This window comes from Felis catus, chromosome C1 (genome assembly GCF_018350175.1).
Source record: "Felis catus isolate Fca126 chromosome C1, F.catus_Fca126_mat1.0, whole genome shotgun sequence".
In the NCBI taxonomy this organism is placed as follows: domain Eukaryota; kingdom Metazoa; phylum Chordata; class Mammalia; order Carnivora; family Felidae; genus Felis; species Felis catus.
The window spans coordinates 9588811-9732699 of NC_058375.1; the positions used below are offsets into that span (position 1 = coordinate 9588811).

At 43.8% G+C, this 143889-nt stretch overlaps 2 protein-coding genes and 3 long non-coding RNA genes across 20 annotated transcripts in view; 4 read left to right on the top strand and 1 right to left on the bottom strand.

Annotated features, from left to right (window-relative positions):
• Positions 1–8088: 8088 nt before the first annotated feature.
• On the top strand, positions 8089–37756 carry PDPN (podoplanin). Of its 3 annotated transcripts, none has more exons than XM_006934300.5 (6): positions 8089–8425; positions 27543–27679; positions 29340–29469; positions 34064–34102; positions 34658–34769; positions 36033–37756. In XM_006934300.5, exons 1-6 carry the CDS (start codon positions 8359–8361, stop codon positions 36037–36039), a joined length of 492 nt encoding a protein of 163 aa, XP_006934362.1. In that variant the 5' UTR covers positions 8089–8358; the 3' UTR covers positions 36040–37756. The 3 variants fall into 3 exon arrangements, with proteins under 3 accessions (XP_006934362.1, XP_006934363.1, XP_044891054.1); XM_006934301.4 differs by having other exon boundaries at positions 8090–8425; positions 34658–34763; XM_045035119.1 differs by lacking the exon at positions 8089–8425 and adding an exon at positions 13190–13638.
• On the top strand, positions 19228–21176 carry LOC123379475. Its single transcript, XR_006583924.1, has 2 exons — positions 19228–20459; positions 20723–21176. It is a non-coding gene; the product is annotated as an uncharacterized LOC123379475 (long non-coding RNA).
• Positions 21723–64410, bottom strand: LOC109502093. 3 transcript variants are annotated; one of them, XR_002160472.2, is made up of 5 exons: positions 64351–64410; positions 44366–44527; positions 35233–35290; positions 29832–29932; positions 21723–22555 (listed from the first exon to the last, which is right to left on the bottom strand). It is a non-coding gene; the product is annotated as an uncharacterized LOC109502093 (long non-coding RNA). The 3 variants fall into 3 exon arrangements; XR_002160473.2 differs by lacking the exon at positions 35233–35290 and having other exon boundaries at positions 21723–22552; XR_002160471.2 differs by lacking the exon at positions 35233–35290.
• Positions 62603–67429, top strand: LOC123379476. The gene is made up of 2 exons (XR_006583925.1): positions 62603–63741; positions 67235–67429. It is a non-coding gene; the product is annotated as an uncharacterized LOC123379476 (long non-coding RNA).
• Positions 67430–94847: 27418 nt separating this feature from the next.
• PRDM2 (PR/SET domain 2) overlaps positions 94848–143889 on the top strand; it is a 124725-nt gene continuing 75683 nt past the window's right edge. For 2 of the 12 annotated variants that reach the window (XM_045034755.1, XM_045034756.1), the window contains exons 1-5: positions 95029–96104; positions 109920–109993; positions 127407–127524; positions 129375–129478; positions 141523–141675. In XM_045034755.1, coding sequence (XP_044890690.1) covers positions 109985–109993; positions 127407–127524; positions 129375–129478; positions 141523–141675 — 384 coding nt within the window. In that variant the 5' untranslated portion in view covers positions 95029–96104; positions 109920–109984. Of the gene's footprint in view, positions 94941–94982; positions 96105–109919; positions 109994–127269; positions 127285–127406; positions 127525–129374; positions 129479–139813; positions 139952–141522; positions 141676–143889 lie in introns of those variants that run through there. The other 10 variants (XM_045034754.1, XM_023260032.2, XM_023260037.2 and 7 more) reach the window with 10 other exon arrangements.

The following is a 143889-nucleotide window of genomic DNA, read 5'->3' on the forward strand; positions in this document are numbered from 1 at the left end:
TCTGAATTTTTTGAATTAGATTCCTGAACAGTGATGATTAAAACCGATTTGGGACCTCAACAAAAGATTCCAAAATACCAACAAAAGCCAGACTGTTCCATAGGGATTATACCCAGTGGAGGGATATAGGGCTGGGGCTCATCCTCTGGTCCTCTTGGCCTCATCTTTGGGGAAAGCCACCAGCAGCTCTGGGCAGGGGACTCCAGGAGGGCGGGACAGCATGAGGTCCGTGGTGAGGGTTTGCTGCCGTTGCCCTCAGCGTGCGAGCAGGAGCTGGTGGAATGCAGGGTGAGGTCGTTCAAGCCTTCAGCACACGGCCACGTGAGTGATTTTCCTGATACACAGGGGCTTCATCACCAAGCTTCAGTTTCCACCCAGGGAAACTGAGGGAGAGAAAGCCAAGGACCGATGTCTTCAGGGCCACCAGCCTTGAAGAGAACAGTAAGATAAACACCAGCCTCCCAGCCCTGTCCCTGCTCGACTTCCCAGCCTCCCACACTGAGACACATTCATTCAGATTGTTTTCCAAGCCGTGCTGAGTCTCCATAATGAAGGACTCTCTGAACACAGCAGTGAAAGGGGCTTTCTGTGTGCATAGGTCTAAATTGTAAAAAACGCCACCCTCCCTCCTCCCCGATGGTCGTCTGTCCATTAAAAACTCAGTGTTGATTAAAAATAATAATAATAAAACAAAACAGAACACAAAACAAACAAAAAACTGACTATGCTCCCAACGCATGAAAGTAATCAGTGGCCTTCTCCTCCCAACCATCCAAGATACCTGAATTCAAAGCAACTCGTGGATTCAGCCAATTTTTTCCTCTTTTGGGGCTGGGGGAGGGGGTTGGGCGGGGGGAGGTTGTATATAAATAAGCAGTTCGTTGTTGTGGGAAAAAAATTACCAGTGGCCTGAGTGAGCGCTTGTTGCATTTCTTTGGTGCCCCGTGAAACCAGCACCAAATTTAGTCTGTGAAACGGGGAACGGCCGGGTCCGAGCTCTCCACTCTCCTGGCGTCTGTGGACCTCACTCTGTGCCCAGCGGAGAGGCCCAAGGCTTCCCCAGGACGACGAGGCACACAGAAGCCTGTTGATTCACAGAGTTGAATGTTCTCCTTATTGCTTCACTCAAAAGCCTGATGCTTTTAATAGACCAGTGAAAAGAAGGAACAACACACCTTGTTCCTTGTCCCAAGACAGACACAGGGCCCCGCCTGGGCAGAGAAGAGTCAATCCTCCTGTACCAAAATGGGGGGGAGGGCGCTGAAAGCGGACCTTTGGCCCGAGGAGGCTGATGGCGGGTCGTGTCGGTGGGGGAGCTCCAGCCAAACGCGGGAGATGTCACAGTCCTGGCACCACAACCAGAATGCCCACGGCAGTGCCCGCCACACGGGGCAGGCCACGGGCATCAGTGAGCGTTTCTGGAACGAGTGAGTCGATGAATTACAATAGTGAATGAGTGGCAGCATGAATGGCTAGCAGTGCTTGACCAAACAGAATGATGAAATGGGTAAAACGTGTCTTTAGCGCCCCAGGGCTTTCTCCTTCCTGGAAAATCCCAAGAAGCCAGTCCCTTGGGCGCCCTATCAACACCTGCTCTTGTTTTTTGTTTTTTAATGTTATTTTTGCAAAAGAGAGGGAGGGGCAGAGAGAGGCAAAGAGGATCCCAAGCGGGCTCCAGCTGTCAGCACAGAGCCCGAGGTGGGGCTCAAACTCACAAACCACGAGATCATGACCTGAGCCGAAGTCAGATGCTTAACCGACGGAGCCACCCAGGCGCCCCTTTGCTCTTGGTTTTGTCCTTGGAATTAGACTGGCCTGTGGTGTATCACCTGCCATTGACTGAGTCTCTGGGGTGAGCCCGGACGGGGTGTGTGTGTGCGTGTGTGTGTGTGTGTGTGTGTGTGTGTGTGCGCCCTGGATGGGGAGGATCTCCCTCCCAGCAGGTCAGATAAAATCTCAAGCTTTTCTGTCACAAGCAAAGGCTATGAAGATGACTGTATCAGTAAGCTCCTGGCTTCGGGGAGCTCATGACATCCTCAAGGGGGCAGGGGGGGGCACCGTAGCTTAGAAGAAAGACATTGGGCTCAATCTTTCAACTATATCAGGATGGGATGAGGTGGCTGGAATGCTGGGAGGAGATCCACCCAGGCAGAGGGACAGGGCAGGAGTTTTCAAACTGGGGACACACACAGACTTCCCCAGGGGCATCCCAGCAAGGGAGCATCTTCTCAAATCCTCAGCATCCATAAATTTTCCTGCAAAGCCACAGGGAGGGATAAATCAGCATCTTCACAAATAACCCCTCTCCATTTACAAAAGGCAGCTCCTTCTACAAGCTCAAGTCTTACTATGGGGCATTTTCTGGGGCGGAAAAAAAATATCTTTAGCCCCGGGGGTGCCTGCGTATATAGACTGGTTTTTCCTGGTTTGCCTGCATCCTGTGAAGGGTGGAGCTGGGACTACATTGGGGGGTTCTGAATTCAGCATCAGAAGGCCCTCCCAGGGATCAAAGTTAACACTCAATTGCATTGGGAACCGCCATTCTGCCTCCTCCTTGAGGCACTGAGAAAACGCGGGTCACTTCTGCAGCCCTCCAGCCAAAAATGCATACCTGAATATAATCAGGAGAAAAGATCCGAGGAACCCAGATGGAAGGGACATGCTGCAAGATAACTAGCCTGCCGTCTTCAAAAAGCATCAAGCTCAAGAAAGACAAAGAAAAGCAGTGTTCTGGAATCTTGGGAAGACAAGACAGTCAAGTTCAATGACACGATGACAGATGACACGTGTGGCTTTGGATTTGATTCTGGGGAAAAAAACAAACAAACCTGTAAAGGGTACTATTGGGACAGTTGTCAAAATTTCAATATGGGCTGTGGATTGGATAATAGTATGGTATTCATATTAAGTTTCTTACTTTGCTAATCCTACTGCCGCTAGGAGAGAATGTCTTTGTCCTTGGGGAATTCACACCCAGGTGTTCGGGGCTGGAGGCCATAATCTCCATTCCTCTCAAGTGATTCAGAACAAAACCAATATTCAAACGTTTTCAATACAGAGATAACAATGAAACAAATAGGACAAAACACAAAGGGTTGAAACCTTGTCAAAAAAAAGTTGCAAACAAATGCACAAAGAAATCTGGACATAGGATAATTTCTCTATGTTCCTGTTTTCCACAGTTTCTGTAATGAATTTATATTTTTATAATTCATAATTGTGATTATTATAGCATTATAATTATATGTTATACTCTACATAGAGTGTACTCTATTATACTCTATTATATATATAATTATGTTCTACTGGCTGGTTCAGTCAGTAGAGCACGTGACTCTTGACCTCAGGGTCGTGAGTTCAAGCCCCCATTGGGTATAGAGTTTACGTAATACATACATACAATGAAAAATAAAAATAAATACAAAAGAATATTAGTGACGCTGATTCTTTTAAGGGTAACTGGAAAGTTTTCTGGATCTGCTATCAAAAAATGTCAAAATGTATGGATTAAAATTCATGGATAAGATTTTTATATAATTTTCCATGCCAATACGTATTCAGTTCATATCATCAAAACATACCATGAGTGTTTTTTCCAATCACAGTCAGTCTTCACCTTATTTCTTTTTATCAAGTGTTTAATATAGACTACCTCCCACTAAACGTATACTTATTTAATTCTGTGGTTAAACATGATTGGGTATATGGGGCATCTGGGTGGTTCAGTCAGTTAAGTGCCTGACTCTTGAATTCAGCTCAGGTCATGATCTCACCGTGGGTGGGATGGAGCCCTGGATCGAGCCCAGGCTCCCAGTGCAGAGCCTGCTTGGGATTCTCTCTCTCTGTCTCTCTCTGTCTCTCTCTCTGCCCCTCCTCTGCTCACACTCTCTCTTTCTCTCAAAAATAAATAGGAAACATTAAAAAAAATGATTGTATCTAGTTTCTCAAAATTCTTTTGAAGGTCTGCCAGCAAAATGGTATGCCCGCCACTGAAATAGGGCATGAGTTTGATTCTGACAATAGGAAGGGGCGGTCAGCATTGGGGAGGCTCCTGGGAGCGCAGGGTGGTGCTCTGGCAACTAGGAATCCAAGCCAGCTTCCCACCATGTGTGGAATGGCAGGATCCAGCCTCCAGGTAGGATCCTGGTGCAGAACACTAGTTCCTGGGTAGAGATGGGGGGATAATCTGACTTCCCAGAGGGGTCCTCGGGCCCAGGGAGCTGGACAGGGATCCAGGAGAGGAACAAGGCCCAAGGTGAGGGTTGGCCCTAACAGAGAACAAGCTGGTGCCAGGCCCCCATGTACTGATCCAGCTGGGTGTCCTAAGGTGGAAAGGAACCAGTTCCATCGGGCCCATGTCAAGAACCTCTGACGTAGGGGCTGGCTGGTGGGCACAGGTGGGCACAGGTGGGCACTGGAGGACTCAAGAGGCTGAGAACCAGGCAGGGCCTGGCAGAAACAGCCATCGTGGCGATCAAAGCAGGCACACTCGTGGCTGTGCATAGACCCTTCCAAAATAGGAATAACACGCCCATTTTAAAGAAGCAGAAACTGAGACTTGTGTGGCCAGAGGCCACCAGGGAGCTGAAGTTTGATTCGAAAACACTGAGGCTCTTTCCAGCAAACCAAGCTGCTGTGCGTTCCTTCAGTCCCACACCACTCCCGACCCGCCTTCCCCACCCCCAACCTCATCCCCTTGCTGCTAAATACATTTTGCTCGTACGCCTAAGTGCGTGATTTATTCCTGCGTCACAGAGGTGCCTTTGACATCGGCTACCATTTCAGGTGGTCTCCTGGCCCCGGAGCAGTGCGTGTTGAGAAGCAAGAGAAGACGCTTGAGAGGTCTTCCCAGGCAGCACAGGGGAAGCTCCGGGGCTCTGGACAGGCCTCAGAGCATGCAGGGAGCAGGAGAGATCCTGACAGCTTCTCTCCGGCAACCTCATGGTTCAGGGTCCCATGGCGGGTGCTCTGACCTTGCATCTTCTCCTTGTGCATTGTGCTACCCCACCCTTGGGCGGGGGGCTTTGTGCTCCTTAAAAGCAAAGACCTCTCCTTCTAAAGCCTCAAGCAAGACAGCACTATCAAGAGGCTCAAGTCCTGCAATAGAGGGACAGCAGTTCCCCCACTCATTTCAGGTGGCCCTGGACTGTTTGCGTTTTCTCTAAACCTGTGGTTCTCAAACCAGGGGCCCCAGGGCCAGCAGTGTCATCTGGGAATTTGTTAGAGATGCAAATTATTGGGCCCCACTCTTGACCTACAATCAAAAATTGGGGAGTGGGGCCCAGATCAGTAACTGAACCTTTAATTTTTTTTTTTAATGTTTTAATGTTTATTCATTCTTTGACAGAGATAGAGGCGGAGAGTGAGCAGGGAGAGGCGGAGAGAGGGAGACACAGAATCCGAAGCAGGCTCCAGGCTCTGAGCTGTCAGCACAGAGCCTGATGTGGGGCTCAAACCCACGAACCATGAAATCATGACCTAAGCTGAAGTCGGATGCTCAACAGACTGGGCCACCCAGGTACCCCTTAATTATTTTTAAGAAAGCTCTACACCCAGTGTAGAGCTCGAACTCAGGACCCCAACATCAAGAGTCACACACTCTACCAACCCACCCACTGAACCAGCCAGGAGCCCTTCAGTGTCTTTTTTCTTTTAATTTTTTTAATGCTTATTTATTTGTGAGAGAGAGAGACCGACAGAGCACGAGTTGGGGAGGAGTAGAGAGAGAGAGAGAGAGAGGGAGACACAGAATCCGAAGCAGGCTCCAGGCTCTGAGCTGTCAGCACAGAGCCCAACACAGGGCTCGAACTTAAAGAACTGTGAGATCCTGACCTGAGCCGAAGTTGGCCACTTAACCGCCTGAGCCACCCAGGCGCCCCGCCCCTCAGTGTCTTAATTCTAACCAGCCAGTCCTCACACAAATTTGATGCACATTTGTTCTGGAAACCCCTTTGGAAACATGTTCCTTATATACAAAATGGGTATTATCAGTGTTCTCAACCCAAGGGGTATTTTGAAGATTAAGTGACACAGGGCTCTGGTTCCTGGTGAACAGAGAAAATGTCACTATTATCTTACCAGTCACTGTTTTTGGAGCACAAGCTATTTCAGAGACTGGAGGCATCTTCCGGCGTGTACTCTACTTGCTTCCTTCTTCCCCTCATCTGGGCTGGTCTCAGGCTGCCAGGTCCATTATGCTTCACTGCAGCTTCTTGGCCCAACCTTGAGTCACTCAGATGACCTCTGCCTCCTACCCCTGTGCCCGAGACAGCGTCTCCTGTCTCTCCTGTGCTGTCTGCATTTTGAGGAAGGTCCCTCACCAGCTTCTGTAGCCCACTCTTCCCAGTTACTCAAACCAACAGCACCTAGACCACATCCATAGACTCCCCTGGTCCTCCCCCTCTTCCCGTCCCCAGGATGGCCTCCAACAGGATGCAACTCTCTATCACGTCTCCCTCCTCCATCATCCACCAGAAGGTCCGGTGACCAAACTTGTAGAATCTAGACACATCCCTGGGGAGAGGGTTGGCAGTGGGGGTGGGGAGAGGGGCATCTCCTTGAGTAGTAACCTAGCCCCAGCCCCCCTCCAAACTAGCTGAATTTAACCCATCCCCACCACACAGGCTTCATTTCACCCCTGTTCCAAGTGAAGATGGGCTCTTCCTCCCTTTCTTTCTCTCTCTTTAGAGTGGATTTGCATCTTTTCTCCATCTAACAGGCTCAACAGATGATACATGTATCATTCAGTCTGTGAACAAACATTCCTGGTAATGTGGTAATAATCTATTAACAAGATGGGAGAGGCAGTCAGGTTATCTTCTCTATCCCTTTTATCTTTACCTTTTCAACCCCTTGACCCAGGGTCCCTTCCCTCTCTTTAGGTCAGGTTTCAGCTCCTATCTTGTAGCCCCAGGATAAGACATTGCCTAGACCTTTAGAAATCTGGAATCTCCCCCACCCCAGACCCTCAGAAGCCCACCTGCATCTAACAGCACTGAGGCGTCTCACCTTGGTGTTTGAGAAGCGAGGCCTCTGGACAAAGTTCTACACTGGTTTAACAAGTGAATTCCCAAAGGGTCTGATTTAAAGAGTTGGGGGGTGGAGCCCAGGAATCTGAGCTTTTAAAGCAACTTCCCCCTTGTGATTCTTATGACAAAATAAATTTGGAATCAGGGTCTGGGGGTGAGGATCTGAAAATAACCAACTCTCATACCAGTCAGGAGCTTTGGGGCATTCGTCTATGGTTCAGAAGGGAAAAAAGTAACACACACACACACACACACACACACACACCAAGTTTGCCTATTGCTAACATCCAGTACCTGAGAAACGGCTTAAACCAGTAAAGCAGGGATCATGAGTCCAAATTCCAGGATTAAAAAGGATGACTGTTGGCTGGAAGTGGACACAGATTTGGTGACCAGGTGGGGCCTTTGACATTCCTGGGCTACGACACCTCACTCACGGCACACGGCCGTCCATCTGTCCGTCCATGCAGCACCACAGCGCTACATCCAAAGGGAGGAGAAGTAGACCTCAAACTCAGCCTTTTTTCTAAAACTGCCAGAGCCAGGGAGTCCCCGAAAGTCCCCACCATCTCTCTCAGGCAGCCAGGACCCCAGAGCCCACCTGCTCAGGTCCCCCAGACAAGGCACGATCCACCAGCCCGATCCGCCTCCGGGCCCACCCAGATGAGGACCGCCACTTTTGAAGAAAGCCGTCAAATTCAATATTTGCAAGAACAATCCCATGCTTGGTTCTAAAATTATTGGCCACACAAGGAAGAGTTTACTCCTCCTAACAAGAAAAACGTAGGCTTGTGCCTTACTCCGAAAACAAAACAAAGCAAAAAAAACCAAAAAACAAAAAAAACCCCACAATAATAAAATAAAATGTTTTAAAAACTAAATTGCTCACTGCCTGCGGCCCCTTTCCCTCCTGTTGGGGCTCAGGGCCCTCCACAAGCCCTGGCAGCCCCCCACAGCTGCAGCCCTGTAACTTTAAACCTGGCCTGAGGTCATCGCTTTCGTGCTAGCCAAACAGAGGCAGAGGGCGGTCCTAGTGAGCCCTGGACTGGGACCACCTTAGGGCCAGCTGCTCCCCGCCCTCCTCGGGAGAGATAAATGCTGACTCCGCTCTCACTCTCTGCAAAGTTTCCAACTGCAAAGTTTGCTCCTCCGCTGCTGTGGGGGAAGGAAGCTCGGGGACCCCTCCCGCGCTGAGGCTTTTGCTCCCCGCCTTCCAGCCCCTACTCTCTGGTTCCACTGGGCGAGGGCCTCTGGCTGCAGGGCTTTTTAATCTTCCCCTGGCACAGACACCAGCTGCACGGGCCCCAAAGAGGACCAGTCAACCAAGAAGATGTGGAAGGTGCCGGTTCTACTCTTGGTTTTGGGAAGCGCCTGGCTCTGGATCCCGGCAGGAGGAGGTAAGACCCAGCAGAACGGCTCCGGCAGGGTGGGGACGAGTGCGAGCTGGGACTTGCTGGAATGCCTGGGCCTGGTATTTGAAGTTGCCCAGGAGAGCAGAGGGGAGCTGGGAGTGTGCGTGTGCCCGCGAGGCTGGAGGATCCCGGGAAGGAGAGACGGTGGCTTAGCTGGTGCCAAGTCCCCACAGCAATGGCTGAGCAGGGTGCGAGGAGGAGACCCCGCATCCACGAGCAGCAGGGGTGGGGAGCAGAGAGGGATGTCCCTGCAGGGCAGGCCACCTCCTGCCCACCCCCTGCTCAGCTCATGAGACCTAGGGTAGAAGGCTAGAAGCAAGGAGCCTTCCCCTGGCTGGGCTGCGCTTTCCTATAGGGCTGTGCATGGGAAGAATGCACATGGCCTCAGAAGAAGTTGGCCCTGGGTATCAGGAGGCACACTAAGCAGTACTGGGGTGGGGAGGACTCCCCTGTGCGGCGATGGTCTCCCTCTGGTGGCCGCCTGGTCTTACACCCCGGGGACCCCCATCATTGGCATTATCTGGAAGAGGCGTCAGTTCTCCTCCGTGCAGAGGATGCTGCTTGTAGCAGGACTGAGCGGAGGGCTCCTGAGTAGCGTGGGGCAGTGGAGGACTGTTGTGAGCCTTGAGGCATAAGCTGGTTTGGGGCCCTGTGTTGAACTTGGCCAACACCAATGACCGAGTGAGTGTTTGGTGTCTCCTTGGACTTTAACTGCATTAGATCTGCTGGTGGGGGCTGCACCTGCCCGCCAGCTATGCCTCCCCCCCACCTTCCCTCTTCGGACTCTTCCATCCACTTTATTTTTATCTGTTTCCCCGCATAGAATATAAGCTCTGGAGAACAGAGCTCTGTCCTAGTCTCGATCCCTAGGGCCAAAACCATATCTGGCACGAAGTAGCTGCTCACTAAATCCTGGCTGGAGGAGCTGTAAGCTCACTCGTGATCTTTGGAGTTGGAGGTTGCTGAAAGGTAAACTCTTGTATTTTCCAAATGGAGGCTACAGGAAGGTCTCCTACCAGAAAAAAAATCCTTCTGGGAGGGAGTGGCTGGTGGGAGGGTGGACCTCACCTAGGCAGCTATAATTCCGCGCGAAGACAATAATACCCAGCCCCGGGGAAATTATACAGGGTGTACTACTCTGTGCCAGGCCGTCTGCTTCAGAGAGACTTGAGCAACTGTTTTTACAGGGCCGTGGGCTATTCATGGCAGGTCCTATCTTTGGAACTTCTCTTTCCACTGGAACATACACAGCTCTGCCCTTCACTTAGTTTCCCTTTTGGCGACACAGTGTGCAGAGGATGCCATTTCGTGCTCCCCCAGGCCAAGGTGTGGGACACCCCCAAACTGAGCCTCATCCCAATTTAGCTAAGGGAAGGCAACAGCCGGGCAGCATCCTCTGTTTCCTCCTAGGAAAGGGTTGGCTGTAATTATCCTTACGCCAGTTTTTGAATGTCAGAGGTGCTTTAAAGGAGGGGTTTGCCCGAGGCGTGAACCTGACTTAGGCCTCTGTAAACCTTGTCTGAAAAAAAAAAAAAAAAAAAGAAAGAAGGAAAGAAAAGAAAAAAAAAAAAAAGAAAGAAAACAAAGCAAAAAAACTACCAGCACAGTCGGTACTAGAAAATCTGTTAACGGCAGACACCCCCCACCTTCCACCCCCCCTCCCCACCCCCACACACCCCCCCCTCCTGCCCCAAGCTGTGTGTGGACACTGAATTGCTGGGCTGCCTTCGAGCAGCTGAGGCCCAGGAGGGGTTTTGTCTGAGGATAATGACTGAGGCGATGTGAATATGGATGAATAACTTCATTGAGCTGAGCTATTGTGGGTCCTGTTGCGGAGTTGGGCCGGGGGTAATTATGGGGATGAATTTTATTATCCTTCTCACAGGATCCTACTCCCTACGGGGTTTCCCTCCTCTGCTGTATGATCTGGTTCAGTTTTGTACTCTGGTCCTATGCGTCGTCGTCTTTGGAGCTGAGTGGCTCCAGAGGAAAACCGTTGTCCGCACATCTGGCCTTCTCCTGGATCGTCAGGCCCCGCCCTCACTCTGAACTTTCATACAAAACACGTACTCCGGGGCCCATCCGGTATGGTTTCTTTTGTAAAATTCTGCAGGCTGCTGCTCGCTACAGACCCACATGTGATTTTTCCGGGACCAATCCACCCAGGATTAATCATGCGGTGAACAAATTTCCCTGTGATTTCCCCGAAACTCTTGGCAGTGAGTTTCAGAGGCCCTGAGACCTTCATGAGTTGCTGAGAGTTTCTGTTCACTTAAAGACATCTATCAAGCATTTAATAAACACCAGGTCTGTTAGAGTCTTCGCGAGGGAAGTCTATCCCTTACACTGGTGTGTGAGATCCAAAATAGCATTTAATGGAAAGAAAAAAAAATTTTTTTTTAATTTTTTTTTCAACGTTTATTTATTTTTGAGACAGAGACAGAGCATGAACAGGGGAGGGGCAGAGAGAGAGGGAGACACAGAATCAGAAACAGGCTCCGAGTCATCAGCCCAGAGCCCGACGCGGGGCTCGAACTCACGGACCGCGAGATCGTGACCTGGCTGAAGCCGGACGCTTAACCGACTGCGCCACCCAGGCGCCCCGAAAAAAAAATTTTTTTTAAGAAGGATCCAGGTGAGAGAAGGCTAAGTCAGAACTTGGTGGATAAGGCAGGACCCTGGCTGAGCGGAGGTATACGACTCCTTCTCTCTTTCTCTGGCCTCTAAAATGAGTGGTCCATGAGTAACTCTCTACCAAAGAATTGTAAAGCCCCCAAACCTTGGCGTGACAGTGAGTGGTCTGGCCAAGTGGGGAGGACACCACCTCTCTCCCATTTCCACCCCCGCCACGTGCTAGGAATGTCACAGTTCCCTCATTTAACCATGGCAACTCCTTAAATTATACATCACTATCTTCAGAATATGCCAGAACTGGGTTTCAGAGATGGGTCTAACTCCAAACCCCAGGCTCTCTTCACTACATTACAAAACCACATAAGAACCAAAAGTTGAACTTGAAATTGAAGGTTTATGTCATTTTAAGCTCCTTAAACATGAATATATATATAATATTATAATATAATATAAATAAATATAAATATATATTTTATATATAAATATATAAATATAAATAATTATATAATTTTAATAATGATATACATTTAAATTTAAATAGTTTATATATTATATAATTTATATAATTTAAATATATAAATATACAAATATACACATATATAAATATAAATAATTTATATAATCATAATTTGTATAATTATATAAAAATAGATAAATATATAAATATAAATAATATAATATTATAATATATATAAAGGTATAAAAAGTCCTTTACACTAAATACTTGCTATAATATTCCCATAAGGATGAAGACACCACAGTACGTTGAAACAGGATTCATTAATTCCTTCCCCGAATGGTAATCGAGCATCTCCTGAGTGCTTGGTACAGGGCCAGGTACTGGATTTGAGCTGTGAGCACTTTTGGGAGAGGCACACCTAACATTACAAAGCATTCCCTGAAGTCTTCACCAGCAGAGCAACAGACCTGTGCTTTAAATTCCACTGGCTTATCTGAATATTTGTCATATTTCGGGCTCCAAGAACAGGCATGCCAGGTTACAACTTGTGGAAATGTTTCAGGGGAAGATGTGGAGAGACAAAAGACCCAAATGCCCAGCACTACCCTGGTGAAACTCATTTGAATAATCTGAATAAGAGCCTGCAAGGCTCTCGAAGGAAGCCATGCCATTCCTGCCACCCTGAAACCCCTCCGGGAAACCCCCAGCGTGAGCGATTTGTTGGAAGAGAATCAAATGACTGGGGGCACGGGGTGGGGAGCCCTCCTACAGCCAAGTCAACAGTTACCAAGATAAGTCTTGATAGATTCCCATGGGGGGGGGGGGGGGAAGATAAGAAATGAAGCAACCTCGATTGAAATTTTGAATCCGTTCCCTACTGATTTCTTAAAACTTTGGGGGGAAAGAAAGAGATCAGGCATTTGATCCGAGGGCTACAGGATAGAGCCAGGTTAGGGAACAGCTGGAATTCTGCCAACTTCATGCAAGTGGGGAAAATGAGGTGACAGCTTCTTTCCTCCTTGCCCCACTCCAGGGCCCATCAACCACTGGTGCCTGGTGGGGGGACCAGTCCAAGGCAAGAATTCCCTCGGGCATCACACATAGGGGTGGGCAGGCTCTCCCTCCTTTTTGTCTGGCTGGGTGCCTTTGCCTGGGGAACTGCTCAGAGGAGGTGGGTTTGCCCTCCGAGGGGAATCACGCTGAGTCCAGAAGGAAGTCTGCAGATCTGAGCACCTCATTCACTTAGTTGTCTGGGGAGCTTGCAGACTGAAATTGTTTGGGGCAACACTCAATTTCATGCAGGGGGTGGGGGGAAATCAACAAAAGGATAATCATCTTTCTGGAGGATGATGGGCTCTCCACCAGGGTCCAGGGGGATAGAGCTGCCAATGCCCCAGGCAGTGGAGAGAGTATCACTGAACATAGGGGGTAATGAATGACATTGACATTGTTAACGTGTACAGCATGCAAAGTACCGTCAATTACACAGACAACAGATAGGAAGCAGAGAAGGGGTGCTAGAAGATGTGATGAGAATGCAGTATTTTCCTGCAATTCATTACAATGTCTCTATCCAGGAGAATAAGACGCAACTTAGCATTGAAGGCTGTTATCAATAAATAGTGTCCTGCCTGAGGAAGAAGGTGTCAGTTTGCTGAGAATCTAGAAAGGGAGAGAAAAGTGATGAGGATTTGATGACGGTAAACCCGCCCTACCCAAGGAATTCATTTATTTACCAAGTACATATTGAGTGACTGCTTTGTGAGTCAGGCAAGGCACATGTAATCCCTGTTTACAGCTAGTATGCAAGAGATCCTATCTGGTGGCCATGGGTGTTCTGATCTCAGTCACAGTGACTGTTCTATGGTGAATCAGGGACCTCTGTTCCATCACAGTCTGGAAATGTACTCCACCCAAGAGCCCCCACCCTTTGCCTTTGTTTTATACACACCGAACAGCATCCCAGGTAGTTCACTCCTGAGAAGGGCATGATGTGTATGGTGTTGGAAAGCTGTCTCCTGTTGGAAATGAACTATTTGGTTTCCTGGCCTCTTGTGAATTTGGCTGATGGGAAACAGTATCATCTGAGTTGGATCACCCCATAGTAAGATTAAATTTCTGGATCTATAAAGCCAAGGGAACTGGATTCTGGTTGGGTGGTGGTAACAGCAGTAACTATGTAATAGCAGCTAACCTCTACTGGGTGCTTAGCAATTTCCAGCACTCTCCAAGCCCTGCTTCATTTAATCTGTGCAGCAGACCTACAAGGTAAGAACTATTTGCATTTCATAGGCCAGTGAAGAGGCTCAGAGAGGTTCAGTTACTTACACACACAGGCAGGTAGTAAATAGCAAAGGTGAGACTTGAATCCAGGCAGCCCAAGCCCAGAACCCATGCTCCTAACCACTCAACGCGACAGCCACCCATACTTGGGCTCAAGGCTTCCAAGGACACCCAGAAAATCAGCCAATTGGTTTCTTCAAGTACCCTTACAGTAACAACATCACCTGGTATTTGTTAGATGCATATTTCAGATTGAAGAGCTAGCTGGCGTTGGGGTACCAAACTGAAGGTCATGGTCCTGCCCCTTTACATATTTATAGGACACACATGTTATTAAGAACTTAAGAGCTAAGGGTGGCTCAGTTGGTTAAGCCTCCGGCTCCAGCTCAGGTCATGATCTTGTGGTTCACGAGTTCGAGCCCTGTGCTGACAGCTCAGAGCCTGGAGCCCGCTTCGGATTCTGTGTCTCCCTCTCTCTGCCCCTCATCCGCTTGTACTCTGTCTCTCAAAAATAAATAAAAACATATTTAAAAAATAAAAAAAAAACACTTTTAAGAGTGAAAGAAGGAACACGAAGCGGGATCGCAGCTCACAGAGAGAAGCAAGACAAGTGGGTGTGGTGTAAGCGTAAAAAGAACATACAAGACAACATGAAACAGCATGTCCTGAGCAGCACAAACCATTACGTGCTCAGAGTTTGGAGATGAGATTCTTGTGGTTGTCAACAGTTGGAAAAAAAAAACCATATGGGGCAGATGGGAATTGATGTTGACTGTGAAAAATGGTAGGATTGGCCGGACAAGGTGGCAGAGAAGGGCAGTCCAGGCAGGAGAGACTGCTTGAGCAAATGCACGGGAGTTGGAACAACCTGGAGTTGGTGTGGGAAGATGCATGGAGGCTCACTGGTGTTGGAGGAAGGGAAGTCAGGGGGAAGGACGAACCCCTGATGAGTGAGAGAGTTGGACCTTTTTTTGTAGGCAATAGGCAGTAACTGCAAATGGGAGTGAGGTGGGCCATGAATTAGCAGTTGTCAGAAAAAAAAATGATGACAGGAACCATATGGGATTGAATCTAGTTTATGGGACCAGTGGGGTGGGGTGGGATGGGGGGGTCAGGAGATAAGAGACTAAGTGTGATGACAACAGAATGGGGGGGGGTAAGGTCAGATTTGGGGGAATCAGAGCCAGCTACTGACTTGTAGCTCAGTATTTCCTGATTTCTTACTCTTCCCTCATTTCCTGCGTTCTTACTATTCGCCTCTTAACCACACAACACTATTTACATTTTTTTATACATAGGTAACTCACAGATCATAAAATTAACCCTTTCCAGTTGAAGAGTCAGGGGCACCTGGCTGGCTCAGTCGGTGGAGCGTGTGACTCTTAGGGTTGTGAGGTTGAGCCCCACGTTGGGTATAGAGATTATTTAAAAATAAAATCATAATGGGGCACATAGGTGGTTCAGTTGGTTAAGCGTCCAGCTTCGGCTCAGGTCATGATCTCCTGGCTTATGAGTTCGAGCCCCGCATCGGGCTCTGTGCTGACAGCTGGGAGCCTGGAGCCTGCTTCGGATTCTGTCTCCCTCGCTCTCTGCCCCTCCCCTGCTCATGCTCTGTCTTTCTCTCTCTCTCTCTCTCAAGAATTAAAAAAAAAAACAAAACATTAAAAATAAAATCATAAATAAATAAAATAATCAAACCCTTAGGAATTTCTCCCGTCCCCCCACCCCCACCCCCTGCAACCACTGATCTGTTTTTTAGGCCTATAGATTTGCCTACTCTAGGTATTTCATATAAATGCAATTGTACACTATGTGGCTTTTTGTGCCTGGCTTCTTTTCATTTAGCATGATTTCAAAAGTTCATTCCTGTTGTGGTGTGTGTGTCTCAGAATTTTATTAATTTTTTGTGGCTGAATAATGCTCCATTGTACAGATATACCGTCTGTTACATATCCACTCATCAGTTGCTGGACACTTGGGTCGCTTCCGCTCTGGGGCTAGAATGAATAATATTGCTGTGGACATTCGTGCACAAATCTTTATGTGGATGTGCTTTCATGTCTCTCAGGGATATACCTAGGAGTAGAATTGCCCGGTCATATGGTAACTCTATGTTGAACTTTTTAAGGAACTGCAAACTGTTTTCTAAGTGGCCGCATCATTTTACATTCCTACCAGCGATGCAGAAGGGTTCCAATTTTTCCAATCCTTAGCAGCACTTGTTATTTTCGGTTTTTTGTTTGTTTCATTTCATTTATTGATGGAAGCCATCCTAATGGGTATGAAGTGGTATCTCATTGTGATTTTGATTGACTAACGATGTTTAGCATCTTTTCATGCACTTGCTGGCCATTAACCTATCTTCCTTTGGAGCAATGTCTATTGAAATCCTTTTCCCATTTTAAAATTGAGTTGTCTTTTTATTGTTGAATTCTTTTTAAAACATGTTTATTTATTTTGAGAGAAAGAGAGCATACGCACACACGTGAACAGGGGAGGGGCAGAGAGAGAGGGAGAGAAAGAATCCCAAGCAGGCACCATGTTCAACGTGGAGCCCAACTCAGGGCTTGATCCCACAATGACCTGGTATCATGGTATCATGACCTGAGCTGAAATCAAGAGTCAAACAGTCAACTGACTGAGCTGGTATCATGGTATCATGACCTGAGCTGAAATCGAGAGTCAAACAGTCAACTGACTGAGCCACCCAGGCATCCCTGTTGAATTCTTTATACATTCTGGATACTAGACATTTATCAGACATATGAATCGCAAATATCCTTCCCATTCAATTTCTTGATGGTGTCCATTGAAGCACAAGTTTTAAAATTTGTGATGCAGTCCCATTTATCTCACTTTTCTTTTATTGCTTATGTTGTTGGTGTCATATCTAAAAACCCATTGCTTCATCCAAGGTCACAGAGGTTTACTCTTATTTTTACCTCCAATAGTTGCATAGTTTAAGATCTTAAATTTAGGGTTTTGGCTCATTTGGAGTTACTTTTTATATGTGATACGAAGTAGAGATCCTACTCTGTTCTTTTGCATGTGGCTGTCCAGATGTCCCAGAACCATTTGTTGAAAAGGCAATTCTTTCCCCCATTGAGTTACTCAGGCACCTTTGTCAAAAATCAATTGACCATAAATGGATGGATTTCTTTCTGGACCCTCAATTCTACTCCATTGTTGTGTACATCTGTCCTTACGCCCATGCCACACAGTTTTGGCAAACTGCCTTGCAGTTTGGTAGTAAGTTTTGAAGTTGAGAAGTGTGAGTCTGCCTCCTTTGATTTTTTTTTTCAAGATTGCTTTGACTATTCTTATCACTGTATTTTAGTTACTTGTATACACCTCTTGCCCGTTAGAGAAGAGAGCAGGAGCCATGCCTTACTCAGCACTTAAAAGAACGTATGGTTGGTGCATCGTAAACATTTGTCAGGAGGAAGAGGGAGGAAACACAGTGATCCAAACTTTGGGCAGAAATGACAAGGAGGCAGGTGATAGAAATACAAAAAAAGCAGGTTGGAGGGATGATAAGTTTGGAACCAATGTTATAAGAAGGAGTTCAAGTTTGTGTACTCTGTTTTAGACGCAGTGACTTTGAGGTAATAGTAGGACATCCAGTTTGATGTATCTGATGGGTACCTGGGGAGATCATCAAAATGGCATCAGAAATAAACCCTCGACATACAGTTTGCTGCCTGAACTCCTCCCCATTCATCAGAACAAGGGGAGAAAGGTGGCAAGGAGGGTCAGAAGAGATTGTCCCCCCCTACCAGCTGAGAACAATTATTTTTAATAATCTACCGAAGCACACTTCAGACTCCCCAGCCAGGCTCAGGATCAAGGCCGAGGGCAGCTAATGGAAACACAGCCACATTCTGCACATTCCTGCAAGGCCTCATCCTCCTGGCTGCACAGCTGGGCTGTCTGCAAGCTGCATGGGTAGATGGTGAGGTCAGATCTAAAGGGGCTTCTCTTTTTACTCTTGCAAAATCAGGGCTTGCTCAGCTGACAGCCTTGAATGAATCAGAAGCTCAGTTTCTGAGCAGATGGCGAGTGTTTCCCCAATGGTCCACCACGCGGTTGAGATGCACTGCTCCGGGGCATGACTTCTAAAGCAGGCTTTTTAGTCATTTGGCTTTTCAAGTACTCAACAGTCCTCACTATGAGGTGGCCTTTCTAACGGGACGCCAGACCCAGCTAGTTCCAGAAAAGTTATTACGGAGGTGTTGATTCCAGTTTACCAAGCTGAACTCATTTCCTCTTTTACAGAGAACATTCTGCTCTTGGTCAACAGAGAAAACCTCTCCCCGGGCTGAGTAATCTTGGTTGAGGTTGTAACCAACAGCATCCAGTTTTAACGCTGGAGGAGTCCTGGGCCCTGTTTGTGGTGGGCTGGGGGGGGGGGGGCGGTGGTGAGTGGGTAAGTTGATATGTGAACACTGAAAAGGGGGGGATGGATATTCATGTATTCATTCAGCTCACAGAGGCCACACTGGTGGGTGGGAGGCTGCAAACCTCCAGCAGAAGGGGGTGTTGCCCTCAGGAAGCTTATAGATGCTAGCAGAGAAAAAGTAGCCAGTGTCAGTGTTATCCTGTGCTAGTTCAGAGGAATTACTTTCTCTTGTCACCTTGGGAAGGCTCTAAGGGAAGGAGTCTCGCACCGGGACCAGGTAGAAGAGTAGGTGGGGTTTAGATGACAGTGCAGTCAGAAGATGAAACTTCGGGTGCCCTTGGCATCCAGAAGCCCAGGGAGCTGCTTCAGTGCCACCCCAGTCCTTGCCACGTGAAGTAGAGGGAATATGAGGGGAGCTGCAGGAAACTAACCAGGATACATGGGGGCTGTGTGACACGGTGGCTCGAGTGGGGCTTGGAGTCTGACAGATCCGATGTCTAATCCCTGTGTCGCCACTTGCTGGCTACATGGGCAGTTTACTCTCAGGGTCACCGTCCTCAGCTTCAAAATGAGAATGACATTCGTTTGCAAGGCTTTTGTAAAGATCAGAAGAGAGTGCTGGGCACCACGGTTTGTACATTTTCCCCTAAATTCAAAAATAGCAGCCATTATTACAATACCTACCTCCTTGGAAGTGCAGACTGGTGCGGCCACTGTGGAAAACAGTGTGGAGGGTTCCTCAAAAAGTTAAAAACAGAACTGCCTTATGATCCCATAATTCCGCTCCTGGGTATTTATCCAAAGACAATGAAAACACTAATTCGAAAAGATACATGCACTACTATGTGTATTGCAACATTATTTACAATAGCCAAGATATGGAAGCAGCCCAAGGGTCCATCCATAGATGAATGGACAAAGAAGATGTGGTGTATATATGCAATGGAGTATTACTCAGCCCTAAAAAATGAAATCTTGCCATTTGCAACAACACGGATGGATCTAGAGAGTATAATGCTAAGTGAAATAAGTCAGAGAAAGAAAAATACCATGTGATTTCCCTCTTATGTAGGACTTAAGAAACAAAACAAAGAAAGAAACAAACCAAAAGACCCTTAACTATAAACTCAAAAAATTCTTAACTCTTAACTATACAGAACATATGGATGGTTGAGGGGAGGTAGGTGGGAAGATGGGTGAACTAAGTGAGAGAGATTAAGGGTACCCTTATCGTGAGGAGCACGGAGTAAGTATAGAATTATGAATCACTATATTGTACCCCTGAAGCTAATATAACACTATATGTTAATTACACCGGACTGAAAAATAAATAGAACAAAATACCTGCTTCTCAGATAGCCGTGGAGACTAACTGTGAAGACTTGTGAAGGGTACACAGTGGGTCTCAGCTGATCTTCCCCCATCAGGTGAGAGAAAGAAGGCAGGTGGCTGGGAGCCTGGTGTCACGTCTAATGGCCTGCATGTTCTGTTCTATTCACCTGCCAGTGACTGGGTGTGAGCCCTTGCTATGGAATTGAAAGATGAGTCCTCAGCCACATGGCCCCCTCTCCCTTCTTTTACTGCCCATGCTCAGCTACAGAGCTCTTCAGAATTCTGCCTCTTTTGGGGGCATTGTGGGGCCCCGTCTCCAAAGTCAAGGAACTCTGCTCCAAATCTTGATGTGTGGCATTTCTTCTGATTTCTTCAGAGGAACTAGTGATACCTGTGTGATCTCAGCCTTGACACGTCTCTCTTGAATTTCACGGGGGAGGCACGGGTCCCCAGTGCTAACAGTGGATGGTCACTCCTCGCCATTGGTCTGGGCCTGCAGGGACTGCCAGGGTGAGACACCGAGCGGCAGGCTGCTGCTCACCACAGATCGAACAGCAAAGCCACAGAGCTCATCCTCGGAGGGGCATTGTCCTATTTGCAGCCACGTTCGGGGGAAGGGGGAAGGTATTCAACAACTCTTGAGGGAAGCACAGTGGACAGTAGCAGGGTTTTGTCATGGAAGGGATAATTCAAAAGAAACGTCCTACTTGGGTGTCAGTGTTCTCTTTCCAACCGTTGGTCAACCAACATCTACGAAAGGCTTACCACGGTGCCAAGCACTGGGACTATGGGGCAGTGTGGACTTTAAGTAGCACTGTGCCACCTGGAGGAAAATCACCGTGGGATACCGAGTGGCAGGGCCAAGCCTTGAAGGAGCCGCCTAGATTTTCCATGGCCACACTTTTGATCCAGTAAGCACTTTACCAGGGTCCAAGGAGAGGGTGGCTTAGAGGGGGAACCCATTGCCACATCAGTGATTATACTGACCACAACCCAGTGTCTGCCAGGAGCTGAGCACAGGCGCACAGCTCCGCGTCAGCAAGTGGTTTTCAATATTCCAAGGAAAGGCTCCTTCACAAGGGTCAGAGGATGGGCTGGCCCGTAGGACGGGAGGAGTAACTCAAAAGATGTGGTGAATAAAAGCTAAGTCCTAACACCTTTCTTCTGGTTGCAGAAACTGAGGGAATAACATCAAACAGCTAAATTGGGGCCGTTTGAATGGAGATGAAGAAGCATATGAAGATCTGGGTATCTGGGGATCACTGTGGGTGGTCTGCAGGGTGCTAGAAATGTTGGAGGTTGGCACCTTGCCACAGCTCTGGGTGTGTTTCTTTTCAGGCTTCGGAGCACAGCATTGAGACATGATAGAAAAGTGATATGCGGAGGCCTATGTCTGGGCAAAGGAACAGAAGCAGGCTTTTTTTATTTTTTTTATTTTTTTTTGCCTTTGTTTTCTAAGTAGATGTTTTGACCTCTCTAAAAGCATTACTTAATCCTAAATGTAAGTAGGGAGTGGGGAATGCTAGAATTAATCGCTTAGTAATTACCCTACTGGGGAAACCCAGAATTTCCTAGGATGTAAGAAAAAAAAAAAAAAAGGGCATTCTATTTCTCAGTGGCCACGAAAACCACTCCCTGGCCACGTATTTCTCCATCTTCAAAGGCTTGTGCATTTAGACGCTGGAACAGCTCAACATGGTAGAACACACCAGGGACCACGAAAGACTGCCTTGATCTGTTGGCGAACGCCACAGGTTTTCTTTGAAAAACCCCGGGGCTAGCTCAGCGTGTGACTTCTTTATTGCTAAAATCAACTTTCCTGTTTCAAGATAAAATGCTGTGGAGGCCGCTTCTCCAGCTGTCTGCTTCTGAGGCTTCAGGTCAGCAGAAAGAGGGCAGCGGGAGCTTCTCCCTCCTGCGGACATGGCAACCAGACAGAGGCTCTTAAACTTGGGGAGGGGACTTCCGTGGCTCTCCTCACGAAACAAGGGGAAGTCCAGTAAAAGACTCAGCATCATACAGTCAGTACATCCATTCAGACTCCGAATGCTGTTTCTCAACGCAGCTGTCACAGATGCTAAAACGAATTCTTGGCTCCGATGTTTTGTGTTCATTTCTGATCGTTGGTGGGTGATGACTTCAGACACGTCCCGGCCATTACCTGTCTGTTTTTCTCCCCTTGCCCTGGTGCAAGCAGTGAGCCGCTCCTGCCGGGACAGCCGGGTAGCCCGAGTGGTCTCCCTGCCTCCGTCAGATCCCAGCACCACCCTCCACAGACCCCCGCCCCCACCCCCAGCGTTCACATGGCATTCCGACTCCAGTAACGTCATCTTCTGGCTTCCCCTCACACTCCGATTGAAAGGAAAATCCCACCCGACTGGCCCTCCACACCTCCTCAGTCTTGCTTCTTTCATCCAGCCCCACTGACCCCACTCTCTGTCTCTTCAGTGAGTGGTGCCGCGGGCTCACTCTCGGCTTCCGGGTTAATTAGACCGGCTCTTCCTGTCCACAGTTCACATGTTCATTCAACAAATACCTACTGGGTGTCTCCTGTGTACCAGATATTTTAGGCAAGGGGGGTACATTGAAGTAAACGGCCGTTATTGAGTTTATATTCTAGTGGGACAGCCAGGTAGTGGATATACAGCATGAGAGGTTGAGTACTGTGGTATATGTGTGAGGGTGTGTGGAGGGAGGGAATTTCACTTCGGTCATGGGAAAAGGACTCCCCGAGAAAGTGCCCTTTGAGGACAGATCTAAGGGGGTGGAAGAAAGCTATCTTGAGGTTTTCCTTGTTTGCTTGTTGGAAGTATCCCCCCACCACCGCCAATGGTACCCAAATCCATGAGAGAACTCACCTTGTTCACTCCTCTGTCTTCAGTGCCCAGAATGGGACCCAACACGTAGTAGATACACATGGACTATTTGGGGATATACAGGTGAGCCTTGGGAAGATTCCAGTCTTGATCATTGCTGCCGCCTTCATTTGCAGAGCAAGGGAGAGCTGCTGAAAGAGTCACACTCTTATAAAGCAGGTCACACCTTCCTTCTATACCACTTCTGAAAGCTTAGTCCTCGAAGGGACTCATTTGAGGAAGCTGAGATTCTGGTTCCTACACAAGTCAAACTGGAAGATTCTGACCAGATGGGATTTCATAAGAGGATGTGTGATGCCAGAGGAAACAGTTGCTTCTGACAACCAGGATTATAATTTATGAGAGGATGGGGGCTGAAGAGGAAGGACGTCAGGACCCAGGGTGGGGGGGCTGCGGGCTTTCTGGGCCACCGCCGGCCACAGTGGCACAAAGATGTCTTTTGTTGTGTTGGTTACTACACGGATGAGCTGTCACAACACATGGCTTTGTGTCTGCTCACCAACCAGGTGAACCAGGCAAATCATTTAATTTCCAGTGTTAGACAGTTATTCTGACACTTGTTGAAACAGGTGGAGGACTTTATTCAAGACTTATCCCAAGGGGGGTGAGAAATAGAGGTCAGCTCGAAATGCAGCAAAGGTAGCTGGGGGTTTATAAGCAAGGAGCGGAGTGTGGGGGGGGGGGGGCAGTGAATGGCCAATTATGGAGAAGACACATCAAGGGTAGGGGGTTCTTGCTAAACTGGCCTGACAGGATTCTTGCTCAAGGCAGGCCTACCACTTAGACATCAAAGGTGGGGGATGGGGAACTTGGTCAGTCGGGAGCTGATTTCAGACTCTTGTTGAAACAAGACTCTTGCGGGGCGCCTGGGTGGCTCAGTCGGTTAAGCGGCTCAGGTCATGATCTTGCGGTCCGTGAGTTCGAGCTCCGTGTCGGGTTCTGTGCTGACAGCTCGGAGCCTGGAGCCTGCTTCGGATTCTGTGTCTCCCTCTCTCTCTCTGACCCTCCCCCGTTCATGCTCTGTCTCTCTCTGTCTCAAAAATAAATAAATGTTAAAAAAAAAAAAAAAAAGAAAGAAAGAAACAAGACTCTTGCAAGGATGGGTAGGGACACCTAAGTAGAATTTGGTCAAGGGGAGATCTTTGTCGGCCTCACTTTCTTCATCTGATAAAGGGGACAATGATGCCAGTGCAACTCACCCACAAGGCCATTTTGGAATAAAGTCAGCCGAAAGATAATAAACAAACCCTACGTGGCTGCACAAATGTGGTGGGGGGCGGGGGGAGGGTGATGTTATAAAGCTGGGCCTCCCACGTTAAGTAGAACATGCAACTTGGAAAGACCTCGATGAACTTCTGTTGAAGTAGTCTACCCTTCCTCCTCACTCTCTACACCCCTACGCCCGTGGCGTTGAATTCATCCGGCAACGGTTAGCTGATATGAGGAGGAAGGCGGAGCCGGTGGTAAGGGGAGCACGGATTTCGGAATCGGTTCTGGAAAGAATCTGAAGACAGAGGGTGGCATGGAAGAAGGGGCAGATGGCAGTGCCCAAGCCACTGCAGCTGGTCCTTATACTGAAAGCTTCCTCCCATGACCGTGACATGGTACTTGAAAGAAGACCTTTGTGTCAGTGAGGGCTAGTTTTGAAGCAGGGGGAGAAGGAGAGTTTATTGGGACAACCGGCCCATCTTTCAGGGGAAATCAAATTGTATCCCCATTTTACATCATACTTCAAAAGAAGCACAAGGCAAATAGCAATATGAAGCCTAAGAACAAAACCATAAGGGCTCTGGGCTGACAGTGTGGAGCCGGCTTGGGGTTCTCTCTCCTTCTCTCTCTGCCCCTCCTCCACTTGCACACACGTGCACGCACTCTCTCTCTCAAAATAAATAAATAAACATTTTTGTTAAAAAGATAGTACCTTAAAAAAAAAAAAGAGTATATTCCTTCCAACAGGGGGCTCGAACTCATGACCCTGAGATCCAGATCTACCAACCGAGCCAAACAGGTGCCCCCAAAGGATGTATTCCTAAGGTATAAACAACACTTACAAAACTGTAAAAAAGATGAGCGCCATAAGAGAAAAATGGCCACAAGAGAAGATATTTTTAACGGCCAACAGATAAATGGAAGAACTCCCCACTTATCAGGAATGTCCATAAAACCAGAAGATTGAAAACACTTATTTAAAACATTTTGACCAAGAACTTGGGACTATTACTATTACAGTAGCAGCATGATTTACCTTGCACCTAAATTCTAAGATATTCTATTTTATTTTATTTTATTTTAAAAATTTTTTTTTAATGTTTATTTACTTTTGAGACAGAGAGAGACAGAGCACGAATGGGGGAGGGTCAGAGAGAGGGAGACACAGAATCTGAAACAGGCTCCAGGCTCTGAGCTGTCAGTACAGAGCCCGATGCGGGGCTCGAACTCATGGACCGTGAGATCATGACCTGAGCCAAAGTCGGCCACTTAACCGACTGAGCCACCCAGGCGCCCCTGAGATATTTTAAATGAAAGGCCCTCCCCTAACTGTATATAAACTAGAAGAATTCCTTTGGAGAGGTCGGGCTTCCATGCAAAGATAAAAGTGATCATAATTAGCACTTTCAAGCCAATAAACATCTCTTCAGTTCTTACTTGTTCTCAAGCTTAAGAACCTCAAGGTAAAATGGATTTATCACATCTTCTCATAGGTAATATAAAGTTTGGCCGAGCTCTTGAAAGAATAACACCTACGCACAAATTCCAAAGCAAATGGACGGGTTGCCACCGTCTTTGGAAACTTCCATTGATTCTGACCCCCAGGCTGGGTGAACCTGGGTGAGGCTGGAATCGTGAGATCATGAGGGTACACGGCAGCAGAACTGACCCTGTGATTGTACGTTCCTCGCTGTGCTTATATAAACAGCTGTGGGTATTGCCTGCGCACACACGTGTCTTAGGAGGAAAAAGAATCCGAGATGAAGGGCATCAAGACACGATTTGAATTTCACCGTTGAAGGGAAAGGGGCATCAATCGCTGGCTGGAAACGCGGCAGCTGGGCTGGTAGGAACTCTTCACCCAGGAAAGCCTTCCGCCAAAATAATACGAGGGACAATTGAATATCCCTTGTTAAAGATCAACTTTCCCATGGAGCAAAAAGAATGCCAGGGCAGTGAGACAAAAGCCATGCATCTTAATCATGAGTGTCATTCATAAAACGCCCTTTGTCTATTCAGGGCGATTTTAGTGCTTGGCTCTGTGGGCCAAGAATAGAAAAGAACAAGAAGGAATTTTTTATCAAGTTTACGCTTTCAATGAGCTGAACTTTCCATGAAAGAATTCAAACCAACTTCATTCAGTACTTGATTTTTTTTTTTTTTAAAGCAAGGGTGTTTTGTTTTGTAAAGTTGGAAGGTACCATATAGTAAATGGTTTTGCTAAGCAGCCTCCAGAAAACATTTGTAAAATTCATGATTTGTTAACTGTTCAAACCTGGAGGGGAAGAAAAGGGGTATAGGGGTGTGTGTGTGTGTGTGTGTGTGTGTGTGTGTGTGTGTGTGTGTGTGTTTAATAAGGACAACTTGCCTGGCAAAGGGATATCTCCCTCTTACATTCAACATTGGTCTACCACCAGAGTCATAAATCCTGGTGGGAGCCCATCGCTGGCCCCACCCCCACCCCAGCAAGCAGCCAGGAGGGGAGGCTACTTGCACGAAGGTATTCAGCTATTGCTAACTAGTGAAAGCCATTTCCGCCCCCCCCCCCCAGATGAAAAAATAAATGTATATGCTTAGGGGGCTCAACCAAAGCCATAGATAGGCAGCCCTGGATTAGGACTCCAGATGCAAAGAGAAGGCTCACAGAACAAGCGAATTTACTCTTGAGACTTTCTCCCTCTATGCATCAGCAAAGAAGCTATGATCAAATATTTATTAGCTGTGCCTTTGGCTGGGCTCTCTAAGCATAGGGAGAAATAAGGTATCTTAAGGCAAGGTCTGGATTGCTAACTTGAGCACTGCCTGGATACAAACATCAACTCTTTAATTACACAAAGAAGCCTCCAAGCACCCCAGCCCCTCTTGCTCCTAGGACGTGTGTTTGCTTAGTTTGCAACTGTATTTAGTCATGGAATTTCCAGAGCCACTCTGAGTATGGGGAGGGAGCCCGTGGCCAATGAGTCAGATTTTTAACTCATGAAAAGGGTTATTTGATGAGTTGAGGTGATGCCCTTGCTTGGTCGTGATTTAGTCTGGATCATTGAGACAGAGGTTAAAGAAAAGGCCACTGTTGTTATCTGTTCCACTCCCCCACCCCACCTTTGTGTGGAATTCAACCTGCTATCCCACCCCACCCATCCCCTGCTCCTCTGAAAACCTTTCTGGTTTGTACAACAGGGTCATTCATTCAATGTTAAAGCAGAAAAACCCCAGCCTGGGGCACCGAGGTCCCTCATTAGTTTAGCTCTCTGTGCACTAAGAATCCTATTGGCTACCTCAGCACGTTACATACATTACTATCTCCCATAGATAGTAACCTCAACTATAAACTAAGAAGTTGACCTCACCTATGAGGTCCGTGGTCAGAGGCAATGGTTCTCCTCATTCAAGGAGACAACAGTCTCAAAATTAAATGGAAAGCAAGCTTGATTTTTATGGATGGAGATCTCCTTCTGGACATTATGATTCAGAATGTTTAAGATAGAGCCTGCAAATTGGTATTTTTAGAAGTCTTTCCACGTGACTCTAATTAAAAATTTTTCCAGGTCTAAATGATATTCTAGCAACCCGAATGCATTCGTTCATTGTATGAAACGACACCAGGAAGAACCTGGTTCATTACTGAAAAGGCAAGGTCTATATCCCTCCTGTTACCGCAGTGGGGAAGGGCTGGCGGCTTCACCATTTTGTATTTTTATCTCCCTTTACCTTGCTATGGAGACAACCAGGTCCTTGTATGTAACAGAGGTACAGCAAGGAGAGTGGTTTGTGGTAAGCTGGAAAGATGACCCTCCCCCCAAAAACAATCCCCAAAAGAAATGGTAAAGAAAATAATCTGATTGTAGCTGGCCAGTTAGGTCTGCCCACACAATTTCTACCTTTAGCTCTGACCCAGTCTTTCTTTTTTAGCTAGCACGGCCCGGCCAGAAGATGACATTATGACACCAGGTGTGGAAGATGGCATGGTGACCCTAGGTGCAGAAGACAATGTGGTGACCACAGGTGCCGGTGCAGACCCTGAGGAGTCTACTGGCCCGACAGGTCTGGTGAGTGTCCCAGGAAGAGAGGAAGTTGCCCCACAGCCATGCAACCACATGCAAGGATACTTTATGACTGGCTTAGTTCACTTTGCATAGCGTCCTTAGGATTTATCCATGTTGTGTGCATGTGAGAATGTCCTTCGTTTTTTGTTTTGTTTTTTTTTTTAATTTTTTTTCAACGTTTTTTATTTATTTTTGGGACAGAGAGAGACAGAGCATGAACGGGGGAGGGGCAGAGAGAGAGGGAGACACAGAATCGGAAACAGGCTCCAGGCTCCGAGGCATCAGCCCAGAGCCTGACGCGGGGCTCGAACTCACGGACCGCGAGATCGTGACCTGGCTGAAGTCGGACGCTTAACCGACTGCGCCACCCAGGCGCCCCTGTCCTTCGTTTTCAAGGCTGATTATTATTCCATTGTATGTGTGTGCCACATTTTGTGCATCTGTTCATTGGTCAGTGGATGTTTGAGTTGCTTCCAACTCTTGGACCTTGTGAACAGTGCTGCTATGAAAAATGGATGTGGAAACACCTCTTCCAGATCTTGCTTTCAATCGGGTATACACCCAGAAGTGGGATTGATGGGTCATAAGGTAGTTCTATTTTTAATTTTTTTGGAGGAACCTCTATCTTGTTTTCCATAGCGGTTACACCATTTTACATCCCCGCCAACAGGATACAACGATTTCAGTTTCTCCACCTTCTTGCCAGTACGTTATTTACCATTCTTTTGACAGGAGTGAGGTGATCATCTCATGGTGGTTTTAATTTGCCTTTTTCTGATGTTTATGTTAAGACACTGAGCATCTTTCATATGCTTGTTGACCATTGTCTATCATTTCTGGGGAAAGGTCTGTGCGAGCCCTTCTGCCCATTTTGGAGTCAAGTTATTTGATTCTTTGTTGCTAAGTGGTAGGAGTTCTTTATACCCTTATCAGATATATTATTGGTAAATATTTTCTCCCATTCCACAGATTGCTTTTTTACTCTGTTGATTGTGTCTTACAATGCACGAAGTTTTTAAGTTTGATGGGGTCCCACTTATCTAATTTTGCTTTTGTTGCCTGTGCTGACGAGCTTATTTGTCCAATGCCACATTGGCATGAACTTTGAAGTCAACAGAATCACTTCTAAGTCACCTTCTGTTGCTTGTTAGCTGTCTGAGTTTGGGCATGTTGTCTAATCTCTCTTGGCCTCATCCAGACTATAGGACTAATATTAGGATTGACTTTAGAGGGTTGTTTGTGGAATAAGTGAGAAGGTATTTAAAAGGCTTAGTACATAGTAAGCTCTCAATAAAATTCAGTTATTACTCTAATTGGAGGAGGGAGGGCATTGAAAGAGGATACAACATAATATGTGCCAAATAAAGGAAAAATGCCATTTAAGTTCAGGGAGATAAAGAATTAAAGCCTAGTGACCTGGTATTTTCTAAAGAATTAAGACCCTATGGAGTCAACATTTGATATTTATTTGTGGAGTACGTTTGGTTTTATTCCTATCCCCACTCTGTCATTTCTGTTTGTTTTCTTGTTTCCTGTTTAAATTTAAGTCATCATATATTTTATATATTTATGCCACTTTAAATCCTTTTCTGTTATAAGGCTGAATATATATTTTAAAACATTAAATTTTATTTCTCTGTTGTCTCATTTACTTCTCCAATAGGTGCCAACAAATACAGAGAGTATAACAGACTTTCACATAGAGGATGGGCCGACTCAAGAAAGTACAGGCCATGCCAATGAAGAAAGCCAGAGCACCACAACCTTGAATGTGGTGACCAGTCACTCCATAGGTAAGAAAATCAGTCGCCCCAACAGGTATTGATCTTCTTTTGCATAATCAGTGCATTCCAAATATCCATGAACAAATCTAATGATTAGTGGTGCATATATTGGAACATAAGAGTGAATTCTGAACCAAGCCTTATGTGCTAGCTTCAGAATTCTACTTATAGGGTTGCTAAACTGAATCTGATTTATTGGGTTGCTGAACACAGCTCTCCACTTTGAATGACAACTAGTGAAAATGTCCCTAAGGGGCAAGTTAGCTACCAGTGTCATGTTGCTGACTGTTACTTGATACAATTGTACACTAAGAACTTCCCATTGACTCCCAGGAGCAGAAAACCCAAGCAACCTATGTAACCAGACTTACCAGGATTTGGGGCTGTCCTTGTGATTCATAGGTGACACCTGCAGCAATGTGAATGGAGCACTGTCTTGGGTCTTGGCCATTATTATGGGTATAGACCATCACTGAAAAGGAGGAAAAATAATTGCCATTACAACTTAGCAATGGAAAGAAAAAGCCTCCTATTTCTAGAGCTTTTTTAGGAGAAATTCAGTTGTTTGGGATTTTTTTTAATGTTTATTTATCTTTGAGAGAGAGAGAGAGAGAGACAGAGAGAGAGAGAGAGAGACAGAGTGTGAGTGGGGGTGGGTCAGAGAGAGGGGAAGACACAGAATCCAAAGCAGCCTCCAGGCTCTGAGCTGTCAGCACAGAGCCCAATGAGGGGCTTGAATCACGAACTGTGAGGTCATGACCTGAGCCAAAGTTGGACGCTCAACTGACTGAGCCACGCAGGGGCTCCTATTTTAGATTTTTTTTTCTTTATTTCTTTATTTCTTTTGGAGTAGATGGGGGTGGGAGAGGAAAAAAGGATCCTCCAATAATTGCACTGAATGTTTGCTAATTATTTTATCTAGATGAGTGTTTCCATCTTTAAATGAAAGTCAACATAAAGACCTTACCTGAATTAATGGTTCCTCCAATCAGTTGCCCATCTGAACACTTAGAAAATTACTCTTTATTGTTCAGTATACATTTCTAGACCCTATCACCATTCTGTTTTTATTTTTATTATTTTTTTTAGAAGATTGTCACTTTCTTTTTTTTTTTAATTTTTTAACATTTTTTTTATTTTTGAGACAGAGAGAGACAGAGCATGAACGGGGGAGGGTCAGAGAGAGGGAGACACAGAATCTGAAACAGGCTCCAGGCTCTGAGCTGTCAGCACAGAGCCCGACGCGGGGCTCGAACTCATGGACCGCGAGATCATGACCTGAGCTGAAGTCGGCCGCTCAACCGACTGAGCCACCCAGGTGCCCCACCATTCTGTTTTTAAAAACTATAATGCTTCTGAGCATTTTTTTAATTGCTTTATATTTGTGCACAAAATGTCCATAGCAGCATCATTCACAATGGCTAGAACACGAGAGCAACTCAGATGTCCGTCAACATGAATGAATACACAAAATGTGGTATATACATTTAATGAACTAATATTCAGCCTTTAAAAGGAAGAAAATTCTGACACATGCTACAATATGGATGAAGCTTGAGGACATTATGCTAACTGGAACATACCAGTCACCTAAAGACAAACACTGTATGATTCCACTTATATGAGGTACTAGACTGCCTAGAGTCAAATTCATAGAGACAGAAAGTAGGAGGGTGGCTGCCAGGGGCTTGGGGGAAGGAGAGAGTGAGGAGTTGGTTTAATGGCTATGGGGTGTCAGTTTTGTGAGATTGGAAGAGTCCTGGAGATGGATGGCAGTGGTGGTGGCACAAGAGCGAATGTGTTTCATGCCAATGAACTGGCTATTTAAAGATGGTGAGGATAGTTTTATGTTATGCGTATTTTACCATGATAGGAAAGAAACAAGCTATATGAAGTACTTTGGGACTAAAGCCACAAAGTCTCTCTGAGATGCTAAAGAAATGGTTACCATTTATTTATTCTTTTTAACGTTTATTTATTTTTGAGAGAGAGAGAGAGAGAGAGAGAGATTGAGAGAGACAGAGCATGAGTGGGGGAGGAGCAGAGAGAGAGGGAGACACAGAATCTGAAGCAGGCTCCAGGCTCCAAGCTGTCAGCACAGAGCCCGACATGGGGCTTGAACTCACAGCTGTGAAATCATGACCTGAGCTGAAGTAGGACACTCAACCGACTGAGCCACCCAGGGCACCCCAAAAAACGCCTACCATTTAAGCACTAGATAGAACCAAGTAGGGCTATGGGAGGAAAGAATCATCAATATGGTCATTGGAAAACATTTCAAAATTTTGGAGAATCATTTGCGTGTAAATGAGTTGACAGCTAATTACCTGCAGAAAATGGAGCCTTCTTCCTATAATACCAGGATACCTCTCCTATTCCTTTAAAACAAAATTCTCAGTTCTCTGGAAAATACTCATGATTAGTCTCCTGTCCCGTCTCTTGCCCCACCCTGTCACAAAAACTGTGACTTACCGCACATTTCCCCATAACACACCAGCATCCCAGAAATTTTCACATGTGAGTTAAAATATAATTATAAGCACTTGGTTTTTAAGAGCTGATTTTATTAGGGCAGCAGATGTCTTTCCCACGAAACACCCAAGTATGATGACGTTCACATGTATGTATGACACATTCTCATGACTGCAGCCACCGTCACCGGGTGGGAGCTAGGGAGTATAGAACTAATAAGCTTTAATTTGGTAACGAATCTTCCACATGAATTTTTGGTAATATGTTTTCTGGCCAACGGTGTCACAATGGATGAGGATGTGTTGTAAGTCTGGAATCAGCAGCTACCAGTTTAGTTCATGACAAGCGAATGGTTGACTTTTTTTCTACTGGTAGTTGGCAACCAAAGATGACCTTTCAGGAGTGATTCCATGACACCTTTGTTCTGGGCTGGCCTCAGACCCAACAGTCTCACCCCCTTTTTAGGTGGGATAGCACCATCAGCTTGAGCTCCATGTAAATGCTCCACAGCTATGAGTTCAGCTCATGCCAGCCGGCAGAGCTGGATTCAGACACTCTTATCCTGGGACCATCTTGAAAAGGTGCATTTTTTTTTTTTTTTTTTTGGAAGAGAGCCTTGGTACGAAGACTTCTTTCAAATTCAAGCATTAGGAAAAGTTAAGCATCTTGCAGATGGTGCTTTCCCCTTTGATTAGAAAAGCTCTTGGATATCTGCGGTATTTGCAGGTTGTGAACTACAGTCCTAGGGAGGCACCTAATTGATCCACGTCTCTCTATTGTTTCATTAAATCAAAGCCTCTTGACTTTCTCTCCATCTGCAAACTAGGTAAATCACCACCACCCAGAGGAGTTAAGGACTTAGTGTGCAAGCAGGGTGATGGGAAAAATAAAACCCAAAGCGTATATTTTTAAATAGACATTGTGTAAAATTATCTGAAAGAAACTCGCAGCTTTATTACTTACTTACTCTAAGTTAATAACTCAAACCCATGTGATAGCTTAATGAGAATATTCACATTGTAACTATGGGACTAGGTTTGGCTACAGAGAGAAATCCTAAAATAACAGAGGCTAAACACAAAGGGTATATTCCCTCATTAAAAAAAAAAGAAAATTTAATGCTTATTTTTGAGAGACACAGACAGAGCGTGAGCAGGGGAGGGGCAGAAAAAAAGGGGAGACACAGATTCTGAAGCAGGCTCCAGGCTCTGAGCTGTCAGTACAGAGCCCAACGTGGGGTTTGAACTCATGAACTACAAGATCATGACCTAAGCCAAAAGTCAGGTGCTTAACTGACTGAGCCACCCAGGTGCCCCAAGGTATATTCCCTCATTAAACTTAGCTGGGCATATTGCTGCCCTGTAAGATGTGGGTTTTGCTACTAAAGTAAAGAAAAAGCAGGGAACTGATACGTAAGACAAATCACTGTCTGGGCCCATCTTCCAGAACTAGAGTATATTGTTCTAAAACAAAATCTTTCAAAATCAAACTCATCACTGTGAATGAATTTTCTACGGCCTTGACATTGGACCATAGAATCAACAGCCTTGGCTTCTTGTGTCATTCAAACCTCTGAAACTTTGTGACCATTTATGTAAGATTTCTGTGGGTCAATTTCCTTGACTCTGTTCTCAAAAGTGGGTGAGAAAAAAGATACACCAAAGTGCTATGGGCCCATAGGTGTGAAGAAGCATTCATAAATTCAATAATAATACTTTTTTTTTTAATTTTTTTCAACGTTTATTTATTTTGGGGACAGAGAGAGACAGAGCATGAACGGGGGAGGGGCAGAGAGAATGGGAGACACAGAATCGGAAGCAGGCTCCAGGCTCTGAGCCATCAGCCCAGAGCCTGACGTGGGGCTCGAACTCACGGACCGCGAGATCGTGACCTGGCTGAAGTCGGACGCTGAACCGACTGCGCCACCCAGGCGCCCCAATAATAATACTTTTGAAGATAGGATCATGTCAGAGCTTGCTTAAAAATCCTCTGATCCAATTTATTTAAGAAATTATCCTCTTTGCTTGTGCCTTGCTGCCTTCCACTTAGAGTAAATTTATCTTTTGCCAGTTGTTAAATTATAGTTATTAAATCCTAATAATTCTGTATCATTACATCTCTTTCTTTCCAGAGAAAATAGGTGAAGACACAGAGACAACAGTTGAGAAAGGTAAGCTAGATTTTGTTATCAAAATATTTTTGTGGGAGCTTAAAAAAAAAGTTTCTTTGAAGCTAATCTTTTGATGAATGACATTCTTTCCTGGATTGTAGTCAACAAGAGTGCAATACAGAACCTTCTGAGAACAGGTTTCAAACCTCTTTTAAGAGAGAAAAGAAAATTACCTGAATCTGAAAATAAACCGCAAATGAGTCTACTCACTTAATGACAGCTATGGAGAACGGTGTCATATAATTTATCGTTACTAAGAATAAAAGTAGGGGCTAATTTAATAGCAGCAGACAAACACTACCTAATAATAAACAGCGAAGCCACCCAGTATGAGTGATATGCTTGATAGATCCTGAGACCCAGGAATCTTGCCACTCATAAGATGGGATTAGAGTAGCCCAAGGTTTCATCTCTTCTAAGTCAACTCCTACTGGATAAGGAGAAGCAAATTAGAACATTATTTGCTGTCTTTAGTGGGACAGTGGTATTGTTTATAAATGACACAGGTGTATCATTTATCTGGGGTTCATGCTTTTTTTTTTCCTCCTCAATCAGATGGCCTGGCGACAGTGACCCTGGTTGGAATCATAGTTGGAGTCTTACTAGCCATTGGATTCATTGGTGGGATCATCATTTTGGTTGCTCGAAAAATGTCAGGAAGGTACTCGTAAGTAAAGAAATTACACCCATGTGGTAGATAAATGAGAGTGGTCATATCTAGATCCCCAACCTCGAGCCAATAGAAACCTCTAGAAATCAGGTTCATTGGTGCCTGGCTGCTTCAGTCAGAGGAACAAGCAACTGCTGATCTCATAATCTTGAGTTTGAGCCCCGCATTGGGCATAGAGTTTACTTTAAAAGCAAAGAGTCGGGGCGCCTGGGTGGCGCAGTCGGTTAAGCGTCCGACTTCAGCCAGGTCACGATCTGGCGGTCTGTGAGTTCGAGCCCCGCGTCAGGCTCTGGGCTGATGGCTCAGAGCCTGGAGCCTGTTTCCGATTCTGTCTCCCTCTCTCTCTGCCCCTCCCCGTTCATGCTCTGTCTCTCTCTGTCCCAAAAATAAAATAAACGTTGAAAAAAAAATTAAAAAAAAAAAAAATAAAAGCAAAGAGTCCTTTTCAGAAGCCCCTTACCTCTGTGAGGGCTATATCTGAAGTTTCCCCGGGAGAAACAGGTAACTGCTTGGCCCTTCTAAGTTTTGGGGAGAAAAAAGAGAGAGAGAGAGAGAGAGAGAGAGGGAGAGTTAGAGCCAGAGATGGCTTTTATTTGACTCCTATTGATCTCTAACCAAATTTGGCTTCTTGTCCTAATTTTTCAACTAACTGAACTTGAAAGAAAACCCAAACCAAGTTTCACCTTGATACCTAATCTCCCCACTCCCAGGCATCAGAGGGAGTTGGGTGGTTTCCAGAAGAGCATTCATTGCAGAGATAGGTCACCGTTCTGATGAGAATTCTTCTGGTAGTGAGGTCTCCTCCCTCCACTTCTGCCCTGCACACACCCACACACATGGTAGTGAACTCCTAGAATTGACCATTGAGGAGGGGAAGGAGTGCTTTCTGTCTCTGAAAATTCCATAAGAACTCAGAAGATTCAAACTCATAACCAGAGGAAGTCTTTTTCTTATTTCTGTTAGGGAGATGTTATATAATGGGGTGGAGGGTGGCAGAGAGGGCAAATGTTCTACAACTGGGGGCTGAGGGACACAGCCCACAATAGCATCACAGATTTATGTGCTTGGAAATGCCTGGAAGTCTGCCCCTGGCCGTGTGAGGACCAAGCATGCAGGAGGAATGAGCAGAGAGAGGAGAAGAGGTCCAGGTTCCAGAACTGCAAGTCTTAGACAAGAGGACAATAGAACCATGACTCATGGGATTACTATTCACGGCGCCAGTAAAAGAAGTGACAGCCACCTTTCTCTTTGTTTTCACAGGCCCTAAAGAGCTGAAAAATTGTGCCCTTCTGCCAACATGTTTAGAAGAGAGTTTCCGACTTCCCCATCCTGGGGCACGTGGAAGAAGATGACCCATGGAAATGCTTGGCGACCCCACTCCAAATCCATGGTGATCCCTCCGCTTACCCAAAGTAACTCAAGGAAAGACAATGCAAACGACTTGCTCCTCTAGGCATTTGCCTTTTGAAAAATTTTTTAAATATAAATTTCATACCAGATGATTTAAAAGACAGAGTGCATAAAAAATGGAGCAAAACGGTGTAAACTGATTTGTAACTAAGATGATATAGTTTAATCGATGTTAGAAACTGTAATCAGGTCTTCATTCCGACCATGCTCTGTTATTGTTAAAAGGCAAACAAGTCTGGAAATATTCATACCAATGGAGCCCTTGGGTTCAAGTGCTACATTCGTAAATGGCGAAAGCGTTTTGCAATTTCTGATCAGTTGAAACACACACATTCCAAGGTAGTCTGGCCCGTTTTCAAATTTCATGTGAATCATCAAGTAGAAATCTAACCTAGTATAACATGAAATGAGCGACTGCCTTTCACTGGCCCGGGTAAGTCATTTCAAAGACACCCATTTTAGATTATAAACAGGAAGTCTATGGTTTGGAGAAGGGACTGTGTTTCTCACAATAAGGTCATCAGGCAGGCTCTAGGCTTGCTTATTGCCTTCTCCAGTGATGACTTGGTGACTCAAAGGTTTGCTCCTACCTGCTGCTTCCTCTTCCCTCGGATGAGGGCCCAGGAGCCGAGGACTCTTGGGGCAGTCTTTTTTCTTTCCATGACATAAGTCCTCCGGTTTGGGAATAGGGAAGTCCGAGCCCTGGATGCCAAGGAGGCTGCTGGAGGCCCGATGGTGCCTGAGGCTCAAGTGTTCCAGAAACCAAGAAGCAGAGGGAAACCCTGTGCGTTCCTCTGGCCTGAGAAACAGAACCTGCCAATTTTCTAACCTTTACTTCCTGCCTCAGAGAACTGATGTGGACACGAGAAGAATCCTGTACGATAGTAATTTTAAGGAAGCAGGTGGATGTAAGGGCTTGATGTAAAAATAAGTGAGATTCCCAGTCTTCACGACACATACCACACCCTTCCGTGGGGTCATCGTTGAAAAGATCATTAAAGTAAAGGAACCCAAGCTGCCATCTGGTGTAGGCACCATCCAGCTCAGTCCATTTCTTCCCGTAGGTCAGGTGACCTCTTTTTCCCAAACGCAGAGTTTTTATACTGACCAGATGGTCTGTCACGATTGTGGTTGTGTAAGGCTGATAGCCTCTCAACTTGTACGAAAAAGTAAACTAAAAAAGCACAGCCCATTTCCCTCTTTCTTGCAGTAACGTGGGGATGTTATATTAAACAGCTTGCTCTTCTGTTACCAAGTCCGGCTGGTCCACCAACCCAGGGTCTATATTTGAACATCCGCTAATTCAGAGAAGAGGCTTTTGAAGAGCTTTGTGAGCTTAAGGATCCCTCTCTTTCTTTCGCTCAGATTCCTGAACAGGAATTGAGGACAAAGTCCGTTTTGTCTTTCCTGCCCTTTTCTTTTTTTCTGTCACTGTGAACCATAACCGTCCGCCCCAAGTCACACACTGGACCCGCCGCCTGCTGGGACAGGACTGTGGGTTTCTTGGTCACATCTGTGTTGGTGCTCAACGCAGTATAGACATGTTTTAAAATAAAACAGATGATTGCGTGTAATAATGAGTCAGGCCTTTGATTGGAAAGATCATGTCTGGGTCACACTTCAGAACACCTCCAGATGAGACTATAAGTTATGGAAACATATGCCTCTTTTCTTCATTGGGGGTGAATTTTAAGTGGTCACGGGAAATGCATCCACTGGAAACAAACACAAACACACCTTTCACGTAGGGCTCTGTCAAAGTAGAGAGGTTAAGGTCAAGGTGAGGAATGGGATGAGACAAGTGGCACCTTGGGACTTCTTTTGCCCTCTGGTCACAAAAGAGTTAACAAGGTCTTGTCTAGCTCCTGATTTCTCGGCACTGGACGGCGCTGGACGAGAGCCAGGTGAGGGAACAGTTACCCTCTGTACCTGCCAGTCCTCCCTGGGAACCCGGCCTCAGGTGTGTGGGGCTTGGCTACACAGGAAGAGGCAGGGAGCCCTGTGAGGGTGTTCCCACCGCCTGTGGGCCCCGGGGCAGACTGTCACTCCGGAATTCCTGTCCTTGGGACATCTCCCTGCTTTGTGGTCCTCCGCTGCAAATGTTCCACCCGCTCTGGAGACCGCAGTGGCCAGGCGCCCCGCCTCTGTCGCTCTGTCCCTCTCTGGCGGTTGATCTGTTTCCCATGCGCACCTACACTGCTCAGTGTGGACTCCAGGGCCACACCTGGGGCCTTCTCCCTGCCCAACCTATCCCCGCTCCTAAAGGTTGGAAGTTGGAGCACGAGAGCCCTTAGTACCATGCCTTCCTTGCAGCGCTCTGTTTTTGTTAAATCGGGATCGTTGGATGGGGCAGACATCAGGAATTCTGGGTGCCTGTTTCCTAACCGACGAAGCATAGTGGAAGGGACCAGAATTTGAGTCCCGTTCTCTAGTTTACAACAGGAATCCCTCAGGTGAGTCATTTAACCTCTTTGGGCTGCAGTTTCTTTGTAAGAAAGTCCATGAGACGGTGAAGAAAAAAAAGCATCCCTTTTCTAACAGGAAACGAGCCACGTCCACGTGGCCTCAGAGACCGAGCGCAGAGGTCTCAGCTACACCACGTGTGCAGTTACGTCGCCTTACACGCTCCCCGCACAAGAGGACTGCGCCCTAATGGAGCCACCAAGGGGTGCTGGAAGTTCAAGGAAATGACGGCATCCATTCTCCCGTCAGAGGCACCTGGGAGCCAGCGTGCTTAAGTTAACTACACCAGATCAGAGCCTTGTTTTAACCCCTGCCACACACGGACACACACCTTTTTTTTTTTTTTTTTTTTTTTTTTTGTCAACCTGAAAGAGCCAGTTGAAAACCAACACATAATTCTGCCTCCTGCCCCACCTTTCATGAACCGGGAAAGAGCAAGTAACTGAACCCCTCGCTGTATCCATCTTTTCTTAGTATTCAGGGCATGGGGCGGCTTGGGACAAATGCTTCGATGGGCAATAATGTGTATTCTGACATGAAACCTTTCTCGACTAATCAAAAGTCCAGTGAAAGTGGGAGAGGCAGGTCCCCGAGACCCGGCTGGGTGTGGCCACATGCTTGGAATACTCAGTCGTGCACTTGCGTGTTGGAGAGCTTGCCTTGCCTAAAAGACTACACTTCTCTGTGCTCTACCTGAGGCTTAACATTGTGTTAGGATGTGTCATAGAGCCTGGGTTCTTAAATTCAGTAAATATAAATTATGTAACCACCATTCATGGGAAATACTGCAGAATAAATTTAAAATCTTGGAGTCAAAGCATGAAGATTGACCCACTGCTGTGAAGAATGTGGGTTGTTTTGTTTTGTTTTGTTTTTAGTCCGGAGCATCCAAGGTACACGTATCTGCCTCGTACAGGCTAAGGGCCAGCCTGGATTCCCCCAAATGATTCCTCGTCATTTCTGCTCTCTCCGGCGGCCATTTTATCAGACACTGAGGCAAAGCACTGTGTTCTACCTCTGCGTCCAAGGGCTCCCCGCCAGAATCATATGCAGTCCTGAGACCTCATTTCTCCCATTTTTTCCTTTCCTGCTCCCTTCTCTCTTACCGCCTCTACCTTCCCACTGATGCAAATCTTTCGGGGGAAAAAGTCACATGCCAGCCACAGGGAGCTGTTTCTGAAATGACGGCTGCCCTCTGGAAGCCACTGAAGACATCATCTGAAATATGTGCTTGGACAACTAACACTACTTAGAGCGTCCCGTGTGTGACCTCAGGAGGGATAAGAATGTTCCAACTAAAGGGACCCGTGGAAGCTTCCTTTTGCTTCTGACGTCCACCCTGTAGATGAGGCTGGAGCTGTGGATGGCACAGGGCCACTTGGAAAGGGAGTGTTTGGTGTCAACGAGGTCTTTGGGGGTTCTGGAAAGAGAGAGATTCTCTTGTGGGATGAATAATCCATTCATTCATTCATTCATTCATTCATTCAACAAACATTTGTTCTCAGGTCCTCTTCTAGGTCCTGGGGATACACAGTGACCGAAACTGACAAAAATCCCTGCCCACGTGAGCTTACAGTCTAGCATGGGAGACAGACTGCACCCCAAATAAGTCATAGAGTATGTAGAAGCTTCGCAGGCAGTAGAGACAGTGGAGAGAAACAGGGGAAGGGAGAAGCAGTGCAAGGTGGAGGACTGAAGCGTGGAATTGGGGGTGGGGAAGGCCTCGCCAAGGTTTGGAAAGGTTCTTGAAGAGGCTAAGGAGTGAGCCAGAGAGACATCGGGATGAAAAGCCTTCCCATCAGGGGAACATCAGAGGCCTGAGATAGGAGCACGTCTGCCCATCTGGTGTTTGGGGAAGGCAGGGAAGCTCAGGAGGCTGGAACAGTATGGATTCTGGGGAGAAAAGTAGGCAATGAAGCGAGAGAGGTTGGGGATGCTCTTAATGGGGAGCCATTGGAAGGCTTTGAGCAGAGCTGCGCCGTTTCAAAAAAAAAACATCTGACATTTTTAAATAAATCACTCTCGGGGCACCTGGGTGGCTCAGTTGATTAAACGTCTGACCCTTGATTTCAGCTCAGGCCATGATCTCGCAGTTCACGAGTTCGAGCCCTACATTGGGCTCCAAGCTGTCAGCATGGAGCCTGCTTGGGATTCTCTCTCTCTCTCTCTCTCTCTCTCTCTCTCTCTCTCTCTCTCCCCCTGTTCCTCCCCACCCCCTTAAAATAAATAAATAAAACTTTAAACAAATCACTCTCACTCTTGGTTGGGAACTGGTCAATTAAAAAGCCAGTCTGGTAGAGGTACCTGACTGGCTCAGCTGGTAGAGCATGTGACACTTGATCTCAGGGTTGTGGGTTCAAGCCTCATGTTGGGTATGGAGATTAGTTAATAATATAATCTTAAAAAAAAAAAAAAAGCCAGTGTGATAATCCAGGCTCAAGATGCTGGTGGCTCAGACCAGATGGCTGTAGTGGAGGTGGCATAAGGTGGTCTTGTTCTGACTGTATTTTGAATAAAGTCAACAGAACTATCTGATGGGTTGGGCGTGGGATATGGAAAATAAAAAACAAAAAAACAGAATCAAAATGACTCTAAGGACTTTGCCCTGAGCAACTAGAAAGTGGAGTTACTATCAGGTCACTGGGGAAGGCTGTGGGTGTTTCGGGTTTGAGAAAGAGCAGGAATTCTGTGTTGAACATCTAGAATTCCCTCCCATCCTTCCTACCATCACCAGCCAACGCCATGCTGCTTCCTGGCCTTTGCGGATCTAGAACTTCCAGAACTTCCACAATCTCCCAGCTTAAATCACAAATGGGCCAGTGGTGCCCCCGAGGCACGTGCACCCTGACAGAGCAACAGCCTCCCTCAACTTTGGTTTCTGCCACCACTGGACCGATTCACTGCATTTCTAAGACTTCTGATGCCCGAGGGAATCTGCTTTGCTTGGCTATTACCCATCGTCTTTGTTGGTCAGAACTCCCTGTGCCAGGCCACATGGGTCACCGACCACTGTAGGTAACTTCACCCCCACCCCTCGTCATTGCCCATTCCTTGTTGGCAGGGGTTGGTTCTGGAGGGAAGAGCATGAATAAACCATCTGTCTCTGAGCCTTACTATTTTTACACACACACACACACACACACACACACACACACACACATATACAACCGCCTAGAAAATAATACCTACATCATAGAGTTGTTATCAGCCTTAAAATAAATAATGAATGTTTACTGCCTGTTTGAAAACACAGTAACTGCTCAGTCATTAGCAGCAATTATTCCAACGACCACTTCTTGCTTCAATTATGATAGCCTCAATTACTCTCACTACATCCCTGTGAAGTAGGCAAGAGAGTTAACCCCACTTTAGGGATGAAGACATTGGGGTTCAAACGGTTACCTAAAATTACAGATTTACAATGTGCCTGAAGCATAACCAGGGTGCAGGCATCTCTATTCATCCTCTGGACCTCCTTTATTTGGTCCACGTGTCATTTCTGTTTTTTTTAAGTAACTTCTCCGCCCAACGTGGAGCTTGAACTCGTGACCTGGAGATCAAAAGTCGCACACTCTACCTACTAAGCCAGCCAGGAGCCCCCACAAGTCTTCTTGTAAAATCACTTGTTTCCTGGGGCACCTAGATGGTTCGGTTGGTTGAGCATCTGACTTCGGCTCAGGTCATGATCTCACGGTCCGTGAGTTCAAGCCCCATGTCGGGCTCTGTGCGAACAGCTCCAAGCCTGGAACTGCTTCGGGTTCTGTGTCTCCCTCTCTCTGTCCCTTCCCTGCTTGAGCTCTGTCTCTCAAAAGTAAATATTGGAAAAAAAAATTTTTTTTAATCACTTGTTTCCCTATCAGCTCAACAGTAGTGCATTTTGAAGATACAGTTTCTTCAGCCAGTGGAAAATGGGGAACTTATTTTTTTAATTACGAAATATTTTAAACATACGGGGGAAAGAAAGCCCCACATGCCCAAATTCCATTCTAGCAAACCCAAATGTATTCTCATGTTTTCTACATACTTTTTTTTTGAGAAAGAAACCCCCCTACCCCCAGCACATACTGTCCCTTGGGTACTCTCCTGACATCAGTTCCTTCCTCTTATCCTTCCCAGAGGGACTATTCTCCTGAATTGCATACCTTTCATTGGAAAACATGTATATTTCTCTACCACTCTTCTTATTGTATATGTAGGCACCCATAACCAACATGTAGCTTTGTTGTACATGTTTTCAACTTTTAACTGCTCCGAATCCTTCTCTGTAACTTGCTCTCCCCCCCACCCTCCCGCGCCCTCCACTGGGAGATTCTTCCTCACTGAGCGTGGAGCTCCAGTATATCTCTGTAGCTGGTATGGAGCACTAGACCATGACCAGACCATTATTTACTTAACTCTTTTCCTGCAGATGGATATTTAGGATGTTTCTAAATTTTTGAATTACAAATCATGCTGCGACCAATGGGGTCATAATAAAAGAATGTACGTGTTTCTAGAGATGAGGATTTTGTCCCCTAGGAAAAATAAAAGTAAACATGAACGAATTCTTTGGATATTTAATTATCCAGCTTTGATTAGGAATTGGTTGACATCTTCCTCATAAGTGTGATGCTCCCAGGAAGAAGGTCTAAATTAATTGGATTTAAATGGCTAATACCTTCACAAGGATCTTTCGTTCCTATCCATCTGTCCTCTTTCAGATGACCTCCTGATCTTATTTTCTATATGAAAACATTTTGATAAAATACATTTATTGTGTCTTTTCAAAATGATAGAAATGTCTCATTTACCTTCCATGAGAACATGTTGGGAGCTAGTCAATTATTTCTAATAAAAATAGAACTGAGTGAATTTAAAAGTCAGTGTATTTTTTTAAGTATAAGGTGATGTGTTAGATGCTGGAAGGGATTTTCTAATATGTAGAAGACAAGGAATTTAAAGATGTGAAGTTGGCTCCTGAGAAAATTCCTCTGGTGATCCAGAGTCCAAAATCTTTCTGGGGAAGTTGTCAAAAATCACAAGATTTCATGATAGTCACCTTCTCTGAAATGAAAACGAATTTCTAGATGCACAAAATTAAATTGAGCATTTCCTCTTTTAAGTAGGAAATAAGGAGTAAGCTTGGAATCGACTGGGAATCCCTCCACAATCGTTTTATCAGTATCGCCTTCAGAAACGGGAGCCAGCTCCAACTCTAATGGGTTGAACTGAGGCCCGCAAAAGAGGAAGTCCAGGTCCTTACCCCCAGTCCCTGTGAAGGTGAGCTTATGTGGAAAAAGGGTCTTTACAGATGTGAGTTAAGGACCTCAAGACAAGATCATCCTGGATTAATGGGACTCTAAATCCCATAACGAGTGTTCTTGTAAAAAGAGAAGAAGAGCGACATGGGGGTGGGGGGGGGTGGGGAAGGCCATATGAAGACACAGGCAGGTCGGAGTGATGTAGCCACAAGCCAAGGAACCCTTGGAAACCACAGGAAGCTGAAGAAGCTGGAAGGTTCCCCTAGAGCCTTCAGAGGGAGGTATGCCTGCCAACACCTTGGTTTCAGATTTGTTGTCTCCAGAACTATGAAAAATAAATTTCTGTTGTTTTAAGCCACCCAGTTTGAGGTAATTTGTTACAGCCTCCCTAGGAAATTAACACACCCCATGAGTAGCCCATCTGGGAAGGCAGCTCCCCATGGCCCATCCAGCCCATCCCAGATGGAAAGCGACACTGACCTCATCCACTCTTGACCTGGAGCCATTCCCTGGATTCTTCTAAACAATGGGTTGGCAGCTACCATGCTTCCTTTGTGACAGACAGATGTCCCCAGACCTTCCGATACTGTCATTCCAATTTTTCACTCATGTTGGAGGAATCCATGGTGACAGAAATGTGTCCTGGAACAATAGGCAAAGCCAACACTTGCATGATGAGCGGTATAGAAAGGCAGACCCAGCTGCACTCATTTCTCCACCCTTTGTAGTGAGTCACCCTAAAACGCCTTCCTCACTCAACACTCGCTCTGCGTGATCAGAAACGCTTTAATGAAAATAAAATACCGACGTCGACTGAGCATTCAACAAATATTCACGGAGCACTTTTCTGTGAGTCAGGCGCTGCCATAGATGTTAACAGTGAGAAGAATTATTCTAATAACTCATAAAGCGTGCCAATGAAAATATCTCTTTGGGTCTGTGGCTAAAGGAAACAACTATTTGGGGTCTGAGGCACACTCTTCATTCACAGATCTCCAACGGGATTAGAGTTCAATGGCCATGGCGTCAGATGGCGGTCAGACACCCAAACACAGAGCAACACAACTTCAAAGATGGTTGTGGCAACATTAGGAACTTCTTTGGTGTCTTCCCACCTCCCCTGTTGTTCGGTCCTCTCCCCCATGCTCCTGTATACTCCACGGCGATGGATGAGCTTGCCCTCAGCAGGCTGCCAACTGAGCCACCCAGAAGGGGAGAGAACCATGGGGTAGAAGGAACACGGAGTCTAATGCTGGAGTGTCTGGCTCGAAGTTCATGTAATAGCACATTACTTGTCTCTTTCCTCGCCTGCAAAAATAGAAATAATAACACGGTCCACAGTCTTGTTTGCACCTGGAACAAATCCATAGTGCAAGTGGAAGTGTTTTCTAAATACAAAGCAGTAGGGATACCTGGCTGGCCCCATCGGTGGAGCACGCGACTCTTGGTCTCGGGGCTGTGGGTTGGAGTCCCACGTCATGTGTAGAGATTACTTGAAAATAAAATCTTAAAAGAACAACACAACAGCAATAGGAGTTGCTGTTTATTTGGCAACCATCACGTCCTAGAACATGCTAGAGTCTCTACATGCATTGCAACAACCCTCAGATGTGGGTATTGCTATTGCCCTTTTTTTTTAGGTGAGAAAGCCAAACGTTGGAGTGGCGGAATTACCCAAGGCCACACAATAGTAGGTGAAGGAGGGGCGCCTGGGTGGCTCAGTCAGTTAAGCATCAAGAGTCTGACTCTTGATGTAGGCTCAGGTCATGATCTTGTGATTCGTGAGTTCCAGCCCCACATGATTCTCTGTGCTGATGGTGCTGAGCCTGCTTGGGATTCTCACTCTTTCTGCCTCTCTCTGCCCCTCCCCTGCTCACTGTCTCTCTCAAAATAACAGTGAAAAAATAGGAGGTGAAGGACCTCCGTCCCAAACCTCTAGCTCTCACTGTGTCACTGATCCCCCGATATAAGACATTGTTCCTACACAGGCTCACTCAGATGAGTGCTTTTGTCTCACCTAGAGAAATAAATTGAAAAGTCTAAGAAACAAGGTATTCAACTCCCCCTCTCTTCTGGAAAACTTTATCTAGCAGCCTAGATTATCAATTCGGTTTGTTTGCCTTGTAGCGTGGTCTCTGACCTTCTTGAAGGGACTAAGGGCATTGGGTATAGAACCTGTACCTGGGTGTAGTGGGTTCAGTGGTTGTGCCCAAAAAGATAGGTCCACATCCAAGTTCCTAGAACCTGTGAATGGGACGTAATTTGGAAAAAGGGTCTTTGCAAATGTAGTTAATTTAAGGATGTTTAGATGAGATCATCCTGGATTACCCAGTGGGCCCTAAACCCAATGTGTCCTGATAAGACACAGAAAAAGAGAAGTCACAGGGAGAAGAGGAGGCGGGGTGACCCCAGAGGCAGAGGCTGGAGTAACGCACCATAAGCCAAGAAATGCCAGCAGCCGCCAGACGCTGGTGGAGTCAAAGAACAGAGTCTCCCCTGGAGAATCCGGAGGTAGTGTAGTCTTGCAACACCGTGGCTTTGGACCTCTGGCCTCCAGAACCGGGAGGGAATATGTTTCTGTTGTTTGGAGCCACCGTGCTTGTGACACCTTGTTATGGCAGCCACGGGAAACCACCACACTAAACAAATGGCCTTTCGCCCCCTGTGCTGGGTGTACCTGCCCTTCCCATGTGAGCATAAAACCGGTGGGGGGAAAGATCCATTTCCTTTTTTTTTCTTTTTTTCTTTTTTTAAATGTTTATTTGTTTTTGAGAGAGACGGGGGGAGGGGCAGAGAGAGAAGGAGACACAGAATCCGAAGCAGGCTCCAGGCTCTGAGCTGTCAGCACAGAGCCTGATGCAGGACTCGAACCCACAAGCTGTGAGATCATGACCTGAGCTGAAGTCAGATGCTTAACCAACTGAGCCATCCAGGAGCCCCGAAAAGATCCATTTTTGCATGGCCCCCCACACCATCCCCTCTGGGGCCCTCAAGGCTCTGACAGAAGCCTGCTGCCTCTCTTCCCCCGTGCCCCACACATAGAGCATATGGCTATTTACGGGGGAAAGCTCTGCTCACTGGTGTCAGGCTGTCCCCAGTGGCCAAGCCCTGAAATCAGCTCCTCAGCTAATCCCGGGTCATCGACCTGTGGGTTATGAAGGGTTGCCATGGTGAGCACAAGATGGGGAGCACACAGCCTGGGGGGTCACCCAGGGGAGTTGCCAGCAGCAACAAGGGTCTGAGTCACAGATTTGTGCTGTACTCCAGTCGCGGCCCAAGCCCACTCAGTAAATAAACCCCACATCGCGCCGCGCCAGCTACGTGTCTCTCCGTCTGCATCTGTGGGTCTAGGCATCGGACCAAACCCACAGACCCTCTGGTAACAAACAGTTGGGTCGAAGTACAAAGATCTCCATTCAACCTCCTTGCTTGTTAATCTCTCCATGCTGAGGAGCACAACACTTAGAACCCTGTGCAAATCAAATCTGAGGGCATTTTAATCGGCTGGGTTCCTTCTATTTCATACGTTTTCTGGTATACGCATTCATAATCGGAGGGTGGGTTTCCTTGGCAGGGCAACTCGTTTTTATCCAAAGCCATCTTTGGGGCACCTGGCTGGCTCAGTTGATGGGGCTTGTGACTCTTAGTCTTAGGGTTATAAGTTTGAGTCTCATGTTGGGTGTAGAGGTTACTTGAAGAAAATAAAATCTAGGGGCGCCTGGGTGGCTCAGTCGGTTGAGCGTCAGACTCTTGATATTGGCTCAGGTCATGATCTTGAGGTTTGTGAGATTGAGCCCCCTGTGGTGCTCTGTGCTGTCAGTTCAGAGCCTGCTTGGTATTCTCTCTCTCTCCCTCTCTCTCTGCGCCTCCCCTGCTAATGCTCTCTCTCTCTCAAAATAAATAAACATTTACAATTTTTGAAAAAAAAAATCTAAGAAAAAAAAAAGCTATCTGCACAGGGAAAGCCAATTGTGTGACAAGTTTCCTGACGGGCTTAGTAGGGGCCACAGGAGATGAAATTTCTCTTCCACAAGTACGTGTTCACACCCATCACACTCCCAAGCACTGGACAAGCACCAACAACCCCGGGGGCGTGACCAAGCCCTGGGCCTCCCGCGTCTTTCCCTAGCATCTGTCTCCAAGTCCGACCCCACACCCCCTTACCCACCTCGCTGGTTCACCCTGCCGGCCTCAATCCCAGAGGGATAATAATAATAGTAAACACACACACAACCCTCGTCATATGCTGCACATCATTCTATGAGCTTTACATATGCTCACGACAACCCAGGAAGTGCACACGATTATTATTTATTATTCCTGTTTCACAGCAGGGAAACTGAGGCATGGTCAGGGCAAAAGGCCCAAAGGCACTCCACGCTAAGTGGCAAAGCTGAGACCTGAGGTCTTAGCCTCTGGCTCTATTGCCTCTCAGTGCCCCCTCCCCCCAGTCCGCAGACCAGGCCTCTGCTTACAGATCAGTGTGTGCCCTGAGTTACCAATGCCACAGCTCCTCCAGAAATAACACCGTGAGAAGTCTGGAGAAGCAGTCTGTGGCCGGGTGGCCTTGCTCTGGGTTTGAGCTTTGGAAGAACTTCAGTACATCAATCATTATTCCAAAGAGGCTCCTTTAGAATAAAAGTGTCTCCAGCTTTGCATTGAGCCCTGAGAACCCAAACAAATATTTGCGTGTATTAGCTTTCCTAAATCAGTCAGCTGACTTCTAGTACAACCTATGATTGATGCTAATTTTTCTTCACAGTAAACACAGTTTTCTTGCCTCTGAATGTGCCTTCAGGAAGTGGAAACTTGACCATTGCTTCAACTGAACGGATGCTCTGGAAAATTACAACCTTTCATGCTGTTGTGGGAAGAGTCAACAGCTATAGATTTGCATGCCGAGGCAATGACATTAAGAAAATCAATTAGAATTGTATTAAAAGGACTTAGATATGGCCAGCAATTGTAAAAGCACCAAGCCCAGCTGTCCGGAGAAGGCAGAGGAGGTACACAGAGGCTACATTATAGGGTCCTGGGGCTGCAGCACCTGGGTCCCAGCTCCTCGGTGATCCGTGACAGTTAATACCGCGGGTTGAGGATTGTTGTAGCCACCGGGAATGGTCTGATCCATAATGAGATAGTGCACCTCTCTTTGGCCATTTCATTGCACGGACTTGTCATTTATAAAGAGAATGGACAATCTGTGGTTGACACCCCAACATCCATTATCCCTAAGCAACCTGTCTAAATCAATCATGGATCTCATCTCCTTTCCAGTGATTGATTTAGAACTGGCGAGGGAACTAATTCTGACTTCTGAGCCAACAGTGGAAGTGTGCTGGGGCTGGCAGCCTCTGGACAAGGTGATTTACCTCTGAGCCTCTTTTCTCCATCTGTGTCTTCCTTCAAGAGCTGTTGCAAGGATTAAGTTTCATCCTTGGTAAGAAGAGGCTAGAAGTAAAATGAGGTCAGATTTTTCTAAATGTTTATTTTATTTATTTCGTTTTTTTGAGGGGAGGAGGGGCACACAGAAAGGGAGAGAAAGGGAGAGAGAACCAGGAGATCATAATCTGAGTCAAAATCAAAAGCTGAATGCTTAACCAACTCAGCCACCCAGGTACCCCGAGGTCACATTTTTCTAGAACCATGGTTCTTAAGCTTTTCAATCTTGGGATTTCTTTACACTCAAATATGATTTAGGACCACAACGAGCTTTTGTTTATGTGGTATATCTACCAATATTTACCACATTAGAAATTAAACCTGGGAGAATTTAAAAATATATATTTATTGGGGCACCTGGATAGCTCAGTCGGTTGGGTGTCTGACTTCGGCTCAGGTCATGATCTCACCGCTCATGAGTTCAAGCTCCACATCAGGCTCTGTGCTGACAGCTCGGAGCCTGGAGTCTGCTTCGGATTCTGTCTCTCTCTCTCTCTCTCTCTCCCTCTCTCTCTCTCTCTCTCTGCTCCTCCCCCACTTGTGCTCTCTCTCTCTCTCAAAAATACACATTTAAGAATATGTATATATTTATTTAAAATACAATAAGCCCATTTATACATTACCATAAATAGCACATTTTTAATGAAAAATAACTATGAATTCCAAAACAAAACCAATTTCGTGAGAAGAGTGACACTGTTTTACAGTTTTGCAAATCTCCTTAATGTCTGGTGTCATCGAGGACAGCTGGATTCCCATACCTGCTTCTAGAGTTGGGTTTTGGTTAGGTGTATGGAGAAAACCCTGCTTCAATCAGACAGGTTGACAAAGGGAGGTCTGCCTGAAAGGGCTACCAGGATCCCTCAGGAATTCTTGGACCACATTCTCTGGAGCACCCCAGAATCACTGTCTGGAAAACCAAATATTGACCGGCCTATCCAGAAAAAAGCTACTGTGTTTCATAGCAGAGATGCACTCCAGGGGGAGGCAAGGTGGCAGATCCAGTCACAGAACTGGAGTTTGGAGCTTCTTTTATTTACCTATGAACACCCTTCCACGCGTGGGCTATTCTGGCACCTGGGTCCCAGCATCCCAGGATCTCACAGTCACAAGCATCTCCTAACTCTGCATTCTGTCTCTGGCTCCTGTTCTGCTCATGCACCACCCGCGAGCAGATGCTCACTACCTCATGAGACTACGTGCTCCTAGAAGCCCAGAACTGGGGATCCCCTGGACACTATCTTATTCTTGTTAAGCAACTTGCCAAATACCCTACAGTCCTTTACTGGCACAACCCAGCTCTTCTTGTTCCCAATCCAGTATGTTCCCGCTCTTCCGTACATTAACTTTTTTTAAGTCCAGATCATAAAAACATTTGTTCTTTTCTGTGCCTATACTAAAGAGCTATTCCCTTCTGGGAATGAATGAGCCACATCATTTGGTTTCACACGGTATGTTTCGGACCTGTCGGGCACTTTTGCTAAATGGACTGTTTGAATCAGCCTGATCAGTAATAAAGGAAAGAAAGGTTTCCTTTTTTTTTTAATGTTTATTTATTTTTGACAGAGACAGAGACAGAGCATGAGCGGGGGAGGGGCAGAGAGAGAGGGAGACACAGAATCTGAAGCAGGCTCCGGGCTCTGAGCTGTCAGCACAGAGCCCGACGCGGGCCTTGAACCCATAAACCATGAGATCATGACCTGAGCTGAAGTCGGACGCTCAACCGACTGAGCCACCCAGGCGCTCCAGGAAAGAAAGGTTTTAAAATAAAATGTTTCTTAAGGGGACAGTGAAGACACAGCAGCTCACGAGGGACTCTTGGAGCACCTGTCACCCCATCGTTGCATATCTCTCTTCTCTGGACTACCTGGGAAGGTCACTGTCAGCACCCGGGTGCAGGAAACTCATGACCAGAAGGTCTATCCTAGGTGATACACTGATCATCTGAAATCTTTTTGGCCAAGTGCACAATGGTTATTGTTTTGTCTTTTACATTTTATTATGAACATTTTTTTTTCCCGCAAAAATGCAGTGAATTGAATAATTAACCCCCACGGACCCATTTCTCTGCATTAGCGATTTCAACATTTTTATTTTGTCATACTTGCTTTATCTAACATTCTTCCCCTCTCTCCTTCCCTTCCTTCCTGTCTTTTTTCCCCCATCACTAATTTAAAGCATAGCCTTACCACCATGTCATTTTACCTTGAAATACTTCTGTAGATCTTTCTAAAATATCAGGGCATGTCCCACAATAGCATCACCTCATTTAACTGAAGTTAAAAATTCCTTAGTCAGAACGATTAGTCAGTGTATACTCTAATTTTCCACTCATTACATTTGAAGATTATTATGGCTCTCAAGTCTTTTTTATAATCCGGGACATTCCCCCAACCCCTACTCCTTCCACCCTATTTCCCTTATGCTCTTGACTTATTTTAGAAACTGCATCTGTTTTTCTACAGGGTGTCCTACATTCTGCACGTGTTTGTTAGTTTTCTTCTGGAGACATTTAACCTGGTGTTTGTCCCTTGTTTGTTCTATAAACTAAAAGCTAGGTTTAGAGGTTTTGGCAATTCTTTGGCAAGAATACATCACAGTGGTACTTTCTATTGTAGTTTCTATGGTGTCTCATCAGCAGGTACTTAATCTGGTTGTCCTATCTACAGTGATGCTGGACACGCCATTGGGTTCAGGTGGGACAGTCCGATCTCTCGTTGTAAATGTCCCTGTCAACCATCACCATTAGGTTTTGCATCTGGACCACTTATTTAATTAGGAATTGAAAAGTGGTGACCTTTCTACCATTGTTATTCTATCACATTTATTAGCTGGAATTTTCTTGTAAAGAAGAACTTCTCTTCATCAACTAGAACTATTTAGTAACGTAGGAATACAGTTTACACGGAACAAGCAGAAGGAAAGCTTAATTCTTTCCCTTGCATTACCACTTCTCAGAGTAGAGAGTTCGTCTTAGCTGAGGCTGCTGTAGCAAGATACCACACACTGGGTGCCTTCAACAGTAGGCATTTATTTTTCACAATTCTGGAGGCTGGGGTGTCCAAGATCAAGTTGCCAGCAGATTCAGTGTCCGGTGAGAGCCCTCCTCCTGGCTTGGAGACTGCCACCTTCCTGCTGTGTCCTCATGTGGTGCAGAGACAGAGAGAAAGCTCCAAAGGTCCCACCTCTGAACACCTTCACACTGGAGAGGTGGGGTTTTAGCATTTGAATTTGGCGGGGATACAAACATTCGGTCCGTAAAAGAGTTGGTGTTCTAGCTTCCAATAGTTGCTTCAATAAAGAGCCCGATGAATGTTTTGAGTTACTGTTGCCATCCCTCTCCCTTCTTCTGATTATCACTGGGAACTCAGGATCTCATACATTTGTTATGTGTTGATCAGTTGCAATCATTATTCTTTCTGAAGCTCAAATTGTCCCATCTTAGGCCATGGTAGCCCCACAAGGTGGCTTTTTGACATGACCCCATTCGTCTTTGCTTCCTTGCTTTCTGGCACCAGAGCCCCCAGGACCAGCTCATACACTTCCTGCCTCCAATTTAGCTTTAGCTATTTCTCTAAAAAGCCTTGTTTGTTTCAGTGGGGAATGGTATATTCATTGCTACTGAGCTGTTATTGCCTCTGTTAACTGATTTAGAAAACACATCTTTCACTGTTTTTCAAAAGCAAAAAGCCTGAAGTATTTGTAGTGATATTTCCACTTCAAGTTTAACATCATTGGGTTTACACTTAAATTCTTTAATTTTGTTTATAACAGAAGTGTCTTTTCCACTATACTAAAAAAATCTTGATTTCTAACAATAATTTTATTGCTGTAATGACTTATTAATCTACCATACACATATAATAACTTCAAAATGTCAATATTGAGACTCATAAAAGACTGTTGAAGTTCAAATTTTCTTCACAGTTCTTTTTAGCCTCAGAATATTCTAATGATGTGCAGTCCAAATGCTGCCTACCAAAGTTAACTTGAAATAGCTCTTTATCTTAGTGATCTTAGTGGTACATCAGTTTCATATATAATTCAGCACTTGTTTGGATTTGTTTTCGAATTTTAAGGAAATGCTTTTTTTCCCTGCCTTTTGATTTAATTTTCTTTTTGGAATATGTAAAATATTTCCTGATTCCCAAGTCAAAGCTTTATAGCTAGATTTATTCAGAGAAGTCTCATTTCTATTTCTGTTCTGCTCTCCCTCTTCCTCCCAATATTTTCCCCACTGGTTTATCCTTCTTGTGTTTCCTTTTGGAAATATAAGTGTGTGTGTGTGTGTGTGTGTGTGTGTGTGTGTGTGTGTGTGTGTTCGCATTAGTATTTCCTCCCCTCCTTTACTGAAAAGGTGGTGCGCTACATGCAGTGTTTTGTGGATGGCCTTTTCTTTTACCAATATATCCTGCATATCACCCCATTTAAGAATACAGAGATAGTCCACATTCCTTTATACGACACACAGTGCTCCATTGTGTGGATTTTTCATACTTTATTCAACCATTTCCCTACTGAGGGCTATTTGTGCTGTTTCCAGTGTTTTACCATTGCAAATAATGTTGTCATGAGTAACTGAATATGTATGAGTAAATTCACATGTCGTTCTGTGTTTTGCTTGTTTGTTTGCGGATGAATCGCTGGGATAGTTTCCTAGAAATGGGATTGTTCCTTCGAAGGATAAATGCATACGGGGTTTTGCTAGATATTGCCAAATCCTCTTCCACAGGGCTTATGTTATTCTGTACTCCTACCTATGATGTATGAGGATTCCTGTTTCCTCCGCAGTCTCACCGATGGCATTTCGTGTCAAAGTTTTAAATGTGTGTAACTCTGATAGGTGAGGAATAACCCCTCAGTGAGGTTTTCTCGTTTCCCCTATTCTGAGTGACGTTGAGCATCTCTATCTTCTTTTTAAAAACCATTTGCTTCTTGGGGCGCCTGGGTGGCGCAGTCTGTTAAGCGTCCGACTTGAGCCAGGTCACGATCTCGCGGTCCGTGAGTTCGAGCCCCGCGTCAGGCTCTGGGCTGATGGCTCAGAGCCTGGAGCCTGTTTCCGATTCTGTGTCTCCCTCTCTCTCTGCCCCTCCCCCGTTCATGCTCTGTCTCTCTCTGTCCCAAAAATAAATAAACGTTGAAAAAAAAATTAAAAAAAAACAAACAAAAACCATTTGCTTCTCATTTTCTATGAACTGTTTGTAACTTTCATCCATTAAAAAAAAAATCACTTTTCCTTCTTGACTTTTAGAGGCGCTGTCTATAAATCCCTTCTCTATAAGTTGCAAATCATTCCCCTCTTGTCTTTTGCCTTTGCGTCTAGTAGTTTCGCCATTTAAAAGGTCTTCGATGTGTTTTGTTTTATTTGGGGGAGTTAAATTACAATCTCTTTTTTCTATTGCTTCTGAATTTCAAGTCATAATGACTAAGGTTTTTCTCCACTCCTATGTTACAAAGGAATTTGCCCACTTTTTCTCCGGTGCTTATATAATTTCATTTATAAAATGTAGATCTTTGGGGCGCCTGGGTGGCTCAGTCGGTTAAGCGTCCGACTTCAGCTCAGGTCACGATCTCGCGGTCTGTGAGTTCGAGCCCCTCATCGGGCTCTGGGCTGATGGCTCAGAGCCTGGAGCCCGCTTCCAATTCTGTGTCTCCCTCTCTCTCTACCCCTCCCCCGTTCATGCTGTGTCTCTCTCTGTCTCAAAAATAAATAAACGTTAAAAAAAAATTTTTTTTTAATTAAAAAAAAAAGTAAAATGTAGATCTTTGGTCCATTTGGAAATCATCTTTTTTCTTTCTTTTCTTTTTTTTTTAAGCAGCCTCTACCCCCAAGATGGGGCTTGAACTCACGATCCCGAGATCAAGAGTCACACGCTCCTCTTACTGAGCCAGCCAGCCACTCTTGGAAATCATCCTGACATACTGTGTGAGCGACAGATTATTTTCCAGATGGAACTGTGATTGTTGTGGTTTTGACACAGTTAGTGGAAATGATCGCTGTTCTGGTTCATTGGACAGCCTTAGTTAAAGAAAGATAATAATTTATTTCATATTTCCAGCACCTTGTCGCTGAGGCTAAAACTCGACACTACTTTAAAAGTTACAAGTCAGTACGCTGGGAAATAGCTGATACCTTCATTCAGCCTGCTGTTTTAGGTTTTCTAACCACACTACCCACCCTCCTACCTCAACAACAGCCCAACACATGATGTGACACAGGACGCCAGGAAGAATAAACGCTGCTCGCTGGCCAAGCTGTCCACTTCCTCTAAACTTCTGGTGCAATATTATATACCAGACAGAACGGGGATAGGAGACTTTCACATTTGCTGTTGACAAACAGAGTGGCTCACATGTGTCACAAACCTTTGAGAACACATCCTGTCCTTGATCTCCACCGGGGGGAGGAGCACTCCATGTTACCATCAGAAATGCCAGAGCTGATCACTTTAGAGCAATTAATTCAGAGAATTGCAAATAATGGTATTTCTAACTATTTCGATGACTTTTACTTATTTATTTTTTTTAATGTGTATTTATTTTTAAGAGAGAGAGAACGCGAGCGAGCTCAAGCGGGGGAGGGGCAGAGAGAGAAGGAGACACGGAATCCGAAGCAGGCTCCAGGCTCTGAGTTGTCAGCACAGAGCCCGACGTGGGGCTCGAACCCACAAACTGCGAGATCATGATCTGAGCTGAAGTTGGACATTTAACCGACTGAGCCACCCAGGTGCTCCCTCCCCACTTTTTTTTAAATTTAATGACTTTTCTTTTTTTTTTTTTTAATTTTTTAACGTTTTTTATTTATTTTTGAGACAGAGAGAGACAGAGCATGAACAGGGGAGGGGCAGAGAGAGAGGGAGACACAGAATCGGAAGCAGGCTCCAGGCTCTGAGCCATCAGCCCAGAGCCCGATGCAGGGCTCGAACTCACGGACCCTGAGATCGTGACCTGAGCCGAAGTCGGCCGCTCAACCGACTGAGCCACCCAAGCGCCCCTAAATTTAATGACTTTTAAAAGCAAAATGTATAATGATGATAGTATAATAAAATGAAACTCAATTTGTGCAAATTTCCTAAGTATTTTGAAAGGTGATAGTTACATAAAACTTAACCAGAAATGGAATTGTCAGCATATTTTTAAACTTTTCTTTGCTTTTTCTTTTCTTTTTTTCTTTTTTTTTTCTTTTCTTTTTTTTTTTTTTTGTCATAAAATTTGCTATTCTTTACTGGTTGAGGATAAGAGAAGTAACCAACAAATAGCAGGATGTGAACTTCTGCATTGTTTTTCCAGTAGTGTGAAAGAACCCACATTTATAGAGAGGCTTTTAGACCTCTATAAGGCAGAGTCTTTCAACGTATATATAAATAATCCAATGTAAAACTGTAAAATAAAAAGACAGTTCTGGCTAGCTATCTAGCCCTGTTGCTTCCCTTAAGGAGGACTTGAACAATATAAATTTGGGGATTCGTATCTTTATTAGGATGCCTCTGTCTTTAAAATCTCTGGTCCCCCAGATGCACCCTGTATATTATAAGATTGAAGAACAATCAAAATAACTTTATGTGTTGGACGTGACAATAAAATGAGAAAATCCCGGTGTTTTGAAAGCTCATCTCATTCAAAAGGAAATTTCCTCGATGTTTGTAAAGTGCAGCTGTGGGGTGGGAAGATTGGAGAACTGCTTTCCTACATGTTGATTAGCCAGAGAGTGGAAATGACATAAGGGCGTGATGTTAAACAAAGAGGAACGACCCACCTAGGGTGACTAATCCTGGTGGACGGATTCAATGAAATTGCATGCTTGCTCAGTGGTGCCCTAGCACCAGCTAGTGGCAAGCATTAATGAAGACATTATTTGCCACGAAAAATAGAGAGAACATTTGCATTAAGGACATCTTACATCTCAATCTCTAAACCACTTTTTAGGCACCTTCCGCAGTACATAATTTTTACCCTCTTAACTAAATCATACAGACATCTTTATTTAAAATGCCAAGGGGTGCGTTTGGCTGGAAAACTGATGAGCAGCTTGCCTGATACGGTTGTCAGAATACTGGGAGGAGGGTCCAGGATGGGGTTAGAAAAGAAGGGAATACAAAATCTCTGTGTTTGGAGGGGAAAAAAAAAAAGCCATCCTTGAATATGTATAGCTTTTGCAGAAAGCTTTTGAGTATGTAGCAGGTTCTTGGTAGTTCACTGTAATTCAGCCTGAAGGATACTCTAGCTGTCCTTGAGAGCAGTCATTAACCATCAGACCCCAGCCCATTTATCACATCCAGCACTCTGTGATGGAAAGTCTGGAATTTCAAGCAGACTCACCAATCACACCCTGAGCCAGCTCTGACAACGTCTTGCTGGGTCTGTACAGACAAACAGAGAATTAAGGACTCCTTTGGCAAATTTGGCATTGGTAGCTACCCTGCTTTGCCATTTTAAGTGAAGTCCACTTTTGTTACTGTTTACACATCCAGAAAATCGAGCGAGTCCACACAAGTACACGCAGCATTAATTCATGATAATCATGAGGCGATTAAACTGGATGCAATAGCTATCTTCTGTGGCTATCGAAAGAACTGGAAAATGCACCCTTGTTATCCAAGGAAAGTTCCTTTAGGACTAAAATCACAGGAATAAGTATGATCTTATTGAAGTTAGAACACATTTGAAAGGATCGTAATCAAAGAATAAAAACTTTACTGGTAGAGCCTATAATAATCCTAGGATCTAACATATATTTCAAAAACATACACAAATCCACAAATCCACAGGGTAACTTGTTTGTATTAAGAAATTGTATGTGTGCATATATATGGATATATTTATAAAATCCAAACACAACAGAGTTCTTATTGGTGTGCTTTTGGCACTGAAAGGTAATTGGCTCAAAGTAGATTCAATACTTCCCAAACAAGGTCCTTCTTTTTTTTTTTTTAAAGTAAACTCTACCCACAACATGGGGCTCTAACTCACCACCCCGAGATCAAGAGTTGTACGTTCTACCGACTAGCATACAACTGATATGTTGGACACCCCATAGAACGATATCCTTTAATGATTGTGTCTTATATAAGTCCTGCTTCTTGTGGAGCTCCTTTGTGACAGTAAGCTCTCCCGGGTCACCTGCTACTCACAGGAGGAAGTGCTCACAGACTCTGCATCTCCAAAAGTCGGATTGGCAGGGCCTCGGTAACTTGCATGCCTCCCTCCAAGACAGAAACAGTCAAGAGAATTGCCAAACACAGTCAGATCCAAAGTCTGAAGGTCTTACCCCACCTGCTGACTCCCCACCTTCCCTGTCCCCATTGCTTGAAACCAAGATTCCCATTCTATTGACACCGTGGCCTTCAGCCAGTGTGGCTGCAGTTCTCATCACATCTACACATGCCTCCATTCACTGGTTCATTCATTTGTTCAACAGAGGCTTCTTTGAAACCACTGTGATGGATGCGGTGATGTGATGAATGTTTTGGGGATGAGGGACCCAGTCCCCACCCTGACTGACCTCACAGGTTAGAGGCAAGAAGGAGATGCCAACTGGCAAATAATACAGAGGAGGAAAGAAAAGTTCTTAAATTCCTGAATTGTGCTGGCATCAAGGAAGAGACTCACACGATAATGAGGTAGATACCCTTACTATCTGCATTTTGCTTATGCAAAAAAAAAAAAAATGAGCCTTTAGAAAGACGAGCAACTTGCCCAAGTTGACTAAGCTGGAAGTGGCAGAGAGAAGAGGAAGTCCCTCTGCCTCCAGAGTGTAGATGCTAGCACGCCTCTAACAGACAGCTTCGAAAAATAAAATATGAGTTTTCTTATCCCCCAACCCAGAATAGATTTAGTTATTCTTCCTCACTTAGTTATGGTATTACGGATTCATGGCTAGTTATTTTATACTTTGGTTTATAATCCCGCACTATCTCATTTTTCTGTTGTTCAGGATGTTCCAGCTTTGGCCACTGGGAGGAGCTCTTGCAGCTGGCTCATGTGTCCCTCTGACATGTCCCCATCATGGTATTTTTTTAAATTGTTTTAAAATGTTTATTTATTTTTGAGAGAGAGAGACAGAGACAGACAGATAGACAGATGGAATCCAAAGCAGGATCCAGGCTCTGAGCTGTCAGCACAGAACCTGCCACGGGGCTTGAACCCACAAGCCATGAGATCATGTCCTGAGCTGAAGTTGGACACTTCACCGACTGAGCCACCCAGGTGCCCCCTACCCCCATTCTCGTATTTTTTATTTATGTGAGCACTTTCTTATTTTCTGGCACTATTACATGCATCTTGTAAATTTCCCCGTTGGCCATGTGTAAAAACTGAATTAATACTACAATTATATGATATGTGGCTACACATTGAGTTTCCACAATACTTTATTCCTGTCTTTCTACCTTTCTTTTGGATGGTATTGGCAGTCCTCTGGATTTGACCGCAAACGTATGATCCTAGCTTTGAACCCTTGACCTATTCCCTGAGCTGTACCAATTTACAATGGAGTTAGCTCAGTTCTTTCCGTTGCGCTCAGTAAATTGATGAAAGTATCAGGGTTTTAACATCACCCTATATTCTCTATTCTGCTTTTGTTTGTTCGTTTAAATGTTTATTTTCGAGAGAGAGAGAGAGTACACAAACAGGGAGGGGCAGTGAGAGAGGGTGACAGAGCATCCCAAGCAGGCTCTGAGCCCCACGCGGGGCTCGAACTCATGAACCGTGAGATCATGACCTGAGCCAAAATCAAGCGTCGGATGCTTAACCGAATGAGCCGCCCAGGCGCCCCTCTATTCTGTTTTTGTTGAACATTCCCGGGAAAGTGTGGATGCTGGTCCATGGCAGCAATGTGAACATACAAATCAGTTGTTCTTCCTCTGGTTGGAGAAAAAGGAAAACAGAAGAGCCTGACAGAGCTATGCCATCTTGGAGGCTCTCTGGACCTGGACACTTGGGAATGGATACTTCCTTGTCCTGGGAGCTTCCTGTCCTTGGAGGTATTCAGCAGCATCCCTGGCCCCACCCCGTAGATGCCAGTAGTACTCACCAAGTGGTGACAACCACAGTGTCTCCAGACATTATCAAATGCCCCCCCCCCCCCGGTGGGGGGAGGGGAAAAGCAAAATGATCCCCAGTTGGAAACCGCTGTTGTGTAATAATAAACCCAGAGAGTTGCATTAGCAGCATTACAATAGAAAGGGGACTGGAAGTCTTGGAGTCAACACCCTGGTCCTTTTCCTCTTTCATCTGATGGGCTTTGATTCACTGGCCAGGACTGAACCGGGCAAGTCTTTGCAAAGGCAACCTCCAAGGACCAACAGGAGTAGAATTTGGGTAATTTGATAAGTGACTTAAAAGGTTGGGAGGTTGCTCTGGTTCATTCACCGGAACACCTGTGCCTGAGCAGTGTGTGAACCGTGTGGTCCTGGCCCATTTCCAGTCCAGGTGCTTGAGGTTACCTTCCATGGTGTTCCTTCCAATTTTCACGGCACATGGTGCCTTTCTCTGCTTCTGTTCTACACTGCATGACTAAACCATAATTATTCTCTCCGCTTCTCGTGATTAGTTAGGGGATATTAATTTGTGATTTGTTTGTAATGTTTAAGTTGGCACAGCACTGGTGGATGGAAAGGACAACTTGAAGTTTCTCATTTTGGCTCTGTGGGATGTAATAACGGAGAGAGAAACTTCCCTTAAATTGTCTTGCCAAAAGAAAAACAATTGCCCCATAGCTCATAAATCTGCAAAAGGCTTTCTTTGATGAAGACCAGTCCTAGAAAGATTAGAGACAAAGCCAGATCACAGAGCCCAGAACGTCGCTGTGTAGACACAACGGGAGGAACTTTGTTCTTTGTGAGTTCCTTCTCCCAACGTGGCCCACCCCGCCCCCAGTCTCTGAGCTGGTACCCTGATTACACCTGACCTTTAGGGAAATTGTGCCATTCTCCAGACTTTTCTCAATCCTTGTTCCCATTTAAACCGCCAGCGTTGTGATTTAACCCCTGTAGAGACCTGGTCTCAGCTCAGCAACAGAGCGAGATAAACCTAGTGGGGACCGTGTCCCAGTTTGTCCAGGAGTTGCTAAAGTCCTGGATGTCCCCCTCCACAGGCTGATGTGGAGAACAAAGGCAAAAGAAAATGTACATAAAATCAAATCCTCTTACAATCTGCAGCCCATTGACAAATACTCCAGACTGGCACAGTCTGACATCCCTGGGAACTCCCAACTGTCTTAAAGTTAATGCTTTGCTAGTGGGAAAAACAACCTCAGCATAACAATGTATCCTTCAGCCCCTACCGGCCAACCAACCAACGGTCGGTTACCTTGGTTACCGTAACTCCTTGAAGGCAACCTCCCGAGGTCAACTCCTGTGACCTCACCGCGCTCCTAACACCCCTCTCAGCACCTGGGTCAGGAAAGAGACTTTGCATCTTAAAAAAAAAAAAAAGTACTGATGCAAGACAAGGCAAGTAACCGCAACTCTCTGGCCGGCCACAAGGAGGCGCGTTCTCCCACATGTTGTGCAGTCCAGCCTGGCAAAGGGAGTAGGTTAGGAGGGACCGAGTCAAGCCCGCTCCGCAGTCAGTGACAGTCGGAGGGATAGAAGTAAAAACAAACGGTCCAGTCGGTGTCATTTCTGCCTCTAATACACGCGCGCGCGCATACACGGTGCTTATGAAACCGACCTTCCGTTCCAAGTACCACCAGGTTCCAGAAGCCTTATAATCCTCTTTTCCTGAGTCCTCACAACGACCTTGCAAAGCGAGAACCGCGGTTAGGTAGCCTAAAGTCACAATATTGGGTGAAACTTCAAAAGCCATCGCCCTTCCACTATACCACGTCACCATATTATTTTACAGAGCCCTGAAATGGGAGAGTTACAAACTGCTTCCTTGGCTTAGGGCTGGGGTATGGGGAAAGGGTGGGAGGAGGGAAGGAGATGTGGATGATGCTTGATAGAGAGACCTTGGTCCATGCCCATCGTGGGGAACAGGGCTGGGGTCTAAGGCATGGCTTCACAACGTGGGACACCAGTAGGAATCTGGGTGGGAAATGGGAAAGCACCAGCCCCACAGTGATGGGGGGAGGCAGGGATTCCTCAGTTACTCATCATTTCCAAGACAACTGAAAGCAGGGACTATCACTGCTGCACCACGTTAGGGAGCTCAGAGAGTGGCAGATGTGACTTAGGCACAGAGCAGCCGCCATTCAGCAGGAGTACTAACCAGGGAGTCTTTTTTTTTTTTTTTTTTTAATGTTTATTTACTTTTGAGAGAGACAGAGCCGGAGTGGGGGACGGGGCAGAAGAAAGAGAGACACAGAATCAGAAGCAGGCTCCAGGCTCTAAGCATCTGGCATTTGCTGTTAAAGCAAAGGAAAAGGAAGAACATGGCAATTCTACTAATGAATTGTTAGCTGTCTCACCCTTGGGGTTGGCGCAGAAGACATGCAATGTTCTAGAAAGTGTTAAGGTGGTTGAATGGGGGCCTCTCTTGGAAAAGAAATCTTTAAATTCAGTTTGATTCAGATACCTCTTCTACTGCTTTTCACACCTTATAGATATGCCCAAGAGTCCTGCCTGGGCTTCACTTGCAGTTTTTTTAATGAAAAACCTCAGCAATAGGTTTCACTGTGACATAGAATTGATTTTCTTTGTCAGTGTCTATCATTTTGACAATCACAGCTTGGGAGGCCTGCTGAGCTGTCAGAAAACGGACTCATCTTCGCATTACTTTAACCAAAACAGTTACGGTTTCTAAAACTTTAAATTAGATTCCTATGTCGGTCCCAACTTACACTGCCACCAAATGCATTAGACTAGCATTTCTGAATTGCAAATAACCCTTTCCCCCCCGTGGATGTATTTTTATCCAGGGCGATATCCCTTTAACTCAAGGCTTGAAAAATGAAGCCCATGTGATTTTAAGAAGATGAACACACTTTTAAGTGGTGAAGCATGTTGTAGCTTAAAAAAAGAAAAAACATAGCCTTCCAAGAGAATCATCTCTCCAGTAACAAAAAAAAAAACCAAGAAACAAACAAACCAAAAAAACCCAATCTTGACTGATAGCTCTTTTCAAGTGCAAATGAGGGAGCTGACAGCAAGGAGAGGTTTGAAATCCTCATTTGGTTGGATGGTAGTTTGCTCTTTTAACGTAAATATTGATGCGCAGTATGGTTTTCCCTGTTGCAAATCACTCATGCATGCAAATATGCTCAGAATTTAATACACATGTGCGCTGTTCCTTTCCTAAATCCCCTATTCTTTTCCTTATAACGCCCTTCTCAGCGGAGCAGAGAGCATGTGATTTTAAGCACGTCAATTTTAAGACAGCAGCTCTAAAGAGCACCCAAAAAATCTGCCCAGAAGCCAACGAAAGAGCCAATATGTTTACATAAGTGAAGGTCTCATCGTTTCCCTGTCCAGGTAAAATGTTTTCAACAGGCTTCTAAAGAACAGTCAGAAGACATACTTCCATATAGAACGAGATGGTTGTAAATCCACTGTGGAAGGAAGGCTGGGAAGGAGGGATACAGCTGAGTCAGAGTGTCTCAAACTGGTGACCTCAGTGGAGTATACAATGGGGTCTTGGGGTACACGCAGCTCTCCAAATTTATTTTAAAATTCAACATATTTGGCGCGCCTGGCTGGCTCAGTCAGAGGAGCACGTGACTCTTGATCTCAGAGTCATGAGTTCAAGCCTCCCGTTGGGTGTAGGGATTACTTAAATAAATAAAAATAAAATAAAATTCAACATATTTTAAAATCCCTCGTAATTCTTTGTAAACAAAATAAAACATATTTTTAAATAAAGAATAATAGTTGTTTATATGAGTGACTAGGATATGCCGTTCCTTCTCTTTTAAGAAGGTGTCCATAGTTGGACATTGTTGATGATGGATCAGTTGAGCCAAAAGTATGGCTCCGAATCCAACTGGTTTTGTTTTTTATTTTTTACTAGTTGCTATACTTGCCAGTGTTCTTTTCCTTGAAGTGATAAATATCAAATTAGCGTAATTTTAAAAAAGAACTTACTTGCTCATGGGGCACCAGGGTGCCTCAGTCGGTTGAACGTCCAACTTCAGCTCAGGTCAGGATCTCACAGTCCATGAGTTCGAGCCCCATGTCAGGGTCTGTGCTGACAGCTCAGAGCCTGGAGCCTGCTTCGGATTCTGTGTCTCCCTCGCTCTCTGCTCCTCCCTCGCTTGCACTCTGTCTCTGTCTCTGAAAAATAAATAAATGTAAAAAAAATTAAAAAAAAAAAAAAGAACCTATTGGCTTAGATAACCAGAAACTTCAAAGATACTGCTAATTTTACACATGGCTGGATCTAGGCACCCGAATGATGTCATCAAGAACATGTCTCTTTTCATCTCTTGGGCCCCACCGTCCCTGTTTTTTGGTTCTTATTTTTTTCTTCCATTCTAGGCCTTCTGTCCATGTGGCAGCAAAGATAAATCCAGCCTGCTCCAGACTTACATACCTTATTGCCTATGCTCTCAAAAGGACAGAGTGGCTCTCTCAGCAAAAACCCTGTGAAAATCTCCCAAAGGATGGATTGATTACAAATCCATCTTCCTGGGTATAAACCAATCACTGTGCCCAGGAAATGCTGAAATCCCTGGACAGGCCTGGACTTGTACCCAGCCCCCAAATTTAGGTTGGCATCCACCTGCACTGCACAGCCTGAGAGCAAGAAGGGCGTCATTTTCCAAGGTGAATTTAGAATGTGGTTATCAGAGAAGTGGGGCATTATTGTCTGCTGGGGAAAAACAACATTTGCCCACTTCATATACTAAATTCCTCATTAAGAGTCCTTGAGAATGGCAGCAAGCATGTAGCAGCTCAGATAGTTACGAATGCTCAGCTAGAAGGAAGACCAGAAGTTATGGGCAGATCCCTCAGGGAAGTCTCTTTCCAGTGCCCCATCCTTGGCTCACCCAACATGTCACACTTGTTCTGGAAGTTTCCATTTCCACTTGAGTAGGAGCTGAGTGCGAATTTCTGTCTCCTGTTTCCTTGCTCTTGGCATGGGCTGTATTTCTTCGTGTTGTGTCAAGCATTTCGATGTGGTATTAAGATTATTCCCAACAACACATCATTGAGCTATTTCTTCATCAAAGGTAGAAAATTATTGATTTTCAGGAGAAGAAAGCAAACTTTTAATGATTGGACCATATGCATCAGAGTTTGGTCTCCTTAAAAATCCAAATACTCCATTAAAATGTGGAGTCCATTAAAATCCATGCAACTTCATCCGTAAGTGAGAGATTCCAGACTGTGGGATATGCCACGTGAGCACAACTCCAGTTGTGGCAGAAATATTCGGCAGAAGTATTCTTCACCAGACCATCAACATTATGGACAAATGTTTTCACTATCATTCCTTTTTTTTTTTTTTTTTTTTTTTTTACTATCATTGAGTTCTAAGAATTTCTTTATTTCTTTTTTTGTTTCCTTTACAACTATAGGTTATTTCTTAATATTTCATGTTCCAGACATATGGCATTTTTGTGGTCATCCTCTGGTATTAAATTGTAATTTTATTGCATTATAGCTGAAGAACATGATCAATATGGCATATGTGATCCTGTTCCTCTGGAATTTATTGAGGTCTCTTTTATGGCCCAATTTATGGTCTACTTTTTTGATATTTTTTCCACATGTACCCCAAAATGTGCAGAAAAAGATGTGTTCTGCTGTTTGGTACGTAGAGTTTCCTCCCTCTCACTATGCATATACGTAGCAAAAATCTGAAAAATGCAATTAAGAGACTCATGATATATAAAAAGACGTGTATCTATGTGCCTATATTAAGGACATATGTATGCATTATATATGGATGTAGGCATACACATACATTAATGTATATCAACTCCTCAGCCCAGCAAGGACATGTGGTGCCCTCAGACACCCATGACCTGAGACTTCTCTGGTTAAGCAGGGGAGGCATTTGGGGGAAGAAAGAAGAGGAGAACTTAAGATCTCTCCCCAACCTGACCTCTTAGTGTCATTTTCAGCTGCCACCGCCCAGGCTAAATCACCAGTATTCCCACAACCAGCTAGTTTTTCTAACATTTTGTTGTTGGTTTGCATTTTATGGAAGCCATACTTTCCTTTTTTTGTTTTTATTTATTTTTTTGTAATTTTCTTTTTTAATGTTTATTTATTTTTGAGACAGAGAGAGACAGAGCATGACTGGGGGAGGGACAGAGACAGAGGGAGACACAGAATCCGAAGCAGGCTCCAAGCTCTGAGCTGTCAGCACAGAGCCCAACACAGGGCTCAAACCCACAAATCTTGAGATCATGATCACAGCCAAAGTCAGACGCTCAACCAATTGAGCCACCCAGACGCCCCATCCTTTTGTTGTTTTTAAATAGTTTCTCCAAAGTTGATTTTTTTGAAGAAGGAAACAGCAGCCTATATTGGTTTGCCATTTTGACAGGTATCAGAAATCACTCCTCAGACCAAAGGAATGAATTCACAGGGCTTTCTTTTCAGACTCACCCTTGAAACTTGCCCTTTCTTTTTCTTTTTTTAAAGTTTATTTTTTCATTCTGAGAGAGAGAGAGCACAAGTGGGGCAGAGGCAGAGAGAAGAGAGAGAGAATCCCAGGCAGGCCCCATGCTCTCAGCACAGAGCCCAATGTGGGGCTCAAACTCACGAGTTGCGAGATCATGGCCTAAGCCGAAGGCAGATGTTTAACTGACTGAGCCACTCAGCGCCCCTGAAACTTGCCCTTTCAATCACGATATTTTGGAGTGTACTTACCGCTCATTTCATTGTATATTGTGCTCAAAGTAGGTAGTTCTGGGATAGAGATTAGTTTGTCTTTGCAGTTTAAAAAATTAATGTATAATCCACACACCATAAAATTCACTCTTTAAAAAGTGTACTGAATTTCAGTGATGTTTAGCCTATTTACAGAGTTGTGCAACCATCACCATCTATGGACTTCCAGACAATTTTCATCATCCCAAAAGGAAACCTCGTACTCATTTGCAGTGACTTCCATTTCCCTCTTCTCTGGAAACCACTAACCTGCTTTCTGTCTTATGGATTTGATTCACCTATTCAGGGTAATTATCACAAATGAAATCTTACAATATGTGGTCTTTTGTGTCTGGCGTTTTTCACCTCACGTAATGTTTTCCAGTTTCAGTCTTGAAGCATTATTCATATTGAAGCATGAAGCATTCTTTTTTTTTTTTTTAATTTTGAGAGAGAGTGGGGTGGGGAGGGGCAGAGGGAGAGAGAGACAGAATCAGAAGCAGGCTCCCTGCTGTTAGCCCAGAGACCGATGGATGCGATGGATGTAGGGCTCAACGAGGGACTTTGAAGTCACAGAACCTAGAGATCATGACCTGAGCTGAGATGAAGAGTTGGAACCTTAACCGACTGAGCCACCCAGGCACCCCTGAAACATGAAGCATTCTTGATAAATCAGTGCTTTATCCTGTTTTATGACTGAATAGTATTCCATTTTAAGGATACGGTGCAATTTGCTTATCCATTCATCAGTTGATGGGTTGTTTGCCCTTTGGGATATTATAAATAAAGCTGTATTGAATATTTGTATAGACATTTTTGTGTGGATATCTGTTTTCAATTCTCTTGGATATAACCTAAGAGTGAAATTGCTAGGTCCCATGGCAACTCTACGTTGAACTTCAAGAGGAACTGCCGGTCTGTTTTCCAAAGCTCCTGCCCCATTTTATATTTCGACTGGCAATGTTTGAAGGTTCCAATTGTAATCGTTCCTTGCCAACGTTTGTTTTTTGTCTGTCTTTTGGATGACAGCCATCCTGGTGGGTATGAAGTGGTATCTTACCATTGTTTGGATTTGCATTTCCCTCTGATCACTGATGTGGTACACCTTTTCGTGTGTTTATTGGCCATTTGTATATCCTGTTTGAAGAAAAATCTATTCAAATCCTCTGCTCTTTTTTAAAAATATGGCTATTTCTCTTCTTCTTGTTGAATTGTAAGTGTTGTTTATGTAATCTGAATACTAGGCTCTTATCAGATATATGATTTGCAAATATTTTTTCTCGTTGTCTGAGTTGCCTGCCTTGTACTGACGTGGTAATGTCCTTTGATGCACAAAAGTTTTAAATTTGTGACTCACGCTGTCTGCACAACATATTCAAATAAACACATAACAATCTTTAAAAAATAAAATTAGGGAGGGGAGGAGCCAAGATGGCAGAACAGCATGGAAGATTTTGTGTGTCTCCGTCTGTGAAATGCAGCCAGACCAACACTAAACCATCCTACACACCTAGAAAACGGACCGGAGGATTAACACGACCACCTGCACAACCTGAGCCACAGAATTCAGCAGGGACACGGTGCAGAGAGGCGAACTTGGGGAGCAAGAAGCCGCGGGAAGGGAGGTGCTTTTGCAGGCAGAGAGAGGACGGAGTCAAGGGTCCGGGGGAGAATACGGGAAAAGCACCCCTCCCCAAAAGCAGCTGGAGAGAAAGTGGAAAATTGGAAACAGCCGCAGGGACTGAACTAAAAAGGGAGAAAGGAGAAAGAAGAGGGTTTAAATTCCATTAAGACTGTAAACGGGGAGCGCAAAGGCTGCAACTCCCCAGCTCCATACCTGGCGGTGGGTGCTCTGGAGGGAAGGGCGAATCCCCAGGAGCAGAGCGGGGTCCAGGAGATTCTCGGGCTACATGGGGAGAAGCGGTTCCACGGCCAGAAGGACTTCCCGTAGAGGCTGTGAGGCCACCTGGGCCCAGCAGAGCCCAGAGAACGGCCCCGATCGCTGGTGCTGGAACAAGGTCGTTAAGGGTGAAGCCTGGTGCCAGATGCGTGTTGCGATTTTCCATAATCCCTGAAAGGCTGCTGCTGCGCTAGCTCGCGAACTTTTTCTGGGGCGGCTGGCACCCGGCCGCGGTCTCTGGGCTCCGGCAGCAGCACGGTTTGGCGAACTTTCCTGGGTGCAGCTGGCGTCGGCCGTTGCCCGGGGAGAGCCTCCCGCAGAGGGGCGGAAGGGGCCGAAGCCGCAGCCCTTCCGAAGGGGCCGGGGAAAACAGCCGCGTCTGAGACAAAACTCAGGAGAGAGCGACTGCCTGGGGCCTGGTCACGGAGAGGGAAGAAGCGGGGAGCGGTGGAGAGCTGAAGACAGAGGATGGGTGCGCGACTGCTGATCCGGGAGAACAGAGCAGGTAGCTGGGTGGCGCCATTTCACCTCTCCCGCGCATGCGCATACACACCTACGAGCGCCACAAGAACCCACCCCAGGAGGCTAGCAGCGCCATCTAGTGGAGAGCGGAGCCGTTACAATGAGCCCCGCCCAACCGGGCCAACCTCGCTCTTGAAGAACACATGTCTCACCGCCTGCTGAGTTTATGGACCATAAAGCGCTTCGTAGTCTGACTTCTAGGGGAAAACAAAGTAATTTCAGTTCTATTTCAATCTGGTAGAAAGTCCATCTATCCCATTTTCTTTCTTTTTTCTTCTTTTTCACTTCTTTTTCTTGAATACAGAAAGAGAAAAATTCATTTTTATTTTCAATTTTTACTAACAATATATTTTTTTTCCACATTTTTTACTTCTGTGTAAATTTTTTCAAATTCTATTTTACTTCCAACATTTTATTTCAGTCTAATACAGTGTATTCACCTTTTCAAAGTTTCAAACGATTTCCTTTTTCTTCCTTTTCTTTTTTCTCTTTTTCGTTTCTTTTCTTTTTCTTGAATGCAGAAAGAGAAAAACTTCATTTTTACTTTCAATTTCTATTACAAATATTTTTCTTCGATTTTTTACTATATTTTTTACTTTTCTGTAAATTTTTTCAAATTCTATTTTACTTCCGTCATTTTATTTTAGTATACTACAGTGTATTCACTTTTTCAAATTTTCAAACGATTTCCTTTTTTTCCTCTTTTTTCTCTTTTTTGTTTCTTTTCTTTTTCTTGAATACAGAAAGAGAAAAAATTCACTTTTATTTTTAATTTTTATTAAAATATTTTTCTTTAATTTTTTTCTACTATATTCTTTATTTTTGTGTAAATTTTTTCAAATTCTGTTTTACTCCCATCATCTCATTTTAGTCTACTTCAGTGTATTCACTGTGTAGGTTGTGATCTCTCCTCTTTCATTCTTGATTTTATTTGGGTCCTTTCCTTTTTCTTTTTGATCAAACTGGCTGGTGGTTTATCAGTTTTGTTAATTCTTTCAAAGAACCAGCTCTGGTTTCGTTGATCTGTTCTACTGTTTTTTTTTTTTTTTGGTTTCGATAGCATTAATTTCTGCTCCAATCTTTATTATTTCCTGTCTTCTGCTGGTTTTGGGTTTTATTTGCTGTTCCTTTTCCAGCTCTTTAAGGCATAAGGTTAGGTTGTGTATCTGAGATCTTTCTTCCTTCTTTAGGAAGGCCTAGATTGCTATATACTTTCCTCTTATGACTGCCTTTGCTGCGTCCCAGAGGTTTTGGGTTGGTATTATCATTTTCATTGGCTTCCATATACTTTCAAATTTCCTCTTTCATTCTTTAGTAGGATGTTCTTCAGTGTCCATGTATTTGTTACCTTTCCAAATTTTTTCTTGTGGTTGATTTTGAGTTTCATAGAGTTGTGGTCTGAAAATATGCACGGTATGATCTTGATCTTTTTGTACTTACTTAGGGCTGATTTGTGTCCAAGTATATGGTCTATTCATATATTCAAAATCTCAAACGATTTCCTCTCCCTGCCCTTTTTTTCTCTAATCTGTCAAAGCACTTTCAACACCCAGACCAAAACACACCTAGGATCTAACATCATTTATTTGATTTGTGTGTGTGTGTGTGTGTGTTTAATTTTTTAATTGTAATATTTTTAAAATTTTAATATTTTTTTAATTTTAATTTTTTTAATTTAAAATTTTCTACTTCATTAATTCCTTTTATTCCTTCAAAATGACAAAACGAAGGAATTCACACTAAAAGAAAGAGCATGAAGAAACGACAGTCAGGGATTTAACCAACACAGATACAAGCAAGATGTCTGAACCAGAATGCTATGGCAACAAGGATGGATGAGGCAGAACAGAGAATCAGTGATATAAAGGACAAACTTATAGAGAATAATGAAGCAGAAAAAAGAGGAAAACTAAGGCAAAATCACAATTTAAGAATTAGAGAAATCAGTGACTCATTAAAAAGGAACAACATCAGAATCACAGGGGTCCCAGAAGAGGAAGAGAGAGAAATAGGAGTAGAAGGGTTATGTGAGCAAATCATAGTGGAAAACTTTCTTAACCTGGGGAAAGACACAGACATCAAAATCCAGGAAGCACAGAGGATCCCCATTAGATTCAACAAAAACCAACCATCAACAAGGCATATCATAATCAAATTCACAAAATACTCAGGCAAGGAGAGGATCATGAAAGCAGCAACATGTCTGTCCTTAACCTACAAGGGAAGACAGATCAGGTTTGCAGCAGACCTATCCACAGAAACTTGGCAGGTCAGAAAGGAGTGGCAGGATATATTCAATGTGCTGAATCAGAAAAATATGCAGCCAAGAATTCTTTACCCAGTAAGACTGTCATTCAAAACAGAGGGAAAGATAAAAAGTTTCCCAAACAAAAATTAAAGGAGTTTGTGACCACTAAACCAGCCCTGCAAGAAATTTTAAGGGAGACTCTCTGAGGGGAGAAAAGATGAAAAAAAAAAAAAAAGATCAAAAGCAACAAAGACTAGAAAGGACCAGAGAACACCACCAGAAGCTCCAACTCTACAAGAAACATAAATTCGCATCTTTCAGTACTCACTCTAAAAGTCAATGGACTCAATGCTCCAATCAAAAGACATAGGGTAACAGAATGGATAAGAAAACAAGATCCATCTATATGCTGGTTTACAAGAGACCCACTTTAGACCTAAAGACACCTTCAGATTGAAGATAAGGGGATGGAGAACCATCTATCATGCTAATGGTCAACAAAAGAAAGCCAGAGTAGCTATACTTATATCAGACAATCTAGACATTAAAATAAAGACTGTATCAAGAGATGCAGAAGGGCATTATATCATAATCAAGGGGTCTATCCACCAGGAAGACCTAACAATTGTAAACATTTATGCGCCAAATGTGGGAGAACCCAAATATATAAATCAATTAATCACAAACGTAAAGAAACTCATTGATAGTAATACCTTAATAGTAGGAGACTTCAATACCCCACTCACAGCAATGGACAGATCATCTAATCAAAAAATCAACAAGGAAACAACAGCTTTGAATGACACACTGGACCAGATGGACTTAACAGAAATATTTGGAACATTTCATCCTAAAGCAGCAGAACATGCATTCTTCTCCAGTGCACATGGAATGTTCTCCAGAATAGACCATATACTTGGACACAAATCAGCCCTAAGTAAGTACAAAAAGATCAAGATCATACCGTGCATATTTTCAGACCACAACTCTATGAAACTTAAAATCAACCACAAGAAAAAATTTGGAAAGGTAACAAATACATGGACACTGAAGAACATCCTACTAAAGAATGAAAGAGGAAATTTGAAAGTATATGGAAGCCAATGAAAATGATAATACCAACCCAAAACCTCTGGGACGCAGCAAAGGCAGTCATAAGAGGAAAGTATATAGCAATCTAGGCCTTCCTAAAGAAGGAAGAAAGATCTCAGATACACAACCTAACCTTATGCCTTAAAGAGCTGGAAAAGGAACAGCAAATAAAACCCAAAACCAGCAGAAGACAGGAAATAATAAAGATTGGAGCAGAAATTAATGCTATCGAAACCAAAAAAAAAAAAAAAAAAAAAAAAAACAGTAGAACAGATCAACGAAACCAGAGCTGGTTCTTTGAAAGAATTAACAAAACTGATAAACCACCAGCCAGTTTGATCAAAAAGAAAAAGGAAAGGACCCAAATAAAATCAAGAATGAAAGAGGAGAGATCACAACCTACACAGCAGAAATACAAACAATAATAAGAGAATATTATAAGCAATTATACGCCAATAAAATGGGCAATCTGGAAGAAATGGACAAATTCCTAGAAACATATACACTACCAAAACTGAAACAGGAAGAAATAGAAAATTTGAACAGACCCATAACCAGTAAGGAAATCGAATTAGTAATCAAAAATCTGCCAAAAAACAAGAGTCCAGGGCCAGATGGCTTTCCAGGGGAATTCTACCAAACATTTAAGGAAGAGTTAACACCCATTCTCTTGAAGGTGTTCCAAAAAATAGAAACGGAAGGAAAACTACCAAACTCTTTCTATGAAGCCAGCATTACCTTGATTCTAAAAGCAGACAGAGACCCCACTAAAAAGGAGAACTATAGACCAATTTTCCTGATGAACATGGGTGCAAAATCCTCAACAAGATATTAGCCAACCGGATTCAACAATACATTAAAAAAGTTATTCACCACAACCAAGTGGGATTTATACCTGGGATGCAGGGCTGGATCAATATCCGCAAAACAGTTAACGTGATTCATCACATCAATAAAAGAAAGGACAAGAACCATATGATCCTCTCAATAGATGCAGAGAAAGCATTTGACAAAATACAGCATCCTTTCTTGGTAAAAACCCTCAAGAAAATAGGGATAGAAGGAGAATACCTCGAGATCATGAAAGCCATATATGAATGACCAACGCTAATATCATCCTCAATGGGGAAAAACTGAGAGCTTTCCCCCTAAGGTCAGGAACAAGACAGGGATGTCCACTTGTGCCATTGTTATTCAACATAGTATTGGAAGTCTTAATCTCTGCAATCAGACAACACAAAGAAATTAAAGGCATCCAAATCGGCCAGGAGGAGGTCAAACTTCCACTCTTCGCAGATGACATGATACTCCATATGGAAAACCCTAAAGATTCCACCAAAAAACTGCTAGAACTGATTCATGAATTCAGCAAAGTTGCAGGATATAAAATCACCGCACAGAAATCGGTTGCATTCCTATACACCAACAGTGAAGTGACTGAAAGAGAAATCAAGGAATCGATCCCATTTACAGTTGCACCAAAAACCATAAAATACCTAGGAATAAATCTAACCAAAGAGGTGAAAAATCTATACACTGAAAACAATAGAAAACTTATGAAAGAAATTGAAGAAGACACAAAGAAAATGGAAAAAACATTCCATGCTCCTGAATAGGAAGAACAAATATTGTTAAAATGTCGATACTACCCAAAGCAATCTACATATTCAATGCAATCCCTATCAAAATAACACCAGCATTCTTCACAGAGCTAGAACAAATAATCCTAAAATTTGTATGGAACGAGAAAAGACCCCAAATAGCCAAAGCAATCTTGAAATAGAAAACCAAAGCAGGAGGCATCACAATCCCAGACTTCAAGCTATACTACAAAGCTGTAATCACCAAGACAGTATGGTACTGGCACAAGAACAGACACTCAGATCAGTGGAACAGGATAGAGAACCCAGAAATGGACCCACAAATGTATGGCCAACGAATCTTTGACAAAGCAAGAAAGAATATCCAATGGAATAAAGACAGTCTCTTTGGCAAGTGGTGCTGGGAAAACTGGACAGCAACATGCAGAAGAATGAACCTGGACCACTTTCTTACACAAGACACAAAAATAAAGTCAAAATGGATGAAAGACCTCAATGTAGGACAGGAAGCCATCAAAATCCTCAAGGAGAAAGCAGGCAAAAACCTCTTTGATTTTGCCCGCAGCAACTTCTTATTCAACACGTCTCCAGAGGCAAGGGAAACAAAAGCAAAGATGAACTACTGGGACCTCATCAAAATAAAAAGCTTCTGCACAGGGAAGGAAACAATCAGCAAAACTAAAAGGCAACCGACAGAATGGCAGGAGATATTTGCAAATGACATATCAGATAAAGGGTTAGTATCCAAAATCTAGAAAGTACTTATCAAACTCAACACCCCAAAAACAAATAATCCAGTGAAGAAATGGGCAAAAGACATGAATAGACACTTCTCCAAAGAAGACATCCAGATGGCCAATCGACACATGAAAAAATGCTCAACATCACTCATCATCAGGGAAATACAAATCAAAACCACAATGAGATACCACCTTACACCTGTCAGAATGGCTAACATGAACAACCCAGGCAACAATAGACGTTGGCGAGGATGCGGAGAGAGAGGATCTCTTTTGCCTTGTTGGTGGGAATGCAAACTGGTGCAGCCACTCTGGAAAACAGTATGGAGGTTCTTCAAAACACTAAAAATAGAACTATCCTACGACCCAGCAATTGCACTTCTAGGCATTTATCCAAGGGATACAGGTATGCTGTTTCGAAGGGACACATGCACCCCCATGTTTAGAGCAGCACTATCAACAATAGCCAAAGTATGGAAAGAGCCCAAATGTCCATCGATGGATGAATGGTTAAAGAAGATATGGTGTATATATATACAATGGAGTATTACTTGGCAATCAAAAAGAATGACATCTTGCCATTTGCAGCTATGTGGATGGAACTGGAGGGTATTATGCTAAGTGAAATTAGCCAGTCAGAGAAAGACAAAAATCCTATGACTTCACTCATATGAGGACTTTAAGAGACAAAACAGATGAATATAAGGGAAGGGAAACAAAAATAATATAAAAACAGGGAGGGGGACAAAACAGAAGAGACTCATAAATATGGAGAATAAACTAAGGGTTACTGGAGGGGTTGTGGGAAGGGGGATGGGCTAAAAGGGGAGGGGCCATTAAGGAATCTACTCCTGAAATCATTGTTGCACTATACGCTAACTAATTTGGATGTGAATTGAAAAAAAATAAAAAATAAAAATAAAAATAAAATAAAATAAAATCAGGGAACATCCTAATTTTAAAAAGAAAATAAAATTATTCAAATTTAAATTTTAAATTTATTTAAAAAATAAAATTAGGGGGTTCCTGGGTGGCTCAGTCGGTGAAGCATCCAACTCTTTCTCAGGTTATGATCTTGAGGTCTGTGAGTTGGAGCCCCACGTCGGGCTCTGTGCTGACAGCTTAGCAGAGCCTGGAAACGGCTTCAGATTCTGTGCTCCCTCTCTCTCTGCCCCTCCCCGCTTGTGTTCTCTCTCTCTCTCTCTCTCAAAAAAAAAAAAAAAAAAAAATTTAAAAATTTTTAAAAAGCAAATAAAATTAGGCTCATGTTTCTTGATTTCAAAACTTGCCTCAGAGCTGCAGTGGTCAGAAGTGTGGCACTGGCATAAGGACAGACATAGATCAATAGAATAGAATCCAGAGTCCGGAAATAAACTCATATTGAGGAAAGGTGTGAAGTGTGACTCCGTGTGCTTGGCCAGGCAAGGAGCTAAGGCGGGGGCGGGGGGGGGGGGGGTAGGAGCAGATCCATGAGCACAAAGTCATAAGCACGGCCTCAGAGAAGGAGAGCGTTTGGGATAGGAGAGAAGGGGGCCAGGAGGGTAGATTTCCACACATGGGGAAGATGACGGTCAGGGCTGACAGCCACATCATTATCATCTTCTTGAAGGTCAGCCGGGTCTGGAGAAAGCAGGGACCAAGGGCCAGAAAAGCTTACTCTATACCCTTCCAGTTCAAGGTTACGGATCCAGACCTTTACATATGATTGAGGTATGGTTAATCAGAGCCTTCAGGATTTACGGGAAAACATGATGAAAAGTCGTCATTGCAAACGTTTACACCCCAACTCGCTTTGCAGACCAGATTAAATGAGGTAAGTGACTTGCCCAAAGAAATCACTAATTCAGTAATTTATTCACCCCATAAGCTGTATCCATTGTGGGCAGGGCACTGTGACAGATGTGAGGACAGAACCAAATAGCCTTGCACCCTGTCCTCGGGTCATTAACAGTCTAGTGGGAGAGCTAAGATGTGGGCGCAAATAATGAGAATTATAAAGCAGAAAGTTCTAAATGCAATGAAACAGGCTGATGGAAGGCTCGAGGAAGCCTTCCTAGGAAACAGCTCTAGGAAGGATGTGGAGCTCTGGGAGTATGAAAGAAGGAGGAATTTCTCCTCACTGTGGGGGCGGGGGGGGGTGGCAGGAGGGGATGAGGAAGGGCAGGGGAGGGGCTCACAAAGGGGCAAGTGAAGAGGGAACCACTGGGAAAGTGGGAATGGGGCTTCTCTGGGAGAGGGGAAGTGAGGAGCAAGCCAGTAAGTCGGGCAAAGGTGAGTCACAGGGAACGAAGGTAGGCAAGCTGAAAAGTACAGTTAATGAGGTGTCACACGAGGCCTTGACTCCAGGTGGGATAGACTGTGCCTCAATCGGCCGACTATCAGTCCCAACCCCATGAAGGCAGGGCTCCACCTCCCAGACTTTGCCTGCTGTTCCATAAATCTGTGCAGAGTAAATGGACAAACCTGGAATACCTGAACGTCCCCTTGCCTCCTAGTCAACTTAGTGATGCAGTCAACTGTGTTGTCACATCTCAGGATCAGCTAATCCGAACACGAACAATGAAGTGAAGACAGATAAAGAACGCAGGGCAAAAGGAAAAGTATGAGGGTGAGACACAGCAGGTTCGTTCCTACAGAGATCTCAGAAAGGGGGCGTTACAGGAGGAAATCACTTCTTTACACTTAATGTCCTATTTGTGTTCTTTTTTAAAAGACTTTATTTTTAAAGGAATATTTATTTATTCTGAGAGAGCAAGAGAGCAGGGGAGGGCCAGAGAGAGAGGGAGAAAGAGAACCCCAAGCAGGTTCTGTGCTGTTAGCTCAGAGCCTGACATGGGGCGCAAACTCACAAACCGTGAGTTCGTGGCCTGAAGCTGAAATCAAGAGTTGGATGCTTAACAGACTGAGCTGCCCAGGCACCTCTAAAGATTTTATTTTTAAGTAATCTCCACACCCAAAGTGGGGTTTGGACTCACAACCTCGAGATCAAAAGTTGTGATCTCCACCGCCTGAGCCAGCCAGGCGCCCCAATGTTATATTTGCATCTTTATTTTTTGCTTTTAGATGTAATCTCATATTTTTACCAGTAAATGCTGTGTGTGTGTGTGTGTGTGTGTGTGTGTGTGTGTGTGTAAGTTTTGGAACAAAAACACATTTTCCTCTAGGAATTTGGAGGTGCTTTGGTAGAAATACATTTCTTGCGATTGGTTGATAATGTTCTTTAAAGATGTTTATACTAAAAACAAATGATGTATGTTATAAACTACAGTAACAGAAATTCTCCAGGTTTCATGTCAAGTCTTGCCTGAATGCCACACATTAATCTACAGCTAAAGACACGGAAATATAAAGGATCTATAAACATGATTGAGCTGGTCTTGTCTTTGCTTTAACACAGTTTTCCCTTTTCATAGGAATAATCTTCACTCATAAGTTCACATGCACAGAAAAAGAACAAAGTGCAACCAAATGTAGAAGATTCATCAGCAACTGTTTAGTGCTACCCTTTAAGGAGAAAGAAATATTGTAGAGTTGTGAAAAAATAAGTTTGCCCATAAACATGGCCTCTGAATGGAAATTGTTGACAGAAAAAAAGAATTTTATCTGAATGTGCTAATTAATATTGCTATACAATACTTAAGTACCAATGTTATATTTCCATTAATATTTGTTACGATCAGATTCATTTTTATAGTAGTACTCTATCTTTGTAATGGCTATTTGTATATATCAATTTGGAGGGTGTTTTTGGATGAGATTAACATTTAAATTAGAAAACTTTTGGGGCGCCTGGGTGGCACAGTCGGTTAAGCGTCCGACTTCAGCCAGGTCATGATCTCGCGGTCCATGAGTTCGAGCCCCGCGTCAGGCTCTGGGCTGATGGCTCAGAGCCTGGAGCCTGTTTCCGATTCTGTGTCTCCCTCTCTCTCTGCCCCTCCCCCGTTCATGCTCTGTCTTTCTCTGTCCCAAAAATAAATAAACGTTGAAAAAAAAATTTTTTTAATTAGAAAACTTTTGGTAAAGCAGATTGCCTTCCATAGGGAGGGTCTTATGAATGGGTGGGCCTTGTCCAATCAGTTGATGGCTTGAATAGAAAAAGACTGGTCTCCGCAAAAAAGAAGGAATTCCTCAGTAGACTGCTGTCAGATTTCATCTAGACCAAAGGCTTTTCTGGACTTCCTGTCTGTTGGCCCTCACTACAGGGAAATATATATCTAAAAACAGATTTTATATATCTATTTTATGTATCTATAAATATATATATAAATATATTTATATTTACATATTTATTTATAGCAGGCATAGGACACACATTATGTTTGAACCATAAGGAGGTTGTTGAGGTACTTTTATGGAAACGTCTGTTGTACTTAGCTCTTTTTTTTGCTTCCACTTTGCTGTCTTTACCTATTTTTGCCCTATTATAATTGTATACACAAATGTCGTCCACCTGTATTATTCTAAACATGAAGTGGAACAGAATTAAACAAATGCGTACATTAATGGCATCCCCTTTATATATTTTGTTCAGAAGTCTTAGCAGAAAAAATTTCAGTGAAGCCAGAAAAGATTAAAACACCATTATAATATTTATTAATCTCATACATGCCATTCTTATAATTAGTCTTTTAGAATTATAACTACTTTTAAAATAGACATTGTAGATTTAGAGGAAATTGTTTTTCTTGCTATTTTCAACTCAACTCCTGTTCTGTTATTCAGCAATCTTCCATCTAAGGGGGAGAATCTGTAATTATCTCTTTTATTAATTAAAAGAGATATTATGTTATTATACGTCTAAACAAATACAAAGTTATGTGTTAATTATATCTAAACAAACAAGATGATTACATAAAAAGATACATGTAATAGTCTTTTTGTTCTTTGATTCAAAGTAGTGACTTTTGTATGTATACATCATAGTTTACATTATATAAACACGTTTGCCCATTTCATATTAAAGACTGTATTATATACATTAGTTTTATATAATGTGCCTTCTATAATACATATTTATATATGTATTTATATATGTTCCCATAGATATGTTATCAGCTAATGAGTTTATTTTTTTGTCACCGAAAGAACATCCCTACCCTATTTAACTGTAAATGTCCAAATTCCATAGTGACATTTTAAGATACCATGTGAAGTCTCAAGTTATACAATATTATGGTTTTCTTTGTTCTGCATTTCCCTCCGTATGTCACCTGTAATAAAAGGTGAATTGCAAATGATGCTTACTTAAGTAGTTGTTATTGTTGAAAAATGCCTAAAGTTTAAGGCACCTTAAACTTTAGGCTTAAGGTTTAAGGGCAAGTGGGTGACTCAGTTGGTTAAGCCAAGGACTCTTGATTTCAGCTTAGGTTGTGAACTCACAGCTGTGAGATAGAGTCCCACATTGGGCCCTGCCTTGGGCATGGAGCCCGTTTAAGACTCTCTCCCTCCGCCTTTCCCCTGCGCGCTCTCTCTCTCTCTCTTTTTTTTAATGTTTAAAAAAAATTTATTTCTAATGTTTCATTTATTCTTAGAGCATGAGCGGGGGAGGGGCAGAGCGAGAGAGGGACACAGAATCTGAAACAGGCTCCAGGCTCTGAGTTGTCAGCACAGAGCCCGACGTGGGGTGTGAACTCACAAGCCGTGAGATCATGACCTAGGCCGAAGTCGGATGCTTTACCAACTGAGCCACCCAGGCGTCCCCCCTCCCCCCGTGCTCTCTTTAGAAAAATAAATAAAATTGGGGAGCCTGGGTGGCTCATTGGTTAAGCGTGCCACTTCAGCTCAGGTCATGATCTCAAGGTTCACGAGTTTGAGCCCCGCGTGGGGCTCTGTGCTGATAGCTCAGAGCCTGGAGCCTGCTTTGGATTCTGTGTGTGTCTCTGTTCTCCCCCAACTCGTACTCTGTCTTTCTGTCTCTCTCTCTCTCTCTCTCTCTCTCTCTCAAAAGTAAATAAACATTAAAAAAATTTTTTTAAATAAATAAATCAAATTTAAGAAGGTTTATAAAATAAAATTTTTAGAGGGTTTCTTACAAAGTAAGGGATATCTCAACTACACTATTTTTAACTCAAAATACCTCTGCTTGTCAAATATTACTGGCTCAGTTTTTTATTGTGAAACTTTCTGAGAGAAGTTTATATAAATACAATTAGAATGATAGATTTTAGAACCAGTAGGGATCTTAGGGGTTTGGTCTAGTTCCTTAATTTTACATACATAAAAATCAGGCCCAGAGATACTAGGCATCATAATTAAAGTCATACAGATTCTTTAAAAAAAATTCTTAACCACAAATTCTTAGAAACAAAAACAAAACACTAAAATACTTTTCAGAGTAAAAACAAGTGCTTTTATTTTATTTTTTAAAGTTTATTTATTTATTTTGAGAGAGAGAGAGAGAGCACTGAAGAGGCAGAGAGAATCCCAAGCAGGCTCTGCATCATCAGTGTGGAGACTGATCTAGGGCTCAAACTCATGAACCATGAGATCATGACCTGGCCAAAATCAAGAGTCAGACGCTCAACCGACTGAGCCACCCAGGCGCAGGCGTCCCTAAAACAAATACTTTTATTTATTTATTTTAATTATTATTTATTTTTGAGACAGAGAGAGACAGAGCATGAGCAGGGGAGGGTCAGAGAGAGAGGGAGACACAGAATCCGAAACAGGCTCCAGGCTCTGAGCTGTCAGCCCAGAGCCCGATGCGGGGCTCGAACTCACGGACCGCGAGATCATGACCTGAGCCGAAGTCGGATGCCCAACCGACTGAGCCACCCAGGCGCCCCTAAAACAAATACTTTTAAAAGAAACATAGGAATTAGTTTTACATTTAACAGCCATTTGTAGGGGAACCTGGGGGTTCAGTCGGTTGAGCAATAGACTTGATTTCAGCTCAGGTCATGATCCCAGGGTTGTGGGATCGAGCCCCTTGTCGGGTTCTATACTGAGCGTGGAGCCTGCTTAAGATTCTCTCTCCCTCTGCCCCCCTGCCCCACTTGCACTCACTCTATCTCTCTATTTTTAAGTAGTCTCCATACCCACTGTGGGCCTTGAACTCACAACTGAGATCAACCACTCTCTCTGTCTCTCTCTCTCTCAAAATAAAATATGTAAATAAATACAGAGCCATTTATAGTCTTGCATAAAATATTAGTTTATTCCCTGCTAAAATATTTGTTTGCTCAATATAACTGTTGTCATAATCTAACATCATGGTCAACTATACAAAGTGGTTGGAGTGTTGTGATTTGGGATGCCACCTGGGTAAATAAGGAAAAACCCCCTAGGAATGCCTATTGCTTGTTTTAATCCTATCAGAAGAGAAAGTTTGAAAAACATTGCCTCAGGCTTACGGTTTCCTCATGCTTTGGTCTGCCTCCCTGGAAGCAGACATAATCCTGAGTGGCATAAGAGGATGTTAATGAGGCTTCAGTCTTGCTAGTAAATTTCTTTGACATTTGCTTTCAGAGTAGAATACATAAAAAGAGTATGATTAATATTAAGCTTTCCATATTGCTATCCTTATGCCCTGCATCATGAGCTACATCGAGAAAGAGGCAAGGTGCCTCTCCAGTCAAATGGAGCCTGGGTTTGTTGATATTTTTAGATTAGGTAATCACAGTATGAGGAAGTGAAGTTTTGGTTTTCTCACTGCTAGGGGGTTTTAGTTCATTGTTGGGCATGTTGCCTCTTTGGATCTGCTAAACACAATCCCGATCTTAAACTGAAGAGCCATTTGGCGTGAACAGCATTCATTAGGAAAAGTAATTGGGGATATGTTATCTTATGGATACAACATCCCTATTTTGATCAATGTGTTCAACCTTTGTACTAGTGAACTTTTCCTCCCATAATCAGGAGGTTATTGATTTGAGTTATGCATTCCCAACAGGGGCAAACATTGGTTCTTGGAGGATACAAAATGTTAATCATTAAACATTTAAAAAGTCTTGGCCGTAAATTCTTAAAAACAAAACAGAACACCCAAAACTTTCCCAAGGCTGAAACAGATGTTTGAAGAAGAAACATGAGAGAGGAATTGATATTTAAGAGCTGTTTATAAACCCAGAAATAGACCCCCGCATATATAATCAAATGATTTTGAACAAGTGTGCCAAGATCATTCAATAGGGAAGAGACAGTCTTTTCGAGAAATGGTCAGAAAAACTAGCACATGCAGAAGAAGAAAAAGACGAAGAAGAAGCTGAAGAAGAAGGAGGAGGAGGAGGGGGATGTAAGGGAGGAGGAGAAGGAGAAATTGTTGAATCTTTCCTTTACACTACACACAAAAATTAACTCAAGATGGATTAAAGATGTAAACGTCAGAGCCAAAACCATAAAACTCTTAGAAGAAAACGTAGAGGGAAAGCTCCATGACATTGGATTTGGCAGTGATTTCTTGGATATAACACCTAAAGCACAGGCAAAATAAGTGAAAATAGACAGATTGGACTAAAACAAAATTCAAAACTTCCATGCATCAAATGACACGATCAAGGGATGCCTGGGTGGCTCAGTCGGTTGAGCATCTGACCCTTGATTTTGGCTCAGGTCATGATCTCACAATTTGTGAGAGCCAGCTCCGCATTGGGCTCTGTGCTGACAGCACGGAGCCTGCTTGGGATTCTCTCTCCCTCTCTCTGCCCTTCTCCCCCCACTCCTCTCAGAATAAATAAATAAACCTTAAAAAAAAAGAGACATGATCAAGAGAGTCAAAAGAACCCAAGAATGGGGAAAAAATACCTGCAGATCAGATGAAGGGGAGGGGGTTTATATTCAGAATAGATAAACAACTCTTACAACTCAATAGCCAGCACAATTAAAAGGTCAATGAAGCAAAGGGGAATAAAAAGAGAGAGAAGAGAGAGAGACAAATTAAGAAATAAACTCTTAACTGTGGAGAACAAATTGATGGTTACCAGAGGGGAGGCAGCGGGGGTCGGGGTGTAAAACAGGTGATGGGGGTGAGGGAGGGCACTTGCTGTGATGAGCACTGGGTGATGTATGGAAGTGTTGAATCACTGTATTGTACACTTGAAGCCAATATTACACTATATATTAACTAACTGGAATTTAAATAAAATTTTTTTTAAAAAGCAATGAACTTGAATAGACATCTCTTCAAAGAAGATATATATAGCCAACAAACACCTGAAAACATGTTCATATCCCTAGTCATTAGGGAAATGGAAATCAAAACCACATGGAGATACCACCTCATGCGCATCATGATGGCTACTATCCAAGACCCAGAAAATAATGTTTCAGCGAGGGTGTGGAGAAATTGGAAGCCTCATGCGTTCTTGGGAGGAATGTAAAATGGTGTCGCTACTACAGAAAACAGTTCTTACAAAAAAATTAAAAATGAAACATCCAGCACCACGCTCCTGGGTATCTATCCAAAAGAACGGAAAGCAGGATCTTGAACAGATATTTGCACACCCATGTTCACAACAGCATTATTCACAACAGCCAAAAGGTGGGAGCCACTCAAGTGTCTTCTGACAGATGAATGGATAAACAAAATATGCTCTATACATACAATGGGATATTCTTTAGCCTTAAAAGGGAAAGATGGGGCGCCTGAGGGGCTCAGTCGGTTAAGTGTCCGACTTCAGCTCAGGCCACAATCTCATGATTCATGAGTTCGAGCCCCGCGCCTGACTCTGTGCTGACAGCTCAGAGACTGGAGCCTGTTACGGATTCTGTGTCTCCCTCCCTCTCTGCCCCACCCCTGCTTGTGCTCTGTCTCTCTGTCTCTCAAAAATGGATAAACATTAAAAAAAATTTTTTAATAAAAAATAAAAAGGAAAGAAATTCTGACACTCTACGATATGGATGAACCTTGAGGACATTATGCTAAGTGACATAAGCCAGGCACAATTTAAAAAAATTTAATGTTTTTATTTATTTTTGAGAGGGAGGCACAGGGTACGAGTGGGGGAGGGGCAGAGAGAGAGAGCAGGCTCCGGGCTCTGAGCTGTCAGCACAGAGCTGGATGCGGGGCTCCAGCCCATGAACCGTGAGATCATGACCTGAGCCGAAGTCGGATGCCCAACCAACCGACTGAGCCACCCAGGCACTCCAGGCATAATTAAAGACAAAATACGGTACGAATCTTCCAATTATATGAGGTACCTACACTAGTTTAATAACGACAGAAAGTAGAATGGAGGTTGCCAGGGGCTGGGGTTGAGGTGGAATGGGGGGTGATTTTTTGATGGGTGTAGAGTTCCAGTTTGGGACAATGAAAAGAGTTCTGGACAGGGACGGTAGTGATGGCTGCTCAAGGATGTGGGTGTACTTAATACCACTGAGCTAAACACATAAAAATGGTTAAGATGGTAAATTTTACGTTATGTGCATTTCACTATAACTTTTTAAAAAGCTGTCTATAGGGGCGCCTGGGTGGCGCAGTCGGTTAAGCGTCCGACTTCAGCCAGGTCACGATCTCGCGGTCCGGGAGTTCGAGCCCCGCGTCAGGCTCTGGGCTGATGGCTCGGAGCCTGGAGCCTGTTTCCGATTCTGTGTCTCCCTCTCTCTCTGACCCTCCCCTGTTCATGCTCTGTCTCTCTCTGTCTCAAAAATAAATAAATGTTAAGAAAAAAAAAAGGGAGTCAGAGGGGCGCCTGGGTGGCTCAGTTAAGTGCGGACTTCAGCTCAGGTCATGATATCATGGTTCTTGAGTTCGAGCCCCACATCGGGCTCTGTGCTGACCGCTCAGAGCCTGGAGCCTGTTTCCGATTCTGTGTCTCCCTCTCTCTCTGCCCCTCCCCCGTTCATGCTCTGTCTCTCTCTGTCCCAAAAATAAATAAACGTTGAAAAAAAAATTTTTAAAAGCTGTCTATAATCTCATGTAAAAGATTAGCTTATTCTCTGCTAAAATATTTGTTTGCTCTTTCATGGTTGTGGCTGTAGTATTTCACCAGGGAGCACAGATGCACACATAGTCCATAAACAGATATACAGCATATCTGTGATATTAAAATTTCATGGTGAGGGAGGCATAAATTAGAAAGAAATGTCTAGAAAGGCTTCTGGGAATACAGGATGTCACAACAACAACAAAAGGTTGAGGTATACTCCTTTTCCTTGACAAGTTCTTGTTTCATATTCCAATAGAGCAGGCAAATGTCTGAAGGTGAGACTAGAAACTCAGACGCAGAATAAGCTATGGTAGGATTTCTCAACATTTTGACATCTTGGCCAAATAATTCTTTGCTGTGGGAGCGGCTGTCCTGTGTATCATAGAATGTTTAGCAACTTCCCTGGGCTCTACACATTAGAGGCCAGTAGTATCTCTCACCCAGTTATGAGAATCCAAAGCATCTCCAGACATTGGGAAATGTCGCCTTGGGATCAAATCTCACTCTAGTTGAGAACCACTGCTCTACAATTAGTTAACATTAATCATAACGTGGCCAATGGGTAGGTTTTGCATAGAAGCTCAGACAGGTTGATTACAATGTTTAGGATTCCAGCTCAGGTGTCTCAGCCCTGGCAAGTATTGGCAGGTGCCATCTCGCCTGTGACATTTGTATGACTCAGTACTGTATAAATGATGACCTCTGTGACAAAGGAATGCCATGCCTTCTGACACTTGTTTGTGAAGCTTTAGAAAGGTTGAGGAGGGGGGAGGGATACACAGCCAAATTAAATTGGAAGAAAAATGAATTCAAAGCACAGGCCCTGAGCTCTTCGTAAGTTATGGCTGAAGTGTTTCTATTTCACAGATTAGATTTAAATTATAACACAGTGCACAGATCTCTATCAATCAACAATATTTAAAAATTTTTTTTAATGTTTTTATTTTATTTTTGAGAGAGAGACAGAGAGAGAGAGAGAGAGAGACAGAGAGAGAGAGAGAGAGAGAGGATGAGCCGGGAAGGGGCAGAGAGAGAGACACACACAGAATGTGAAGCAGGCTCCAGGCTCTGAGCTATCAGCACAGAGCCTGATGCAGGGCTTTAACTTACTGACCGTGAGATCATGACCTGAGCTGAAGTTGGATGCTTAACCAATTGAGCCACCCAGATTCCCCTCAATCAACAATACTGATGAAGGGAAGACTCTCCTCTACCAGTGTTTGGGTAATGGAAGCGTGTACAACTGTTTTCATTAAGGGCTTAGAATAGGTTTGGGACTTGAAACATCTACATGCAGTAATTGGACCACAGTGGGACGGAGCATATGGATAATTGCTGATGGTGCATATGTAGGGATTCATAAAGAGAGAACGTGATCAATGTGGGGTTCACATCTGCACTGATTGAATAGTGTGCCCCCAAATTCATATCCACCTGCAACCGCAGAACGGGATCTTATTGGGAAATACTGCCTTTGCAGATGTAATTAGTTAAGATGAGGTCATAAACTCATGGCCCATGGATAGGGCCTTAAATCCAGTGACTGGTGTCCTCCTAAGAAGGCCATGTTGAAGACACAGAGAGACAGAGGGAAGGAGGCCATGTGAGCATGGAGACAGATTTGGAGTGATGTGTCTAGAAGCCAAGGAACACCAAGACAACCAGCAGAACCTAGGAGAGAGGCGTGGAACAGATTCTTCCTCAGAACCTCCGGTGGGAACCAATCCTGCCAACACTTTGATTTCAGACCTCCGGCCTCCAGAACTGTGAGCGAGTTAAATTTCCGTTGATTTCAGCCATCCAGCCTGCGGTGCTTCGTCGAGGCAGTCCTAGGGATCTTATGTAACTCCTAAAGGAAAATTTCAGCAAAATGCTGGCTTCTGAGAGGTGAAATTCGGAGGGAGGAGAGAAGGAGTGACAGGTGAATTCTAGACAAAAAGCAAGCTGAAGAAAACCAGAAGGGTGGGGGCGGTGGGAAGTGAGGACTCACAGAGCATCTGATTCATGTCAATGGTGAATGAATGTTGTCTGGGTAGGTAGGTGGGAAGTGAGGACTCACAGAGCATCTGATTCATGTCAATGGTGAATGAATGTTGTCTGGGTAGGTAGGTGGGAAGTGAGGACTCACAGAGCATCTGATTCATGTCAATGGTGAATGAATGTTGTCTGGGTAGGTAGGTGGGAAGTGAGGACTCACAGAGCATCTGATTTATGTCAATGGTGAATGAATGTTGTCTGGGTAGGTAGGTGGGAAGTGAGGACTCACAGAGCATCTGATTCATGTCAATGGTGAATGAATGTTGTCTGGGTAGGTAGGTGGGAAGTGAGGACTCACAGAGCATCTGATTCATGTCAATGGTGAATGAATGTTGTCTGGGTAGGTAGGTGGGAAGTGAGGACTCACAGAGCATCTGATTCATGTCAATGGTGAATGAATGTTGTCTGGGTAGGTAGGACGGGCCAACCTATTCATAGACACCCCTGTAAAGGGACACACAGGAGCTTCCTATCTGGGGAAACAAATGCAGGCTTTACCACCTCAATGCTTTGTGCATATTTCCGTACGTAATTTATCTTCTATTCCTTCCCGTGCTGCTTGCTATTTCCTGCTGAAAAATATTTTCACTCTGTGTTTTTGTTGCCAACCTATATGTTTTATTCATGTTCTCATGGTGGCGTATTAGTGAATTAATTCCACCTTCAAGGAAAATGAAGACTTCAATAAACTTCCCTTTGTATTCTCTCGAACAAAACTACATGGGCCTTCATGCCTGTTTTACTAGGGGCTCTGAGACAGGAGTGGGTGCTGCTCAGGGACGTCTGCATGGCAAATTCTGAACTTTGAAACTGATTAATTAACATGTTTCATTCTAAAAATGTGGTGTAAGGAGTGCGATGGGAAAATCTAGAAACGGTGCTCTGAATTTTTTTTTTTTTAAGTTTATTTATTTTGAGACGGAGAGCAAGTGGGGGAGGGGGAGAGATTTTCTTTTTTTTTTTTTTTAAGTTTATTTATTTATTTTGAGACAGAGAGCAAGTGGGGGAGGGGGAGAGAGAGAGGAAGAGAGAGAATCCCCAAAACTGGAAGTTTGGACCTTCTGATTACTTTCACCCATTTTGCCCACGCTCCACACCCTGCCTCTGGCAACTACCAAACTGTTCTCTGTATCTATGACTTTGGTTTTGTTTGGTTGTTTGTTTTAGACTTCATATATAAATGGGATAGTATGGTATCTGTCTTTCTCTGAGTTATTTTTGCTTAGCATAATGCCCTCAAGGTTCACCCAGCTTGTTGCAAGTGCCAAGATTTTATTTTTCTTTATGGCTGAATAATATTCCATTGTGATTATCTGTCTATCATGCTATATATAATATATATGGGCAGACATAGGAGAAGTACAATATGCATATCTTATACGGATGATATATACCGACATCCATATATATCTACCCATCCATTGCTGGACACCTAGGTTGTCTCCATATCTTGGTTATTGTAAATAATGCTGCAATAAACATGGGAGTGCATCTATTTTTTTCAAATGAGTGTTTTCATTTTCTTTGGCTGAATACCCAGAAGTACATTGCTGGATCACGTAGTAATTCTAATTTTAATTTTTTTTTGAGGAAGCTCCGCACTGCTTTCCAGAGTGGCTGCACTCTGCATTCCCACCAGCAGTGTACGTGGGTTCCCGTTTCTCCGCCTCCTCAGCAACATTTGTTATTTCTTGTCTTTTTGATAATAGCCATTCTCACAGGTGTGAGGTGATCGCTCATTTTGGTTTTAATCTGCATTTCCCTGATGATCAGTGTTGAACATGTTTTCATGTACCTGTTGGCCGTTTTTACATCTTCTTTGGAAAAACGTCTATTCAGGGGCGCCTGGGTGGCGCAGTCGGTTAAGCGTCCGACTTCAGCCAGGTCACGATCTCGCGGTCCGTGAGTTCGAGCCCCGCGACAGGCTCTGGGCTGATGGCTCGGAGCCTGGAGCCTGTTTCCGATTCTGTGTCTCCCTCTCTCTCTGCCCCTCCCCCGTTCATGCTCTGTCTCTCCCTGTCCCAAAAATAAATAAACGTTGAAAAAAAAAATTAAAAAAAAAAAAAGAAAGAAAAACGTCTATTCAGATCCTCTGCCTGTTGTTTTTAATCGCTTTTTTTTTTCTGTTGAGTTGTATGCGTTCTTTATATATTTTGGATATTAACCCCTTATCAGATGTATGATTCGCAGATGTTTTTTTCCCATTTAGTAGGCCGCCTTAAAGTAATACTGAAGAACAAAAAGGAGTGGGGATCAACCCCCCATGGGGCACACAGGGAGCATAGAGATGTTGCTCGAGTCTTCTACAATGCTCTGCAGGGCTTTTGTAAGCAAGCCCAGACTGCTCCACTAGAAGCTAAGTTCTTGGAGGGCAGGGATGGTGTCTTTGTCCCTTTGTGCTTTCCTCACTGCCCAGAGATTGTAGTGCTAAGAGCATTACGGTGACTGGGAAGCAGTGGCCAGTAGACAGCTCATGGACCGTGACGCCAGACGAGTTCTTGAACCCTGCCTCTCTGGCACTCACCAGGCTGTGCCCTTCAACAACCTGGGCTTCTGTTTCTTCATCTGTAAAACGGCAGCCGTCGTTTGTGCTGTGCTGAGGACTTCATAAGAAGGGCAGGCTGGTCCTCGGTGGAGGTCACCTCCTTTCCCCTTTCTGCCTTTCAGTCTTACTGCTGCTAAGGCTCCTCTGTACATTTGGGGGCTGCAGAAATTTTCACACGAAAATTATGCAGCCCAAAGCGTCCGGTACACAAGAAGATGTATCGTTAGCCTCCTGAGTTTCTATCTTTGAACTTCATTCATTCATCTCTAACCAGAACCCAGAATCCAAGTTCCAAATCTTTTGGTTGCTGGTCTGCTTTGCTGGGATGTTGTTCCTTGCTTAGGTAAACGACATGGCAGAGGGATGCTGAGTGGAGAGGGAGAGGTGAAGAGGTTGAGAGAAGAGACTCTGGGTCTCATTGGAAACCTTATACGGTCACCAGGAAAGGAGACCCAGGCGATGTGTTCTTTGGACAAAATGTGAGTTGATGTGATGCTGTTGCCCTTAGACACCCAATCCCCTTTCCCGTGTTCATGAGACGTTCTTGCAGGACAGGCCAGAGGGACTATTTAGAATGGTCTCCTTACACAGATATTAAAAAAAAATACATCCCAATTCCTACCCCAAGTATCTGGGTTCAGGAACGACTAGTTGAGCGCACATAGTGGCAGAATTACCTGTTACCAGCTCTCAGGCTTTTTAGTGTGTGTGTGTGTGTGTGTGTGTGTGTGTGTGTGAAAGAGAGAGAGTGTATATGTGTGTGTGTGTGTGTGTGAAAGAGAGAGAGTGTATGTGTGTGTGTGTGTGTGTGAAGGAGAGAGAGTGTGTGTGTGTGTGTGTGTGTGTGTGAAAGAGAGTGTGTGTGTGTGTGTGTGTGTGTGTGTGAAGGAGAGAGAGAGAGAGAGAGTGTGTATGTGTGTGTGTGTGTGTGTGTGTGTGTGTGTGTGTGTGTGTAGGGAGTATAGTTTACTTGTTAAGCCTGCAGCTTACTAGGGAGCTAAGTTGTCTGGGTTGAAAACCTGGTTCTGTAACTAACTAGACAGGCTCTTTAACTTTTCCTGGCCTCAGTTTTCTCAGTTGTAAAATGGGGATAGTTTATCGTGTAGGGTTGCTACGAGAATGAATGAGAGATGGTCTGTGTAAAATACCTAGAATAGAAGCCAGTGGAAAATAAGCACTGTTATCATCCGAGGAATTTGAAAAGTCCACTTACAGTCACGTTGGTGATGTGTTGTAAATTCCTTAATCTTGGTTGTAAAATCTTTCATCTTTTTGAGGGGCTCCGCTGTAAGTCTTCCGGCTGCTATCCTGAGCAGGAGTTCTGTGGTTTCCATTATAGCCATATGTTGTCTTTTAAGTGCATGATGTCTTTGGTCCACACATACTTGCTGTAATCCGGCCGCTTCAGAAGAGTCAGAGAGAAGGCTTTTTTCCCCCCCATTAAAAACATCTCTCTAGTGTCTGCTATGTGCCAGACAGTTCTGGGTACCGGGATGTGGTGGTGAATGATGATACATGCTCTGGAATGCTACCGCACACCGAAGTACAAAACTGGCCAAGATCTACACTGGACCTGTGTAGAGTGGAGTTCCAGCCGTGTTATAGATTTAGACAAAGAGTGCATTTTATACTTCTGTCCCAACATAGAAATTGCCCGTGAGATGTGGTGAAAATGTCTGAATTTCCTTCCCTCACCCTTTAGCAATATATTTCACCTTTTCAACAAGGCAGAAGAGTAATACTTAGCATATCGGATAATAAACACTCATGAAATTACATTGTACTTTCGACAGAGAGTGTCTTTTTTGGGTTAAGTTGGTAACATATACATATTATTTATCCTGAGAAGTGGCACAGGTTGGAAAATATAAGCCCGTTCAAGAAAAGCACACAGGGGAAAATTTGCAATGGCTGATTAGGGGGTAATTTAGAAGAGCCGAGGATGTACCCAAGTGTGGCAGGCTAAATAATGGTCCCCAAAGATTTGTCTGCATCCTAATCCCCATATGGAAGGAGGTCCTTGCAGAGGTGATTAAGTGAAGGATTTTGACATGGGGAGACTACCCTGGATTATCTGGGTGGATCCTAAATGCAATCACATCTATCTTCATAAAAGGGATACAAATGGAAATTTGACCACACCCAGAGAAGGTGATGCAGAGATGGAGTAGGGAGATTTAAAGATGCTGGCCTTAAAGACTAAAGTGATGTGACCACAAGCCTATGAATGCAGGCAGCCATCAGAAGCTGGAAGAGGTAAGGAATGATTCTCCCCTAGAGCCTCCAGAGGGAGTGCGACCCTCCTGATGCCTGAATTTTGGTCCATTGATACAGATGTTGGACTCTTGGCCTCTAGAACTGAGAGAGAGTCCATTTCTGGTGTTTAGAGCCACACAGCTTATGGTAATTTGTTATAAGAGCCACAGGGAACTAATACACCCAGTCATCTTAATGACAGGAGGACAACCACGGGCTACTCGGTCAACCATCTCTTGGCATGATGCTCTCTAGTATATGTCAAGTATATGTCACCATGGTCCTTCTAACCTGATGCTCCTTCATCTTCCTTTGCACTCTATTAAATGCCAGATGGCATAGAGTTCTTCTTTTAATTTTTTTGATTTGTATGTCAGTGTCTTATTTTTTTATTTTTATGTTTATTTTAGAAAGATGGACAGAGCACGAGTGGGGGAGGGGCAGAGAGAGAGGGAGACACAGAATCTGAAGCAGGCTCCAGGCTCTAAGCTTTCAGCACAGACCCCAATGTGGGGCTCGAACTGATGAACTGTGAGATCGTGACCTGAGCTGAAGTCAGGTGCTTAACAGACTGAGCTGTCTAAGGTGCCCCTGTATGTCAGTGTTTTCAGTGGATGGAATGGTGGCGTCTCTCTCTCTTTCTGTTTTGCAGATACTCCAGATAATTTTAATGTATGGATCATGTTGCAAGGCATCGATTTAGGTAAAGGATGGAAAGTCTGATGTCGTCTTTGATCCACAGCAGAGTATGCTCTTTTAGTAACATACCTAGATAGGAGTATCTCCCAGATCTGGGACCTCTTTCCCTGGAATGGCAGCAGAAAAAAGGCAAACACTTGAGGTTTGATTTCTTTTTTCCCCTAGGCTCTGTACTGACCCTACCACTTTCAAAGGCCTTGATGAAATTTATTCTGATGAGATTATCTTGATTTTTTTTTAAACTATGCCTGACTAGGTCATTGGCTACATCATCCCTTTGCAGTAAGATTATAACATACTGTATGTTAGATACATCAGGTTTTCTTAAGATTAAAACCCCAGTTAACTAAGTGGACTTGCACACCTGCATCCAATTTAGTGTCTATTCTTTCCGGTGGGTCCTTAACACAGAGGCTTAATGTTACCTATTACATTTTAAATTCTCCCTGATTTCATTCTCAGGGCGTAAGTTTATCTTGAAGTGCTCACGGCTTTAGATACCACCCACATTTGAGAACCCCCAATTTTCTCTCCCTGACTCCAGACTCCTTTCTAACTACCTGCTAAACATCTCCGACTCAACCCAGTCCGCCTCCATGACAGCATTTATTCGTAGCCACCCACCCCATCTATTTGTAAATAATAAGATCCATCAGGACAAGGCCAATGTCACGTTCTGGGCCAGATGTAGCTGCAGCACCGAGAACAGTGCCAGGCACATGGTGGGCAGGCAATAAATACTTGCTCCAAATGAATAAGCAACTAAATCCAGGTGCATCTGCCCCCTTGGAGCTTGAGCTTTTTGGGTGAGGCAAGGTTGGTCCTTTCGAGACGCGCGAAGAATGGGATCGACGCTTCTTTGCCAGGAACTCGGTGATGAACCCATTTTTCGCCTCCCCGCACCTTTTATTAAAGGCTATAGATTCCCGTAGTAACTTTTAATCGTGCAGAATTACCTCCCGCCTCCCCCCCCCCCCCCGGGTGCGGTCGGGCTGGTCGTGGCGAGGCGAGGCGCCGCCCGTGGGGTCCGCGCTGTCCCTGCGAGGGCGACCGGGCCAGCGCGAGACCGAAGGGCGGCGGCGCCTCGGGGTCGGGGCGGCCGGAGGTCGTCGGGGCGCGTGCGTCCCGGGGTGGGTGCCCGCGCGGCCAGGGGTCGCGGCCCTCGGCGACGGCGCGGGCGGTGCGGGCTCTCGCGGCCGCGGCCGGCACCGCCCGACGTCACTTCCGACCGGAGCCAAGATGGCGGCGGCGCGGCCGCGGACGCCGGGGCGGGCGGAGCGGCGGCAGCGGCGGCGGCGCGGGCGGCGGCTCTCGGCGCTCTGAGGCGCGGGGCGCGGCGGGCGCAGGTAAGGGGCGGCCGGGACGGGCGGCTTCCGGGACGGCGGCGGGCTCGACGCCGGGACGCCCGTCCCTGCCCGCGAAGAGCGAGGCGGCGGCGGGGGCGACCCGCGGGGACCGGGCGCGCAGGGCCGGGCGGGCCGGCGGACGCGCCCCCACGGAGGACCGGGCGTCCCGGGCCGGCGGGGTCCCGGAACCAGGCGCGGGCCTGCCCGGGGCTCCCCGCTTCCTCCCTCCCTCGCCCGAGCCCCCGGGCCGGCCTTGGGGCCCGCGGCGGCGAAGTTGTGCGGTTCGCTTTGTGGCCGTTGGATCGCCGCGCGCCCCGCGAGGGGGACGCGTGTGGGCGGCGGGGCCGGGCGGCGGCTGCGAGTCCACCCGGGACCCGCGTCCCCGGACAGCGAAGGCGCACGCGGGGTCCCTGGGCCGTGCCAGCTTTTTGCTTTTTCTCTTTTGTGTTCAAGGCGAATGTGCCTTTCACACTTGCATTCTTAATTTGTTTTGTGTCTTGCGTCTTTGTGTTTCCTAAATAGTTTTTGTGTGGTTTCACCCTGCAAATTGTCTCCCTTCGGTATTCCTATCTTAGACCCACCGGTGTTTTGTTTTTGTTTTTAACAGACGTGCACTTATGTATTATTAATTTTGTTACTCAAGATATCCACGAACCTATTTTTTGATGGTGGCGAGTGAGACCCGAAGTATAACTAACAGTTACGGGTATTCCCAAATCTCGGTGGTTCCTTCCGACCCACGAGTGAGCCGCTGAACTGCGACTGGCCCCCTTTTGTCGCGCGGTGAGCTTGGGGAATAAACCCACATTTACCCGGGAAGCCCAAATTCCTTTAACCTCGCAGCTGTAATCCCCCGCCCCGAGAAGGGAGATTCATGCTGGCCCCTCATTTTCCATTCCGTGTTGTATTCAGGTTTTGGTTTTATTTCATAAGTGGAATTCCTTTGGTGCGTTCCAGTAGATCTTTAGGCCCCTTAAATCAGACCCTAAAATGGTTGTACCCAGAACACGACTAATACATTTCATAAAGTTTTTGTTTACTACAGGTTTATTGTTAGAAACAACCCTAACGTTGAACAAGAAACCTAACCTTTCAGTGATTCTCTTACCTACCATACCAGACTTCATTTCCAACTGATCAGATACGGCCAAGTATTGGGAAAATGTAAGGCTTTAGAATTTATTTCTAACATGTTATGCAATTTGTTGTACAGATAGATACTGAGGAGGAACTGAGACGCATAATCATGTTCTTTTTAAGTAGGGTTTTGTGTTTGAGATGGCATGCAGCTGCCCCATCATTCTCTAGAAGCTTCCTTACAAACGTGCAACCATATTCATCATGTGTAGAATCTCATTGTAGCCTTGAGAGGACCTTTAAAGATCATCTGATTAAACACTCATTTCAATCTATAGAAGCCGAGATTGAAATTCACATGGGGACTAAAATGGTTCACAGCCTCTGTTATTCCAGGGCTCTTCTTTTTTTTCCCTATCTCTTTTGGTTTGATTTAAATAAGTTAATACATTGAAGTGTTTAGAAGAATACCAGACACATAATAACAACTCCGTGAAAGTTCGCTTTTGTGGATTCTGAAGGTGGTTTCTTTAATTGAAAGGTTGGCATATTCAGATTTGTTTTTTTCTCATTTTGTGGACGGTTCCTGAAACAGTACGGTTTAAATTTGTATTTGTGATAATCTATTCGCTTTGTAAGTAAAAAACTAACAAATGATTCTCAGTGTAGGATGATATGAAAATAGAGAAAGGCACAAAGAAGGAAAAGAAACCAGCTCTGATCTTCTTGTTCTTCAGATAACCACCGTTAACATTTTGGCGGACCTCCTCCTTGTCTGTCTTGTGCGTGTGTGTGTTTCTTGTATGTATTTATTTGCTTTTATATTTTATACAGAATCGATACCAGATTGTGTATATTATCCATAACCTGTCTTTTTACTATATTGTGAGCGTCTATTCATGCCATTAAATATTCTTCAATGTGATTTTTAATGGCTGTGTAATATATGGATGGGCCATAATTTATTTATCAATTCTGTATTGATCAGTAAGGTTTCTAAAGCCTGAGATTCTCTTTTCATTAAGATTGTTTAGGTTTTTCCATTGTGAATTTTGAAGTTTTGTAATCTTTTAAGGTATGTGAAAATGTAAATTCTGTTTTTTAGCCTCTAAATAGGTATTTTTCCTGCCAGTGCAGTTATAGGAAGCAGCACTCAATTTCAGCTTCCTTTTATTCTCTTCTCCCTGAGCCGGGTCTGTGCAGTTCCATATATATGTATGCACGCATATTCTTTTGATGATTATTTTACGTTAGATGTTTATTTATTCATGGGACTGTTTCTTTAAGCTGCCGATCTCTTTTCAAGTTCCAGTTCTGATTTACAAACCTTTTAAGTCCCGTTAAATCATAGACTTTCCGGGATGGAAAGCACCTTAGGTTATTTACTATTTTTGTGTCTTCCAACTTGCTTTTCATGCTATTTTTAATACCCAGGCAGGGAAAAAAGCCTGTGGGCTGCATGGGAAAACTCCATAGTGGGGAGTGCAAGGGGAGTAGGTGGACGGTGGGGGGAAATTGTCAAACTTGTGAGGCGATGTGCAGATACAGGGAGTTTCCAGATGATGGGGACATTACCTGACAGTCATTACTGCTGATACTGCTGACGTGTGGCCAGTGCTCTGTGGTTTGCGTGGTGCCTGTCAGTTACGCTGTCACTCCTCATAGCATTTGGTTAGAGATCTGGCTCTCTCCTTTTGAAGTGAGAAGTTTATAATTAGAGCCGCTAAAATCATCTTCCTAGAGCGACTGAAAGCTATGGACTCCATTACTGAAAAAGCATCACTTAGGTTCCGTTAAAGCAGGATTTCTTAACCTTGGCACGATTGACAAGTGGGGCTGGATAATTTTTTCTTTTGGGGGAGGTCCTGCACATTGGAGGATGTTTGGCAGCTTCCCTGGCTCCTACCTGTGAGATGCCAGTAACAGCTCCCCCCAGCCGACACAACTGATGAAGTCTCCAGACGTTGCCAGATGTCCCTTGGTGGGGACCCAGTTGTCAACCACAGCCTTAAAGAAAGGCCCATCTGATGGGATGGTTGAACCACTAAAGCAGTTTATGGAATCGCTTTAGGCAAAGAACTGGAAGAATAGACTACGGTTTACGTGAAGCCCACCTTGAAGTTGGGGAATAGACTTACTCCCCCGTGGAGGTTCCTTCCTGTGTGTGTGCCTGTGATTTTATCGAATCGTACACTTTTCAGCAGTTCTGTGGCAAGAGATAAAGCAATTTGAGATAACCTGGAGAGTATGAAGGAGTTTTCATGACATAGTCTGTAGATTAAATTATTACGGATTTAAATCAATTTGTATAGAGTTGATGCGTGGTGAATAATGTAAGCTTGTTGCCTGTTATCCCGAATGGCACAGAAACAACCGTCTTCTGGAAAATGAGGGTGAAGCAACCCCTTGAAGATTGATGTAGGCGGCCAGACTAGTTTTTCTAAGATCTTTCCCCGCCCCCAACCAGTTCAGGTTATGCATTGAAAGCGATAAGTTTGTCTTGAGGAAATAAAGTTTACTTTTGAAGTGCTTACCCAACTTCAGCTTATTACTTTATAATTTAAAGATAGCTATTGATCTTCATGGCATACATGCATCATTAATGCAACCACCCCCGGGCAAAAAAAGTATAGGTTATCCAATCTACATTCGCAGTCTTTGGAGAAACAGAATAGATTGAGTTTTTATCGTGGCATAAAGAATTAGCTAGAGCTTAGTGATAAGGAAAACGTAAAAAAAGAGATGTCCTGTTGGACCACATTTGGTAACGGGGTGGTTTTCTCAATTATGGAATATCTTCATAATTTCGCTGGAATGAATGCATGTGCCATTCAAGTATGCTTTCTTAAAGAGAATGCCTTTCATTCCTCACCCCACTTCCCTGAATTGTGAATTAGTTATTGTACGTGGTAAATCTGGTTCATTTGGAGTGAAATATGCTTATCGTATTTTCCTCAGTACTGTATAGTGTTTATTCTCAGAGTCTCGGTTCATGTCATACCTATGCTGTGTTTCATTTATTAGTCTTTTTGGAACGTGCAGTAAAGGAGGTTTCACTGAATTACTTACATATTTGCCAGCCATTTTGGTGAAAAGAATATTTTGGAGCTCTTGCACTAAATTGTACGATAGGCTTTGCTTTGAAAGAGCTAAATTGCTTCTTGGCACAGCTTGCCTGAAATATGTAAAGCTAAGTGCAACTGTTAGTTTGATTATTGTGGGCAGCTTGTCTGGGAATTGGTAAAACCTACAGCTTTTCCGTGTGCGTGTAAGTAGTTCCACTAAGACGACATTAAACTCTGGTGGGAAAACTCCATGGCATTTTCAAGTAATTTAAATGATGCTGTTAAAATTTGAAAAGAAATTGGAGGTTCACCAAACCCTTACATACCTCAGCGTGAATCCTGTGCATTGCCCGGGAGGTTATTAAGACAGTATAAATCAAGTGTAACTTGGAGTATCAGTATAAATGTGACATCCTGAACGTTTCTCTGAGGCTTATTTTAGGGAATTCGCTATAATTCAGAAAGGCCTAGTTTTAACGTACATCTGAAAATAGGAATTTTAAGAAGGGGGGCTCTTGGGATAAATTTAGATTTTTAATTATGAAGCTGTCTTACCATTTGTTAGAGGACATTGAGCAAGTCAGTTTTACCTGTTTTGGGAGAGGACTGTCGTATCCGTGCGGTCCCATAGTAATTTAATTGAGCCCTGCCTGGATGCATAGAATAAACCGTATCACAGATTGAGCGCAGGGCCTGGGTTATTTCTGGCAGTGGTGGGGGGCAGGTCAGTTATCCTCTCCTCTTCCTGTCTGTAAAGTGGGGACAATGATTACTTCTTTCTTTCGTTGGGATGTTCTGAAGCAAATAGATGAAGAATATGAAAGCAATTTCAGTTACTTTAGTTTTTTTCAAAAATATTAATAGCGTTTTTCTTAGCTACTTCTCTCAGTGCAGTAAGTCTTGTGGGATAACATGGCAAAATTATTGCTGAGAGAAACCCTTCCAAGTTACCTCTGAGTCCTTAAGCTTTTTGCCTCCTCCCCCCACCCCCACCCCGAACATGGTGGAGGGGGCAAGTTTCTTTCTAGTCCCTTCCATGCCTGTCATAAAGCCAAATCCTTAGTCTTCTCTTCTCTGTGGATATTTTTTCCTTTGGCAATTTCCTTAATCCCTAGGCACCCCCTTGTGGCTGAAGACTTCCAGATCTCCATCCCCAGCCATCCCCAGACTTGAAGGCAATCTGTGCTGGGACTTTTTTCCCCTCATTTAATGGATGCAGCTTTCTGTGTGGACGTCTGGCCTCTCCTCAAAGTCAAAAATGGAGCTCACCACCTTCCACTTAAATACTATCCCTACTCTGGCTGCTCTATCTTTAAAAACATATTCATTCTTCCGCTCAGTCACGTTGCATATTCTGGACTCCTCTTCACCATCTCTTTTTACTTCCTGTTTAGTTCGAAGACACGTTTTGTCTATTCTTCCTGTGTGTGGCGTTGGTCATATCAGACCTTCATCACATAACATCTTGGATTCTTAACTGACTTGCCCAGTCCCAGTCTTTCTGGCTGCCGTCTCCCCACCTCACTCTTTCCTGTCCATTTAATCTTTCTAAACTGTTAGACGTTGTTTTGTTTGTAGCATTCCTCAGTCAGAAACTCCTGGTGGCTCCACGCTGCTCATCCCAGGTGGCAGAAGCTGCTTGCCTGACAGACAGTCATGGAATCAGGCTCTTGGCCCTGGTCTCCCAGGTGCACGTGTTCACGGGCTCTGCCTTTAATTCCTCTTGCGTCTTTCCTTAAAGACCTCCCGGGCTTTTGGAGTGGGTCCAGAGGGAGGATGGGTGGGATAATAACTCCTCACATGACATCTGGGGAGCCTGACCCACAGGGTCAGATTTACATTTAACCTGGGACTCACACCCCTCCGGAACTCTCCCGTTTAATCTGTTAGTGCTTTTTGCACACGGTCTCGCGTGAGTCGTGCGCTTTGGTTTACCACTGCCCATAGTACCAAGAGATAGGCTTTCATTCTTTCTATCATAAGCGGGGGAGTTACATATCTTTACGTTGAAACGAGAACTACAGATGATATATTTGGAATCCTCCTTTCCCTTAAAAAGTAAAAACTTATGTATGTACCAGAGCCACTTAAACCGCAGAGCAATTCACAAACATTGCTCTGCAGACAGTAGGTGTTGCTGTTCTTTCAAAACGCTCTTGAGAACAGAAGTACTTGCATATTTAGAGGAGAGACCCTAAACCTCAGCCTTTATTTAAAGTGGGGTGAGTCACTCCCTCCCAAAATAATAAATACCTTAATAAACTCTTGGGAGAAGACCTTGAATCTTGTAGTGACATAAAGCGTGTCTGGGATCTTAGCAAGGTACGGTGGAAGTTGTCAGTCTGTCTGGGATAACTTGCAATTTTACTTTAGGTTCTTTGCTGATGAATTCAGGAAGCCTTGTCATTTCCGTGTAGCTTGTGGAAGATGAGTTTTCCTACGTATTTTATTGTGTGGGAAAAACCAGAAAAGCTGTCAGCAGCCACTTGTAAGGTGATTCCCTTCGCTTGCTTAGAGAGTCCTTGCGTGAGAAAATGAATACTTGAGTGCCAGGACCAGAGCATCATGTTGCAGAAGGTTGCTTCCGTTTTCCAGGAAATTGACAAGTATTTTGTAGGGTTCCTGAAGATCCCTCCGTTTTAAGCGTTTAATCACAGAAGTAACATCTGTATTGGAAATGACAGTGGAAAAACATTGACTCAAAGGGGTCAACTGAGAAGTCCTTGTATTTTAGGGATTGTGAAATGAACTACCATGTGGCATCTTTAGAAATTTTGTGTTTGAGTTGGAAGCGTGACATTTAAGTGTTAGGGAAGAATTGACTTAATTTTCCTTTGAAAAGAACTTAAAAGTTTTGCATGTCCAACATAGGGAAATATCAGAAAAGTATCATTTTGTAGAAACTGCTTTGGTTTGAATGCTGTTTGGCAGAATGTACAGCCAGCATTTGGTTAAGCTGAACTTCTAGGAGAGATGGGAGCCCAGCTGTGTTACAGAGCTGGGGGCTGGCATTTGTGTTCTTACCCACCCATCTCCCCAGGTGGAGTTTTACATCTAGACAAGAAACTAGACAAGAATTTGGACAAGAATCTAGACTTCTTGTCAGGTAGCCTTGAAAATAAGGAAAGGAAAGTAACTTTTTAATTCAAGCACATTTTAAATTGATGGAGTTAGTTCATCTGGGAAAATGGACAGTGATTCTTTAGTTTTTAGTGCCTTGAGGAAGGGTATCAGAGGAACATGTTAAAGTGGGCATAATATGTTTTAATTTCTGTAGAGAAACTGGGTATTTTAAATTGTGGGGTTAGAGGGTATTGTTGTAGAAACGCTAAACAAAACCTGAAATTTGTGATGTAATGTAATATGATGACATGGGTGTATAAGTGTAATCCAAAGAAAGGAGAGCATTTGTTAGTAGCTGCCCATGACATAAACCACGTAAGCGATAATCAGCATTTGCTATGCGTTTATGAGAGCTAAGCTAGCTCTTCATTAATGGGTGCTTGAAGCAATATTTTATGAAAAAGTTTTCTTGAATCTCTCTCTCTCTCTCTCTCTCTCTCTCTCTCTCTCTCTCTTTTTTTCCTGTAGAGATATTCTAAGGGAGGAAAAAACCCCCAGGGCGCCATAATCTAAATTCGGCTTTATAGTACTTTCCTCGCACATCCACAGATCTCTTACCATTCTTCCGTGGTGTTAACTTACATATTTCAAACAAAAGCTCTAATCAACCTCATTTTCTCATTGATTTCTGCAGCTCTGAAGCCATTCAGAACGGCAGACTTTCTGTTTTTTCCCTTCCTTCTTGTGGAAACCGTGTTGTCAGGATCAGATTCTCCCACCAGGAGTAGATTCGCTGCACTCTGCTTCCCTGTTTAGGTTTGTGTCAGGACACGTTGCTCCAAGAATTTGGAAGATCAGGCCCTGGGGTATTTTTGTCCATAGTGTTCTAGGCCTCGTTGGGGAAATCGCTTCACTGAAGTAGGAGAAAGTACGGATTTATTTGTGAGCGTTCTCTTCAAATCTCATTTACTTTTCAGGCAGAGAAATTCCTGTGTGATATAGTGTGTTGCACGATTGCCTTTTTGCCTTGGGTAGAAACCATTCTAGATGGGGAGAGAGGCGGGAGGGTGGGGTGTCAAGAAGCAAGAGTTCACACTGGCCGAATCTTTGCCGTGTTCTGGGTCTCTTTCTCTTTACGCACACACGGGTGCACGTGACCTCTTTATTCTTGAAATGATAAACGTATCTGGTTTGATTTTCACTTTGGCTGATTTAATATGGTAATAGAATCTGCCTTTTATGAGGGGAGTTGGGAGTATGTATTTTAGTGTGAAACTAGATGTTCTAGATGATTATTCTTGTGAAATTGTGTTTGTATTTGACAAATTCCTGGGCAGATTCAGTATTTTTTTTTTTTTTAATTTTTTTTTTTTTCAACGTTTATTTATTTTTGGGACAGAGAGAGACAGAGCATGAACGGGGGAGGGGCAGAGAGAGAGGGAGACACAGAATCGGAAACAGGCTCCAGGCTCTGAGCCATCAGCCCAGAGCCCAACGCAGGGCTCGAACTCCCGACCGCGAGATCGTGACCTGGCTGAAGTCGGACGCTTAACCGACTGCGCCACCCAGGCGCCCCAAGCAGATTCAGTATTTATGAATTACGTGTTTTTGCTTAATCTGAATAAGTGCCAACTGTTTTCGTTATTGATACCTAGAGTTTATAGATTGTAACTTGGTGATTCCATTCTTCTGGTAGGAATTAGGAGTGGTAGTTTTGAATGTCAAATATGCTAGCTGTGTTTGTAAATTAATGAAAACTGCTTTTGAGAAGTCGGCATAGTTTAGATATTTTTACTGTTTTTTCTAGAAGTTTCTGGATTTCAAGAATCTTCTGGTCAGAGTAAGTTGAAATCAGTGTTAAACGCTGTAAATCTACTCCACTAAAAGCTGAATCATCTCTGCATTTGCTACAATGATACTTACTTACCATGAAAGATCTACTTTATGCTGTGATTAGTTTAGAATATATATATATATATATATATATATATATATATTTTTTTTTATCTTATATAGGCCATAAACTTTCTAAGACTTCTTTCACAAATTGGTATTTAAAAATTTTTTTTTTTTAACTTTTATTCATTTTTGAGACAGAGAGAGACAGAGCATGAATGGGGGAGGGTCAGAGAGAGAGGGAGACACAGAATCCGAAATAGGCTCTGGGCTCTGAGCTGTCAGCACAAAGCCCGTTGCGGGGCTCAAACTCACGGACCATGAGATCATGACCTGAGCAGAAGTCAGATGCTTAACCGACTGAGCCACCCAGACGCCCTACAGATTGGTATTTTTAAAACTTTTCTTTGCATCTAGCCCACATTTTTAGGGCATTTATGATCTTTTGCATTTTGATATACCATACTGGTTTTTTTTATTTTTCTTTTAGTATTTGTCTGTAAGCTCTATGTTGCTTCCTGAGTCTTAAAAGTTAGTTTCTTCTGAGTCTTGATGTTACAATATGCATTTTTTATAACTTAAAATAATTATAAAATAATATTAATGACTTTGTTGCAAATTTAATTAATTATTTTCCAGATAGCTCCAAAAGATCTAAAATGACCCGAGAGAATAGTTGTAAAATAACATCAGTGACTAAAAGGTGAATATGCAAATCAAATCAAATAATTATCTTCCTAATTCTCCCCCTTCCTTCTCAGATTTAGACTGATCGTAAAGAATCGGCTGTTGCTTTTACTTTGCCTCTCATGTAGTTTTGTAGATGGACGGGTCTACAAAGGGTAGATGTGACTGTTTAACCTGTTCTGTGTGTTGCATTCATGTTACTTTGTGTTTGTCTTCAGTTTAATCTGCCTTATCTCTGAGGATGGGTGATGGGTGATGGTGGTGTGCCCCGGTGGGGCTGCCGGGCTGGTCTGACCTAGGGACGGGGTGTCCCACGTATCTCTCCCTTTTCTGGTCTCTGGCCTCCATGTCAGAAGACAGCAGCTTACGGTTCTTGACACTGTCTTGCCACTTCAAGGGACCATTGTTGGAATAAAGACCCTAATTATTTTATTGTTGCTGCATTGATACTGATCATGTATAATCAAGTCATCTCTATAATATTAAATTAAATACTTGTGAGGATGATTTGCCCTAGAATTTGGAAGCAATAGCTTGAAAAGTTAAGTACGTGTATATTATTAAAGCCATGGATATGTAAAATCAAGATCAAGCTCTTATTTTTCTAAGAATGTATGCTATTAGTAAAGTACAGTTGATGATAAAGATTCCCATACTCTTAGTCTGTGTATCTGCCTCAGGTACTTTATCTGATAAATGTCAGCAAGCTGGAATTCAAGGAGGTTTGGTCAGGTACAGAAATCCAAAAAAGAAACTAAGGCATAAGCCAGGGTAGGAGAAATCCTCGTGATTTTAAGATTTTCAATATTTACCATTGGAAAACCAGAGGCACTTAACTGTTTAGCTATTTTTTTCCCCCTAACTTGATAGAATTAGTCAGTTTCAGTGATAGGTATGGAAAGATTTTTCTCTGCCACTGCACTGATAGGATTGTTGGTTCAAGTTTGTACATATGATAAAACTTTGACCTTGAGATTCTATGTTAGTTAGGTGGGTATGTGAAAATAATGCTGTTGAAGTCAGCACTGAATATGAAAATAGGTAGGATTGCCAGGACGCTTCCACAGGGGTTTTGCATGCTGGAGGAATCTAAAGTTACTTCAGTACCAACTTTCAGAGTCTGTAGTTGCTTTTAAACATACTGTCATATTGCAGCTAGTTACATGATTATTACAGTTCAGAGGTTCTCAGCTAGGAGGTTATTTGGGAGGTGTGTAGGTATTTGTGATTTTCAAAACAGAGGCACTGCCGGCATTGATTGTGCAGGCATGGCCATGGCCATGATAGAAGGGACAGACAAGGCCATGGCCATGATAGAAGGGACAGACAAGGCCATGGCCATGATAGAAGGGACAGACAAGGATTAGTTGCCCAGTCCAAAATGCAGTGGTCTTCTATTGAGAGCCACTGCCAAATTCTCAGTTCTTGTGTTTCACATCCCTTGTTTTCAGTATAATTTAGTAAAAGATTTAATTTTTTTTTTAATTTTTTTTTCAACGTTTTTTATTTATTTTTGGGACAGAGAGAGACAGAGCATGAACGGGGGAGGGGCAGAGAGAGAGGGAGACACAGAATCGGAAACAGGCTCCAGGCTCCGAGCCATCAGCCCAGAGCCTGATGCGGGGCTCAAACTCACGGACCGCGAGATCGTGACCTGGCTGAAGTTGGACGCTTAACTGACTGCGCCACCCAGGCGCCCCGAGATTTAATTTTTAAAGTATCATTTGAGAAGTCAGTGTCGGATTTGCAATGCTTTTCACGTAAAATATTTTAGATATATAATTGACGATGTCGTGAGTTAAGAGAGAAAAAAAATGAGACTCTGGTTTTTGGCAATTGGGATTAGAAGTGATGGAGAGGAGGGTCCAAGCATGCATGTATATAAGTGAACTCTTAAAAAAAAAAAAAGATGTTACGATCCTTTTCTCTGGAAAGAAATGATGAGTGGATTCCTATTAGGACAAGGAAGGAACAGATAGTGCGGAAAGTCAGAGAGAAGCTTATTAATCATTTAACAACCTGAATTATGTTGTAACTTTTTATTAAGAGAAAGTGAGATTCATTGAGAAACAAATGAAAGACTGAAACGTTCTGAATACTTTAGTATTTGAGTTCTTTGGGATTAGAGGCCATAGTATCTCAGTTATTTGTGCCTGTGAACCAGCAGCTACAAAAGGGGAGGGAAAGGAAAGGAAGAAAATGTTAAGTGAAGAGGAAAAAAGCAAGGAAAAGCAGATGGAAAGCAAGGAAAGGAGGAGGCGGCATCTCCTTCGATGACAGAAAATGGCAGCTCCAGCCTTCCTTGTCCTTAGGATAAAAATCTTGGTGTCATCCCTGACTTCCTCTTCTTTCATACCTGATATCTCCGGTGGCAGCAAATCTTGGGGGCTCTGTTTTAAAAATATATCCGGGATCTGATGACTTCTCACATCTCTTCTGTGCGGGCCAAGCCAACATCATCTCTTGCCTAGATTGGGGCATTAGCCTCCTGAGAGATCTGCCTGCCTCCACCCTCTTCCCTTACAGTCTCTTTTTAAACCTAAGTCACACGAGGTCGGCCACCTTGAGCCTCCCAACGGCTTTCTATCCCTGGATGGAAAAGCTCCAGCCATTCTGGTGAGCAGTGCTTACCTTGCTAAACCCATACTTTATCTGCCTTCCCTGCCTTTCTGAATCCCCTCCTCCACTTTCCCTGTCTCCATCCTTGCCCTCCCTGAAACACCTGGGCATGGGCATGCTGCCGAATGGGGATTCTCACTTCATGTTCCCATACCGTCCTGGCCCATAGCTCTCCTTCCGGCTTTTATGCAGATGTCCTTTTCTTACAGTGGCCTTTTCTGACCATACTTACTCTTGGTTTCACAGGCATAGAGACAGAGATGGTAATTCCTACCTCCTTCTCCCTACCACCTCTTCATTTTTCCCTAAAGCACTTTCATTATCTCATCTACTGCACATTTTACTGATTTTTTTTGTTGTTGTTGTTGCGGGTCTGCGGGTCCCTTTCCCCAGAGGCAGGGATTTTCTGCTTACTGCTGAAAACAGTGGTTGACACAAAGATAGCAGGAGTTACGGTGAGATGGGAGTAAAAGTTGGTGAAGTGTGGTTAAGAAGCAATAGCAGAAGGGCACCTGGGTGGCTCAGTCGGTTGAGCATCCAACTCTTGATATCAGGTCGTGTCGTGATCTCATCGTTCATGAGATTGAGCCCCAAGTTGTGCTCTGTCCTTATAGAACGGAGCCTGCTTGGGATTCTCCCCCCCCCCCGAATAAACAGGTAAACAATTTTTTTAAGAAGAAGCACTAATAGAAACCAGTTATGAGACTCAGTTATGGCTGAGTTATCCAACCTCCTTGAACCTGTTTGTTGAGGGTGCTAGTACTTATCTTTGTAAAAATCAGCTGGACTGATTTACGTGACCATAGCACAGTGCCTGCTTGTCTTGGGAGGAGCATCATAAGTGATAGTTACGATGATGATACCGAAGATTCTCATGGGAAGGACAAGACCATCTGAAGGAAATGGTAAAGCATCATAGCTCTTTCCAAAAGATCTTTCATTACAGTACTGGCATTTACTGCATTTTTTTTTTTTTTTTTTTTGGTTCCTTAAAGAGAGCTCCCTATGGCCGATGTTACTAAATCCATCCATAAATTGCTTCGTAAGAGGGCAGGTGAAACCACTGATATTTTATTCACTTCTGGGTGCCAGGGTGTCCCTCATGGCCCTCCTAGTGGACTGTGTGGCATTCAGTAGGCATTGGTGACAGAGGGGGTTGGGGGACGCACACCTCGGGCCACTAACCTCATCACTGTTTGACACCCAAATACACTTTGAACTTTATAATGATTCCAAGTCTCATAGAAAAGGATCGATTATGTTCAATGGGAGATGTATACTACAGAAAGACATGGTAAATATATATGAGAAAGATGCTCGATATTAAAATTTAAAGGAATGGACCTGAAATCATATTCTCTGAGTATTTCCTCATTAAGAGTTTGTATTGGTTGGGCTAGCACTGAGCTCTCTAACAAGATGCAAGTTACAGAATACATTTCCCTGTGCCATTTGTGAATAAAAACTAGTTCAGATGACCAGGCCCTAACTTAAATACAGTACCTTTGATTATTAAAGCTGATCAAGGTGAGTGTGGTGAAGTAGCTCAAGGGGAAATAAAAACCCAAAATCTTCATATTAATGAACTGGGACAAAATGTCAAAGCGCTGTTTTTTATGATAGCGGGCAGGCAGCATATTCTGAGATGAAAAATGTCCCACGTTCCTTGGTTTATTAACAATTAGAACATAAAGTTCTACAATGTGAGTGGAGTCTTGTGGATCTAGGAAGGAAGGATAATTTATTAAAGCAAGTTCATGAAAAAATAGGCCTATGACTGATGGTATGTGTGCCTGTACCTGCCAGAAACATTTAGAACGTTTCTGTGGAAGTGCTACTTAAAGCAGCACGACTCTCATTTATTGTGAGTGACTTCCAGTGCCTCCTAGGATGTACGTGGCAGAAAGGACTGTCTTCGTAGATCGTCATTTAGAAACAAGTATGTCACATGCATTTACAAGAAATGATTTTGTCGTATCGTTTTAGTGTACTGTGAATATACGAGTAAAGATTGTAAAGGAATATTGCAGTTCTTTCCAAACAGTTTTTATGAAAACATTTGTATTTTACTGCGCGGTTTTTGTTTTATTCCTCAAAGAGAACTCCCCATGGAAATGTTAGTAAATTCACCTCTGTACTTCAGGAACTTGAAAAACTAAATAATGTAAAGGGTCTAATTGTGTTTGCATTCAACACAGTATTGATATAAGTAAAAGAAAAACATTTACATTGCATAATAAATTACTCAGCAGTGCTTTGTGTTTCTATTAACAGAGCTAATCTGTTTCTTCTTAGGAATGATGCAATTTCACAGCAAAAATTTGATGTCATTCTAATGAGTCTGCTTTCAATTGTAGAGTACAATGAGGGCCTAGTAAAGATTAGTAAGAAATCTATTTTATTGTAGATAATAAATCTGCAAAGTAAGCTCTCAGCATAGATTGAAGTTGACCTGGCATGGAGTTGCTTTATGAATAGCCCTTTGAGCAAACTCTACAGTTCTGTATGTGGTTTGAAATCACTGTAAATGTGTAGGCAGGTACATATTACAATTGTCTGTTTTTCTTTTTAGGGCTCATGTAATCAAAGAAGTTTCTTTGTTGTGTGTAACTTTTCAGAACACAACAGGAATTGAAAATGAATCAGGTGAGTTTAAAAATAAGAATTTATACAAATACATTACCTAGATGCTAGACCAGTTCTTGATTTTTGAAGGATCAAAACACACACATTCATTTTCCCCTGATTTTCTTTTCTGTTTCTTCGCACCATTAACTAGCTCATTGCTTTCATAGTGTGCATTTGTTCGTGGAGTGGCCTGTGCTCTGTTTGGGCGTGGCTTGGCCTTTCTGAGGAAGCCTGCTCGGGGGACAGAGTCTTTGAGACCTTAGTTCAGACTTTCTGTTTTTACCTTTCCCCTGCCACGTTGTAGTGTTCATTTTTTGGTTTTGTTTTGAAGCTTATTAAGCTTTCATTTTTAATATTTTTTTTATTTTGTAAATTATCCATTGGTTGAAAAGGGAAGATTGAAATTTATTTTTAGAAGCTGAAACTGATCAAGTGGGAGACTTTATAAGCACTCTGTCCTTGAAAACCCTGTTAATAGAATACAAACAAGAAGGCAGATATTGAAATGTAAGATGTGTTTCTTAGTGGAAGAGGGTGTGGAGCTACCTGGGGATTAAACAGTTCTGCCGTGGAGATTTCTGGAGCCTCAGGGCTGTTCTGATAAGTAAAACCAGTTATATGGACTTAATGTATTCTAAACGAGGATTCTTATTTTCTGGTTTATTATCATTTTACTTGTAGTTAACAGAAATTCATGGGTGTTAGAGACACTCTCTTGAGATCTTCATAAACATTTAAAAAATATGAGAGACAAACTTGAAAATGTGAAGTCTAATTAGTAGTGTTGAGCTTAAAACTACCAGACTTGAAAACATTTTGTATCCCTCACTATCTGAGATTTTGGACACCTTTTCATCATTCACAGGTGCTTCTAACTGGAGTCCCACTTTTATTGGGGTGGGCTGCATTTAGTAAAGTTCAGTCCCGGGTTGCATTGAGAGATGTGACTTTTTTGGAATGGATTCTTTTGATTTTGTTTCATTACTTTTCTTTATCAAAAATATGTTTATTTTAATGCGGAGGACCATACATCATAAAAAATGAATCTGGCGAACACATGGGGCACATGGTTCCTATTATTTTACAACTTGCAGATTTACTGACATGCTTTTGAAGCCAAATTAGTTTTGAAATGGTCAGATGGGGGAGGGGAAAAGAGAACAGTGGATTGCCCTAGTCATTGTTCCTCAAAGTTATGTGCACATATATGTCCTAGATTTCATTTCTCTTTCTCTCTTAAGACCGGTTCTATATGTGAACTTGGTCACCCAAAGGAACTTGCTTTTCTCCTGCCTAGGAACTGTTGTTAGGAGTCTTGATTCTGGATTAGAATGATTGCGAGTGCCTACATAGTGGAATCCAAATGTTGACATTGCTTTTGTTGTATTGCTAATCAGCAGCCAGTTATTTTCAGGTGGCTACAGCTTTACCGGTAGGCTTACTAACGCATTAATTCTTACACCATATTAGGCTACTAATACTTTCTTTCTAACGCGTTTCGACCTGTTGGACACCTCATACTTTTCACTCTGTGGCTCCCCTTACATCACACGACCTTGTGTGTGGAGAAAGTCCACATGCCATTCAGAAGAGTTGTAGCAATAACCATTTCTTTTTTTGGCTCTTTTACAATTTCATTTTGTTTTTGACAAGTTTTAATATCAGATCTGCAGAAGACTGCCTTTGATGCCAAATGCCAAATATCAGGGGAAAAGTGTCCTCTTATGTTTCTAATGGTTAGCACATTTCTGATTTGGATGTAATTTACGTGGTCTGGTAGTAATGAAACTTTCATTTGGAGTATAAAAGTTGTCCACTTTTTATGAGTAAAATTTTCAGCATCTTTAGTTATATTTTCATTATCTGAGGAATATCGGTTGTATGATATTTAGACCTGATTATTATGTCATGGCATAAAATCTCTGAGTGTTTTTCAGCAGTTGTCTCAGTAATTTTTAAAAGTTAAGGATTGTTTCAGGACATTTTATCTTTTTCCCTCTTATATTTATTTCCCCCTTTTCAGCCAGTGAAAATGAGCAATCAGTGCTTGAGAAACTTGGAAGTAACTACACAAAAATTCGGATATTAAAGTTTTAACTTGAATCAGATTGATTTTTTTTTTTTTTTTTTAGTTTATTTATTTAAGCAATCTCTGTACCCAGCGTGGGGCTCGAACTCGTGACCCTGAGATCAAGAGCTGCATGCTCCACCAACTGAGCCGGGCAGGCGCCCCTGAACCAGATTGACTTTTAATTAAAATCTTAATGGTGATGTTAACGCTGAGATTATTCCCTGTAGGTACCAAGCAGCTTTGCTTAGATGAACTTTAGCAGTCAGAGCAATCTCTTATAGTGGGAATGGTCTCAAAGAGAGTAGTACTGTATCATTCATTCATGTGTTTGCTGGTTGAGTTTTAGGGACTGAAGGATCCTCTGAGTGAGCAGACCATGCTGTTTGTAAGTGAGTCCTTTAGAAGAAACAACAGACTCCAGAGTCTCACGGTATATTAAACACTAACTATTGGAGCAACATTCTGAACTGCTCAGTCTTACCAGTGTGTTCCAAGTCGTTCCTGGTGTGGTAGCTCACCAGGCTCTCTCTCTGACCCTAGCCCAGGGCTGCACAAAGCCTCCAGATCCACATGGTCTTTGTCCTTCTTTCTCTTCCAGTTTGTTCTCCATTCAACACTTAGCCCTTCTCTTATCTTCCCAACTCGGAACTCCACTCGTGTTGCCCGTGAGCCTTTGTTCCAACTCAGTCCAGGCTGGTTGGCAGACAAGAGGAGAGCCATTCTGCTTCCCGACTTCCTTCTCCCAGTTTCTTTTCTCTCCCATTTTAAATCACAGGTGTCCTTTACTTCATTAACATTCTACACCCATCCCAATATTTAACTTTTGAGATGTTCCACTATTTTCTTTCTTTTTTCCCCCATAGATTTATCTAGGAGCATCCAAAACTTTAAAAATTACTTTCTCGTTGAATAAAGAGTTTAGAATGCTTTACTTTATAGAATATCAAAGGTGAGCAAAGTCCCGTAATGTGAATATGCTTATAGTAGCTTAAAATAGGTATGCTAGAGTTTAATACCACTTGCTGTGTACTGAGTGCTTAACCAACAGGCCAGGCACTCCATTAAATATTGCATATGTACTTTCTCACTAATTGAGTCTTTGCATCCGCTCTATGAAGTGTAGGTAGTATAACAATTTTATGGACGAAGGCAGTTAAAGCCCAGAGAGGTGGCTGTGGTTTGCCCACGGCCACTCAAACAGTAAGTGATAGAGCTCTGATTCACACTGTCACTCGTCAAATTCCAAAGCTAAGGTTCTAGGTCACCATTTTATACTGCCGTTATTAGTCAGGATAAGCTCTGTTATGCTGTGCTAACAAAAAGCAGCTCCAAAATCTCAGGGGCTTAATACAACATTTGTTTATTTCTTGTTCTTGCTACACATCCTGTGTGGATCTCCCTTTGTAGTTGCTCAAGAACCAGAGATGATGAAGGCTTTGTCTCAATATACATCACTTCTACTCACATCTGATTAGCCAAAGTTAGTCATATGGCCACATCTGACTTAAAACTCTGGTATTAGGGGCTGGCTGGGGGGCAGTGCAATCCTGCGGGGAAGAGAGGAGAACTGTGGCATCTTGGGTATAGCCTCGGTGATTTGTTTCCCCAGCTTTATTGAGATCTAATTGACACGGGGCATTGTGTAAGTTTTAGCCCTAATGAGGTAATACAGCTGCCTTGATTTCTGATTTATTGAATCACACGTAGGTGGTTTTTTTTTTTTTTTGAATCTTTGCGTAACTCAGGTTGTTACTGACACTTGAAACTTTCTATCAACAAAGCAGCTTATGATTGCAGCATTTCTACATCCAGATGAACGATCTGCTATTGCCAGTAGCAAAACAGTTTTAGCAGCTTAGCCTTCCAGACTTTAAATAAAAGTTTTGCACAGTGAAATAACAAAAGAAGCTTTTAATCACTGGATGCTGCAGATCCAACCCTGAGCACTGGGATAAGCAGTCCCCGGTTCCATTCTCTTCTCTGTTCTGGGTGTTCACTTGCTCCCTCATTCATCCTGCCGTTGATGGACTGGACGGCACCCCTGGGTGTTGTGGGTTCCACAGTGAACTAGATAGGCCAGGGCTCTGCTCTGCTGCTTACCTACTCAGAGAGAGTTGAAAAGCGGAAGACGAGACCATTTTAGATAGCGAAAAGTGCCGTGAGGACGGCGAAACAAGGCGGTGTGATAAAGAGTGATGAATGGAGGCAGCGGAGAGTTTCTTCGGATTACATGGTCAGAGGAGGCTGCTCTGAAGAGGTGACTAACGGTTAAAACAGACTCAAGTGGTAGCCAAGAACCAGGTATGTGAAGATCCAGGGAAAGAAAATTCTAGGTAGAGCGATCAATAGTGAGTGCAAAGGCTCTGAGGTGGGAATGGGCTTGCTGGTTCAAACACAGACAGAACAGGCCAGGGCCTGGAGCTTGGCAGGCATCAGGGGGGCTCTGAGGCAAGATGGAGTTGGGGAGAGGCTGGGGTCAGATTTATAGAGCCTTAAGGGCCATAGGAAGAAGCTTATGTTTTACTCTAAGTGCAGTGGGAGGCGACGGGACAGTGACATGATCTGGTTTCCGTTTTTTAGAGTAGCACCTTTATCTTTATTGGGCAAGAGTATAGTAATATGTTTGTTCACTATTGAGATTAATGCCGTAGTTGAAGATAGTTTCTTCAGTCGGACAATTTAAAGGGCCTGCCAGCTTTTTGAAAGAGGGTACTTTTTTGGTGTGTTTTAGAACTCTTTGGCTACTGTTGTGTTCCAGAGACCGTGTAAAGGTTGTTTTGTTTGGTGTCCGCATCTCTTTATTGTTATTGCGGCCGTATTCTTCTGCTCGTTCCTTAACCAAACACGATTTAATGCTGTTTCAGTAAACTGAAGCTTGTTTCATCCTCTCTCCCCCTCACTGTTTGCTCCCAGAATAGTAGCTAAGAGTCTTGTTTGCAAGTTTAAACAAAGAAGACTTGTTCATAGAATTTGAAATATTAGCGCTCTGATTCTTGGAGGTCTTTTGCTGGTGACAGCAATGAACTGTGGTGCTTATCATTAGTCTGTTGTAGAATAGCATGTATCTTAGTGTGATACACTATGACACAGCCTCGATGTCAAGTCATGTTCATGTTTAGTCTAAACTCTTCTGTCAGACACTGCTGTTGCTCTCTGGTGTTGATGTTTACGTTGATGTTTAAGGGGCGCCTGGGTGGCTCACTCAGTTGAACATCCGACTTTGTCTCAGGTCACGATCTCATGGTTTGTGGGTTCGAGCCCCATGTTGGGCCCTGTGCTGACAGCTCAGAGCCTGGAGCCTGCTTCGGATTCTGTGTCTCCCTCTCTCTCTGCCGCTCCTCTGCTCATACTGTCTCTCTCTCTCAAAAATAAATAAACATTAAAATTTAAAATAAAGTTCATGTTTAAGAAACTAGGTGCTTTAATTAAATTGATGAAAACGGGTATGATCATTTATGGTCGTTTTCTGGATAGAGTAAAAAGAGTTTGATACAAATTTATTTTACTAAAAATTTTTTTAAATTTATTTTTGAGAGAGAGAGAGAGAGACAGGCTATGAGTGGGAGAGGGGCAGAGAGAGAGACAGGCAGACACAGAGTCTGAAGCAGGATCCAGGCTCTGAGCTGTCGGCACAGAGCCCGGTGCAGGTCTCTAACCCATGAACTGCGAGATCATGACCTGAGCCGAAGTCGGACGCTTATCCAACTGAGCCACCCAGGTGCCCCTAGTTACTGATACAAATTTAAATGAGATACCAGTAAAACATGCTTATTTTTATATTTTTAAAAATGAAAACATTAGTACATATTGTCTATGTCAGATCGTACTTGCTGCCTCCTGTAACAGCAGCCAATGCCAATGCCATGCTATATATATAACGCCATGTAGTGGAGTTACCTTCCTGATCCCAGTGGATGTGTGCCTAAGAGGTGGGGGCTGGCTAGGGAGCAGAGCAGGCTGGTTCTAGGGCACCTGTGTGCTTGGAGCAGAGCAGATGGAGGAGAGGTGTGGGCTCAGCTCTGTGGTCATTGTAAAGAACAGAGTAGACTTTGCCTAAGGAGATGGGAGACCGTCGGAGGGTTTTGAGCAGAGGAATGCTTGAGTTGGGTATGAAAAAAATTTTGATTAAATAATTTTTTTTACTACGTCATCAGTATTTTTGTCTTTGGTTTTCTGGGACCATTACAGTTTCATTTGGACATGATTTAAAGAGGACAGTGTATAATTCATTTACTTATTTTACTTTAAAAGCCCAACATTGAGGTATCATTTGTGTGCATTAAATATACTCATTTGAGAGACGTCTGGGTGGCTCAGTTGGTTAGGCAACTGACTCTTAATGTCAGCTCAGGTCATGATCTCACGGTTTGTGAGTTCAGGCCCCACATTGGGCTCTGCACTGGCAGTGCAGAGCCTGCTTGAGATTCTCTTTCTCTCTCTCTGCTCTTCCCACACACTCTCAAAATAAATCAATAAAGTTTAAAAAAATTTAATTTTCATTTTTTATAATGTTTATTTATTTATTTTTTTTAATTTTTTTTTTCAACGTTTATTTATTTTTGGGACAGAGAGAGACAGAGCATGAACAGGGGAGGGGCAGAGAGAGAGGGAGACACAGAATCGGAAACAGGCTCCAGACTCTGAGCCATCAGCCCAGAGCCTGACGCGGGGCTCGAACCCACGGACCGCGAGATCGTGACCTGGCTGAAGTCGGACGCTTAACTGACTGCGCCACCCAGGCGCCCCTATAATGTTTATTTTTGAGAGAGAGAGGGAGAGAGAGCAAGAGCACAAGTGAACGAGTGTCAACAGGGGAGGGGCAGAGAGAGGGAGACGCAGAATCTAAAGCAGGCTCCAGGCTCTGAGCTGTCAGCACAGAGCCCGACGCGGGGCTCGAACTCACGAACCAGGAGATCATGACCTGAGCCAGACTTGGATGCTTAACTGACTGAGCCACCCAGGTGCCCCTAAAATTTTTTTTAAATGTACCTGTTTGAAGTGCACAAGTCTTAAGATTGCCAGATACCTGCACTCAGTTCTCTCAAGGTACAGAACTCTTCCATTACCCCAAAAATTCTTTCCTGCTGCTCTGCAGTTAGTGTCACTTCCCCACCCCCCCAGTCCTTACCCCAGGCAGGCACTGATTGGCTTTCTGTCCCTGTGGATTGTTTTTTCCTGTTCTAGAATTTCACGTGAGTGGAATTGTTAGTACTTGCCCTTTTGTATTTGTCCCCCCTCCTTTTTTTTTTTTTTTTTTTTAATGTTTATTTACTTAGAGCACGAGCAAGGGAGGGACAAAGAGAGAGGGAGAGAGAGAATCCCATGCAGGCTCTGCACTGTCAGTACAGGGCCTGAAGTGGGGCTCAATCCTATGAACTCTGAGATCATGACCTGAGCTGAAATCAAGAGTCAGACACTCAACCGACTGAGCTACCCAGGCGCCCCTGTGTTTGTCTCCTTTTGATCAGCGTGGTGTTTTTGAGATTCATCCATGTTGTTATAGGTGGTAGTTTATTCCTTTCACAGAGGACGTTTTATGGGGGGCAGCAGACCATGTGACCCTTCAGATACATCTGTTCATAGATGTATTCCCAAAGATTTGGTAAAGCCTTGAATGGCTTTCTATCTTTGGTTTTAGGTTATCTTCCCCACTTTTTTCCTAATCCTGGGTATATATGCATAATGAGGTATAAAACATTGAAACCACTTTTGCTGTTGTAGCATATTATTAATATAGAATTAGATTTTTATAAGTAATTATAAATGCGAATTTGATTTTTCAGGCTTTTTAAAAAGAGACTTCCAAGTAAGGTGATTCTTATGTGTTATGACTTAAACTTCGATTAATGAATGTATAGTTTAGAAAATTAACATGTTTAATAATGATGGCACTTAAATCTCATTTTGAATCATGTATTCTACTAGATAAATTGGCAATTTTTATAAGATCTGGGACATTGTCTTTGTGAATGAAAATATTAGATTATTTCTGAAATTTGAAAAAGAATTAGCAACTTGGATGACATTTTTCTTATATAACTGTGGGAGGAACTCTGGCAAGAAGGTTTACATTTTTTGTTATTCTGATATTAATGCTTTGGCAAAGAAAAAGGTTTTGTAGGATTGTTTTGCTCTTCCTCAACTTTGCTGTGGTGACTCACTTTCACCCTCAGTCCTTCACAGGACTCCACAGGGAGTGGACTTTCGTCCTTCACAGCCACTCCATCTGTGTGACCTTGGGCAAGTCACTTGACCTCTTGGTATTTGCTTTCCTACCTGTTAAATAGAGATAATAGTGGTGACCACCCCATGTGGTTGTGGTCAAGAGTAAATGAGTTAATAAACGTCAAGGCCAGCGCCTGGCATGTAGGAAACACTGTAGGTATCATCATCACCATTATTTTCAGCTCGTAAGCAAGTGCTGATTCTGCCCTGTAACATACTTTCTAAGCACTGTTAGTGCTTTAGTTCAGACCAAGTCATTACTTTGGATTTTCACAGAAACCCCCTCATTGAGCACTGCTTGGCTGACGGTCTCTCTCTCTGTGGGACCATTCTCTGTATGTCTTGAGTACTGTATTCATACAACATAAACCTGAGCATATAGGAAATTAGAAAAGCAGGCAATTATCGTGAGTTGTTTGGAATGTCTTCATGGATGAATGGATTTGAACTTGACCTGGAAGGATATAGAAGATATTGACTGGTCAGAAGAATTGAGGGCCAGAAGGATCAGTGGTCTGGGGGCCCTGTTGGCTAAAAGCCTGAACTGTGAAAGACGCCAAGGAGTAGGAGGACCTCCAGAGAGTGGTGCCTGTAGGGACTAGGGAGGAACTTTGAGAGTAAAATCGAGATTTTTCTGTGATTTCTTCCAATAGAATTTTTCTTTTTCTTTTTCTTTTTCTTTTCTTTTCTTTTCTTTTTTTTTTTTTTAAAGGCTGTGGCTAGACCAAGCAAACTCCCACCTGACTTGAAAGGCTGTTGCTCCTTGGTTTGCTGCCTTGGATGAAGGTGGTTTGAAATTTGGCAGCTCAGTCTCAGCAGTAACAGACTCACTAGGAGGCAGCAGAACCCTCCTTCAGGGGCATGTCAGGTTGAGAAGAGCTCTTAGGTCTAATTTACTTTGCTTCTCTTCAACCTCGAGAGACTCTACAACCAGTAAGTAACCACTGGTTTATTTAGAAAGTTAAAAAAAAAAAAAAAGGAATTCTGAACCGGATGCTTTTATAGGATGATTAATCAAGAAGGCAGAGGGTTTAGAGAAGTTGAATAGGGAACAGACTGGAAGCCAGAAGACCTTCTCATCACGTCATGTCACTCCCCTGCCCAAGACCTTCTAGTTGTGTCCCGCTGCTCTCTAAATGAGCTCCAGTCTCTCTCTACCCTGACCTTCAAGGTTCTGCAGGTTCTGGCCGCAGCCGCCTCTGCTTTCTCCCTGGCTCACTGTGACCTGGCCACGGTGGTCTCATTTTATTCCTGAACGTGCCAAGCCCTTTGTCCCCTTAGTACGTTTCCCTGGAATGCTCGATCCTTAACGTGTGGCCATTCTCATCTTTCAGGTCCAAGTGTCTGTGTGTGATCTTCTCTAAGATGTCCCCCCGCACGCAGCTGCCCTGACGAGGACAGTGCCCCCTCCTTATCTATCACACTCTTTTAAAAAAAAAATTTTTTTTTAAAGTCTTTATTTATTTTTGAAAGAGAGAGACAGAGTGTGAGCAGGGAAGGAGTAGAGAGAGAGGGAGACACAGAATCCGAAGCAGGCTCCAGGCCCTGAGCTGTCAGCACAGAGCCTGACGCGGGGCTCGAACTTACGAACCGTGAGATCATGACCTGAGCCCAAGTCGGAGCTCAACCGACTGAGCTGCCGAGGTGTCCCATCACACTCTTTATTTCACTGGTCCCAGTGGAATACCCGGTCAGGTGGGCAGAACTCATCTGTCTTCGCTGCTGCTTTCCTCGGTAGCGCAGTGCTGGCACGCGGGGTGCTCGTCTGCCCTTCGCAGGATGAGGGGATTGCTGTGTTATTTCAGGCTGAAGGGTGACTACAGCGGTGGGAAGTGGAGAAGGATCAGATACCACACATACTGCAAGCTCACCAGCAGATTCGACTGTTGACTTCTCCCCCTTCGTGGAACCTTTTCCCCAGCCTTTCTGACATCATGTTCTTGATGCCCCTTCTGCCACGGTGACATCGTGCCTGGTCTTACCTCCCACTCTTAGATAGTGACATCCTGAGGGCTTTGTCCGTGCTTGTCTCTCTTCTCTGATCTCATCCACTCCCCTGGACTCCATGGCCAGTTGAGTCTGTACACCCTCCCAGCCATCTCCGTGCACACAGACCTCCTGCACTTGACTGCCAGGTACTTGTTTGTTGACAGCAACCACCGTTCGGGGCTCGGCATCCTGTGCCAGGCGCCGGGTGCGGCGGTGAGTGAAATGGAACCTGCCCCCTGGGTCTGCAGCTTAAACCTGCCTCTGGTGGAGAGGCCATTAAACCAGCCAGCCAGTAAGTGCTTACAAAGTGCAAAGTGCTGGGGGAGGTGGGGAGAGGTGGGGCGTGTGGTAATGGAGCTTTAGGGGAAATCCTGCTAGGTAGGACAGTGGGGACTGGCTTCCTTAGGGCAGGGCAGAGGCCCAGAGCCCTGCAGGCAAAATGACACCCTCCTGCCTTGATAGGTCTTGGCCCAACCAGGCTGGTGCTTAAAGTAAGGGGTAGGAACTCTCTTCCCCTTTTCTGTCAGACCCGGGCAGGAGCCCCGAAGGGGCATGGACAATAACTGGTTGCCTTTAATTGCCTTTGAAGCTATTTATCCCAGGTTGTTCTGGTATGCTTTGCTTGTTCTCCGTTAGCGATTCAGAGTGAAACCCTTAAAACGGACCCCCCCCCCCTTGCCTGTAGGGAACAGCCTCTCGAGTTGTAGTGGAGAAGTTGGGGAGGTAGGGTGCGAATGTGCGGACCCCACCCTCCTTCCTCCTCTTGGTTTAGTTAGTCTCTCAGAATCTCTCCTGATCTCTGCTTCTCAGTCCTGAGATGGGAGGTGCCGGAAGAGCAGAGGTGGTCTCTTTCGTGCCGCAATCATCAGGCTTTTGTTTATGTGCATTAGATCTTTGGATATTTACCATGTGAGAAATTGAAGCAATTTTTTTTTCTTTTTTGTGAAGTAAACTCTGCAGCCACTGTGGGGCTTGAACTCACGACCCCAAGATCAAGAGCCCCAAGCTCTGCCGAATGAGCAAGCTCTACGGAATGCGCCCCTTGAAACAAAAATTCTTTGAACAATGTTGAGGGGGTATAGCTTCACAGGAAGTGGCAGAAATAGTACAGAGCCCTATACTCTTCTTCACTCAGTTTTTCGCAGTGGTAACATCTTACTTTATTACAGTATCAAAACCAGGAAGTAGACCTAGTTCAGGAGTTGGTTAGACTACAGTCCTTACTCATAGTTCAGAAATTTTTAAAACATGAGATTAGGGGCGCCTGGGTGGCGCAGTTGGTTAAGCGTCCGACTTCAGCCAGGTCACGATCTCGCGGTCCGTGAGTTCGAGCCCCGCGTCGGGCTCTGGGCTGATGGCTCGGAGCCTGGAGCCTGTTTCCGATTCTGTGTCTCCCTCTCTCTCTGCCCCTCCCCCGTTCATGCTCTGTCTCTCTCTGTCCCAAAAATAAATAAACGTTGAAAAAAAAAATTAAAAAAAAAAAAAAACATGAGATTAGACAGTCACACATCCATTAGCCAGTGGAATGATGACATCATCACTTGTCATAAACCCTGAAAACCTCCCCTCTACATGCCTGAGAATGAAAAAGGCAGGTAACATCCTAGGACTATTGTTGAAATAGCCTTGACCCTGTGGACCCCCCAAAGGTGGCCCTAAATGACCGTGAGATACCCCACTGGCTTGGTTGGAACGTGCACTCTGGAGTCTGTCTGGACTTTATCTTGGCTCTGCTACTTTATTTTTCTTGTTTATATTTTTTATGTTTTTAAAAATTTTATTTTAGAGAAAGAGAGTGTAAGAGGGGGAGGGGCAGAGGGAGAGAGAGAGAATTAAGCAGGTTCCACACGCAACTCAGAGCCTGATGCAGGACTCGATCCCTTGACCCTGGGGTCATGACCCGACATCAGGAGTCCGATGCTCAGCCGACTGAGCCACTCAGTGCCCCTTGGCGCTGCTACTTTAAAACCACACAGCTTGGGAGAGTTACTTGACAGGGCAGCTCTGTGGCATAGTATTTGAGAACCCAGACCCTGAAGCCTGACTGTCTGGGTTTGAATCCTGCCTCTGCCACTTACTAGCCATGACTGTGGGCAGGTCTCAGTTTCATCTGTAGAGTGAGGATCATGAAGGTGCCCACAGCCAGAGTGGCGGTGTAAAGATTAAACAAGCTGGTTAAAAGATTAAAAGAGCTTGCAATAGCATCCGAATGGCGTCCTGAACATCCATCGGTGTTAGCTGTGATTATTGCGAGGTAATGCAGGAAAAACATTTAGCGCAGAGCTTGGTCCAGAGGAGGGAGTAAAAGTCATACTCCTGATGCTCCCCCACCATCCAGCATGGGAAGTCATCGTGAGCCAAAGGAAAGGTATTAGGTATTAGGGGAAGGGAAAAAGCAGTTCTCTGAAAACTTTGTGAGCAGAGGGCCTGGATCAGCTTTGTGAACCATCGTACCTTCACTGCTCAGCGCAGGGCCAGCCTGGAGCGGGCTCTCAGGAAGTGTTTGTTAATGACTGAGTGATGGACTGAGTGAAGGAGAGCTGCTTGTGGCCACGAGTCGGGGAGGGGAAGGAATACTGACTGCCTTCTTTTGAGTTTGAGTTAGGAAGTTGGAGACCTTGATTTAATGAGATCAATAACAAAGCTTATTAAGTTAACTTAAACTTAACACATTAAATTTAACATATGCTGTTCTAGATCAGTTCACTGATACATGTTTGGAGCCTTTACTTCATCAAGCGGTGAAATAAACGAGCTCTTCTGTTTCCTGTTACGTAATAGGAAAGTAGAGAAGTCCTTGTAACGTCCTCTGTGCTTACCACAGTGATCGGTGTCCAGAAACCCTTGAAACAGGAACGTGCCTTTATTCTGGGATGGCAAGGATGGGCGGTTGGCCACTCCAGAAGGGGGAGCAAGGGTCCTTCCTGGAGCCTGCAGTTTGGTCTCTGGTTGGTCACCTTCTATTCCTCATATTCTGTGTAGTTCAGCAGGTGATCCATTTCTCCTAAGGTGTTACCCCCACCTACCTCTCCCGCGTCAGCTCCAGCTGCTTTTCCCTCACCTTCTCTGCTCTGGACTCGCTGGTCTTTTTGCCTGTCTGTTCTGTGATCATATCAAGCTTATTCTTGAGTCAGCAAGGGTCCTTGCTGATTACCTGTCCTGGTGTGTTTGCCCCCCATACTGTCACATGATGCCCTTCTACTTCTTGAAGCTCTCTGCTTAAAATAGCACCCTACCCATCTCCGTCACTGTGTCCTCCTCTTGTGCCTAATTTTTCTTCAGAGCATCAGAAAGTACCAGGCATTGTATATCCTTGGTTGATTTTGTCGGTCTTTCTCCATAGAGTGACACATTGTTAAGGCAAAGGAGGTGCTTAAAACATTGCCTGGCCCGTAGAAGGGACTCCGAAATTGAGTAGATGCTGCAATTTCTTTTAGAGAAAAATTGATGTGGGAAGTAGTCCCAGGATCAAATGGTGATCTTCAGTGTAGGAACCAACATGACCTTGTTTAGAGTATAATATTACATCTAATACTCTAAGGATGTTCATATATATAAATAGATGTGTATATGTATGTTTGTGTGTATAAATGAGATCCTAGTTTATATATGGGTGGGGGAGAGAAATTTTCTTTTAAATAGTCTTTTGTTCTAAAGGTTTACTTGTAAATTGTGTGCTAAGAATTGAAAGCATATATCACATTTTCTAAAAAAGAATTCTTATGTTGACCCAGAAATATACCTACCTCACATTCAAGAAATTCAGGCACATGGAAAAAATGCTTTCCGATAGATGACCCAGCTATTTTATTTATTTCTAGCCCTCCTTTTTCTAAAAAAGTTTTAAGTTGGTTTACAAGAATTATGTATTCATTCAATTATTTAAATGACAACAAACATGTTGTGTCCCCTGCTAAGCACTGGGAACGCAACATTGAATAAGATAGATACCATCTGGGGCGCCTGGGTGGCTCAGTCGGTTGAGCGTCCGACTTCGGCTCAGGTCATGATCTCGCGGTCCGTGAGTTCGAGCCCCGCGTCGGGCTCTGTGCTGACAGCTCAGAGCCTGGAGCCTATTTCGGATTCTGTGTCTCCCTCTCTCTCTGACCCTCCCCCATTCATGCTCTGTCTCTCTCTGTCTCAAAAATAAATAAATGTTAAAAAAAAAAAAAAAAGATACCATCTGTCTTCACTGTAGTTTATCAGAGGAGGTACGTTAAACACATAATTTTACAACGAATTATTTAAAATTGTGATAAGAACTATGAAGGTAAACTAAGGAAGGGAAGAGGCAGTTTCCAGCTGGAGCCATCGCAGCTGGAAAGGTGAGAGCCACGTCCTGGGGCTGCCAGGGTTGGCTTGGTGTGGTTGGAAGTCTGCGAAGTTTAGTCGAGTCTGGTGGTGTGAAGGCTACTAAGATATAAAAAAAAGCTTTCCTCCGCTAGGCAAATGAGCCCAAATTTACAAGCAGGGAGGGGTTCACCAAAAGCAGGTAAATAAATGCGTAGGAATTTGTCTTCTCTTTTTTCTTGTGGCAGTTCTGCTGAGGTCCTTTCTGTTCACAGGTGTATCAGAAATGTTAACACACGTGGTCTCCAGATTACACTCCAGTGACACATTTCCCGTGGGAATGACCATTCCTGCCTCAGGAGCCGTTGGCTGCTGTCACTGCCATGGAAGTTGGGAGGTTTTAGGGCAGAGGTTCTCAGATTCTGTTCCAGCAGAATTTTTTTCTTTCTTTTTTTTTTTTTTTCAGGTTTATTGAGGTATAATTGACGAATTGTAAGATATATGAAGTATACATAGTGGTAATTTGATATATGTGTAACCATCTAGTTAATTACCCCATCCATCATCTCTCATATTTATCCTTGTCCTTTTTTTTTTTTTTTTTTTGTGAGAACATTTCTCTTAGCAGATTTCAATTCTATAATACAGTGCTATCACCTAGAGTTAGCATGTTTTACATTAGATCCTCAGACCTTATCCAGCAGAATCTTAACTGGAAAGAGCACAGTAGTTATGAACATGGGCTCAGGGTCAGACAGACAAAGGTTCAAATCCTGGTCTTGAGCAACTTAGACCACTTCCCTAAGCCTCAATTTCCTCCTTAATGGGTGTGTTGGTGTTGGGGGTGGGGGTGAGGGGATAGGGCAGGGGCGGTGCCAGAGGAAGCAATGACAGTCCCTGCCCCTTGAGCTGTTTGGAGTAAATGCCATCATGCACAGAAGACGGTCAGTACAGTGCCTTGTACTGAGGCCCTGAGGACTTTCTCAGGAAATGCTAACTTATTAGTATTATTGTCATTGTGTCTGGAAGTACCATTAGAGTAGCTGATGCACTGTCTTTTCAAAGCTCCTAGGGAGGTTAAATGGTGTCAGGTCCTTTTAAATCTTAGGCTAGGGTCCTATCTGAGGAAGGAGAAGAAAACTTCCTCATGCTGCTAAGTGGCCATGTGCTGATGGGACTCAGAGCCTTAGCTAAGTACTTCTTCATGTTTGTCCATGTTATTATTTGTCCAGTAATTATTATGTAGCCTAGGGTACCCACTGCCAGTTTAATAGTTTAATACCTGTTCCCCCTTTGGAAAAAAGATTCCTGTTTCCAGAATCACTATTTATAGATTAAAGTTTTAAAAATGGGGTACCATATTTAAAAGTGAGAAATTTGTGTGCTGAATTTATTCACACTGTAGCTAATTAAAAACACCATCAGACCCATTTTCGGGGGCAGTTTTGGCATTCTTGTGTTTTGAAAGGCATTTAACGTGTGCTTGGTATTATTGTCAGAACCAAGCTGTAGATCCAGCAGGCTCACGGCGTTCGTGCTTCCGGAGTGCTGGCACTGTGAGCTTTTGCCCTGTTTGAGAAGGGAATCTCCGTCCCCGGGGGCCCGCTTGTGTGCATCCCGACTCGAAAAAGGCCAGAGAGTGGACCTTCATAATGAGTTGCTCCTTGCTGGGGGATTTATTTCTCTTAAAGCAGCCTATTGATACTTTAAACAAACAAACAAACAAACAAACAAACACAGCACAGAAAACATCAAAAAAAATAATGTTGGGATTACACAAACGTGGATGATTTCTTGTCTTTGTACAAAACATTCTTAAAAGCTATAAGAGCTTCATTGTGGGGAAGTTAACTTCCTTAGGTTGGAGTTGGCTTTTTGCTTACTTTGGTATCTTTGAAAATCCTTGAGAAGTGTTTCCCTTTGCAGTGAAATAAAAAACACCTAAGACTAAAGGACCCATCGTTCTTAGTGGTGTTATGATATGTACGTCGGTTCTTTGGGCGTATATGGGATAACAGTCAATACAAACTTGGCTTCCCTTTGATTGAACGTTATTTTCAAACTACCAGTCATGTTTTACCAGTTGCCTCAGATTTTTGCTTCCTCTTCCCTTATATAATACATACCTAATAGTAGTGTTATTTCTTAAGATTAAAGTGAATTTTGGTTAGTAATTATATACAATTCTCTATTTCTTGGAGACTGTGATATTCTGGCAACTTTGCTGTTTAATGTGACTTGATAGAAGCGGTAAGTTACTGCTTCCGGGAAAGGTTGCATTTCCACTGAGGGCCCAGAAAAAGTTGTGGTGTTCTTGTCGGAATATTCAAGCCCCTGTTAAAGGGGGTGTTGCTGCCAGAGGGATGAAAACATAGGTGGGTGGGGTCTGGCCGGCTGGCTGGGCCTTTGCAGTGTGTGCCAGAAGTATTCGTTTCAGTAGGAGTGTTGATTTTTATTTTTTAAGCGTTCTAAAATGCTGATGGTAGCCTTTGACTGAAAAGGAAGCTGAAGCCGTATTTTACTTCCAGATTCTGTGGGAGTTGAAAACAGTGTGGTGCCAGAGATTCACGTAGTTTGAAAGTGACTACAGGTGGCTGTAGTCTACAAAACAGATTAACACAGACAGACTTGAAGGTTGCAGTCGTTTCCTTTGGAGACTCCCAACAGTGAAAGCAACTCCTGAAATGCTCTGCGTCTCGCATCTTGTAGTCTCCGTCTGGCTTGCCAGCTTCAGGTTGCAGTTACAGTTTTGCATATTTGCTTATTGGACCAGAAAAAAGAAAAAAAAACAACAAAAAACCCCACCAACTGGGTTTGCTTCCCTCTGCTCTGATCCTTCTGTTCCTTGACTTGCAGAACGCCACCGAGCCTGTCGCAGCTGCTGAGAGCCTGGCTGAGGTACCTGAACATGTGCTTCGAGGACTTCCGGAGGAAGTGAGGCTTTTCCCATCTGCTGTTGACAAGACTCGGATTGGTGAGTACTAGGGTCCCCGGAGGGGACGGGGAGGGGAAGGGAGCAGCCTGTGTGGAGGTGGGGGGAACTCATCATAAAAGCAACAGGTTTACACTTTGATTTAGAACACTGTGTGGCGTTTCTGCATTGTCCAGTGAAGAATCCAGGGTGGACGTAGATTATAAAACTGAACCAGAAATATCTCCACGCCCACCACCTCCCGTCCTTCGTGATTCAGCCCGCGTGTTCCCTTCCACGTTTCCTCGGGGCTCTTCGTACTACAGAGCGTATTCCTTCCTGTCTTGTTTCACTGGGACTTGAGTGTGATTGTGCTGTTATATTTAATTTCATCCTTGTGTATCGTCACATCTGCCCTTGCATTGATTTGAGGGCCTTCATTTCTCATTTCTCTTTATGTCTCCAGTACCTGACGCATTATGGACCTCAGCAGGTACTTGAACGAATGATGATCCGAGTGTCTCTGAATGCTTCTGGCTGGGATTTCTCATTGAATACAAACCGAGCTTTTGTGTATTTGGTTTTGCTTGTGTGACCTAATCTTTGGACGGAAGGCTAATAAGGAAGTAAATCATAAAAATTTAGTCAGAGTACACTTTTGGAATCTATCATGTTTGTATCCCTTTTCGTTTTTTTGTTTTTTTTTTTAAGATGTATTTCTGATACTCCAGTTTATGTGTATATGTGTGTGAATAAATTGTTAATAAATGCTTTTCCTAATTCTCACTGAAAAAGTATTCAGTAAGCAACTTGAGCGCTTACATCACTCACGAGAAAGTGGTTGATTTTATAGCTCCACTAACTGATCGTTAGCTCTGTTATCAAACTGGATTCATAGACTTACAGAAGAGGGAAACTTGAACCTCCTAGCTGGGCAGGACTGGCTCAGTCTCCGCCTTCCTTCTGTGCCTGAGGAAACGGAGACCAGAAGATGAGGGAACTTGTCCAAAGGGATGTTGTCAGGGAGCGTCACCTCTGGGTGCCGGTTCCCTTGGCCCCACCACCACCTTCCGCCGTTTTGCCTGCTGCCTTCTTCGGCTCGTCTGTTTGCCTGTGGGTAGTGCACAGAAAAACAACAGCCTAGGAATACCACGGAGCAGCAGGAGCAGCAGGAACAGCAGCCGTATAACTCTTGGCTGTTTGCAACTCTGAAGAGTGAGTTGTTACGGTAGCCAAGTTTTCAGGAGACCTAGCTGGAGAGGAAAGAGTGTTCCGTTTGGAGCGAACTTCAGAAATACTTATTCACAAAACTGTATTTCTCAGCCTTTGTAAAAGCAATTCATGTTCATTGGAGATCATTCCAAATCTGCGGAAAAGTAGAAAGAGTTAAAAATTATTTATAGTTTCGGGGCGCCTGGCTGGCTCAGTTGGTGGAGCATGTGGCTCTTGATCTCGGGGTCATGAGTTTGAGCCCTGTGTTGAGTGTAGAGATTACTTAAATAAATAAATACATCTTAAAACAAAAACATTCCCTCGAAAAATTATAGTTTCACTCCCTGTATTTTTCCTCGTTAAGTTGTTATTGTGCTGTTCTCTGGGTGTTTGTGATTGTGCCATCTGGGTAATTTTACATGTGAGAAATAGAAACAAACAGATATAAAACATTCTTTCCTACTTATAAAACAGTGTAGGTTCTTTACAGGCTATTTGGGAAGTACAGAAGAATACAAAGAAGAAAAATAAAAATCCTCCTGAAGACTTGATTTCATTTAATTTCACTTGCTCTCCATTGATTTAACATTATCTTGCTTTTAGACTGGCTAGCCTTTTAACTATTTTGTGAAACAGAGTTGACTTTAATGCTTTGATCTTTAACCACAATACTTTATAAAAATATTGGTTTTATTTTCTAGGTGTCTGGGCCACTAAACCAATTTTAAAAGGCAAAAAGTTTGGGCCATTTGTTGGTGATAAGAAAAAAAGATCTCAGGTTAAGAATAATGTGTACATGTGGGAGGTAAGAAAGAATTCTGGTTCTTTGTTTATCAGCATTCAGTACGTTTTTAAAGAAATCATTCTATTCTCTCAGGATTTGACATTTGAAATTAAAATAGTTCGCTTACTACGTTCTTTAAAATCAAAAATGTTTTTATTAAAGAGAAAATGTGTTTCTTTGGATACAGACCGCCGTTTACATTTGTATTTTGAAGCGGCTTGGGTGTCCTCAACGATGAATATCAAATCCAGTTTTTACATTGCCTTGTTCAGGGTGTTTTGCTTTACAACCAAGACTTTGGTCTGTCCCTTTGCAGGCTTCCAAATAGGTACCATAAAAGAACACTCTGAGGTGACCACAAATAAAACACTGTTAGGGTCTTCTCTGTGTTTTAGGAAATAATCTCTGTGTTGCTGGAATATTCAGAATTGGATATATTTAGCACATGGCATATTTATAGAGTGCTTCGGACTTCTCAGGAGGCTTTAATTTTGTGCATTTCCTATTCTCACTATGATCCTGGAGGACAGAGTAGGGCATTAGCACATTCCTTACAGAGGTGAGGCCGTCAGGAACAGAGGTGAATTGTTCCTCCCCATGAGGACCCGTGTCGAGAATGGTGTTGATGCAGAGCTAGGACCCATGTCTCCTGCCTGACAGTAAGACATTTAAAAATGTTTCATTGGATTACCTGGTTTCAGATCCTACCTTTATTTTAGCCTTGTGACTCTGGGTAGGGTACTTAACCTCTGGGCCCTAAAATCCTCAATTTAAAAACGGGGACAAGAAGAAATCCCTCATTAAGATAGCTGTGAAGGTAAATAGGTTGTTACTGCTTCCTGGAGCGTTGCATGCAAATTCATCATTCTTGTGGAATTTTGTTCAGATCAGGTGCTCTGGGGAAGCTCTTATGATCTGATAGGATCTCAGTGGTGTGTGACTCCCTTTGCAAAGCAAGTGAAGTTTTTCGGTGGTTAGGAAAAGCATTCCTATCAGATTGTCTTAAATGGAATCACATCTGTTTCACACGTAAACATACACAGACCTAAAAACAAAATATGCCTAGGAAATGTCTGGATACTTTACATCAAGAAGTTCTGTGACATTTGTACATCAGGTATGTCGCTGCTGTTCTCAGTGTTCAGAGCAGTGTTTCTTAACTTGAAGATTCCTCTGGTTTCTTCCAGTAATTTGAGGTTCTGTGTTTGTCGTGAGTCCCTTATAATAAATCTGATGACAGTTAACCCGAAGGGCCTTAGGAAATGAGGAGTTAGCGTGAGAATAATCACATTATGCTATTTCACTACTTTTGAGGTGAAAGAGCGCTTATATTTGTAGAAAAACTGCCCAGCCAAAAAATGATATTAATTACTCAAGATAATGCCTGTATGATTAAAAATGTGTGGACCACAAAAGTATGCCCCCAGATAAACTGCATTTTTAATTTTAGAAATTTCCCAGGGAAGCTAACAGATATGTTCTACTGGGTCCACGCTAATCTTAGTGAGGACAGTATCTGGAAACCAGGAGGTGTGTTCTCTAGTTCCGTGTGTGTATTGCTGAGCTTGAACAAATGTCATTAATATTATACCTAAGTTTATTGTACCTAATTTACCCGCCTTAACAGTTTGTTATTGTTGGGCGTAGTATATAAATCATTAATAGTGTCTTTTGTAAATTAAGCTTCGTTTGTATTGAAATTCGTACGTCGTATGAGTTCATAGTAGCTTGGTGAATATCCTAATTTGGAGCCATGACATATTAGGGATTCGATTTCTACTTACAAACACGTTAAGATCGCATTGTTAACTTAGGTACTTGTATACCACCACAGTTTGTGAGTCTTCTGACATTGCCAGTTCTTGTTATATTTAAAACTTTAGTTCTTGTCAAGGCTGGCTTTTCCTTCTTGGAATTAAAAACAACTGGACGTCATTCAGGTAGTTCCGACTGCAAGGTACATAGTATTCCGTACAGAAACCTGTAAGCCTTTGCTCTGTTAAAATAAAAGTAGATACATGTATATGTAGAGGCATGCATTCGGCAAAATCAGGAAGCAGCAGTTATAATGTCCATGTGTCTTGTAAAGAAGGTAAAACACCAAGTAAAGTTTAGTATATCCCCAGTGATTTCTTCCAACCTTGGTCTGATCCTCAGACTTGCATCAGAATGGCTTGTATTCAAGTAAGAGAAACTGCTTACCATTAAAATCTCATCTTGGCATTTGTTCTTCTATTAAAGCCCCTTAAGACCTGCTTATCTTTTAGCAGCCTCGTCTTTTGCCCCAGCTAGAACTCCATTTTAAAGCTAACTAAGACCAAGTGTTAAGTTGCTTTTCTTTCTTTTTTTTTTTTTTTAATTTTTTTTTTCAACGTTTACTTATTTTTTTGGGACAGAGAGAGACAGAGCATGAACGGGGGAGGGGCAGAGAGAGAGGGAGACACAGAATCGGAAGCAGGTTCCAGGCTCTGAGCCATCAGCCCAGAGCCCAACGCGGGGCTCGAACTCACAGATCGCGAGATCGTGACCTGGCTGAAGTCGGACGCTTAACCAACTGCGCCACCCAGGTGCCCCATTAAGTTGCTTTTCTTGAGCCCTTGATTGTCTCACAGAGTCTTACGTCCCCTAAGCTTTCACTGAAAACATTCTAGTAAATCAGAAACAAAAGGAGAGAAACAGTAAAGTATCCTCAGGGTGATGCCCCAAACAGTCAGATTCTCCTAAGAGGAGAGCAGTTGTTCGAGCAGTTTCTGGTGGGGAACTGCTTGCTGGCAGCTGGAGTGCTGGACTTGGTGTGATACTCCCGGGACTGCCCCCACCCGTGCTGACTGCCCCCACCCGTGCCAAGAGGTCTGCGGTGATCTGCGCTTCTGACAAAAGCCTTTCAGATTCGCTTTCGTGGGTCTCAGATGGCTTCTGTTGCACTTGTGAGTTGTTTGCATGTGAATTGTTTTCATGCGTTTTTTTCCCCCCTAGATTTAATTTTTTTAGAGTAGTTTTAGGTTCAGAGCAAATTGAGCAGAAAGTACAGAGTGTGCCTGCATACCCCATCCCCCCCTTCCTCCCACCATTGCACCAGGGTGGTGCATTGGTTAGACTTTCAGAGAGCCTGCACTTATGACACATCACTGTCACTTAAAGCTCATAGTTTTCATTAGGGTTCATTCTTGGTGTACATTCTGATAAGTCTCTTTTAAATTATAAAAGTAATACATGCTCATTGGAAAATAACGTAAACATTACAGAACACTATAAACAAGAAAGTAAAAATCATCTGTGAATCTTTTGGTGAACGTTCCAAGTCTGTGCTTCTCTGCCTGTTTTTCTTCTGTCTCTCACACAGGCTGGTGCATATACAAACACCATATAGAGATGCTTCGTGCAACTGAGATCAAAGCGCACATGCAGTCTTGTGACGGGTTTTTCTCTTTCAGTTTGCTGTGGACGTGCCCATGTCAAACAGTTTCATCTGCATCATTATGTCCTGTGGCCACATAGAATTCCATTGCATTCTTCCACTATTCAACCAGTTGTCATTTAAATAGTTTTCATCTCTTCATGGTATTAACAACTCTTCTGACTGTGAAACTCACCGTATATACATGTATGCTGACTTGTCTGGTTATCTTCTTAAGATAAATTCCTGGAAGTATAAATGTTAAGTCAGAAGTTATTTACATTTTAGTCTCTGGTGAATTTTGCTAACAGACCTCCAGAAGGATTGCACTGATTTGTATACCCACCAAAAGTACCTATTTTTTTCTAGCTTTTTAAAACCCAGTATTGTTAATCTTTTTAATGGTCCCCTCCTCCGCCCCATTCTTATAAGTGAAAACTGATAGTTCACTACTTCTGTTTGCATGTTATTCATTTAGGCAAATAACTTTTGAATCGGGGATGGTGGGAAGATGTAGAATTGTATTTCAACTAAAATTGATGAATTATTGCTCTTCAATGAGAAGAGTTTAATCATTTGAGGAAGTGAAAAACGTTTTATCCATCTGCACTGTTCAGATTAGACATGAGCAAGTGCATTCCCTAGTCTTGGCTAGCTCAACACTTCTTTTTTTTTTTTTTTTTTTTAATGTTTGTTTATTTATTTTGAGAGAGAGAGAGAAAGCTTGCGCACGTCCATGTGCACAGGGGAGAGGCAGAGAGAGGTCCCAAGCAGGCTCTGTCTGCACTGAGCGCAGAGCCCGGCACAGGGCTCTATCTCACGAACCGTGAGATCATGACCTGAGACGAAATCAAGAGTCTCACACTTAAACGACTGAGCCAACCCTGGTGCCCCCTAGCTCAACACTTCGAATTTCAGATTATTTCTAAGTTAAAAATGGAGGCAAGAAGAAAAAAGAGCAGAGAAGTCAGCCAGCTGATCCTGTAGAACCTTTTTCTAGAAAGTACTGCTCAGCTCTTCTTTCCATCTTCCAAACCTGCACCAGAGGGGGGGTGCCAGAGGAAAAGACCTGCGTCTCATGGAAATGCAACCTGCCACCTGTTGTTTACAGTCCCACAGCCAAGAGTGCTTTTTACATTTGTAAGTGGTTTAAACAAAAAATCAAATGTTTCGTGACACATAAAAATCATATGAAACTCAGATGTCTGCTCACAAATCAAGATTTATTAGAACATAGCTGCGTTCATTTGTTTGTACGTTATCGATGGCTGCTTTGGCCCTATGGTGGCAGAGTTGAGGAGTTTTGACAAGAGTCCGTGCAGCCTGCAAAGCTGAAAATATTTATTGCTAGTTCTTTACAGAAAAAGTTAGCTGAGCCCTGGTCTCAGTGTGTAGAAAGGAGAAGCAAGTGGGGATGAGTGTGGTGATGACTGGTGTCTTAGGTTTACTGTGAAGCTATGTGGTTGATGGCAGTGAAAAGATTTTTTTTTTAATTTTTTAAATGTTTATTCATTTTTGAGAGAGACAGAGACAGAATGTGAGTGCGTTAGGGGCAGAGAGGGAGGGAGACAGAGAATCCGAAGCAGGTTCCAGTCTCTGAGCTGTCAGCACAGAGCCCGACCGGGGACTCGAACTCAAGACACGAGATCATGACCTGAGCTGAAGTCGGACGCCCAACTGACTGAGCCACCCAGGCACCCTGGTAGTGAAAAGATTTTGAACTTGGTAGTTACCAGTGGAGTAGCTGTACAGTTGGTGGTCATAGAAGCTTCTAGGCCGATCATACTCTTTTCTGTGGAACTTTAGGGCAGATGAGGGCATTGCAATACAGAGAAGTAAGTGAGCCTCCCAAATAAGTTAACTTTTATGCAGATTGGCAGCTTGGTCTGGTGCAAAAAAAAAAAAAAAAGTGTCTCTGGGAGTCCATATTTATTCCTTTATTTTAGCCCCTATTTGTTAAGCTTTCGGCATTTGCTTTTACCAGTGTCCTAAGTTCTGGAGCACTGAGTCTGACATATAATATTCGTGGTATTGCATAGATTACTGGCAATACCCAATGGAGATTTTTGTTTGTGGAATAATGGGATACTGGAAATGCCCTGAGTTTTTCGACAGGTGAGAAATCTGTGTGAGGTGGCTTGCTTCATGCCTTCAAGCTGCCAGTCCCAGAGTCTGGCCTCGTGTCCAGGCTTCCTGGTTGCCTGTTCTGTGCCCTTCCCGCTAGCAGAGCCCGGAGGTTCTTACTTTTTTTGTGGGTTGTGGGCCCTTTTGAAAATTTCCGCAGAAAATGTACAAGTGTGTATATGTACACAACATTTTGCATATCATATATAGGGTTATATGGGATTCTTAAGCATCCATAGTCCAGAGTTAGAATTTCTAATTTATTTGTTTGTTTTAAAAAAATTGTTTATTTTTGAGAGACAGAGCGAGTGAGCACACGAGTTGGGAGGGGCAAAGAGAGAGAGGGACAGAATCTGAACAGGTTCCACACTGTTAGCGCTGAGCCCGATATGGGGCCCGAACTCAAGAATTGGGAGATCATGACCTGAGCCGAAGTTGGAGGCTTAACCCATTGAGCCACCCAGGTGCCCTGAATTTTTTTCTTCTCTCTCTTTTTTTTTTTTTTTTACATTTATTTATTTTTGAGAGACAGAGCACAAGCGGGGAGGGGTGGAGAGAGAAAGAGACACAGAATCTGTAGAAGGCTCCAGGCTCTGAACTGTCAGTATAGAGCCCGACGTGGGGCTCAAACTCACGAACCGTGAGATCATGACCTGGGCCAAAGTCGGACGCCCAGCCAACTGAGCCACCCAGGTGGTCTGAATTTTTTTCTCTTCTAATGTTAGAGAGTATGGGCTGTATTTTGAACCAAAAAGCTCTAATACGGTGTGTGGGGGTGGGGGGCAGGGGGAATCCTGAAAGTGACTTCTACAAGCTGAGTTATTGTTTCCTTATGGAACACATGAGAAGTAAATGCTCTGCAAGTTGGGCCTGTAGAGACACGAGCCTCCTGTCTCCCCTTTACTCCTTTTGTCAGTCTCCACAAGTGGAAATAGATATTGTCTCTTCCCGGGAACAGGCGGGGAAAGTGGCAAACAGTGTATGGATCATAATGGTGGAAATTCAGTAAGCTAGATCCCCAGAGGAATAAAGATGGGAAAGGAGCCTCAGGAGCATGGACCTCCCAGAGAGGTTCTGTCCCACCATTAGTAATGTGTCAGAGCTGTTTGAAGGGCAAGTCCAGAGAACAGCCAACAGAAAGGCTGTATCACTGTAGACTCTAATTTGCAGGGGGCTGGGGGGTTGTTTGGATGAATGCAAGACGTATCTCAGCATGAGAGTCGATTCAGTATGAGGAAGCATCTTTAGTGCTCTGTCTTAATCCCTGGCAGTGATTTGTGTCAGAGTAAAGTTCGTTACTGTAAGTTGAGAGTGGGTAAGGATCTCCTAGACAAACAGTTGAGGATTCAAATGATGAATGTTTGCATTAATTGAATGAGAGGTTTTTGAGTTTACAAATTTGAATGAACACATGTAGAATATAACAAGTAAATGATAAGGGCGGATCTAAATGAAAACCCTCACCCCCAACCCAGGAAGTAAGTATGTTTTATCAGTTTGGTTCGTCCTTTGCAAAGCATCCTCTGTTCTTCAGGAGTCTTTAACTTTGATGCATTTTTAGATTGCGGTGTGTACTGGATTTTGAGTGTAGGTGGTTTTATGGCTATTTCAAAAGGATTGGATTAAATTGCATGGCAATTAGGTGGTGTGAAAATTATGTTTTGTTCGACAAAGAGTTAATACCCAGGCTGTGCTCAGTGGTGAGGGCAGAAGGGAGGTCAGGCTTGGGTGACTGAGGGAAGGTCCAGGATGGGAGGAGAGGTTTGGAAAAAGGGAAATTGAAATGGACGCATAACTGAGGGGACCGGGTTTGAATCCTGGCTCAGACTTTTAGTGACTTCAGTGTTCTAGTAAAATTTGCAGCCTTTCCTAGTGTCTCGATTTATAAAAGGGGCTTACTTCTATATCATAGGGTTCCTGTAAAAGCTAAATAAAATCCCTCATTAAGCATCTAGGCCGGGGCTTGGTGTGGAGATGCTTCTCCCTGAGCTCTGTTTCTCCGAGGAAGGAATTTCCACTTGGAAGTTAATTTGTAAAAATTGTTTTGTATATACACAATCAGGTATCCTTGCCTTGCCTTGTATAAAAGGTGTACCTTTTGTTATGCCTTGTTAAAGGGTATACCTTGCTTTGTTAAAAGGGACTCCTATAGATTGGATGAGGAGAAATTATTGATAATATGAAAATATTTCTCTCTGGGATCAAGTCAGCCGAATATTTTTTGGTCATTATAAAGATTTGGAAATTGATTGGTTGCATATCATTTATTGAGCTGGAGCTGGAGTGGGCGTTTGACCTGCCTTTGCACTCGCTTTGTGTGAAAGAAGGGGTTCTAGTTCGTTTCCCGCTACCCTAGCCTAACGGTGCTGCAGCGCCTTTGTGGTCTAGTTTTGGCGGTTAACGTGAAGCCAGAGCTGTCCCATGTTACCGTTTGGGTTCTGTGTGTCAGTCACTGAAATTGATTCTGATTGGAAGCCCAGGTTTGGCCAGCTAAGGTAGAAATTGTATCAAAACATGTTCTCATACCGGTTTCTGTTTATAAGGTTAGACTCTTCAATAAAAATGAGAAAGCTGCAGATTTAAACTGTGTGTGACGACGGTGGTGATGGCAGGAGGAAGGAGGAGCATCGGTAGGGCCTCTGAGGCCTTCAGTCCGACGTGGGGTTTCACGCCGGAGACGAATTTGCTCTCCCACCCTGTCCCTTCTTTACTTTGAGATCACACGAAGTCAGTGGAGGAAAGGCAGAAAATTCAGATAAACAGAAGAAAGAAAACAAAAACTATGGATGATCCCACTTCTCGGAGAAAACCGTTGCTGACAGTTTCGTGTATTTAGTGTCAGCTTATTTTTCTCCTCAGGCAATTCACATGTTGAAACAAAAATGGTGCCATCTTAAGCCATCCTTTCTATAACCAGCTTTATTCAGTCATCACTAGTTTTGTGTCCGCCCTTTGCACCAGTAAAAATACTTCCCCAGCTCGTGGTTACCTTGGTTTTCTTCCAATTGTAGAAATCATGTGTGTTCATTGGAAAAATTCTTTTTTTTTTTTTTTTTTTTTAAATTTTTTTTTTAACATTTATTTATTTTTGAGACAGAGAGAGACAGAGCATGAACGGGGGAGGGGCAGAGAGAGAGGGAGACACAGAATCGGAAACAGGCTCCAGGCTCCGAGCCATCAGCCCAGAGCCCGACGCGGGGCTCGAACTCACGGACCGCGAGATCGTGACCTGGCTGAAGCCGGACGCTTAACCGACTGCGCCACCCAGGCGCCCCCATTGGAAAAATTCTTAAGGGATACAGAATTATCTAGCAAAATAAAAGATTCCACATAAACTAACACTTTGTACAAAAGTGCTTTTTAGGTCTGCTTAGTATTCTGCTCTGTGCATGGATTATCATACTGAGCTAATCCGTAGTGGTTTTCACTTAGCAACTAATTGGAAACAGTCTGTAATAAACCACACTGTTAGGAACATTTTTGTACATGTGTCTTGGTACAATTGCCAATTATCTCATGAGAATAAATTCCTGCAAGTGTGTATGCTCACTAAAGTGTGTGTACATTTTAAAGCTTTTTTTTTTTTTTTTTTTTGTCATGGACTGTTAATAAATTCCACCCAAAAAATGATACCAATTTATTCTCTGATTAGCATTGTTTGGGAGAATGTCTACTCTCTGGTCCTGTGTTTTTTTCCTTTTTCTCTTAAAAATTTCTTTTTACCAGTCTGCTAGGTAGAAATGATCTAATTTGAAGTTATTTTATGATTATTAGGTAAACTTAATTTATTTCCATGAGATTTTGGTCCTGTGTATTCCTTTGTGAATTATTTTTGCACGTTAAAAAATTGAAGTGTTCATCTTTTTCTGTGAAATACGTATTTCAGTTTAAGTATGACTTAGCAGATGCTGCCATCGATTTTGAAACAAAATGAACCCTATGTAAATAAATAATTCACTCGAGTGGGCTGCCTTGCTCTTTGCAGAGGTCAGTGTTGACCAGGGTGTCGGGAAATTCTGGCATGGCTCATGCTGATATCCTCAGGTTGCTGGGTGGGCTTCGTGTCTCTCCCCAGCTGCCCTCTTTGACTGTGTGGGGTTTTCCAGCACCATCTGTCTCCCGTTGGTTTCCTGGAGCGGTGTCAGTATGTCGGATGGGGTGTGAGTAGGACCATGCCATCCTTTGTGATAAACCGAAGCAATGCTCTTGATCCCTAAATGAGTCCAAAGTCACTACCTACTGTGGACTGACTGTTAAAGTAGCGACGGCTCCCGTTTTCCTTAATTCACCATGCTGACAAATGTGACAGACGTCTCTTAAACATTTTAAAGTAAAGCCACTTCTGTTATTTTGGCATTTAAAATTTAACTTTAAAATTTGCATTGTGAGGCTCTGGGTAACACACCGTTTGGGGCTTCCCTTTCTCTTTGTTTTAGAGGGAGAGGAGTGGATGGCCCGCGCGGGTGGCCCAGTCGGTTAAGCGTCTGACTTGATTTCGGCTCAGGTCACGATCTCATGGCTCGTGAGTTCAGGTCCCACGTCGGGCTCCGTACTGACAGTGTGGAGGCTGCTTGGGAATCTCTGTCGTCCACCCCCAACTCTCAAAAAGAAATAAATATTAAAAAAAAGGTGGGGGGAGTGTGTGTGCACGCATACTTGTATGCACTGAGGGTGAATGAGAGTGAGTTGGAAGAGGGGTCTGCAGCAACAGGGAGAGCTTTTCTTTGGAGTGGTGCAGAGAGGGGTTTCAGTAAACAGACAGTTTTTGAAGAAACTCACAGGGGATGGCCCTGAATACCTTTATGTGTAACAGCATCCTTACATCCGTTCCATAGTTATTTATTGAGGGCCTGCTCGGTGCCAGGTACCAGTCAAGATACTGGAAGCACTGCAGTGAGTGAAAAAAGGCTAACATGTCTTCTCTTCATGGAGCCCATACTCTGGTGTGACGATGCAGTCACCAGATAAAAAAAGTAAGTCCCTGAGTAGGTCTCATACTTTACAAGAGCATAAGTGCTATGGAGAAAAACAAATTGGGGGGATGACTGGGGGCTGATGGGAAGAGAGGGATTCGTAGTTTTTAACCAGGACGGTCAAGGAAGGTGCTGATAAGTATGGTAGAGGTCAGGCAGATTTTCTTTTCTTTTTTTTTAATTGGGTGACTTTGGGAAAGTTCAATTGAATTTTGATCCTCACCTTCCACATGTTAAAAAAGGAGATGATAACGAACCTACCCTGTTCAATGAGATAGATGCAAAGCATATAGCACTATGCCTGACATCCAGTTCCCAATAGGAAGGAAATATGGTTAGTACCCAGTAAGGTTGGGCGCTGCCCCCTGCCAGACACAGGCTTGGAGATGCAGGTACGGTCAGAAGAGCTGAGAGTGGAGAGTGGGAGTTTTGTTCCGGAAGGAAAGTTGCAGTAAAGAAGAGTATGCAATGTGGGTGGGAGAGGAGAGAAGAAATGAGTGGCGGGAGTCTTCGCTTCATATACGTAGGGAAGGAGTGGAAGCATCGAGAGTCTTTCCTTTCTTTCCTAAAGAGAAGTAAAAGACTCATTTCTTTTGCTTTATTTTTGACAGGTCTATCACCAGTTGGTCCTGCAGCTCTAGTTCAGTGCCTAATCAAGTGTTTTTACGGTCTAGTTTGGGGGAAGTAAAAAAAAAAAAAAAAAAACCTATATATATATGTGTGTGTGTGTGTGTGTGTGTGTGTGTGTGTGTACACAAAGATAAAAGTTAAAAATAGTTGCTAAATAGATTTTCTTTAAAATGAAGGAATGAGAAGTGCTGGACGCGTGGTAGAGGCCAGTGGGGCGGGGACATTGACCAAGAGTGGATGATCAGGGAAAGTTTCTTCCAAGAGTAAGTTTGATCTGAGTCCTGAAAAGCGGCTTGGGTTTCCGGTCTTGGAAGGACACTGATATTTCCCGAAGTATGTTCCATGATACCTTAGTCCTGACAGATGCTTAGATAAGGTTTGGAGGGTCAGCTGGGTCTGCCAGGGCTTCGTACACCGTCACTCACGTGGACCTTCGTACTGCACGTTCACTCACTGAAGTTCTTTTTCAGCCTTGCAGTAAAGGGACCTGCCAAACCGTGTGGTCTGGCAGGACCAGGCCCCTGCACTTGACTTGCAGAACAACCCAGAACACTCAGGGGATTTGGGTGCGGTGGGGCATTGCTGGACGCTCACTCTTCTTCTCAAGTTCATGTAGGGACTAGGACTGTCACTCGTCTTTGTGTACATACCGTATTTGCAGAGCATTTAGAGATCATTAAACACAATTACTACAGTTGTTTAGGTTTAGGAGAGAAAAATGACTCAAGTCCAGATAGAAAAATGAGTAATGAGGATTATCAGTTTTGGATCTCTGTTTTTATCTTTTATTTTTCTTTTCTTTGCTGCTAGTTTAGTTTCTGTGAAGCGTTTTGTAGAGTACTTGGATAGGACGAAAAAGAGTTGTCTTAAAAGTTGAAACTGGAAACATTTTAAAGACATTTCTATTTTAACACAGGTGTTTACCTCCCCCTCCCCCCCAGGTGTATTACCCAAATTTGGGATGGATGTGCATTGATGCCACCGATCCAGAGAAGGGAAACTGGCTGCGGTATGTGAATTGGGCTTGCTCAGGAGAAGAGCAGAATTTGTTTCCGCTGGAAATCAACAGGGCCATTTACTATAAAACTTTAAAGGTAAGAGTGTTAAAGCTGGTCTGCTCTAGTCACTCTGCGTGCAGTTTTGCAAAAACTGTCCTCACTTGGGACTGACAAGAATGACTTTGCCGACCTTGAAAGGATTATATTTGAAAGTGGTTCATCAACACATGGGAAGGTCTTTGTTTTAAATCTACAGTTGCCACCGCTTTGTGTGCGCTAAAGCACGAAGATCGCGTTAAGTAATTACACCCTGCCCCCTCGCAGAGACCAATGAGTGAGGTGTGTGGCAACTACTTCCCTCCTCCTACGAAACGGAGGCGTCACGAACGGTCTGACTGGCAGACGTGTCGACTGTAAGCAGCTGTCGCCAGCTGCGGTGGTTCTGTGCTGACCGAAAACATGCACTTGGTCTTCGGTATAAGGCAGCCTTGGATTATTAGCTTTTCTCTTCTGTAGATGTGATTCAGAATGGAAATTAAACAGAGCGGGTTTCTTCTTCCTGCCAAGTTTTTATTTAGAGACGTTAATTGTTGAGATGAAAAGAAGAGGCAAATCATTTTTTAGAGTTTGTGGTGAGGTCACAGGTCACCGAGTGCATTCAGGGTACTGAGTACATTGGGAAGCACTGAGTATCGTCGTATTTCTGCAACAGGCGAGTCTGGGTCTTTGTCCCTGCTCTCAGGTTCTCTGGGAAGGCGAATCTGTACCGATCGTGCATGGAAATGTTCTCTAAAGAGTCTTACGGTTCCTGGGACTGCAGTTTAAAGATAGATGATGATTGCTTTTTGGAATACATATGTTTACTAAAATTGCTGTAATTCACATTTCTGTTTATTCACTTCCATTTAAAAATGTCATAGGCTGGGGGACATTCGGTGAAAACAGATTATCTCCACGGAGTTGAAATCTCTTGATGAGCAAGCATTGAAGACCGTGGTCAGCTTTGCAACATGCTGAAATTTGCCTGTGCGGGGGCACTAGGACTTCTGGAAGTTCAGTTAGCACGGAGCTGTTTAATTTTCCTCTGCTGTATTTTTCCTGTCATCTGTAGCCAGTGGGACTGCCCTTTACTTCAGATACACCCATGTCCTTGATTCTAATCCCTGCAGGAGATATTTTTCTGTGGTGTATTCTCATTTAAAACATCTACAGCCTTCGTTCTCATTTTCTTTCTGCTGACGGTAATAGCGTGATTTCCTAGTAGGTACTACTATACGGTTTTGTTACACCGCAGTTTCAAATTGGAGTCAAAATTTGATTGGAGAATTCATGCGTCGTCTCTCAAATTTACTTAAAGTGAGCATTACATCCGGTTAAATCGAGGTAGGATCCTGGTGGAGATGAAGGGCGGGCGAAGGGATGAACAGGAGAGGATCGAGGGAGTAGAAGCGAGGTTCCAAGGGAGAGCATGTCCGGGGTGACGTTCCCTCGCTGCGGTTCCTTTGCAAGACTTCCGGTTAAAATGTGTTCACCTCCCTGGTAGCAAATCTGAGAAACAGTGAGAAGCAAGAGAGAATAGTGTTTGGGAGAGTGAACTCTGAAGCCCCACTGCTGGATTAAATCTGGGCTTGCTGTGTGACCCAGGGCAAGCCATTGGGACTTTACCTAGCCGTGCAACCGTAGGCAGCTCACCTTTCTGTGCCTTAGTTCCCTCATTTGTAAGATACAGAGAAATACAGTATCGACCTCACGGTGTTACCATGATTACACAGGTCAGTAGAGGTAGAGCTCTAGCGCCTGCTCAGGGCTAAGTGCCGGCTGTTATTTTTGGTGAGGTGGTATAATGCCGTGGTTAGGAGTGGGGACCCTGGAGCAGACTGGCTTGTGAGTGAATCTGGGCTTCTAGATGTGCGAGCATGAGAAGTTGCTTACACCGTTTTCGTTTTCTCTTCTGTAAAAATGGAGTTAATAGTACAGTTAACACGTCTAGGTGTCGTGAAGGTTAAACGAGCCACTGTAGGTGAGGTTCTGTGAGCAGTTCCTAGCCTAACCGAAGTGCTCCCAAGCGCACGACTACCACCATTCTTACCTGTCTCTGTCTGAAGTGACATAGTTCTGTTTTTGCAGACTTCCCCCGGTCCTGACCTTTGGTGTTTGCTCACGTATGCGCAAGACCTTTCAGATTCCTTGCTAGTGATTATCTAACTACAATCTTCCGGATAAAGCTTTCTGTGGGTTAGGTTTTGTAAATGAAACTACATGTGATGTTCTTCTTGGCTATGTATAGCCTCCTCAACTATTACCCAGATA

Bases quoted from the DNA above. Each gene is read 5' to 3' on its own strand.
- PDPN (XM_006934300.5), top strand. From the start codon at position 8,359: ATGTGGAAGGTGCCGGTTCTACTCTTGGTTTTGGGAAGCGCCTGGCTC. The intron at 29,470-34,063 runs GTAAGAAAATCA...CTTTCTTTCCAG, and splicing joins GGTGACCAGTCACTCCATAG to AGAAAATAGGTGAAGACACA. The intron at 34,103-34,657 runs GTAAGCTAGATT...CTCCTCAATCAG, and splicing joins AGAGACAACAGTTGAGAAAG to ATGGCCTGGCGACAGTGACC.